Source organism: Lytechinus pictus, chromosome 4 (assembly GCF_037042905.1).
Source record: "Lytechinus pictus isolate F3 Inbred chromosome 4, Lp3.0, whole genome shotgun sequence".
NCBI lineage: Eukaryota > Metazoa > Echinodermata > Echinoidea > Temnopleuroida > Toxopneustidae > Lytechinus > Lytechinus pictus.
The window spans coordinates 9,831,346-9,943,679 of NC_087248.1; the positions used below are offsets into that span (position 1 = coordinate 9,831,346).

Below are 112,334 nucleotides of genomic sequence, written 5' to 3' on the forward strand. Positions count from 1 at the left end.
TTAGTATTTTCCAAGTTTTGGGTTTTAATGTACATGAACGAAACTCACTTTGTTTCTAAGGTTTTGGTTTCATCAGAGTTTTACCTTGCAAATTTCAGTGAAATGTTATCTCTTCTGCTTACTTTTTAACAAAGTAAATGTCACATAACTGTCTAGCTGCAATTTTGATTGGGCACATCTAAAAATGTACTATTAGGGCGGGAATGACATAATTCGAAGACCGGGGCCCTTTCATGAAACTTGTCATGTTTTACCTTGCAAATTTCAGTGAAATGTTATCTCTTCTGCTTACTTTTTAACAAAGTGAATGTCACATAACTGTCTAGCTGCAATTTGGATTGGGCACATCTACGTGACTTGAAAGCACATTGTAAACAGATGTGGGTGTGTATGTAGATTAATGTGTGTTTTCCTTGAATACTAATAAAAAGTTGTCATGGTTGTGGTCAATGTGGAGAAAACGATTATCAAATAATTTAATCATTGAAGCTTAATATTATTGTCTGCCAGCACCAGTGTGCCCTAACACTTAACTAGAAGTGCTGCGTGTGTTATTCTCCATAGGTAGCACCTCCTCGAAATCCGGTAGGTGTGTCAAATATGAGCAGAAATATAACCAAAATGACGAACATTTTTTATTGACCCACTCTTGTTTTATGACCAAAACGATCTTAATTCTTAATTAAAACATGTTTTATTCCATGTCAGCTTCCTCGTCCTCGTGACCAGTACGACCTTCATTTTTAATTAAACCATTTTATTTCCTTGTCAAATTCCTCATGACCAAAACGACATTAATTCTAAATGAAACAATTTTTCTTTTCTTTGTAATTGTTCGGCAGCGGCACACTGTGTAATCAGAGGGTGAGTTAAAGCAGTTTGCACTCTCCAAAACATGTCAATCGTTTGAGTTTGGAAACACTAATAGAATGTTTAGTAATGGAAATGGGGGAAAAATGTACAATTAGGGCGGGAATGACATAATTCGAAGACCGGGGCCCTTTCATGAAACTTGTCATGTTATCGATCTCTGACAGTTACCATGGTAACAGTCAGAGGCCAGTGCATCTTAGCCAATCAAAACCAAGGATTTCACTAAACTTTTCAGTGCTGACAATTTGGTCAGTCCTGACAACTTTCATGAACCCCATCCCCCGGGTCATTAATACATCTGTATTAAATGAATAAGAGACGTCGTTTTAAGCGAGGGGAAGCTGAATATCATGTTGTCGATGGTTTTTTGTTTTGTAATAATATTTATTAATCATTCAGTTCAAAGTAATGGTACATTGTAAAATATTACAAATCAATATTAACAAAACACTATTCACAAAAGACAAATAATTATCCATAATACAAATAATCGTACATGTCATGGTATTAACATATATGATATACAGTGGATAAATTCAGTAACAAAAATTAACAATTAATAACCAATATAAATTAACAAAATCATACAACAGCTATGCAGAAAATTGATTACTCGACATTGATTAAACTGAATGAAATTTATAATATAAAAAAAAACCGGAAAGGGTTCGAGAGCTCACTCCCCACACACTCCCATAAAAGAACGAAATCGCTCTCACACCCAACCCCCCCCCCCACACACACAGACAAGACACAAAACAATTAGACAATACAAACAAAAACAATACAAAAAATAAGAAAAGCAGGAAGAAGGAAAGAAAGAAAGAAAGAAAGAGAGAGAGAGAGAGAAAAAGAAAAGAGAAAGAAAGAAAGGAGATAAGTAACATGCAAGGTAAAGAAAAGCGGACAGTTTATAGTGACAGACAGACCAGCCAACCCCGCACGTGTGCAAACCGGGTAAAGCCATCCCTTCCTCATCCTACTTAATTAATTGCTTTTTAGGTGTTCCCACTTTTTATAGTGCTGTGTTAATGTTTTTCGCTCTATAGCAATTTTCTTTTCTTCTTCTTTACTTTTAAAAAGCTTTACTTGTATCTCTTCAGCAGTTGGTAGTTTATGATTCCCCCTTCCGTGATATATTAAAAATTTGATAAGTAAAATGATATGATTTAATAATTGTCTATTTTCTGTCGTCTCTTCTAATCCAACATGGATATCCTTCCACTGTAAGCTTTTAAGAATCGGAAATTTTAATATATTGCTACACAATTTCCATAATACTTTAACCATTTCACATTCGTAAAAAATATGTCTATAAGTTTCTTTATCTTTACCGCAAAAAGAACATTCATTACTCGATACATATCGAAACCTATATAAATGGTAATAAATGGTAATAAATGGTAATAACGACGATTATGACGATAGTTATGGTAATCAATCCTATGATGATGATGATGATGATGAGGATGATGATGAGGATGATGAGAGTTATGATAATCAACCGTAAGAATGATAGTGTGGTGATAATAATAATGATAATGATAAATATGATAACCGTAACAATATGATGATCATGATTACGATGACTGTAAAGATGATGATGAAGTCATTGATAATAACGATGATGACGATGACGATGTCGTCGATGATGATAATGATGATGATGATGATGATGATAACGATCATGATGATATCACATGCAGTGACAAGAGAGATAGAATTGATATTCATCTAAACCATTTTCTCGATCCCGTTTATGCCACAAATCTCTATTTAGCAGATGTTCGTCATTTTAACATTTCTGGCACTCGAGACCCTTCTAGTATATGATTACCTTGATAATTCTCTTGACCACAAAACTGTGATAGCCGTCCAGATGTCAAAAAGAAATGAACAATAGGCCTATATAGAAAAAGTTATAACGTTTTATGGTTGCCCGTATCAAACCATGCCCCGGTAAGCACAAACGAATTTCAGGAATATGCAATATTTGCTTAATCCTCTCCTCAATTTGGTTCCCCCCTAAAAATTGTTAATCACTGTTTTAGTATATTTCTACATTACATGAATAATTATTTCCTTAACATGCTAAAGCAGTTGTTGTGTGAATTCTGGATGATGTAAAATAAAAGTATTAGTGGCTGCATTCGATATTCTACATTTAAAGCTAATTTTGTTGGGGATCCAAACCATTTTTTTAATAGATCATTTTTCTTCATGGAATGAAACAAAAAAAAGATGAAAAAGAGATGGGAATTACTGCTACCCTGTTTGGCGTTCACTAATTAAGGAATAGAGTTTCGTCGATCTGGCGATGAACAGTAGCTGCCAGGCCCACGATCAATACGGCGAAAGGAATTTTCGGAGTATTTCTAGTTAAGATTTGCATTTCGAACAATTAAATATGGATTTTCATTTTCATCGAAATTTCCAAGCATGAAATGGGCTGGAAGATTTTGGTTATACTCATTGCATTTGTGAGATAAGAGTTCGAGGGCATTTTCAATAAAAATAGGGTCATTACAGAGAGTGTAGACGCTAAATTTCCTCAAATGTAGAATTCAAATTCTCACAGGAGTCAACAGATGAAAAAGAGTTATTGGTCACTTCACTTAGAAGACTGGTGGGTGTTTCATAAAGCTGTTCCTTAGATACGAGTTACTTTACGCACGAATGGTGATCCTTTGCTATGTGATATCCCTATATACAATTGATTTATGACCTAATAAAATGTTCCAGTCGTGCGTAAATTTACGAACAATGTTATGAAACACCCACCAGGAATGTCAGGTGATACTCCAATGTTGATTCACATTACTGAACCGTATAAAATTTTAAAAGTTTAGGTCTATGCAAAATATTAAAATCACATAAATTAAATAGATATAAATTATCAATAAAAGGTCTTTCTTAGAATTTTTTACTGTTTAAAAAGATCTAAACACTCATATTGTGCTTTTTTTTATATTATAGCCGCAATATTCTAAATATGTTATTTATTGTGTTTTTTTAATATTTTTTCTTTCATTCTTCTCTCTCTCTCTCTTGGTTAAGGTGATTATAATATTTTGAAAAAGAAACTAAATTTAACTTCAGCATTTTGGGGAAACAAATCGTGTTCATAAAGAACCCTTTTACTACACATGTGTAAATTTATATTGGAATGTTTGTATGGAAATTGATGCTGCACCAGATTTTATTAAAACAAAACATTATCTGGTAATGATTTCCCTAACACCTTTTGAGAATGTTGATTATGGTTATATCAAGAGTCAGCTGGGGTCCTAAACGTCGTATTTTCAGATAAATTTGTTATAATATTGATAAAGTTGTTCCACATAAATGCACAAGATTTGCCTTTATCATTGAGGGTCTAAGTAAGATACCCGCATAAAGTATCTTAGGGAAAATATAAATATTTATTGCACCATACGTTCTAGCCGATATTATTTAGACTCTCTCGGAGACCAATCTATTATCAATGATTGTATAAATCGAGGATGAAATGATGTGTATCATTCTAAAGACGGAAATCAAACATAAAAATTATGCGATTGAGATATTCGATTAACGAAACAACCCTCATCTCGGAAAAACAATTACGGGTTATATGATAATACGTCTAGGGACGTCGACGCTCTAAACCACTCTTAATTTGTTTTTGATTAATATTACGACCAATTTCATAATTCATGTTTACACTATTATGACATGTCGTTAGTTTGATATATGATCAGATAAGGGAAGTCATGTAAGTGGGTTGTTAACCTCATACTTCCATGATGAGATCCACATCATTGTTATATTGAATGTAATCATTTAATTTTGCGCAAATATTCGTTTCCCTCTCTTTGAGCACTCACTTTCGATTTGTTTTAAACGACGACAGACCTATCTGATGTGGGTAATTTATAGGCATGTTCTCAATGATGCACTGCAATATCTCTGGTGTTGATTTAACACCAGCCCGGAATCTACATATGTCCACACCAGAGAAGTGTAACACCAGTTTCGTTTTAGTCTAACACCAGATATGTGTTTATACAACACCAATTAGTATTAAAACAGCATCGGTTTGATTCCAAACTGGTGTTGTTTCAATACTTCTCTGGTCAGTCTGGTGTTGAAATATATAGATTCCGGGCTGGTGTTAAATCAACACCAGAGTTTTTGCAGTGTGCGGGTATTTAATACTCCCAGTTATCTTTATTTACATGATTACACCATGCAGGTCCTATCCACACAAGTATCGTGTGTTTAATGGTCTATACACCAACTCGCATTACTGTGGACTATTATTCAATTAAAACCTTAGATGAATATTAACAGGACCACAATTAACAACCATAATTAAAACCATATAATTAAAACCATATGATTATTAAATCCATATACTTATTAAAAACCGTAGATGAATATTAACAGGGTCATTAGTTATTTAATTAAACCCTAGTACATAGGCTTAAGTGAAATGTGGCGTTGTGGCGTATACGCCTGTATGTGGGGGAAGTGAGTGATTCAGAGGTTCGAACCCTGGTCATGTCATTCGGAAGGTCCCAGACATAAATGATCATATATGATTGATACACGTCTGAAAAAACTCAGTAACACACACCCACTCACACCCTCACCCACACACACATATACCCGTAGGGATTGTATGAAAAGCAGAACACCCCTACTAGTCTCGCCTGCATTACAGCAACAACTGTCAACTTGTGACATTGAAATATCAAATACTTTTGTTAGTTTATTTTGATTTTTTTGGAGCATTGTAGGCCTGTATTCTTGATCTAGCACTTACGGAGGAGTAAATTCTGACTGCGTGCATTCGAGAATCCATCTTCACGATCTTGCTTTTTTTTTTGGGGGGGGTCTAACAAAATAACCAATTATAAGCCAAACAGTAATCACACAGGTTGATATCCAATAATTAGTTTAAACATACATGCGATTACTTGATCTTATCTATATTTGAATATAATATATGTAATCAAATAATCCAAAGTCACAAAGAACCAAGTCAGTGGATACCCTGTTTTGTTGACGGGTTTCACTGTCCATCTCATTTGCTTATGAAATTTCTTTTAGTTTTCCTCATTTGTGTTGTGATAAAGAAATGTGTCCTGTAACAAAGTGGCCCGTCCTATAGATGTTAAAGTTTAAGGTAATTACAGGTTAAAATTAAAGCCCCCCCCCCCCCCCTTCCTTTATCCACACCTCCCTATAATGTTGTATACTTACTGTTATTCGTGAAAATACACGACTTCCTTTCTATTTCACAGCTGTTGCTTTGGTTTGTTCCGAAGGTGGATTTTAGCTGCGGATGCAGGAAGTGGGTGATTTCTCATGAACTTGGATTTTCTTTATTGTTTCTAAATGGGGGAGAACTCAGTGACAGCCCTGGGGTAATATTATATGGGGAATCCATGAAAGAGGTAAAGAAACACAGACACTGTCGGATCCGTGAATAAGCCAGTTCGTAGTTCCATTTTGCGCATGATCGGAAGAAGGTTATTTGAAACCAAACGGCATGGTCGTTGAATTTTCAATGAGATAAGCACCATCTTTGATGTCTTCATTATTCATATTCTTTTGAACTCTGATTTGTCATTACTTAGATCCCCAGAAAGCAAAAGTGCGCCCAAGCACTAGCGATTGGTGTTTAACAGTAGGCCAAGTAGGCTTACTTTGTAATAGCAACATATATGACAACGCTTTCAAAGTAAAAGTGCAACAAGTACCTTCATAAAACGTTCATTGATATGCTATTCTAGTCACCTGTTCTATGCAATATCTGCACCATGCTATATGCCGGGCATGTATACATAATGTTTTGCTTTGATCAAAATTTGACTACCCTAATGAACGAAAGGAAAGAACAAACTTGAGGTAGCTGCGACCTGATCTATTCCTTAACCGGGTAGTATCTTTGAAGTATTAAAGATCTAATGGGGAAAATATGAGTTCTAGAAACATTTTGGGGTAAAGGTTGGGAACCGGAGTATTTCACACAATTTCAATGCGCTGAAAAGCGGTTCCCAAAGTGTTTTGACCACCTAATTTGCATAAACAAAAATGGCTGCCAAATTGACCAGCTACTATCTGATTTTTATAATATTCTTTCATAATATTCGCTTTCACAGACATTAATAATATATTTTTTTGCTTCTATGTGTAACATTCGTGAAATTCGGTTATTCCTATTTATGATTGATTAATTATGCAAACTGAATATATGCATATTTTGAAATATTATGCTATAATTTGATGAATTCAACTCAAAGTTTTAAATGTTATTGGTACATGCAGCATTCGCGTCGCTATGAATGATTTTATGGCCATATATATATATGTAACTTCTTAATTCTTAAAAATATTCCCATACCAACTGTATTTTATTTGTATCTTATTTGTATATGTCAATATGTAATCATAATTTTAAATCAATTATTATATGTTACAAGTAATGAGTCTGCAGAATGTGCTATAGTATGTGATGGGGTGTGTGTGTGGGTGTGTGTGTTTGGGTGCTTCCGTGTGTTTGTGTGTTTCTGATGAATCTGATGACGGCACAGAGGGATTTTTAAAGATTTATTTCCTGTCTATTTTGCTTATTATGTACTTTATAATTTGTATGTATCTTGATTAACAGGGCCCGATTGCAAACCAGCTTTTTATCTTCGTTAATGTTTTTATCGTGTATAGCTGAAATGGTTACCCTGTATAAAGATGTGAAATAAATAAATAAATAAATAAAATAAATAAATAATATCACAGTCGATCCTTATGTATTCCATTGCTTTTAAAAATTTCTTATGTATTTCTTTGTATTTTCTACCATTTCGTTTCTTACATGTTTTGTTACGAGATCTGTAAAAATACTGATTATTAAACACAGAAAAATATTAATGATTAAAATTACTTTAATGATGTTTTTTGCCATAACTTTTAATTCGTAAACATTCAGGAACATACACATACACCCTCACCCAAACACACATCCAGGCACTCACCCACATCCTCGCTTTCCCGTATTATGAAACCCAATTCGTGACGGAGGATCATTGGATATTTTCTTTCACAAACAATCATATCAAGACACTAATGCAAATGATCGCTGGTTATCTCCACATCGTAACACGATCTCTTCATTTTTACGAGATAAATCGATCATTCTGCTAAATTAATCCCTCGTTATATAAATTTCACACTGTTATGATAATTGATATTATGACAGGGATCGCGAGAACAATGAGAAACCTTTTTACTCTGTGTACCTCATTACCGGAGCATATTCATTACATTTATAGCAGAACCCATTTTTTTTTTGTTGGTGCTACTTTTACCACAAAATCAATAATAAGTCGCCTAACATGTTTTGAGATTTTTATTGAGTTAAAAAAAAACAAATTCTAATCTTTGAAACGATATATAACCAGTAAAAATCAACTATAACCCGATTGAATACTTGATCGAAATTAAATGCAAGAGAAACTCAGCAAAAGCTTCAAGAAAGCTTTGATGTTCAGACTCACTCAAGCATGAGATGTGTAACATGTGCAATAATTCAAGCAGTCCGCAAAGCTTTTGTCAAAGAAACACTCGTAACTTGAATTGTGTTTTTACTTCAAAACCTGAACTTAAGACAGTATGAAGGAGTATAATTTCTCTTTCAGATGAGCTAATCTGATTATTTTTGCTTCTTGAATATACAAAATTAATATTTTGGCTTTTTACAGAGAACCTACCCTGGTAAATGTTGGTGTTGGGTGGCTGGTCAAATATTGAAATGTATACTTCAAGAATCCAATCCTATTATGGAAGTTTGAAACGGTTACACTTCGTAATTCCGAAGGTTCGTAATTCCGAAGGTTCTTTATTCCGAAGGTTCGTAATTCCGAAACACGCAAATTGCCTATACCTCGATGTTCGTCAATCCGAAAACGTAAAAGGGTTCGTTAATCCGAACATTTGTGGCGTTATTCCGAAGGTTCGTTATTCCGAAGGTTCGATAATCCGAAAACGAAATAAGGTTCGATGTTCCGAAGGTTCGTTAATCCGAAAACGAAATAAGGTTCATTGATCCGAAGGTTCGTTTATCCGAAAACGAAATAAGGTTCATTGTCCCGAAGGTTCGTTAGTCCGAAAACGAAATAAGGTTAGTCAATCATTTAGTTTTCGGACAAACGAACCTTCGGAATTACGAACCTCATTTCTTTTTCGGATTAACGAACCTTCGGAATTACGAACCTCACTTTGTTTTCGGACTAACGAACCTTCGGAATTACGAACCTCATTTCTTTTTCGGACTAACGAACCTTCGGAATTACGAACCTTCGGAAATACGAACCTTTGGAATAACGAACCTTCGGAATATTCGAACCTTCGGAATAAACGAAGCTTCGGAATTACGAATGTATGCGGTTTGAAACACCCATCGTGCTTTGAAGAGAAAGGGACTTCCCTTTTAGAGATCGATTTCATTATTACACTCATCAGATATGTTCTAATTTTTATTTAGAGTGAATCTATAGTCTATGATATTTCAGTTCGAACACTGCAGATATATTAAATTCATTACCTTTGGACTCCTTCAAAAAAAAAAAAACATTAATTAATACTTCGAGCCGCTCCACACGTAGCGTACTCTTCAAGTTAGCGTGATGTGCCAATCCTTGTATTTTGTTGACTCAACGATACAGATACAGAACACTCAGTGAAAAGTTCTTATACGCGGTAGATAACAAACATGTAAATACGCTTCATTTCATTTCATCTATTTAAGTTTCATTTAATAAGGGTGGCCTCATCAGCTTTAATGAATGCTGTCCTTGGGGATCCTGAGATGAATAGCCGAAGATACATACAATATTTACAAACAATACATCAATATAAAATGCCACATAGCTATTACAACAAATATCACTTTTTAAATAAAGTGCATAACGAAAACCATACGTAGAAAATATGGAGACATATGTCAAGACAAATACAAATAAAAAGAATAACGAACTGTAAACGGTCAAGACGTTCAGAATGATGTAATGTTACAGCAGAGGATGAATGGTTCAAGGACAATTCAATTTCATTCTTATTTAATTCCAAATTTGAAGAACATTTCGCAAAAACATTCCATTCGTAGTATTTCAAATATCGATAATTTCAAAATTACTCTAAAAACCCATTTGTTTAAAATTGCCTTCCAGTAGTTTCCTTTCATTGTCATGACTGTCATTATTTTATCTTTGTCACTTCCTGTACCGTGTAATATTTCTCTTATTTCCTTTTCGCAGCGCCTTGAGCACATAATCAATGTGGATTTGGCGCTTTAGAAATACTCTATTATTATTATTATCAATTTTAAAAAAGCAATTCTAGATCAAATAGAACAATTGAACAACATGCATATAATAAGGTGTAACCGTTCATTGAAATTAGGTATAGCTGTTAAAACCCCCATAGAAGTCACGTCAAGACAGATTCCATATTGTAATGAAATTAGTACGAAGAAGGGGAACAAATTCATTGAAAAGAATTGAATAGAAATAATTGCGCCTGGGATACAAGCCTCAGAAGAAACATGAAAGGTAGGAAGAAAAGCAGAAGGGAAAACAGAAGAGAAAGGACGATTATGAGTAGGAGAAAAAAATATATAATATGATCTAAGCAGCTCAAAACGAGTGAACGTGTAATCAAATAGTTTCAGCTGACGCTTGAATCTGGTACAAAATGACGTTGAGGTTGTGCACGGAGGGAGTGAATTCCAGACTCTGGGTTCATGATGCCTACAAGCAAGGTTTGGGGAGTGTTTCATGAAAGTCCTGTTTTATCCGACAGTTGTCATAGTGACAATGCTTCTCAGCCAATCAAAATCAAACTTGTCGGATGAAAATGTTGATGAAACGCTCCCATGTTTCTACATGAATTCCATATGTGATATTAATTCCTCTGTCTCGTATAACAAATATGAATTGCATTATTAAGTTATTATAGGAGTTCAGTGTTTGCATGATTAACATGTTTAAATATAAGTGTTCCGACTCATAAAAGGTACACCCCAACCGGTGATTATTTGAATAAGAGAAAAATCAAACAAACTGCATTCAAATCGGAAGGAAAGTGAGAAATTCTTTTTCACAAAACGGTAATAAGCAAAGCACATTGGTGTGCAAAAGAGAGAGCAGCAATGACGCCATACAAAAACTATTATGGGGGGTATTTTATTGCTTAAATTATACAATATTATTAATAACTATTAGGCGAAGGCAGACAGTACATACATCAGAGTATAAATGGGCCAAAGATTAGAAACATTTGCTGGGTCACCTCGGTGGATTATAATTTATACAGGTACATGTACCACGTGTACAATATACAATTACAATTGTCCATTAAATACAGTTCATAAATATCAGAAATACAGATGCATCAAATTTGTGTAGATGATCTTATATCAGTCTACAAAATACGAGTTACACATATAGTGTATGTGACGGCTTAATCTTCCTTTTTCTTATAGTATGAAACCAGCGTATTTTATTTTCACCCAGTTAGAAAGTTCTCATAAGATTTGATAATCCACGCTGAGTTACGTCACAATTAAGGTAAAATCAACTTGATCGAAGTCTCGTTCATTATCAAATCCTGACTTCACATCATACACCGATATCAAATGCACTCCCGAATATACATCATTGCATTATGGTGTCACATGACACTATGACAGAGACAAGCAAGTTTCATTCATGGTGGAAGTTTTTACATTATTACATAATACAAATGTACAAACGTGTAACCAACATTATCATGATTTTAATAATTGTACGAATCAGGAAATCATATCGTTACACAATTAGTATTTGAAGAGTTACATTGAAAAATAAGGACCCACACACCAACACACACCTTAACCCATTCACACACACTCACTCAAACCTTCACATTTGAACACTTTTCATCATATTTCATTATGATTTCTTAAAGCAAAGTCTTTTCATATTTTTAACATTTCGAATGAGGTCATTTAAAGTTTTATATTTCACATTAGATATTTCTATAGCCAATAAACATGGATCATAATATGGCCTATACAAACGTCACAAGAAAAATAATGGAATCAGTTGGTGTATACTAAATACACCCTCACAAAAATATACTTACACACAAGTAATTACACTAATCACACACAAGTAGTTACACTAATTATACCCTCACACACACACACACACACACTCACCTACACACACACCATCACCCTCACACATCCTGCCATAATACGTACAAAGTCATGCACAAAATGAGGTAGACAATGTAGACCAAGAAAATAATAAGAATGAACAAGACGAGTGTTAATCATTTTAAGGGAAGCGTTCATCAGAGAATGCGCATGTTGGCGGAAGTGGATGGATTAAATACGAATCCGTTAATCCCTACCCTAACTTGTTCTAAAATATTGTTGCAAAGTCAGGGAAGAAAACTCGTCTTGTGAAACTTCGATCACAACATACAAATAGAACAAACAATAATGGAACCGGCTTGAATTTTGATAAATAATTAAAGGGCGTCATTCTCCTATTTTTTTCAACCGAGTATGGAATGTCATCATGATCATGGTGATGAAATTTGAATAACACGAGTACTTTCAGATTTCGGTGGAAAATCCAAAAAAAATCTAATTAATTGCGATCTTAGTTAATTTGTCTCAGAAATAAGATGGATCTCATATTCGGGAAGCCTTCAAGAACTTCGGGATTTATTTCGAAAGCCGCCCATTCAGCCTAATGAAAGAATTTGCTTGAGCATGTTGAGAGTGGCAAAGTGTGGTTTGACACCTGCTAGGATATTCCTATAGGTGGGATTCGAACACAAGACCCTCTGATTAGGGTCGGAACAGCTACACCACGGAGCTTTTAACAAAGTATTATAAAAGAAAGTAAACGAAAACTAGAAGACCGGGTTCAAATGTTAAAAAATAGTTGCCTGAACAACACATTCCCTGTTTTCATGAAAACTATCCACATTAGTAATTAAAATATCAATATATTGTATTCATTAAATTATTCTAGAATGGAATGGTTGAAACCTGTGGAACTGTCAATTCGGCCCATATCTCTCCGCACCGCTTGCTAAAATTGTTGCTTAAATGCGTCATTCTGCGTCGTGAATTAAATTACCATTACTATGATGGTAGGTCCCGATCATTTTGAAAGTGCGCCTTAATCATTAATTCAAACTACGAAATAGTGCCTTGAAAATCCATGCATAATATAAGCCTGTTCACGGTTGTAAACTGCGCACGAGCAGAAAAAGGTCAGTGGAGACAACCATGAAGGTGGCTTACAAATTCACTGACATAGGCATTTGTGATTTGATGATTATTCATGTATTCCTTTCAAAATATTTATCACATCCAAGCTGAAGAGTAATAAATAGAGCCTTCATAATCACTGGTATTTGACAGTAGCCTAAATAATAGTCAAATGTGCCAAAGGCAGACAATAAAACAGATGTCCAAACTTTATCCCTGATGTACTATTCTAGTCACCTGGTCTATACAATGCCTTTTGTTCTTAGAATTTGAATACTCTACCGGTAAAGCTTACGCAACATCTACATTTGAAAATGATAGTGCTTATCCTAATGAAAAATCACAAAGGTCATTTGAGAAAAGTTGATCATGAGCTAACCGTGAACTGGCTTACTGGCCTTACTTGCATCCCTACGACGTGCCCTATGCATTTTGATCAATTCTGCTGACCCCCCCCCCCCCCCCCCCCCCTCTCGACTCCCTCCATTCAATCCGTTAATTACAGTATTGGAGCAATGGAGTGATGGCTACTTAAAAAAAAAGAGGAAGACCTTGGTCTATTGTTGCTTGCACTGGGAGAATGAATAACCTATGCGTAACCGTAGTCATGGAAACAAAATAGAGTCTAATCGAATGCTTTATTAATGCATGTAATACTAATCGTTAATGGGGGAAACGTTAGCATTAATGTTGTTCTACTAATGATTGATGTTGGTGAAAGAGATGGTATATGCCCTTGTTTAGAATGATTGATTGATAATATTTTCATTATATAAAAAAAAACCACAATACATTCAAAGTTAACATGCATTACATGGAAAATCGCAAAATAATTCAATATTGATCAAAATGTGGGAAACATTTGGAGAAGAGTACATAAATTATGAATGAATGAGGATCGACGCAACTAGGCAGTCAAAGCCCTATTAGTGCTGCCACCTTTAAACTGGAAACTGAAAATCTGACATTGTGAAATAGCCCGGTGAAATAGATATACTGCATACTTTATATTAAATTTGCGCGTGTCGGTATTGGGTAAGTGTCTGAGGTGATTTGGAAGTAGTTATCATTTCCTAAGCGAAACCGAGTGAAAACAGCGTACTTCAACTCAATTCATAATGATTTATTAAGGTGAATAATAATAATAATAATAAATCGCGGCATGAAACCGAATCATTAAAGTTTTGTCAATAAAATACGTAGTGCACATTCATTCATTTCGCCAAAAAGCAATAATTTTTTTTAATACTTTCTATCATTTAATGAAACCAAAGGAGATTATAAAAAATAATAATTATGAAAGAAACGAGAGCACATTTCTGATAAAAAACGACAACTTTTGAAAAAAAATTGCTATAATTATAATTATAAAGACGTATTTCTTTCTAGGTGTGCGCCTCCCAGAGGGGGGGGGGTACTTAGTATAATTGTATGATACGTATGTGCCACTATCGAGACCCCAATTTTCAGCCTAAATTTCTGTAATCCAGAGCCTTTATGCCACAGAAATTCATTTTCCTATTTTCTCCGTACGGTTCTGGAGACCCTCAAAGTAGTGGTTAGTCTTTTCAGTGTCCGCTCATGCCCAGCGCAGCATGGTAGGCCTACAACAGTGTGTATCAAAAACACGGGACAGTTTTGAAAAGGCTATCAAAATGTTGTTTCATATTATGATGACTATATTTTGTTGTTAATAGATGATCAGGGGCCCGTTGCAGAAAGAGTTGCAATCAATCGCAACTCTAAAAAATTATGCGCAACTTGATTTTCAACCAATCAACAGCGCGCATTTGGGACTTGCGATTGATTTTTTGGCTTGCGTTTAAACGCAACTCTTTCTGCAACGGGCCCCTGAAGTCTTATTTTTAAATGCCTTTAAGAAAGATTCTTTCAGCCCACCTATGAAATATTTATGACGACATGCATATCACCATTTTCATAAAATATTGCTAAACTTTAGAATTAAATAATTTAACTAATGGTTATCAGATTTTGATAAAATTTATTCATTTTTGATAAAATGTATTTGATATAAATATTTTCAGCCCGGAGTACCCCCCCCCCCCCCAATCAAGCTGCGTATCTGATTAAACATGCCTGCGCGTGTTTAGAGTTAGACCTAGTATCTGGGCATTCTAAATACATTTTTTTTATTATAAAAATCAATAATGCGAGCGCGAAGCGCGAGCAGAAAATATTAGATATTCCGATCTGAAAGAGGGTGAATTTAAACACTATTTCAAGTAATGTGTCGGAAAATTCTGAAGTGGGGGGGTTCTACAAAACGTCGTTCATTTTCATTACATTTCTGTCATTTATCATACCTACCACTAGATTTCCAGGAGGTGCGCTGCCTGTGGAAAATAACACACGCAGCACCCTAAAATTTTGGAGTTGCTTCACCCCCAGCACCCCCGCTTCCCAGCCCCCAGGGCCATGGGGGAGGGAGAAAAAGACTGAAATTTGATTTATATTATCTGACTTGCAATTTTTGTATACAATACACGGGCGGTCGGGCGCGGGCTCACTTGATTCGACATAAAACCTGGAAGTTTCAAGTCCAACCACCCCCATGTCCTTCCCTGCTATCGAAGAGTGTGTATGGTTATCACGTATTGCGCGCGTGCTGCCCCGCTGGAGCTTGATTGAGTCGCGTTATAGGAGGGATGTTATTGGAATATGTGAAAGACTATGTAAATGATGTGCGATTGTCGGATGTGATAATTATGTACATTATAACATATTTTAAAAAATACAGGGGGAACCCGATTTCGTGGGGGTGCTGCCTATGGAAAATAATACACGCAGCACCCCCAGCACCCCCGCTTCCCAGGTCCCTGATGAGAAAGAATAAGTTTTGTTCATGCTTAAGCGAACACGAAACATTTTTTGTCAGGGGTTCAAAAAAAAGGTTTGCGCCAAATGGCAGAAAATGGGAAAATATTGATCATCAGACTTTTTGGCTAGTCAGCAAACTTCCTTGTAATCTTTTCATTATCTTTGCCATAATTTTCGAATTATGCTGTCAAAATCCATTTGTCAAAATATATTCGTTTACTTGAATTGTTTTGTTTTGCTTTTTTAAACATAGTATCTATTAGCATTGAATGTTTTTTTCATAAGTAAAAAATAAAAAATGTCAACCCAAGTAAGGGAATTCGCATTATTAATGGGAGAGCTTGTAATTTATTCAATTCCTTTCATTGTGTGCTACAAAGGTTATGTTGCCTTTGAAAGCAAGTTGAACAAAAACCTCAAAAAAGAAGGGAAAAAAAGGATGGACATAACCACATAACATTTGACCTTTTGACCCCTAGATTACCTTAGCCCTCATCATTCTCATGGACACATAATTATGTTTGGCACCCAATGATCATATTTACCTAGTATGTTTATAATTGATGCAAAAATAAAGAAAGGAAAGCTAGGTGAATAAAAACTAGCAAGTAGTTTGATGATCAATATTTTCTAATTTTCTGCCATTTGGCGCAACCCTTTTTTGAACCTCTGACAAAAACGTTTCGTGTTCGCTCAAGCATGAACGAAACTCGTTTTTTGAATGATAAGATATCAGAGCATCTATTAAAATAAAAATATACATCATAATTTGAAACAAAACTGTCCCGGTTTTTATACACACTGTATATCACAGCAAATTCATTACAATATAGCCATCGAAAAAAAATGTGAGACGCCTTTAACTGAAAGAGAGAAGTATTATGTGCTCGGTTATACATGTATACCCCTACATAGACCTTGGTGTGGGGGTGTCCCACAAATTTTGAATTTTCAGGTCAATATTATTATTTCCCCCCCCCCTCCCCCTCCACCCGCTCGGACTGGATTTACGCCAGTGCTTCTACTAGGTATAGAAAGTGAGTTCAAGGCAGAAACACACACACACACAAAAGGCAAATTTCATACGCTTATTTAAGAAATATATACAACTTTTTTGTTGTTGAAAATTTTACTATACAGTCTAGTAGTTTACATCCGGCTCTACGCGCATGCAAATTATCGCCGCGGCGGCGATCGGCAATCAGATCAGTGGCCGAGATCTGAAAGGGGGAGGGGGTCAAATTGAACCTCCCCTCTCCTATATTTCTGATCTGAAATAGCCCAGTTAAATGAGGGTTAAGAACTGAAGTTTCTATGAAATGAGGGGCTTAAGAATAAGATGGTCCTCTGCAAATGGGGGAGCTTGGGAACTGGACTTTAGCATGAAATGGGGGTCATCCTGGGCCCCGTCTTACAAAGAGTTACGATTGATCCAATCAATCTTAACTCTATGGAAATCCATCAGTGCCATAATTTTTTTCTACAGGAAATTTGCAAAATGTCCTTTTGTAAACAAAGGAGAACACACCAAATTGTCAAGAAATCAATGAGTTTATGGATATACATTCATATCTAGAATTTTTTTTTAACAAACATGCATTTTATAGGTTGATTTTGCTGGCTTTCCATACTTGCGATTGATCGGATCAATCGCAACTCTTTGTAAGACGGGCCCCTGAAGTGATACCTGAAATGACGGGCTTATAGGAACGGGGAAAACGGGTTGGTCCTGCCCCCTGCCCTTAATTAACGTGATAAAAATTAGTAAATGAAATTATACTGATCAGTCACTTTCGGAAATCATGGTTTTGTCGACATATAGAGCTGAATCAATTATCAAAGGAATGTGGCCTAATTGAACAGCTGTTTTGGATTATATTTCCTTCATTTGTATGCAATCAATAAGCAATTTAATATCCCTGATGATTGTTATTAAAGTAAATAAAAGTCGAATTAAAGATCCTGTCTTATCGAAACTATATTTTGGCATGGCATCACGCATGCTCGCACGCCATTACACGGCACCATCACAGCAGCAGCAAAAATAAAAACATATCACAGGGTTTAATAATATTGGCTGTACATAATATGTGTTATTCATTAATTCAGTTGACTTTAATTACCACGAATTAGCAGGTGCATCGGCAAGTGGGGCGTAATTTGAGTAGGTCTAAGTTCAGATGGAAAGCGATTTCCCATCCAGCTATATGGTTCTACAATATACAGTGCGTCCAATTAAAAAAAAAACGAAACTGAAAATTATCGATCAAAACTTATTCCCACTTGGCAAAAACTTAACCATTTTTTTTGTAATCCAGTCATGAATAAAGCCTTTTCATCATATATACGACTTAGATTCATGACACAAAGGATGGTAATATATACTATTTTTCATTTGAAACCGAGAACAAACCGTCCAAAAACGGGCACATGTCCATGGTAGAAACATATCAGAAATATTAGACGAATTTTTCAGATTATCTGCTTTTCATATGACACTGGGCCCTAACGTCGATGGAAGCTGAAAAACTCATCCCCAATTAAGAAAATCCTCGTTATTCGTAATTCCGAAGCTTCGTTATTCCGAAGGTTCGGATATTCCGAAGGTTCGTTATTCCGAAGGTTCGTATTTCAGACGGTTCGTAATTCCGAAGGTTCGTTAGTCCGAAAACGAAATGAGGTTCGTAATTCCGAAGGTTCGTTAATTTGAAAACGAAATGAGGTTCGTAATTCCGAAGGTTCGTTAGTCCGAAAACTAATGATTAACGAGCCTTATTTCGTTTTTGGACTAACGAACCTTCGGAACAACGAACCTTATTTCGTTTTCGGATTAACGAACCTTCGGAACAACGAACCTTATTTCGTTTCCAGATTAACGAACCTTCGGAACAACGAACCTTATTTCGTTTTCGGATTATCGAACCTTCGGAATAACGCCACAAATGTTCGGATTAACGAACCCTTTTACGTTTTCGGATTAACGAACATCGAGGTATAGGTAATTTACGTGTTTCGGAATTACGAACCTTCGGAATAAAGAACCTTCGGAATTACGAAGTGTAACCATTTGGTGGACGGTATGAGAATTCGAAGAAAAAACACGTCTCAAGTGCATGCCTCCCATCAGCTCTTTAATTTGATACCTCGATCAAAGAAAATAACCAAGGAATAACAATTTCTTTATTTTTCATGTCTTCCGCGGAAGGGTGGCCAGATATTTTGAAGTCGTGAGAACGGGTAAGGGGGGGGGGGGGCTGAGTGAAGGAAGGATAAGCAGTGCGTATCCCGAATGAGGGGTGGGGGAGGGTTTCATTGATATTTTTCTCTTAATTTTCTGCTTTTATCAAAACCAAATTAATGATTTTGGTGCACCACCTCTTTGGACACCATACCCACTTGACCATCACGTCACCTTAAATAAATTAATCATGGAGTGCAAAATATTCAACTTCAAATTTTGGCTCTCTCTCCTCCCTCTTCTCTCTGCCTTTATTATACACATGATGTTGATTTTACGAATAATGTTGAAGAATTGCCTCTTTACATAAAAAAATACACTTAATAATAATTCTTTGCCTTTGGAAACAAATGTTACTGAATTGAATTAAATTCAGAAACAGGAATTGCTTATTATTTGTTATGAGTGAAAAAAGAGAGTAATACTCGCAATGGCTATCATAAGACTAAAAAAATATACAAAAAAGTGTTTTTCTATCATTTTAACTGGAAAAGACAAGGAAATAATGACTAATGGTCAGCTATCTGGAAAAAAAAGTTGGTTACAAGAGTGTGAGTGATTGGAGACCATTCCAGAAAAATCTAGGAACTAGGATACAAGCCAGGGAAAAACAGGAACTTGCTTCGTATTCATTTTGCCATTAGCACCACCAAGGATTTTTTTTTTGAAGAACTAATATAATAAATTGAATCGTTTTAAAACCAAGAAGGGTATAGAATAACCCTGATCGTAATATTTAGGGTATGTTATGTAATATATGTGGAGCGGGAAGCACTTATATTTGAAATGGCGCCAAACGAGACACACGTGAACATATCAATGAAAAAAAATGACAAGTACATGAAGTATAGGAGAGGTTTTTCATCACAATACCATGCAGTGTTCAACTAAACATTATTATCATCATCACCATCTTCATTAATATCATCATCATCATCATCATCATCATCACTATCATCATTACCATCACCGTCATCAATCATCACCATCATCATCATCACCACCACCACCACAACCACCATCATCATCATCACCACCATCATCATCATCATTATAATCACCATCACCATCTTCATCAATATCATCATCATCATCATCACCATCATCACCATCATCATCATCATTTAGTAATAATCCTAAAATGAGACTTTTCCAGACAGATAAAAAAATAACAATGCAGAAGGCTAGCTTATAATTTCATTTATTGCATTTATGAGAAAATATGCCTTTACTTCTCACTTAAAAAACATTAAAGACGATTCAGTCTTTGTTTCTTTCTCAATGCGTGCACCTATCATTATTTCTATATAGATGGGGGAGGATTTCATGAAGTATTATAACAGTGCTTTTAACTGAAAAGTTTGCTCTTACCCAATCTGATGCAAGGATTTCAGTAGCTTGTACCACTCAGTGTAATGAATTCATGAAACTGTCCCCTGTTAGGAATTTGTCAACACAACATGAAATATCTGACAAATTGTAGATCTTTGGATGATGGAGGAAATTACAATAAATCATAAGTCAATTTAATGAATAAAAACCAACTATATTTTGCAATTGATCCCTGGTTGCTTTGTACAAACAAAAATAAATTGATCTCCAATACACAAATTGATCATTCAATTTTATTTGCTAAATTTGGAAACAAAATTTACACCTGACAGAAAATTCCTTGCAACATTACCGCAAGGTATGTCTGGAAAGGTTTGCATTCAGGTGTTGTATTTTAAATAGTACACTTATATTTTAATATGGAGACTAAAAGCATCCCTCTTCATTTTCACTTTTTTACTCAAAAAAGATATTCAATATAAATACTGAAAAAGCATTATGATTTTACATAAACAAATCAACCAAGCAATTTATGGAATAAAATTTTCATGATACATTATAATTGATCAAGTAACCCTTGTCAGCTGTCCATACCAGCTCATCTACTTTTATTTTAAATGACACTCAAAAAGTATTTTTAAAATTCACAGGTAAAAGTATATGGACGTTACGTTGTGCAAGAATGGAACATCCTATTGGCGAAAGGGAAATAATTTGGGGCTTTATCAAATCAAATTTGAACACCAATTCCTACGCAACCTACTAGTAATTGTCATACCCATGGTTACGAAAGCGAGCAGTGCTCCCCAAGGCATGAATAATCATCTGACTTTTGGTGTCATATGAAAGTTAAGTCCTATACAGGGGCTGCAAAATGATTTTGCAGGGGGGTGATGACCATCGTACTATTGTCCACCCTCATGTACCTGTGTTGTGTTGTGTCGTGTTATTGTCTTTTGTCTCTGAATTTCACAATCCTGTATTCCTTTACGTATATTTCAATATTTTTTCTATCCTAACTTTTTGAGGGGTTCACATTTTACAAGCTTTGCTTTTCAGTGGACCCCTCCAATCTTCTCATGATATATGATTATATTGATTTAATTATATTTAATTATATTTACTATATTGATTTAGATTTGACACGCATGTTAATTTACATTTGAATCACTTATTGAATATGTATATTATTTATTCAATGTTGAATTTTGTTCATGCTTTTATTTGAATTGAATGGATTTATCATGTAATTATTTGTATTATGTTGAAAAATGAAAATAAATTGAATTGAAAAAATTGAATGCAGAAAAAAACCATAATCAGATTGTAATTTTTGCGTATTTAGATGATTACTGGAAAAAGTGGGGGGGGGGCTTCAGATTCTGAATGATTTTTAGATTTTAAGGTATTTTATGAAAGTAAAGTCGATGAGCTACCATGGACAGATGACAGAGGTTACTACTTTACTGAAAAAGGTGGGGCCCACCCCCGCCAAACCATATTCTCTTCACTTAGCAGCCATTTCAAACGGGTAAAGCTTTTTATTTAGACACACAAATTGTAAAGTAAATCCTAGAAGAGTTGAGTTAACAGTGCCTGTAAGTGTGGGCAGATGTTGGCAGTCTAAATTTTCACAGGAATATTGATATTGTATCCACACATATTGAAGTTCCTAAAGGCGACCGCACACCTTACGATTGGTCTGCGACTCAATTTTGGAATAAAACGTAGTAGAATTTGATGCTAATATTGAGACTTGGAATATCTTACTGCGTAATGTTCAAAATCATCATACCAATACCTCTCTTCAAATCTGTGACTATGCTATCATCCTTCTTAGAATAAAAGCAAATTATTTATCTAGTCGTAATGACGTCATAGCAGTCGTACGATTGGCTACAATTAGAAACTAATTTGGCCTTTACTCCAAAATAAAGGCTTGCAATCTTTCAAAATGGTTATATTAGTATTCTTTCAATTAATTTTAACCTCAAATAAAATGATATGTTCCATTCACATTTTCAGAAAATGAGCAAAATGCGATTTGTTCCAAAATTGGATCGTAAACAGTCGTAAGGTGTGCTGTGGCCTTTACACACTGTTCAAGGACGCGAGATATCAACATGAAACCCATTTTAATAACAATGCCTCCTCCAGTCTTGTTATTTTTAATAATACTGGCGTGTTGGCTCAGTTGGTATAGCGTCCGTCTCACAACCGAAAGTCGGGCCGCGTTCCAGCCCGGCCGTGTCAGAGGTTAAAAGATAGGAGTTGCTGCTATCCTGTTTGGTGTTCATCAATTTAACGGATAGAGCTACGTCGATCTGCAGCTGCACAGTGGCTGCCGAGCCCATGATCAATTTTGGGCAAAAACAATTTTTGAAGTACTTTTTTTTCAGATTTAATTTCAATGATAAAATATGGATTTCCATTTTTCATAAGTATAATATGGATGCCGCACTGTTCAAGGAAACTCCTAATCAGGAAATAGTTTTCTGTTGTTGTAGTCTAAGATGTTTCCGGTACAACAGGGAACTTAAGTTGTGGGGAAAGATTTTAAAAATCTTGTTACTTTATTAAGGAATAGTATACAGTGCGTCCAACAAAAAAAAAGAAGCGAAGATTTATCATGGCTGTATCATAACTTCATCACAAAAATGATAGACAAATGACCTATCATTGTCAAGCTTAAAATCTCCTCTTTCATCTCTTAAAGAGTTTATGATTGAAATTATGGAAATGCAAGGATTACTTTTAAGAAACAGAACTTTGCTTTTCCTCAATTGTTTTTTTTTTATCAGGGTATCGAACAAAAAAGCAGGACATGATTTACTTTGGGAAGTTCAGATGCCTAGCTATGATGGAGTAAGACGATCTGAGAAATAGACCATCTGCTAGTTGGCCAAGTGGATGCAAACCGCTGATATCAAATCATTACCACATATTTCTATGGGATGTGGATGAGGTATGACCTTTGACAGGGCCAGATATCAGGCCCCACACATAACATAAAATCATGGAAAAGCAACATCGGGTAATTTCAGCGAACAATAAGACAATTTCATGAGGTAATAACAAAGTTTCATCAGTATGCATAACCCTTATGATACATTTCTTTGTGAATCAATCACCAGATTAAATTAAGAGGCATTGTCAGGCTAATTTTATAAGAAAATGTATTTTCTCAGTGAAACTACATTGTTTCGATCAGTGGGTGTTCTGTCCTCTTCAAGATATATTTAAATCCAAATAGGATATTGATACATGATAGAATAAGGTATTGAAAGTGCCCTTTGACAAATACATATTTCTTCAAGAAAAACACAGATATAAATTTGCCTGAAGAATAAGGCAGGATAATGAGTAATCCACCAAGATTGCACTTTTCTAGCTTTGGTTCTCAGAATGGACTTCGACAGAGAGGGCAAGAAGACTGCGTACTAGTACTGAACCATTTGTACTGTGGAGAAAACAGAGAAAAGGGAATAATCATCTTTAGAGAATTCTATGACTCACTGACAAAACACAGCAACAAATTTGGCAATTTCTCACAAAGAGAAGAAGTGTAATTCATATATGCATAAATGCTTTAATATTATGAAGGCCTAACCTTTTAACAGGAAAAGAATTTTAAAAATAAAAAGAGAATGACATGGAGAAGTAGGATAGATGGCAAAATTAGGAGAGTGAACAGGTGGAAAACGATAAAGTGATACCATTAAAGAATTAGAAAAGAACACAGTAAACATCAGAAACATACCATGTGAATAAATTTTGACATGTTTGGCTTCCAATAATTTGAGCACGAAGCTAGACCACAGTCTAAGTTAAACCCGAGTTCAGAATACTGGCCATAGAGACAGGGAGCCGACTTACCAAACATGCTGAGTGGAAGCGCTTCTTGCAAGTCTTACAAGTAAGTTTTGGTAGGGAGCAGTTTCCACCATGGATAACAGAGAAACAGATCATACAGTCTTCAATGCCCTCAAAACGTTTGTCTGCGTTGATCCTCCACAGGTTCAATCCTTCCATTATAGATCCATTCTAAATGGAAATGAAATAATTAATTTTATTTGATATTCTCAGTTTCATAATAATATTTCAAAACATAGGAACCTGGGCAGCGTTTCATGAAAGTACTTGTCGGATGTTTTATCCGACAAGCCTAATTTCAGCTGAATGTTTAAAACAGCAAAAGTTATCCCTATATATAAAAAAGACAATAAGCACCTCGTCGATAATTACCGCCCAATATCCCTATTGCCTACATTCTCAAAGATCCTTGAGCGCGTCGTTTATAAAAGACTTTACAACCACTTAATGCACAATAACATTCTAATACATGAACAATTTGGTTTCCGCCAGTCCTACTCTACAGAAAAGGCATTAGTGTACACTATACAACATATAATACATTCTCTCGACACAAAAGAAATTCCCATGGCTATCTTTGTTGACCTTAGCAAAGCCTTTGACTCACTCGACCACAATATACTACTCTATAAGCTCAGTCATTACGGCGTCAGAGGTGTTGCATATAACTGGTTTCAAAACTACCTTTCTGATCGCAAACAGTTTACTTTTTTTAATAATATTAAATCTAATATTTTGCCAATAACATGCGGTGTCCCGCAAGGAAGTATACTAGGTCCTTTGTTGTTTTTAATTTATGTTAATGATATCTATTCCTCTAAAATATTAAAATTTGTACTGTATGCAGATGATACTAATATTATATTGTCACATAAAAATGAATCAAAATTGATTGAATTAGCTAATAGTGAACTTTTGTCCGTTGCAAATTGGCTTAAAGCAAATAAACTGATGATTAATATAAATAAAACCAAGTACATAATATTCCGTTCATTCAAAAAAACATTCTGTCCCTAACTTCACAGTTAAAATAGATAATACTGAAATCGAAAATGTTCACAGCATAAACTTTTTAGGTGTAACAATCGACGAAAGACTAAATTGGACAGAGCATGTTAATAATATTCATGGGAAAATAAGTATGTACATAGGTATTATGCGCAAAATTCATCATTTCATACCTTTAAAAACCTTATTCATGTTATACAATGCCTTCATCTTGCCGTATTTAAATTATTGTGGAATAATTTGGTCAGGTACTACTTCAAAAAACATTAATCGGTTATTTGTTTTGCAAAAGAAAGCAATTCGGCTGTGCACAAATTCGCACTATCTTGCTCATACTACTTCTCTTTTCAAAAATTTAAATACATTAAAGCTCTCTGATTTGATTAACCTGAAATTGGCAATTTTTTTTTTCTCATTTTAACGGCTCACTACCTCCTATTTTGGATGATTTATTTTCTAACAGTAAATTCAAGCACTCATTTAATACACGTAATAAAAATAACGCTATCTTGCCACATTGTCGTATATATCTCACTCAGCGTAACTCCATCATCTTTAAATGTACTAAGTTATGGAATGCTCTAACATCTGAAATAAAAAATATACATTCACAATATGCTTTTAAATCTAAATATAGAAAAATTATTTTATCTGCATATTGATTCTACAAAAACCTACACAAACATTTTGTGTGTGTGTGTGTGTGTGTGTTTTTTTTTTTTTTTTGCTGTTGTATGTAGTCTGGTTGTAATTGACCTATTTTAGACTTGATTGTTCTTGATTTACCATGTCATAATGTATATTTTGTATGTATTAAGGGGATCACTGTTTAGCAAGCCATAGGCTTTTGTTGTGATACCCATACACATTTTATTGTATATATATCTGCTTTGCATTTCATGAATTATTAATAAATTGAAAATTGAAATTGAAATACTAGATTTGTGCTTCTCAGCCAATCAAAATCAAGGACATTATTTTGTCCGGGGACAGTTTCATCAACATTTTCGTCCAACAAGTTGTCAGATCTGACAACTTTCCTTGATTCTGATTAGCTGAGAGGCACTGTTACTACAGTAACTGTCAGATAAAATGGGACTTGTCGGATAAAACGTCTGACAAGTCCTTTCATGAATTGCTCCCCAGATCTGACAACTTGTCAGATGAAAAGTGAATCGTCCACCAGAAGTGCTTGAAATGACCTGAGAAAACAAAGATTTGGAGAGTCTAGCCATCAGACACACAATATCTTTTCCCAACCTGATGGGTGTTTCATAAAGCAGTTTGTATGCTAAGAGTGACTGGTGATCCTTTCTAATGGTAAATGTTATACACAAAAATGTTAATTGGCGATGGTAAAAACGTAGGTTCACCAGTTGTTCCTTTAAGTCACTCTTAAGTTACGAATAGCTTTATGAAACAGCCCCTTGACCTAGTCTGAAAAGGTGGGGGTTTCGGAAAGTTGCTCGAAAAGTTATGCGCAACTTTATGAACGACTGGAAAATGCTCTTTGATGATAAGTCAGCTACATAGAGATCATTTAGCACAAGAAAGGGTCACCAGTCGCGCATAAAGTCATTTGTAACTTAGGAACAGCTTTGTGAAACATCTGGTCACCAGAGTGCTCTGGCACAATTGAATTGAACTGGTCCAAATACTAATGATGTGCTCGTACTCAACTGACAGCATCCACATGAAAATAGTCCAATTTAGTTTTCAATAGTTATATAGATATCTCATTCCCTACAACTTTTAAAAGGTCATTGCATAAATTTGTTTCCAATAAACGAGCAAGAACATTTGGAATCCAGGTGGAATACATGACTTGTGTCTAGATGTGATATGCTTTCAGGAAGTCAAGAACAGTACCTGTTTAAAACTATGCATAGAATTTTGAATAATTTAGTACAGGGGAGCATTTCATCAACATTTTTGTCCTGACAAGTGGTCGAATCTGACAACATTCATTGATTTTGAAGCTGTTACTGTGGTAACTGTCGGATAAAACGACCCCAAATAAACAAAACACAATGCTTGGTGTTCGATCTTAGAGCTGATTTTACAACTGACTGCACTGATCATTACATTGTGTAATCAATCAAAAATATATTAAATGCATGACTAGAGTGTGTATCACTGGATCCAGGTCAATTTGGTTCATCTTGCAACTCAAACAATTTGGTTTCTTTGATTGCCATTACAAACTCCCTGGACAGTTGTGTTTTTTTTTTCTTCAAATTTTCTGCAAAACTTATTTCTTCTATTTGGCTTGGTATGTTCTGTTATTAGAGATCTCCACAATGTCTTATCAATTTGCTTTTCTTCTTAAAGACACATTACAATGATGCCAGTTCTTAACTGAAAATGAGGTTCTCACATTTTTTCTAGTTTTTTTTTCTTCCTGCAGGTTTTGCTGGTATCACAAAATCCAAGTCATGGTTTCTTATCTCTTTTTAAGGGGGGGGGGGGAGCTGATTCGTCTGTGTCATAAGAGCAATGACTTGAAAGCTCACCAGTTGAGATAATTGATCTATTAAAACCATGTTTAATTACACCCAGCAGAACGATGCATTAAAGTAACTGTTTTTGAAACTCAATACAATCCAGTGCAATATTAAAAGAAATAGCTCTAATGAACCTGAACCTGTGTAGACAATTGTCAAATGTTAGGCAACCCCCCTCCCCCCCCCCCCCCCCGGGTGATATGTTTATGCCAATAAGAATAATGCTGAAAATTTCACCACAATTGGATGTTTAAGAAAGTTAGGACTTTTTGAGTTTGGCTTATTTTCACATTACAGTAACAGGCACAACATAGGGGCATACAAACAAGGGAATCAGTGACATCACACATTCAATATTTGTATTTTATTAAATGATACATGGAACATTTCAATTTTTCACTCTTTATCTTCAATGAAAATATCAGTTGATACCTCTGCTAAGGTGTGGCATTGCTACTGCCAAATCTTGAGTATGTGACATCATTGGCTCTCTTATTTGCATACTGACCAGGATGTAAAAATAAACAAAAATGTCAAAAGCCACATTTGTTTCATTTAATATCCAATTTTGATAGCATTGACAGCGTAGACTGATTTTTCTCAACTGATTCAAATGAATTTGTTGTTAGGGTGGACTTGACCTACAGTGTATAATGAACCGTGTCACATTGATATAAAATAGTAATTATTGTCAGCACTGCAATGCTACATTGTATTCACAAGCAGCCGGCCAGAAAAGGCTTGGCCAAATAGCCAAGTGGATAACGGGCATTGGAGGTGTCTGGTTGTCATTGTTGTTGGTCGTGGGAGTTGTGAGGAATGAAGGGTTTCATGGATACCTTCTAGTGACCAAAAGCTGTGAGGAGTTTGCTGCACAAAACTCACTGACGATTTGTCTACGTACCCCATTGATCGTTTTAGTCTATTCAATTATGGTTCTATTAAAGAAAATTATTTATGAATCCAATCTTTACTATACAAAACAAACAGGTGGAACACCTCTGGCAAAAGCGGAGCCTATAGTCTCGCTCTGCTATACAGGCCAGACAAAAGGGCAGTTCCATAAAATATGTATGTCCAACCCCTATATGTGGGACCTTCATTAAATTTTCTGTCTCTGATTTTTTGTTCTTTTGACAGTCTGTAATGTTGTCAAAGGACCATGACTTGGTCAGTCTATGAAGCGAGGTTAGACTTGAGAAAAATGGGGATCGGACGTACAAAAAGGTTTATGGAATTACCTAAAAATGAAAATATCAGACAAAGGGGAAATTATATGGGTATGAAAATGAAATTGTTTTGAGGACAGCACATTCTAATGTATTAGATGAAACCCTGTTGAAATCCATGTCTCTTACACTAGAATTGCGAAAGTGTTAAGAAATCATAAGTCATTTATCTCTTTGGTTTCAAGTTCATTCATACCCTACTACTACAAGGAAATAACTCTTAAAGGGGAAGTTCACCCTGACAAAATGTTTGTTGTAGAAATACCAGAAAAAAATAATCGAAAATAATGGTGAAGAATTGAGAAAAATTCATGAAATAATAAAGTTATCAGAATTTAAAGTTTTTGATTTGTGACGTCATAAAAGTTCAGCGGCCCCATATGTTATGGAATATAAAATGCATGAATTTTAAGAATTTTAATTTTTAATGGTTCATGATGCGTAACAAAAATATACAAATTTTTGAGAAAGGGACATTTCATTGCTTTTTTCGATTCACAATACATGGAAAGCTGCTCGCATTAATGTCACAAATAAAAAATTTAAACTTCTAAAAACTTTTTAAAAAATTAATGGATTTTTCTCAATCCTTCACTAATATTATTGTTTTATCTGCTATTTTTGCAATAAACATTTTTTGTGAGGGTGAACTTCCCCTTTGATCGCTGCCTTCGCTTGACAGAAGGTCAATTAAATCACTATGAGTCACACATAAATGAATGACAAACCACATGATGGGTACCCTAAAAACTGCAACATGTGATGATTAGAAGAGAGGTGCGTTCAGCCATTCTTCATTCAAGAATTACGTTTTCAAAGACATTAGCCCAAGTTCACAATGGTGGTTTTGAAAACTGTTGGTTGAACCCATGGTTTAAAGGACAAGTCCAGCCCAATAAAAAATTGGTTTGAATAAAAAGTAAAAAATCCAACAAGCACAACACTGAAAATTTCATCAAAATCAGATGTAAAATAAGAAAGCTATGACATTTTAAAGTTTCGCTTAATTTCGCAAAACAGTTATATGCACATCCTGGTTGGTATGCAAATGAGGAGACTGATGACGTCATCCACTCACTATTTCTTTTGTATTTTATTATATGAAATATTAAATATCCTAAATTTCTCTTCATTGTCAAGTGAAACAGTGATTAGTTTCTCCCTGAACATGTGGAATTAGCATTGTTTAATACTATATGATTCAGTCAAGTCGGTCCCTATGGTCAAATCTGTAAAAAAATAAATATTGTATAATTCAAACAATAAAAAACAAAAGAAATAGTGAGTGATGGACATCATCGACTGCATGTCACAGAGTTGTGCATATCACTGTTTTGTGAAAAATAAGCGAAATTTTAAAATGCCATAACTTTCTTATTTTACAACCGATTTTGATGAAATTTTCAGTGTTATGCTAGTTTGATTTTTCTCTTTTTATTCAAATCAATATTTTACTGGGGTGGACTTGACCTTTAAGCAGATTTCCTGTAAAAATTACGCTGAATTTACCGTGTGTATAAAAATGTCAATGCACTTTTGTCACATAATGACACTTGTTGTCATGGCTGAGCAAGCTATCTTATTAATGAGTTCACTGTTTTGAACAGAGGACTCATTAATTCAATAGAGGATTCATGAATGGAAAAGCTTTAATACTACTCAACCATGGCGAAAGGTATCAATTTAGCTAAATGTGACAAAGGCGAGCATCAGCATTGAACATTTTTTAATATACAGTTAATTAGGTGTAACTATGCAGGACTATCTGCATACCCCACAGGTTCAACCGTCAGTTTCACAACCACCTTTGTGAATCCCAGCCAATTTATAGTTTAAATCATTCAATTTTGTTTAAGTGCTAGGCCTCAAAATAAATGTCTTTCAAAACATGTAATATTGAAAAGATGCAATATACAAAATTGTGCAGAACCAAACTAAAACACTAAAACAGACTGAACACATTAAATATCTCTACCATGGTTTTATGATATAGCCTGCTTCTGGTTTAGACATGCGTTGATGCTATCCACATTGACCTATTAAACTAAGGTAATGTATGTCTACAAATGAGGCAGACTCTACATAAATCAATAGAATGCTGTCCCTTTGGTGACATTTTGATTAAAATTTTGTATAACTTCATCAATTTTCATTGTAAGTGACTTCTTTTCCAAATCTAACAACGAGACCAAAAGCATAAACCAGAAGCTAATCCAAAATTAGAATGGGATGGCCCAATTTGTATTTAATCAAATATCATGTAGATATTATGGTATGAGACTTTCTGATTTTTTTTCAGTCAAACTACAACTTACAATGCAGTATGGTCACATCCTTTTCGGGTATCAAAAGGAGCTATTTTCTAAATTCTAAATAACTCCAAGGAAATTGTATGACTGCACACTAAAAATACAGAGCTGTAATTTACTTCACTCCAATAATCACAAGACAGTCTGGGGATTATGAAGCCTTTATACATCAATGAACATGAATTGGAGTAGTTTATAAAAAGGGTAGACCTGTATTTCTCAAATTAAGCGAGGTGAGTGCATTAAAAATCAAACAATAAATGGAGGGAGGAGGGCATTGCTGAGGACTTAAAATGGGCGGAAATCAGAATCATGCCAAGTAATGACAAGAAATCAAATACCATGAAAACATTACAATAAAATCTGTGAAGTTTGATCGGTTGGGCTTCATTAAAATAAGAGGCCATTTTCAAACTTAAAATGGAGAAACACCAATGTGTAAAAAAAAAAAAACATTCGGAAAGTCTCAGACAGGGGCTGCAAAATGATTTTCAAAGTGGAGTACACTGTAGGAGGAGCCGACCATGCAAGAAATCACAATTAGGCGTTGATCTTGACTTTTTTGTGTGAACACATTACTGAAAAAAATGTATATATGGGAGGGGGGTGACCCCGGTTTTATCTTTTAATAAATTTGAAAATGAATGTTAAGTTTTGTCTTTAAATTTACTCTAGTTTTAACAGTGAATCTATTATCATGTATTCTGTACAAGTAGTGGCACTACAAAACTAAATTCTATACACATAAATGTACTACCAAAAAGCTTCAAACATTGATTCAAACTCCCCTTACTTAGGCCTTTAATGGCAAATATTTTTTGCCTGATCAAACAGGTTGACAACTACATTCAAAAAATTCAAATCATGATTCTGATAGTACTATTTCCAAGACAATCACCCCTCTTTAAAATCCATCAAATAAAATACAGACTACCATCAATATAACTCGTTCTCACTCTGAATTCATTATCCCTTTAAGCAGTCCGCTCCTTGTGTGTTTAAATCTACTGGTACTGGAATATAATCTTATGTAATTTCCAGCACTTAAAGGAGAATCCAGCCTTGGCCATAAAATGTTGTGTTGGGAAGGAGAAAAATAAATTAAACAGAATGGTGAAAGTTTGAAAGAAATCAGACAAGCAATAAGAAAGTTATAGCTGCTTTAAAATTGAGATCACTAATACAATGTAGATTTCAAATTGGCAACTGGGTAAGTAAATTATGACAAGGGGCAAGGACAACTTTCCCATAGGCCATGTACTTTATTTTGAGGGATTTGTGGTTTTCTTTTAAGTACCCATTCCCCTGGGACAGTAATTTAAATATAACCCAGGTAGTTTATTATTTTATGTCCTCATGAACGAAAAATATAATTTGAAATAAAACTTTTGGGAAAAATGACATTTTAGCCATAATATTTATTGGAGTACATGGAAGAGTAGTCCTTGCCTTACATCACTATGACATCCCATATGCGGCCAATTTGAAGTCTCCATGGGTATAGTGATTACCAATATTTACAACTTTAAAAAATTCATAACTTTCTTGTTGTTTGTCCAATATTGTTCAAACTTTCACCTATCAACTTGTCTATTTTTTCTTTTCCTTATAAAAACAAGTTTTTATTCGGGTTGGATTCCCCTTTAATTTAATCAACACCAAAAAAAAAAAATTAAATATACGAGTTACATGTACATGTACCTACATGTATGCTAAATCAAATAATCACATTTACAGTTACACACAATTTCTTTTCTTGACCCCCTTCAAGCTTCCCTGTAGGTTAAGTGTATTTTCCTTTTTTAATTTCAAATTATGAGGTTATTAAATTGCTATATGTACTTTTATGTATTATGTATTTGGTGTCCCTTTTATCAAGCAATGCTTATCTTTATAAAGGGCATCCAATAATTTGAACTGCATATATCTGTTCATGTACAATCTAATTAACTTTATATTGGTTTGATTTTAAATAACTGAATGAAAAGTGTGTGTGAAAAAGCCTCGATTCCTCCCCAAACCCACACCCTCTCAACATCATATATAATACATTCATATCTTACAAACAAATCCAATTGTGTCTCATGCTAGTCTGCAGGTGCAGACCCTTGGTTTTTGCAAGTTGCATACTGCATAAAACAGAGTCTGAAGTAGTGAGACTAGATTCACTATATACAATACTGTGGCTGGCTCTTATTTGGCATAGACACAGTCTTGGGAGTCTAGTCTTCACTCTAGGCCTGTTAAGGCGACCGCACACCTTACGACTGGTCTGCGACCCGATTTTGGAACAAATCACGTTTTGCTCATTATCTGAAGATGTGAATGGAACATATCATTTTATTTGAGGTTAGAATTAATTGAAATAATTATATTATAACAATTTTGAAAAATTTCAAGCCCTTATTTTGGAGTAAAGTCCAAATTAGTTTCAAATCGTAGCCAATCGTAAGACTGCTATGACGTCATTACGACTAGATATTGAATTCGCTTTTATTCTAAGAATGATGATAGCATAGTCACAAATTTGATCATAGGTATTCGTACGATGATTTCGAACATTACACAGTAACTTATTCCAAGTCTCAATATTAGCATCAAATTCTATTACATTTTATTCTGAAATCGGGTCGGAGACCAGTCGTAAGGTGTGCGGTGGCCTGTTATTGGTTGAAGTGTCAACTATGAGTCTGTGCTTGCAGGCTAGTCTCACACATGTGTGCTCTTTCAGCAACTATCTCACCAATTTCAATTTGAAGTTACGTTCTGTGTTGAATATACCGGCTGTCATTAATATTTTTGTTGTTTTCATGGGAAAAAACTTGGCAGTCACAATTAGATGAATAAGAACCTCTAGATTATTGAAAGAAGAATCAATATAAGTGAACTCTATAGATTTCTTGTAAAACCTCAAGTGCCAATCGCAAAATTCCAAACTGCAAAGATTTGTAAGTTAAGGGAAGTTGTCTACTAAATATAATTACACTAATGACACAAATTTTGAGAGGACCGAACGAGTCACGGCAACACTTTTTGGGATGTTATTTAAAATGAGAAGTGAGTGATAAGTTAAGTGCTAATTAAAGAGAATGACTCAGAGAGACTAGTAGCTTTTTGCCATTCATGGGCTCTCCTTTTAAGAAATGGTCTTAGAAGTTATTTGAAATCATTAGCTTAAAGGGGACTATTCTCTGAAGAGGTAGTATTCAAATCAATAATTTAATGAGATATCATAAAATGGTGATATGGATCATAAATGAAATGATTGGCTAATTATCTATCATGTGACCAATTCTATGAACCAGTCTTTGGTTTCAAAATGAGGATGGTTTATCAATAACAAGGATCCATATCGCACACATCATTTTGCTCGGGCATCAACAATTACAAACACTTGTTACCTTTAAATGCTTCAAATGTCAGAATTGTTCCAGAAGTATCTCGAGAGTGAATCAGTACTCATGACCTTGATGATGTGTAAAATTTATATCATGTTGGATGGCCAAGAATGGGATACAAGGGCCACATTGCACAGAAGTTAGTATTATACAGTGCGTCCCACAAAAAACGAAACCGACATTTAGCGATGATTTATCATAACTTAATCATAAATACAATAGACAAATGACCTATCAATGTAAAGCTTAGAATCTCCTCTTCCATCTGAAATTAATTAGTTTATTTTTCATTCACGCATGAGTGAGCAAAAACAATTTGAAGAAAGGATACCAAAAACTCATTTGGCGGGGGTATCTGAATTTCAAAAAGAAAATCACATGCCTAAAAAGTTCAATATCTGCTCTTTTATTTGATACCTTAATCACAAAAAATGGTAAAGAAGTAAAAAAGTTATGTTCCCTCGAAACATGCTTGTATTTCCATAATTTCATTAAATAAACGTGTTTTCACCGGTTTCCCACAGACGCTATCGCACGGTTAACAAAAGACTTAATGCATGGCTGATCGTCAACAAAACGGATTGTCGAGTGAGTTTGAACGCTAGCCTGTAAAACCTCTTTATTTTATGAAATTACTGAAATTCAAGCCTTATTTCAATCCAAATTAAGGATTTCATGAAAGATACCATTAGATGACAAAGTTACTATATGATATGAAATGATATATGATAGTTGATAATTGATATGATATGATACAATATAAAATAATATAATATAATATTACATAGTACGAGTAACTCTTATGCAACGGGCCAAGAAAATAGGGGAAAAAAGCATTGCCTTTTGACATGCATTCATTGGAGTAAAATCAGATTAATGAACAGAACGCTAAAACGAAACAATATATAGCGGAAACAAAAAAACATGGACGCTAGATAACGAGCTGTGATTGGTTGTAAAGTCAGAACAACAAGTTACAAGTGTTCATCAGTTTAAATTGAATCTTGAAAAACATTTAAACATCCACCCGCTCAAGTACAGTCCACACACCAGAGAGATGATTATTTCCTGCAGGGACAATGACAAGGACAACTTTAAGCCTAAAATCAAAGTAAACATAAAAAGATAGTAAATATGATTTTACTATCTCTAATGACTGTCATTTTGATCCTTGACAAATTATTAAACAAGTACGATGCACATGCACGTACACTTTGTTTATGAGCATGCAAGCAATTACAAACACAAGTGGAACGTCTCTGGCAGTCTTGCCTGCATTACGCAATTCGATACAGCAGCAATGCTGCCTTTGAAAACAGCTAATGAATAATTATTCACAAAAGAAAACACTTAATATGACAATAAAATATTATGTCCATTGACCCAAAATGACCTTTGACCATGATCATGTGACCTAAGACATGTGCAAAAAAATCATTCATACTTGATTACCATTACATGTATGTCGATGATTCATGAGCTAGATCCATAAACTTTATAAGTTATGATGCCAATTCAACACATACTCCCAACACGGTCAGAGTTCATTGACCTTTAAATGACCTTTGATCTTGGCCATATTCCTGAAACGCGCACAGGGTATTCAGGGATACATGTATGATGACAATTTCACAATACCCCCTACATTACCAAAGTTTGTTGACTCTGAATGACCTTTGACCTTGGTCATGTGACCTGAAACTCACACAAGATGTTGAGGATACTTGATTGCTCTTATGTCCACGTTTCATGAACTAGAAAGTTATGATGACAATACCTCAAATTCCCCCAACATGGCCAAAGTTTGTGGACCCCAATTGACCATTGACCTTGGTCGCACATGAAATTCAAGGATACATGGTTGCTCTAATGTCCAAGTTTCTTGAACTAGATCCATAAACTTATAAAGTTATGACATTTCAAAAACTTAAACTTGGTTAAGATTTCGATATTGAATCCCCCAACATGGTCTAAGTTCATTGACCCTAAATGACCTTTGACCTTGGTCATGTGACCTGAAACTCAGGCAGGATGTTCAACAATAGTTGATTACCCTTGTGTCCAAGTTTCATAAACTGGGTCCATATACTTTCTAAGTTATGATGACATTTCAAAAACTTAACCTTGGTTAAGATTTCAATGTTGACGACGCCACCGTTGCCGCCGCAATCGTCGAAAAGCGGCACCTATAGTCTCGCTCTGCTTTGCAGGCGAGACAAAAATCAAAGTAAATGAACAGCTGTTATTTACTATCTCAAATGACTGTCTGTGATTTTTATCCTTGACAAATTATTAAACAAATATGATGCATGTACCTTTGTTCATGAGCATGCAAGCAATTACAAAAAAAACACATTAATGTTATAAAACTGATGACATGACAAACTCAAAAGATAAATCACTGTAATTAAATAGCATCCCACATCAAATACAGGTGTGTAATCATGTTCTTCTTTATTCTATCAATCATAGCATTATTTCTAATGTTTACATCCAAAACTGGAAAGGTTAATTGCCACTGGTCTGCAACTACATGTACTTTGTCTGCTTTCCCATTTGGTCTATTCCTACATGGTTTAATCACGATATCATCACGCCTCCATCCACAAGTTCATGAAAGGGACTCAGACTGGAAAAAGCCAAACCTCAATCTCGAGACAGATTATAAATGCTTTCCCACAGTAGTTCATGACTACTCTAATAATTTTTTTTTTCTTTCTTTTTACTGATTGTAATATGGCTGTAATTCATTTTGCTCACAAATGTATTGTAAAAAATGATAAATTTGGCAAAAAATGATTGGATAAAAAATTTATTTAAAAAAAGACCTTAATACATAGAAAATGATATTGACAGACTTTAAAAAACAAGAAATAGACCAGAAAAAAATTAAAGAAAGATTATTAGAATGATCGTTTGCAGAATATGATCAAGAAACACAAGGTCCTTGAGAGGAATGATTTTCAATGTAATGTACAAGTAGCTGTTCAGCTGACCTCAATAAATAATAGTTTCAAAGAGAACATGACCTTCGTAAAAAAAAAATTCCCAAAAGTTTTGGAGAACCCTGCTTTTTTATTCATTCTGGGGACTCCAATATCCCCTGTTATTTTGTATAATAATATGGAGTGCTACTGATTCATCCAGATAGGTCATATTGTCCAATTCACAGCCTATAGAGTGTAGAATTTAATTGAGGCATTGCATAAGGTTCGTTTGAAGCAAGTCTGTATTTCAGTTATCAACTATTGTAATATGTATTTACTAATTCATTCATTTTTTTATTTTTATTTTTATTTTTTTATTACATATGGTCCCTAATGATACCATCATATTGCTGGTATCTAATAAATTTATCTAATAAAATAAACACTATAACAAGTCAATTTTGCATGTAACTGGTCAAATGTACAGAGTGTGTAAGTGATATTTCGCAGTAATATTTCATATCAAAATATGATAATTTAGAAATATACATCGTGTATATGCATGTAAATGCAGTACATGTAAATATTTTCAAGCTGACTCACCTTATTTTCTCTATATTGTGTATACGAATAAACAATTTGCTTATTAAAGCAAAAGGTAATCAACTAGTAGGCTGAAACCAATCAGGTGATTACCGTATTATATTCAAACAAAGACCGCGGATGATGACAAACGAATGGTGCAACCATGGAAACGGTAATAGACAAGAAGTCCCATCATACTAGATGGACGCCATCCAATACCTCATAAATTCATTATCAAAATGGAATTGAATCGACCGACCGCTGTTAACTTTTGAGCCGTAAAATCCTTATCGAAATACGACACGGTTAGCTTAGTGTTGACTTTCAGGTTGGAAAGGGTTTTCTTTTCTTTTTCATCATCAACTGGATATTTTAATGAAAGCCTGCCTAACGTTCTCCAAAGATTTACTTTTGAGAATTATGTTGGATTACCATTATAAAAATTAAATCTCACTAAAGTGTATTGACTGTTACAACTGCTTCTATGTGAAAATTTAACTTGAATGAAAGACCAGATTTAGCACCATCTTTCAGTAATTTTATTTTTCATTCTTACTAAAGAGCTATTTGAACATATTTCCTTAAAGATTTGGTTTGAAATTAATGAGAGCTAAATCTCATTTCATACTTCAAAATTGTTTTAAAAAAATAAGCAAATCATTACGCATCTTCAAGTCCAAGTTTTGGGCATTAAGAGTGTACACTTCACTCAATATACACGAGTGTTTTCTGATGATCTTATTTTTCATTTTATCTAATGATTTCAAAATTTCAAATCGATTAACTTTTTATCAACAAAACTTACACTATTTTTTTAATACTTCAATTAAACAATACATGTAGCTTGTCATGATACATGAAACTACACAATAGTATTATAATCATAACAGTAATCTGCAAGTAGAATACTTATTTTATCCACATTAAAATTTCTAAATGGTGATAAATGAAAGCTTATTCAATTGAAAGAAAATCCATTTGTGTTCACTTCCAGTTCTTGTACTTGTTCTTTCGATTTTGTTGTTTAATATTCAAATGATTGTAACTTTGAAGTAGTCGAAACACCAGAGTTATCTTCCAATACCTGTAAATAGAAATCTGGATACTTGTATATATCTGTGAAATCCATATGACATATTTTAGTGGGGATATATCTGAGTATATACCGGTACATGTATGTACATTTGAAATTGACATCATTTTAATTCCAAATCTTGTACTTGTTATTTCACTTTTCAAAACAAAATAAATCATAACTAAAAAATAAATGGAGATGAAATGCCTGAGTTTTGCATCATGTGACAGTGTAATATCCATGGATTTTTTTCAGAGTGAAAATTTGAGGCAATGTTGTATATATCGAAAAAAATCAGAGTTCAAATTTTTCATAGAGCTCTTATCTGTAGAGTATCATTGAATGAAAACAAAAAAATCAATGACCAATATAATTTTTCAAGATCGAGATATGAGATGATGTTTCTATTCATCTATAATTCAATCTATTGATAGTTTTTATTATTAAATACAACCATAACATACGCAGGCACTTTTGAATGTATTTTCTTAAACTAACCATATGAGAGTTTTCTGTTCTTTTAAATATGCTCGCAAAATTACAAAATGATGGGCATTCAAAGATCAAATGTTTTATTAAATAATAATTCCTAGCACAAAAGGCATTACTACAAATGTCATTGTACCATATTGCAAGGTGATTTATTAATAGGCCTGGGACTTTTGGGTATTTTTGTCTTCGGGTACCCGTGGTAATTTTCGGGCGGGTACCCGGGTAGCCGAAAATCATGTCGCATGAAATATGACTGGTGGAAAACCCCATAGGTGACGTCATCCAGCCACTGCGCCGCAAGCAAACTTATGAATGAAAATATAGTAAGCACGCGCAGTGCAAGCCTCCCGTGCCCCACGCAGTATTCCATCAAAACAAGTCTGCAATACTCTTTCACCTCGTACCAAAATCGACCTAGAATTCCACTTTCCTATATTTCATAATAATTATGAAAGGTATTCTCGGAGGATCTGTTTTCTCACCGATACCACACAGGTAAGCAAATTTTTATTACTTCTTGCTTTTCCGTCAAAATCTTACGAAGTAGCGTCGATATTACATCGTGTTCGTGAGTTTGTAGAATCTATCGCAACATGCACAAAGTCAATTGATTTCCGGGTAATTTCTGAGCGCCGAATGCGCCAGCCAATCACGATCGTGTTACCATATTACATGTAAAGGTATATCGCTAATCAGAACCGCAAAAATGCATCATTACATCGTGTTCGTGAGTTTGTAGAATATATCGCAACATGCACAAAGTCAATTGATTTCCGGGTAATTTCTGAGCGCCGAATGCGCCAGCCAATCACGATCGTGTTACCATATTACATGTAAAGGTATATCGCTAATCAGAACCGCAAAAATGCATCATGGGATCGAAAAGGGGGCCGTTAGCTTGCTCTGCGCTCGTGCAGAGCTAGCTAACGGCCCCCTTTTTTATCCCATGATGCATTGCGATTCTGATTTAGCGATAAACGTTATTTTCGGTTTATGATGAACTGAAAATGGTAACGCGAACGTGGTTGGCTGGCACTTCGTAAGCTCAAGCTGCAAAAGAAACATGCCGACGATCGAACGATCTCAGTCACATCATCACTTAAAAAACTTGTATATTTATGGATATTTCGAGGGTAATTGGTGAGATTCAAAATGAGACTTGTGTACTTCTTTGATGAGTTCCAATCATGTCTTACACTATGTCTATGCAAGACAAATACATATACGTTATACTGGTAAGCAATTTTCGGGTATCGGGTATTGATTTTTCTACCCGGGTACCCGAGGCTTCCGGGCGGGACCCAGGTACCCGGGTTTTAGTCCCAGCCCTATTTATTAATAAATAATGCACCGGCGCTACAGCTAAAATGAAGCCATTAGAATGCATTGAATACAAGTCGTTTCATGACCTTACACAGAGATGAAGTCGGAAGAAGCCAACAGGTGTACAAAATTATTTAGATGTACATGTATTTCATGGTATAAAATCTGTTCCCCCTCTTTTTCAATTTTTTAACCTTGTTTTATTAAATCAGATTGATAAAGTAATGTGTCAGTTATGCTCAATCAATGTAATTTATCTATTCATTCATTTGATAATTCATTCATTTATCACTTAATTCATTCATTCATCCATCCACCCATCCATCCATCCATTCAATAATTTATTCATTAATGCATTCATTCATTCATTCATTCATTCATCCATCCATCCATCCAGCCAGCCATCCATCCATCCAATCAATCAATCATTCATTCATTCATTTATTTATTCATTTATTTTTATCTATATTTCTTTTTGTAGAAGGGGTGCAAGGGTCCAAAAGCCCTACATTTTCTTGCAGATTTATGCTTTGTTGTTGTTTATTTCCACTGTTCGAATTCATAGAGCATAATTCTGTATGTGATCATTGTCTGTCTGTAAAGTGCATTGACAGGCATCACTGTTCTGGAATGTGATATAGGAAACTGTCATTATCATTTTGACAATAAGGTCACATCATACTGGTAAATTGAGGATATGTTTCCCCTATGCAATGATCCTGTGAACCAAGAAAGTGAATTGTTTGAATTGAGGAAATATACATGTATGTCATAAATTGTATCTAAGGAGTTGTAATTCATATGAAACATAAAATTTGATTTAATATGTACCAGAGTAAAAAAAAAAAAGGAACATCAATAGTAACTTGATTTTAAATTAATTTGCAGATTTACTCTAATATTGCATTGACTGTGAAAAGTTACTTCCAAAATTTTCTGTTTTTAATAGATAAGCAAGAACTATTTGTACTATGCTTGATTGATTTTTCTCTTTCTATTACAATCAACTTTACATTGGAGTAGACTTGATCAAATCAGATTGATAAAGTAATGTGTCAGTTATGCTCAATGTAATTCCATTAAAACATTTTTTTTTCCACTTATTTATTTATCTATTTATCCATCCATCCATTCATTCATTCATTCATTCTGTCTGTCTGTCTGTAAAGTGCATTGACAGTCATCACTGTTCTGGAATGTGATATAGGAAACTGTCATTATCATTTTGACAATAAGGTCACATCATACTGGTAAATTGAGGATATGTTTCCCCTATGCAATGATCCTGTGAACCAAGAAAGTGAATTGTTTGAATTGAGGAAATATACATGTATGTCATAAATTGTATCTAAGGAGTTGTAATTCATATGAAACATAAAATCTGATTTAATATACATGTATGTACCAGAGTAAAAAAAAAAAGGAACATTAATAGTAACTTGATTTTTAAATTAATGTGCAGATTTACTGTAATATGGCATTGACTGTGAAAAGTTACTAACATAATTTTCTGTTATTAATAGATAAGCAAGAAAAACTGCCATTATGCTTGATTGATTTTTCTTTCTATTACTGTACAATCAACTTTTCATTGGAGTAGACTTGATCTTAGAAATCAACATGTATATGTATGAAAGTTCATGAACATATATGGAGCTTTGAAATATTACATATACACCACAATTATTGAGCAAAGGGGTTTTGTATTATTCAATCTCCTACATCCGGATAAATGCTTCTTTTTTTTAAAGCGCTGCCACAATGCCCTTTCTGTTAGTAATTCACCTCCGTAAAGAAAAGTACAATGGCCTTAAGGTTGGAATGAATGAAAATTGTAACCAATGATTACACCTATAGGTTTGTGTGCAGTAGCCACGAGGGGTGCTAGATAATAATCAAGGTGTGAAATGTAATTGATTGGAGATCTATGAGGGTATATTTCATCTCTCAGTTGACAGGAAAGATTGCATGATAATGCCATAACTAGCATTCAGACTGCCTCGATCACCAGAAAACCTGATAATTATCAAAAAGAACTTGTTGAGGCTAAAAAATACCTGATAACAATTTTCTGCATTTATATTGAAACAAAGCAGACCCTTTCTGGGTAAGTTCTCGGTTACGAGCATGCGCAATATGGTTTGATTGGCAGGCAGGGCGCACAATAAAAAATCACACTCTCAGGAGGTGACCACACCCAAGTACAAGTTCTCACTGGGCTAAGAAAGTTCTGGTAATAACATGCTTTCACACTGTCAAATACCTGCAACCTTGGAAAAATCCCTGCGAAAGTTCTCATAATTCGACGAGTAAGATTTTTTTGTGGGGAATATTTTGTTTTCACATTGGCAAAAATACCTGGATCAGTATTCAATTGAAAGTCTTGATTTTGAATTTAAGTATTTTACTGAGCATTTTACTTGGCTAAGCAAAATGCTTAAAATCATATTTACAAGTATTTTACTCTATCAAGCCAAATTTAAGCAAAATACTTACTAATACCATTGTGCATAATGAGCCAGATAACACCCAATGTATTTGTGGGTGAAATTTAGAAATCAAATATCTAGATTGAAAAAAAAGACAGGTTCCTAGCAAATACACAAAAAATGTGTTCTTTTCATATAAAATGGGGAAAAACAATTTTGGTATAGTGAGTGGCAGGGTACAATAATTTTTAATTTTTAGGGGCTATCTTTTTTTCCATATTTGGGCCATTGCAAGAATTTGGGGGCTATTTCTTACATTCTTAGTGATACTTTTTAGGGGTAACAAGCAATTATGCAGTAAGAGCAAATTATCTTTATTCTGCCACAGTGAGAATATTGATTTTCTAAATAATCTTGAATATTGTTTGTGACAAATCTTGGGGCGACTTTAGAAAAAAATGTTCGCCCCAAAGCATGCAGTTGGAGGGAATTTTAGGGGCTGTCACGAGGGCAAAATTGCTCGTCGCCCTCATGATTTTCTATGCTGGTGAGTTGCACCATGGGAAGTGCAAATACATCTCTACAAATATATTGCAGATAAGCTAATGATGTCATTCACTCACTATTCTTTATTAATCGCAGGATGATATCAACTTGACTCTTGTTTATCATCCTGTATCGGCCGCACAGAAATGCTGCTAGCCGCTGTTACAGTAACATTTCACTAACACTGCGCTAACAAAGGGCCCCTGTTACAACCGGTAGTCTCGCCGCGATGGCTATAATTATTTACATCTGAGATCAACGCTTGACATCACAATCTGTATAGTATTATCCATTAACAAATCAGCTCTTAACAACATGGGTAGAATTACCGCGAAGAATGCAGAGAAAGCTGTTGTTTAATAGGGGATTAGAGTTAGGCAAAATCTATAATTTGTGCGTAGTCTTGGTAGTGATCTAGATTTAACTTAGATTTAGTTGAATGTGATTATTTGCACATCCTACAAGTTTAAAATCTTGTCTATAGGAAAGGGTAAAGGAATGTAATTCATTATCATATAGGCCTACAAAATTGAATTATTATTACATTTTAAACATGAAATGGCAGCAGGTAGTATTACTAATTTAATGTTAAAAATATCGAATAAACTTAAAAAGATCTAAAAAATTGCCTATCACGATATTACGATGGAGATTCTGTAAAAAAATGCAATCCCACTTTTCATCAGTTTCTATTGTTTGCAAATGCTCTTCACAGACTTCACTCATCATGCTCATGATAGAGTATTTGCCAATGATGGTTATCATGCGATAAATTTAATCAGCTATTTTTCTTCTTTCTAATGTAGGGTCTATTCATAAAAAATGTCTTCACACATCTAAATACATGATATATCTTGGAAGAAAAATCTTTGAAAAGGATCATATATCTTGGCACTAATCAACTTCCCCCGCTATATACCTATTCCTAAAGGGGTACTCCAGGCTGAAGAAAATAATACGGTTCGAACAGTAAAGTGAAACAAACAAAACACTGACAAATTGATAATAATTGGAAATGAGTAGAAAAAAATATGGTTTCTTAAAATGTTGCATTAGGCCCTATTTCGGTGAAATTTATATTCATGTCTCAAGGAATATGCAATGAGGGTCTGTTGTACAGTATCATACAAAATTAGGTTTATTCAAATTTTGTCCACACAGAATATTGTCCACACAGAATATTGCTTCAAAGATCATCATTTTGTTACTCGGGCGACATACATACATTTGAGCCAATTACGAGTTCATTTCAAATTTTCAATAAAATCATAAAAAGGGGAAAGAGCTAGAGGATATGGCATTATCGTTCCATTTATTGCATATTCATGGCCACATGCTGCTCAGTAATATCAGTTGCAAAAAAAAAAGAGTTTAATATTTAATATTCAAGAATTTTGTTATTTTTTATCAGATTTTGATGAATTTTCAGCAATTTGCTCATCAAATGAGACAAACTTGAATAATAATAATAATAATCCTGCTTTTATAAGGCACTTAATATTAAGGACATACAAATCATAATTGCTAAGTCATCTGAATAAATCAGTGTTTCCCGCACACAATGAATGCACATCCTCCACTCCCTAGGGAGTATTCCAAACACACACCATGTCAGTCTCTCACAATGAAAATGTGACACGAGTATCAATAAACGTACCTGATGGGTCAAGTAGGTGGTCAGCATCAACGTCCACTGACGCCACTGCGATGTCCCTACAGCCACCTTGCGTCGATTGTCCACCTCTATGGGTCCTAGGGGATGGTTGGCCGGCAGGGTTATCATCATCTCAATGTTGAGCTCCTGCATGGAGTAGGTGGCGATGACCTCTCGGGTGGACAGACGGGCCTTGACGGTCATGTTCTCGGCCGTGCTGGGGTTCTCTTGGACAGAGCGGATCTCCTCCGCACATAGCAAGGGACTGACGAACTTGGTGGTGAACCTGGGAAAAAGATAGATAGGGCCATCAAATGTAGAAAATGCAAGCACACACTTGACGCAAAGGCAGATCCACAGGAGAAGTTTGATTAACCACTGCCCTATCAATTCTGGGAGCCGTTTCATAAAGCTGTCCGTAAGTTAAGAGCGACTTTAAGAACGACTGGTGGTCCTTTCTTACGTGCTAAACCACTGCCGATTCAATATACCACTTACCGCAAAAAAGGATCACCAGTCGTTCTTAAAGTTGCTCTTAAAAAATACAAACAGCTTTATGAAACACCCACCTGTTTGTACTTTTGATTTGCCCTACATGTATAACTGAATATAGATCTACATGTAGAACAGGAAAATCTCAGACTGTGGCGCATCGAGCCTTGAGGCGTGACACATGGGAGCTGGTAAGAAAAAAAAAAGACATGGGGGAGGGGAGAGTTTGATCAACTAGTAACTTGGAAATGAAATTTGATGGTCATTTTATAACAAAAAATTTAGCTATATTGACCAAACATATGAAAGGTGGTTGGAGCAAGCAGACACAATTTTTTCAGTCATGCCCCAGTGAGATCTTCAAGAACAATTGATGATGAACTATAAGGACAGTTCGTTGGTCAAGATTTGGAGAAAAAAATGGACGGAATTTACTGGTTCCCCCTTTCTTAGGAGCATGTCAAACAAGATTATCGCCATTTCTGGAGTAACACACATTTGTGAACTTTAAAAAGAACAAATACAACAGAATAACAAACATTTATTTGAGCAACATTCTTTGAGTTGTTCTTCTTCTCTACTTTCTCCTCCTCCTCCTTTACCTCTTCTTCCTACTCCTCTTCTTCTTCTTCCTCCTCCTCCTTTTCCTCCTCCCCCTCTTACTCCTCTTCTTCTCCCTCCTCCTTCTCTTCCTTCTCCTCATCCCCCTCTTCCTCCTCCTCCTCCCCTCTTCCTCCTCCTCCTCATTATTCTCTTTACCCTCCTCATTCTCCTTCTCCTCTTTTTTTTTGCCACCCCCCCTCCAAGACCTCTTATCCTTCTGTTTCTCCCCCCCCCCCCCCTTCAATGCAAAATATGTCAACATGTTTTTCACATTCCTAATATACATGATATACATATGTCAATACCAGCAACAATCACTCTAATTTGTCACTCAATCCAATTCACATGTCAATGACTCCTTATGCTACTTGTTCAATATGATTAATTACGAAATACAGTTCTAACATATCGGCATGCACATGAACAAATGTTTTAGAACAAACATAATTGAATCCATAGTTTGAAACCAGTAGTACTGAAGATTCATGTTAGTCTTAAAGCTGAAGTTAAATTGATAGAAAAAAGAGATTCAGAGAAAGGCAATAAACTTGTAGATGTAAATGTCAGTGCTATTTTTTACAGGACATGGAACAATATGCTTTACATGTTAAATCTTTATTATGGCCCTGAGGGAAAAGGTGCTTCAGAGAAATCTACAAATTCCTGATGTACACAAAAAATGAGAAATTTGACAATTATAACTCCTCACAATCTACTCGTGCTTACAGTACCAAGTTTCCAAATGTGAAATTTACATAAATCAATCATAATCATCTAATTTTTTAACACTGATGATTTTATTCCCCCTTTCTTTCAAACTTTTGCCATTATGTTTCTCCTTTCCCATCTACTGATCCTAACCCTTGACCTCAGGCTCAGTCATGTGTAAAGTCTGTATGAGGTTTTCTCCAGAAGCCTCTTCACTAGTAACTTCCAGCCTCAAATCCATCCCTGGAAAATACTAAGCCATGTATTTGAAATATTTATAAATGGCGAATGCATAGTGAAAGATATGTACCTGTCAACATATGGGGCTATTCTTCTGTCCTGCAATGTCCACCATTGTCTGGCGATAGCTGGTACATCCTGAAGAAGACTGAAGAAGACCGAGCAGGCAAGGTGCTGGACCTCATTCACCTTCACGTGGGTGGCTGTCAAGGAACATAATACAAATAATGCACAGGTTAGAGTGAGTCAGTAGGAACAGTGTGCATTACGTAACGTTGGTATGGTCTAAATCTTTGTAAAACACCCCAAGTTGCTTAATTCTTGAACCTGTGTTATAGAAATTAATAAAGCTACATTTCTTGATGTAAAAAGCAAGATTATCAACAAAAGGAATTTTAGTCATACCTTTAGGGGTCAAGTCCGGAGGCTTGCTAAACATGGTCACCTGTGACCCCTTGCTAGGGGTCGTTGACCTCTCTAAGGTTGGATCTTCGGGCATAAGACAGAAGAGACTCTCCAGTAAAGAATGAATTCCTTTTGTCTGCTTCAGATAGGATGAGTACTGTGCTCTTACCTGAAGAAGACAGGCACACATCAATTAAATTCAGAAAAATAGGTATTTCACCTAACTTTTTTTTTCACATTTGTGACACTCTTAAAACCAACAATAAGTCACCTGACAAAAGGAAGAAGAGGAGAAGAATGAAGGAAGAGGAGGATGAGGGAGGGAGGGAAGGGGAGAAAGAAAGAAACATCTTTTTTTATAGAAGATATAATTTTGTAGTGGGTAATCTTCAAAGGTATGTTGCATGTGTGTATAATTCAGACAATGCATATCAGTTGTTTATGGTACATATAACAATTCACACAAGATATTCTAATATGTATTTGACACTACTGGTTTGATCTATTTCATTGCAAATTGAATGTTTACAAAAAGGTGTGAAAAATATATGTTTTTCAAGTTATACAATAACAAGTGGAACGCCTCTGGCAGTCTCGCCTGCATTACGCGATTTAATATAGCAGCAGTGCTAACTTTGAAAACTACTATTAAATAATCATTCACAAAAACACCATTCATATAATGACATAATACCACGTTCATTGACCCTAAATGACATTTGAACGGTGACTTAAGACTTGTCAACTACACCCATGTCCACATTTCATTCACTCTATCCATAAACTTTCAAAGTTATGATGGCAATTCAACAATTACCCCAACATGGCCTAAGTTTATTGACCTTAACTGACCTTTGACCTTGGTTTTGTGACCTGAAACTCACAGGGGATGTTCAGTGATACTTGATTACTCTTATATCCCAAGTTGTATGAACTAGATCCATAAACTGTCAGAGTTAGGATGGTAATTCAACAAATACCCCTAACATGGCCAAAGTTCATTGACCTTTAATGACCTTTGACCATGGTCATGTGACCTGAAACTCGTACAGGATGCTCAGTGATACTTGATTACTCTTATGTCCAAGTTTTATGAACTAGATCCATAAACTTTCAGAGTTAGGATGGTAATTTAACAAATATCCCCAACACGGCCAAAGTTCATTGACCTTAAATGACCATTGACCATGGTCATGTGACCTGAAACTCGCACAGGATATTCAGTGGTACTTGATTAACCTAATGTCCAAGTTTCATGAACTAGATCCATAAATTTTCAGAGTTATGATGGTAATTCAACAAATACCCCCAACTTGGCCAAAGTTCATTGACCCTAAATGACCTTTGACCTTGGTCACGTGACCTGAAACTCAGGCAGGATGTTCACTAATACTTGATTAACCTTATGCCCAAGTTTCATGAACTAGGTCCATATACTTTCTAAGTTATGATGTCATTTCAAAAACTTAACCTTCAGTTAAGATTTTGAAAATAATTCTCCCAACATGGTCTAAGTTCATTGACCCTAAATGACCTTTGACCTTGGTCATGTGACCTGAAACTCAGGCAGGATATTCAGTAATACTTGATTAAGCTTATGTCCAAGTTTCATGAACTAGGTCTATATACTTTCTAAGTTATGATGTAATTTCAAAAACTTAACCTTAGGTTAAGATTTGATGTTGACGCCGCCGCCGCCGTCGCCGTCGGAAAAGCGGCGCCTATAGTCTCGCTCTGCTATGCAGGCGAGACAAAAACCTGTATAAAAAAACATGCAAGGGAGACAAGAAAAGTAAGAAAAGTCGCGGTCTATATGAACAGGTAGTCTCTATGGACAGGTTCATATACATTTGTATTTAATGGGAAATTGTATTCAAGTGAAATCAAATGAGTGGTCTATATAGACACATGGTCCTTCTATACAGGTTTAGTGGCCCCTACTGAAGGCTTGATTGTATTGTGTATTGTTTCAAATGAGTTATCAATAATTTTAACTAGAATCTTGAAAATCATGGTACTCGACATGTCGTCGCCTTCCCCCACAAAGGCCGTTAGCATGTAGTGTTCACTGCACGATAACGGCCCTTTCGCAGGAAGGCGAAGCGCAACGGCCTTTGTGCGGAAAGGCGATGATGTGTATCAATAAGAGGCATGTAGTTAAGGCCGACCTCGAGGCCAGATTTTGCCGACCTATGCCTTGGCCTCAGGCCGAGCTACGTGCACAAAGTCTTTGGAGAAGGTTTCGTCTCACAACCTCAACACCATCTATGATAAATATATTCCATATGTAACATGTTTTAAAGTACCTCCATCGTGGCGGCTCGAAAAATTGTCAAGTACAGCTTCCATGCCAGCAGGTATGAAGAGGTCTGCATGTAGGCTTCGGAGCCAGGCTCTACAATGGTGCACTCGCCTACGGGTATGTCCTGGAGAAGAGCTTCCATGAAGGCTGTAGAGGAGTCTAGCAGTTTCTGTAGGCCAGTCGGAGGCAAGCTGATGAAGTGGTATTTTGTTTTCAAGGAGAGGGAAAGAGAGAGGGAGATTGATTGAATGAATGAGTTAGTGAGAGACAGAGAGGGGCGGAGAGACAGAAAAAAAGGGTGAGATAAAGACAGAAAAACAGCGATATACAAACAGGCAGAGACAAAGAGAGAGCGAGAGAGAAAGAGAGTGAGAGAGGCAGGCATACATACATGTACAAACATGTACACATGCAGAGACAAAGTGGAAAGGACAGACAGAGAAACAAAAAGAGAGAGGGGGAGAGACAGGCATACATGTACATACAAACATGCATACAAGAAGAAACAGGGAGAAAGAGAGAGTGAGACAGACATACATACAAACAGACAGACAAACATGCGTACAGGCCACAGAGATAAAGAGATACAGAGAGAGAAAAAGAGAGAGAGAGGAAGAGACAAAAAGACAGAGACAGAGAAACATATATACAGGCAGAAAAAGAGAGATAAAAATAGATAAATGGGATAAAAGTATGTTATATAAAATGTATATCAACTTGGATTTAAATCAAATAACATCAAGTTGATTTGAAGGAAACAGGGGAGCACTTTATCAACATTTTTGTCTGACAAGTTGTCAGATCTGGCATCTTTCCTCGAGTTTGATTGGCTGAAAAGCACTGTGCCTATGGTAACTGTCGGATAAAATGGGACTGTCGGATGAAACATCCTTTCATAAAACACTCCCAAGTATAAAGAGAACAAAATTCCATCTAGGTCAAATGTACATGTGAATTAAAAAGGGTACTTCACAATTGCATCTGATCAGCTCAGAACAAATTTAATCAGCAAAATCACTGACTATTTGCATATGAAACACTTCACAGGTGTGTATTCAATCCAGCTGGTGTCGTGATCAGGGGCTGTCAAATATTAATTTTGAATTATCTTGAGCTAAAATTGATTGTATTTGACATTTTCTGACTTAAAACAGTCACACCTGTATTTGATTGCTGTGCAAGTTTGATCAGTGAATGAAGTTCTCCAAAGCATACTTGAGCCATGTTTGCATTGTCCTTGAAATAGCTCTTCAATTATCGAGAGAACAATAAATATCAATGTAGACAATGACCGCTGTGACCTTCAATATCATGACCACAAAATATAATCAGGTCATCATCATAATTCCCATTATCCAATATCCATACATTGTCAAGTTTTAACTTCCTCTGTTAAACAGTCTGGAAGCTGTAACAGGAACGAAAAGAGACAGACGGACAGATGAACAAGCAAACATGATGCCCCCAGCAACCTCTGCAGGTGGACAGAGATATGAATTTGACATAAAACATTATTTAACGTAAATACACTGCATGAACTGACCCCAAACGAGATTTGATTCTCCCCTATGAAAATTTCAGAGGGATGTGGGTTTGAATCCCAGCCATGGCCTGTTTCCTTCAGCAAGAAATACATGTATTGCGCTGAACTCAACTCCGGTGAGGTGAATGGGTACCCAGCAGGATTAATTCCTTGAATGCACCAAGCGCCTTTAGCCAGTGGAGCTATAGCCCGGGTAATACAATGAGCGCTACTGGAGTGGCAACTAGATAATCGGCACCTTATAAATGCTATGTATTATCATTATCTAGGAAACATATTGGGAACATATCGATTAGCTAATCCAATAGCTCTGTGTGTACTCACATACTGGGTGCCTCATCCTCATCATCCGCCTGTGTTTTGTTCTTGACCTGCAGATACTCTTCGTCATACCTGGCAAATTCTGGCATTACCCTGAACGCAAAGAAAGACAGAATAATGCTATTACTATGGTCTAGGGTGGTGATTTTAGAAGTAAATAGTCACATAATTATTTGTGAAAGCCCCTAAATATACCTGTAGCATGGTCAAAGTCACCACTTGAAGTCTTTTGGTAAAAAGGAACAATTAAAGGGTGAGTCTAGAAAGGGGTCACAGATGAAGAACATTTTTATTGAGATTATTTTCACTACACATTTTCAAAGAGGAGGCAGTTTTTAAAAGCATCTTGTCGGCTGAAAAAAAAAACCAAGAGGATATGAAATATGGCAGATCTTAACCCTAACTAGGCCGGGCTTTTTTGGCTGTTCTGTGGCCGGGGGGGGGTTGATTCAACCCCCCCCTGAGATCTCGGCCGCCGATCGCGCGAGCGCCGCAAAAATTTGCACGCTGGTAGTATGCGATGTAATCTACAAGGCTGTATGGTAAAATTTTCCAAAATAATGAGATTTTATTTTACATGAATTAATTATGCTAATTTATGCGTAAATCATACTTTTTGCTCTAATTCACTAAATAAAGCTCCTAGAATGCTAATTTTTGGTAAAATATTCTTTGTAGCATTCTTAACAACGGCAATTGAAAAAAACTTCGGTTTGGAAATCAATTTCTTATGTATTTTATTGTTTTATGAATTTCTTATGTATTTCTTTGTTTTTCAACCTTTTGCTTTTCTTTGTTTTTTTCACCAGATTTATTGCACAACCTTTTTGAAGCATAATTATGCTAAAATCAATTGCTTTCAGCTGTTTGAAGTAAAAATAATCATATCTTTATGAATATGATGAGAAAACTCAATTTACATTGACTTTGTACACAAAATTACGTTTTGGAACAGTTTTTGGTCTGACATGCACTTACAAAATGTTGCGTAATTTCGGAACCGCGTACCCGGGCGTCGTAAATTTGGTCTTAAAAGATGCGCGAGACTTAAAAGTATAAACTCTGCGAGTGGCGCGGTCAAAAAATTTCGCGCGGCGGAATTATCGCAGAAAATGTTGAGGGGGGGTTGATTCAAACCCCCCCCCGCCATTTTAGGGTTAAAAGACCCATATTGCCCTCGTCTAAAGACTCGGGCCAATATGATTCTTTTGCTGGCAATATATTTGATGTTCCCCTCAAGACCAGTCAATATTATATAAATATTGTATAGATTGGGACTCGAATCCCTTCTCATTGGTCTGGGATATTTTTGTGCCTTTTTATTTATTTTTTCCCCATTTTTGTTTTAATGTAGAAATGATCCATAATGTAGTGGCTTTGCCCTTAAAAATGTTGAAATTTAAGGGCAATATATTTGATGTTCCCCGAAAGAAGGGCAGTCAATATTTTTATTATCATCTAAATCAGATATCTAGAGCAGAAATCATGATAACAGTGATATCTTTTAAGAATAGAGTTCTGTTGTGTCATGATAATATAAGTGTCTAGGCTCTGCACTTTACCATTATGACGTACTTGCAAGCGCCCAGATCCAGCGTTGTCTTTATTATGACGTAGATCGTTGGTGCGCGGAACATTATGAAGCGTATCGAGCGTATAACTTTATTCGCATCCTCAAAGACCCGGATGTGAGACCAGGGAAAATACAAAGGTATATTTTGCGTCGTCTCTGCATGCAAAGTCAATACGCGCATTGAGACCGAGGAAAATACAAACAATATACCTATCCCTTCCTGATAATAATAAAATACAGGGAAATACGGTTTTGTAAATGACCAGCTCAGATGTCTGTTACGGGTGATAATGTTATTTATCCAATCATCTTCATATTGACTCTATCATCATGCTTTACCAAGAGCAATGGTTTAAAAAAAATGAATGAAAATTAAATACATAAATCACAAGCAATTAACTATTGAAAAAAATAAATGTCCTTAATGACTACTGAATAGCTCCAAGAGATGACGATAGGGCATTAGATGGACTTGGATTTATTTAATCTAAATTGATTGAATTTGTCTGAATAGCACACCTCTGTAGCATGTTAAAAGCCGCCATCTGGACTGGTCTGTACGGTTTAGTAAGAAGAGCCACTAGGTGATTTAGCAGAGTGTGAAGGGTGTCAGGGACATGTCTTGTGCTTCCTGGCTGTAGTCTGGTGGGAAGGCAATGTCCCTTCAGCTGCTCCGTTGGGGTGTAAGCTGCAGCCTCGCACAGGGCATGTAGAAGAGGGGCTGAATCCATACCAGCAGCATTCCATACACTCTCTTGCTCTGGAATGGTAAAAAGTGTCATAATTTTAAATGGAAAAAAAAATTATGAAAAACGTATAAAGCTAAAGACAAGAAATACATAAGAAACTAAAACAAAACAATAGAATACATGAACAATTCATTTTGACATCTGAATTTGGAAGATTTTCTATCAAGACTACCATACACAGAATATCTTCTTTTTTTCAAAATTGGCAACTTTGGGCTTCATTAATTGGTTTGATGCAAAAAAGATTTCATGCATAAATTCTACAAAAGTGCAATGAGCATACAGTGAAATCCCATAACTTAGACAAATTTAACAAGCAATTATATACATTATGCTAAAGCAATGTGTCACAATTTCAAGGTGATATCGTGGCTAATTTCTAAGATCCACCATGTATGATGAACAAACAGCTCACCTAACTAGGGTTTGACAAAAAGCTCTCCAGGGGAGCGTTTCACGAAAGGACTTGTCAGACTTTTTATCCGACAAGTACTGTTTATCCGACAGTTACTATGGTAACAATGCCTCTCAGCCAATCATAATCAAGGAAAGTTGTCAGACAACTTGTTTTCAGGTCGGACGAAAATGTTGATGATATGCTCCCCTGATAAGCTGCTGCATCATCATTCAAAGATCAAGGGCCAGTTTCATAAAGACTTTTTTTTACAACCATTGAGCTATTTATGTCAACAAAATGTGTTTTCTTTGGCTGAAAATAGAATTTAAAAAGTCTACTTTCAAGATATACTCTAAGTAGAGGCATCCTTGCTGATGCATTCATATCCCAGCACAAACTCACCCAAGAGCTGCATGAATGCTGGCAGGAAGACGCTGTAAGCACCATCGCTAAAGAACTCACTCCACTCAGTCAGGAGGCCAGATGGAAGCTTGGCCGATCTCTCGGAATGTCCAAAGAGCCTGGACGTTATGGACAAAAGGTCAGAGGTCGCGGCAAACAGGGTGGCAGCTAAGACTGATGAGGACTGGACATTGGATGTGTTTTCACTGCATGCCTAGAGAAAAAAATAACATACAAATCAAATCAAAGTCCAAATAAACTCTCTTTAACATTGTATGATGATGTACATTTTTTATATTATGTTCAAGGAGTGACGTTGGTTTCCAAACTAGATTTTGCCCGTTCCCCTGCTACAGGCAACCACCCTCATCATCGACCACCATCACCATTTGAATTGGAGATTATCATTTTTCAACTTTGATCAGGGTGTTAGGAAATTCAGTCCTACATTGCTGACACAACAGTATTCAATGTACCATTTACAAACGACTTTGTGAAACACCCCCCTGATAAGATGCAACAGACAGTGTAGATTACCTAGCGATGGTTGTTTGACCAAGTTTTAAGTTATGAACAGAAAAAAGTGGGCTTGGAAATGTCCGTATTAAGCGTCCTATAAATTGTTTGTATTATTTTTCTTATCATTGAAGAGCTTCATATTAATATCTAAAATCTGAATGTATGAAAAAGAAGAAAGTGCACTGACCTGCACCCAAGCAATCAGAGAACAAAGGATGAAGTCCCAGTCATGTGACTCCAGCTCCGCAGGGATCTTCTCAACAATACAAGTCACTAGCTGCACCATCTTGATGTTGAGACAAAGCAGTTCTGAAGAGGCCCCTTCCAGCTCCTCCCTGTGTATAAATGTATTGAGTCATATCCATTTTTTATATTAGAGATTTTGCTAAGGCTTTCCAGATGTAGCAACAAACCAGGGATACAGCTGGATTTCAAAATCATTCTTCATACATTTTTTTTTCTCTATGATCAATAGAAATGTTACTAGGAAGTTTTTCATGAGGCTTGTCCCAACTGACAAGTTTTCATTCTCAGCGACCAATGGTAACATTCAGAGACTAGTGTCCCATAACACAAAGTTAATCATACGCTTGATATTCCTGATCTATTGTATATTGTAGTTGATGTAATCAATTGTAAAAAAAATGTTCTACAATGATTTCTATGCTTTGTTTTACAGGGCCCAGTGGAAGGTTTCATCAACATTTTTTGTCAGAAAAGTTGTCAGATCTGAAACTTTCCTTCATGTTGACACTCTCGAGAAGCACTGCTAATATGGTGGATGTTGTATACAACAAAACTTGTCAGATAAATGTCCAACAACTCTATTCATGAAATGCTCTACAGAGCTTCTCAGCCAATCGAAATAATGAAGTCATATTCTGTAAAATTTGTGTGAAATGACGTCTTCCCATCCCAACGATGATAAAGTACTCACGGGTATGGTAATAGGCATTGATTGTGAGATTGATTTTCACAAGAGGATTGTTCATTGTGTCCAAAAGAATCAATCGTATGATCATTGCTAACCATTGTTTTATAGGCTCCTGGACAAATAACTGCCTTCTTACATGGAGTGAATATAATGGAGTATGATGAAAATGATCGACTCACCCACTGAAAAGGAAGACAGAGTTTGATTTCTCTCTCCAGTGTTGAAGCTGTCTTAGACTACTCAACGCAATGTCAGGCAAGACTCCATGACGATTCATGGTGATACATCTGATTAGTATTGCCAGGTTCGATATAGCTAGTGATGAATATAACAAACAAATTAAATGAGTAAATTAATGAAGACAAATATTAATCGTAATGATCACAATAATAATAATCTCTTCTTTTGTAGTGTACAACACAGACCGTGTCCCTAAATTCAGAAATGCAATTACATAAAGTAAAGAGTGCTGGGCACTGGGTCATGTTAAACACACTTTTACAAAGAAGTTTTGAAATCTATCTCCTTCATGAATATTTTTCTCATAATTAAGAAGTTGTTCCACTGGATGGCGCATCAGGTTTTGGCATCAATATACAATACAAAAAAATATAGAAACCTGTACTATAAAAAGTCACAGTGAATTTGACAAGAATTCAATGAAATGACCACCAAATTATTTGTACATGTACATGTTATTGCTGAAGAATAAATCAAATAAGCATGGAATTAAAGCCATGCCAGGTCTTATACGAAGCAATCATAATACACTGTCCCACATGTGCATATCTGTGTTGGTAATCTTTATTGTGATCATGTTTCAGCTTAAATATCATGATACTGTACAAAGTTAGGTTTATGTACATGAAAAAGATCTAGATCTACAATCAGATGGTGACAATAAACCATGAATTTGAAGACTTTCTCGTGAATCATAGTTTGCTGCAACTACATGTACATTGGTTTAGCTTGAAATCATTTCACACTAAATAGGTACATGTAAGGGTTGGCAGTGAAGTAATCACTTACCACACAGACTGGTGATCTGATCTCCTTCACATGACATCAGCATCCCAGCATGGCACTCAGCAAGCTCCTGGCAATGCCTATCATTGAAATGAGGCACCAGTCTCTCTACTGTCTGCAGTATCTCCTCACTGGAAATCTCAAGCCATGGTCTGTGAATGAAATTATGGACACTCAGCTCAGATCTCACGACAAGTCAACAAAAGTTTATTTTAATTTTGCATTCACTCTTGTAAAAGTATATATCCTCAAAGATAAAGTCTGGTACAACAAATTAAAATGTTCACTGATTGAACAAATCTCTCACAGAACTATAAAAAAAAACTATAAATGAATGAGACCTGTTTTTTTCAGGAAAATGTGTAATTACAGATTAATGAACAAATGAAGGTCACAAAAACTACTGGAAAACGCTATTCATTTTATAGTGTGGTCCATCATGTTGTTCCCTGTGTCAGCTACAATAGGAAAAGCATGTGGTAATGAAATGTATGTAATTCCAAGCAAGCCTGAATTATTTTGGCTACTTGTTTTTGTTCTAAATTCAGGCATATGATAAACGCATAGAGGTTTGCTTCCAATCATTACCTATCAAAATTAGATTTCTATTCCAGATCTCAAACTATACTTTGATAGTTTTATCAATTTGATAACAATAGCTTATCAGGATTGATGGACTATAAACAAAACCATATGTTAATAGAAGTACCCCGACAATCCATGGGATGGACATCTACATGTATAATTATGTTCATAAGTTTGTAAGATTTGAGGCACGACTGGAACATCATCTTGGCTGCTAAATCATATTCTCAGTCACTGTTATTAGCATCATGTACAGGTAGTTGAAATATAATCTTTTAGTTAATTTAAATTCTTGTGATGACCAATTTGTGAATGTAAAGTTTGCTACTTGTTAAAATTCAATTAGGGATTAAAGAAATTCATTCTCACTTTGTTCAAGAACCAAGAAAAGTTCGAGGTTTCTTATTTTGGACAGGAACAAGTTCCAGCCATAAATACAAGTTTTAAGAATAACTCTTTAATATTTGGGGAAAAGTGGAAAGACATTAGGTTAAAAATAATTAATAAACCTACTGTGTTGGTGTGTCCATGGGTTGCCAGATACTTATTCGGTCCTTGTCACTATTGTGTTTGTAGTTGTTCTCAATAAAGCAGTGGAGAACATATGACCAAAGGCCACCAGATTTCAGAGACCTGGTAGAAGAATAAGATTAGTAATTAGATTCAGTGCTATTATGATAAAAAGAAATTATCATTATCTTCATCGTAATCATCATAAATCATATGCATCACCATCAACATCATCATTACCATGATTATAACTATCATCATCATCACAATCACTAATACCATCAACATCATCATTACCATGATTATAACTATCATCATCATCACAATCACTAATACCATCATCATCATCATTATCATAATCACCATTTCCAGCATCATCATCATCATCATCATCACCATCATCATCATCACCATCATCATCATCACCATCATCACCATCATCATCATCATCACCATCATCATCACCATCATCATCATCATCATCACCATCATCATCATCATCATCAACATCATCATCACCTTCAACACATCACCACAGTATTCATCACCAGTACAACACTGCCATTGCCTCTGTCATCCTGCAGCCCAGATAAAGCTACCCACCTGTCAAGTATGTGGCCAAACAGCTGCTGCCACTCGGGTTGTGTCAGGTGCTCCCAGATGCCGTCTGTTGCCTGCCCCAAGGTCTGTGGATATAGGTAGCAGTAGTCTGGTGATGACGCAATGACTGCCGTACCAGCTGCCAACTGAAGGAGAGATAAACAGGTTGAACTTGGTTAGAAAGGCCACTTGGAAGACTAGATTTCAACAAACAGGAACTGTTTCATAAAGGTATAACAACGCTTGGTTTACAACCAATTTTCTAATTTTTGTTTGGTCTCATGGACTTACCGGAATACAATGTAATCCCACCATAGTTGCTCTACACCGATATATTGACAATGGCTGTCACATACAAGAGAACATACAATGTTGGCTTAACCCTAGAGACGCCGGGCGGGGGGAATCAACCTCCCCCCCTTAACATTTTCCGAGACCATTCTGATGCGCGACAATTTTTGACCTACCGCTCGCCAACTTTTTACTTCGAAGTCTTGCGTATTTTTTGACCAAATTTATGATGCCCTGGAACGCAATTGAAAATTACACAACATAATGTAAGTGCATGCAGACCCAAAATTGCTCCAAAACATGATTTTTATACAAAGTCAATGCATATTCAGCTTTCTCATCTTATTTCACTTTCATTAGCTGAAATAAATTGATTTAAAAGGTTCTGCTATAAGTTTGACGGAAAAAACATAGAAAAACAAAAGGTAAAAAAAATTACATAAGAAATTCATAAAACAATAGAATACATAAGAAATTTATTTTCAAACCAGGATTCTTTTTATTTATAATTATTATTATAATTATATGAGGAATATTACACAAAGAAAACATTCTAGGAGCTTTTTGGAGTGAATTAGAGCAAAAAGTATAATTTACGCATAAATTAGCATAATTATTTAATATAAACAAATATGATATTAAAAAATGTAACTACACAACCTTGTAGATTACATCCCATAGTATCATCTCGCCAAATTTTCAGCAATCAGTCCCCCCCTGTAACACCTAAAAAGCATGGTCTGATTAGGGTTAACAAACTTCTGACAAATTGATAAGCATTTCTGAGAAAAAGTGACAAAACATCCAGGAGTGATTGATGAATAAAATACATGTAGAAGCAGCCAAATTTCCCTGTTCATATATTATAATCTACAAAAAACAACAAAGGTTGCAGCAATTCTGAGAATATGTTTTTTATATCAGCAGACATCAAAAGAATTTCAAAGTATTAGCTCTTTTTTAAAAATACCTAAAATAGCAAGTGTACAGATGTTATTTGTGCTTTCTTAACAGATGCAGTCATTTGCTTGTTTATTCAAAAGAAAACCCTTTGTGACCTTAAAATTAAATGCTCTGCACTATTATGAGGATGTGCATGATCTATTAATACATGTACTAGTAATACACTGCAGCATCTTGACTAACCCTGTACATATATGCCCTAGTCAGGAGAATACTGCAATGATGCAACAAATATTGTAATATTTTCAGAGGTACAATAATGGTTTGTCAGAAAGTGCTTACTAACGTATATTGGTAATATTATCATAATGTCTCAATAGTGGCATATATAGATGTACATGAACAGGGCATGAAACACCAGTGGTTTTAATAATGAAAACATCCCTAATGTGTTAAAAGGTAGACATAAACTGTACAACAGAGTACTATATCATGATGACAAAGACATTGGAGTTATTCCAGACTTTTCCCCTTGAACAACATATCAAGAGGAAATTGCCTTCACTGTTATTAACCAAACTGTCAAAACATGTTTACAGATCTGCCAAAACTACATGTAAATATGTCAAATACCTTCTGTGGAGCTGCTTCAAATCCAGTCATCGCCTGACACCACTCTCTCATATACATCACTTCAGTGATGGCAGATTGCAGGGCTTCACATTGCCATGGCAACCAACTCATTTTCAAGGCAATAACCTCATCCTCTTCTCCAACTTCATCATCATTTTCTTGTAAAACTGGATGAACTGTTGGAGCATTTTTGGCCAGTTCTGATATGAGCGTACTGACGAAAAGAGCGAGTTTCATTGCTTGTGGGGCATTGGTTTTGTTGGCTGAGGTCAAAGGTGAAAGGTTGTACTGGGTCATCTGCTGACCAATCACTGCAGAGGATATCCACTGTGGAGAGAGCACAATAATGGCTTTATCTGAAGACAAAGGTTCATATGGGTTCAATTTCTTTTTTTTTAATCAGTAATCAAGAGTTGACATTTTATACTTTGCTTTAGTGATTGACATAGAAACATTATTTTCCAAAAGTGCATTCACTTGCTACTCAATAAAGCATGTGTTCCTTCATTATTCTATTGTACACTATTTCCAAAGACCTAGGCCAACATATATGCACACTCAGTCTCCCACAGGCTAAAAGGATTATTATCTTTTGAAATTACATGTGTCTTTCCAGCAGTCCCTAAATCAAAATAACAGATCAGTGTTAGAGCTGGAACCCCCCCCCCCTTCCCCTTGCATTAGAGGCACCCTTAAATTGTGATGGGGGATCAGAAATTAGCCAACTTTTGAACCATCAATCCTTTTCCATTTATATAAAAAACATATCAATACTTTTAAAAAATGATTATCCATAAACATGGACACAATTTAGAAGGCAAAAGAGCCTCATTGGTGCTAACACCAGGAAGGGCAAATCCCCCACCCCCCCAAAAAAAAGTTCATATATATATATATACTCCTTAACAAACAAACAAACAAAAGTAAAATACAGCCTGACAAAAAGATAGAGGATCTAAATTTTGATGACTACATGCATAAAACTGTGATAATGATAGTGTAAATCTCCTATTTTGATAATGGAAAAGGGCTAATTTCTTTATCGGGGCAACACACTACCCTTCACTCACCTGATTGGCTAATTCCCGTCTCTGACTATCCCACTCAGTATCAGAAGGAAGCACAGACACCAATAGGGTCTTCAATACATCCTGACAACTATCTTCATGGTTGCTAGGTAACCCATCCAAGATGGCTGCCAAAAAGGCACTTGTGGATGCCCCCAACTCCTCAAACCTTATTGGAATTTAAATTGAAAGTCAGAAGTTATACAAAATATTGCTACCAAAAATGCAGAAGAATTACTTGACATTGAAATTGGAACTCTGTACTCAATATACAGTGTAAAAGATATTTGAAAGCAAAATGATCTATGCTGGTATATTTTTATTATGGTAAATATAATCACATTTTACATTAATAAAATCTTATAAAATACAAATGAATTAAACTTTTATATGCTTCGAATTATCCAACAAGAGCAAAAATGTACTAGTTGATCAAACATGACAAGAAAATATGAGAAACTTTCTGGAATCTCAGGTAATTACTTACTGGTGTACGTTCCCTTCTTTGTCATTCAGTGTTTGTTTGATCCACTGTGTAGTCCTGACAAGCAAGCCTTGATCGGTGAGCAACCCACCAGTCTGCTTTACTAATGATTGCACTCCTTGAACCCAAGTTTGACGTACTTTCTCCTTCAAAGATCCTGCATGTGACACATGGAATCAATTATCAAATACATCGCACAATGCTCTTGGTAAGTGTAATGATTACTTGAAGAATAATGGGCAAGTGCTAATTGTGGTAGAAATGTGCATTGTTCCAAAATGAAATTACATCACCAAGTACTGTTATGCCGACAAAACAAAAATTGTGTGTGACAATAATGCAATCATTACTTTCTTTCTCTTGTAACAGTTTTGGTGTAAATAAGAAGGGTGATGACAATGAAAATGATAGATGATAAAAATGATGATGATGGTGGTGATGGTGATGAGGATGATGATGATAATGATGAAGAAGATGGTGTTTGTGATGATGATGGTGATGATGATGATGATGGTGATGATGGTGATGATGATGATGATAATAATGATGATGATGATAATAATGAAGAATATGGTTTTTGTGATGGTGATGATGATGATGATGATGATTGATGATGATGGTATGATGATGAGGATGATGATGGTGATGATGATGATGATGAGGAGGAAGAGGAGGATGAGGAGGATGATGATGATGATGATGATGATAATGATGATAATGATGAAGATGGTGTTTGTGATGATGGTGTTAGTGATGGTGATGATGATGAAGATGGTGTTGGTGATGGTGACAGTGATGATGAAGATAATGATGATGATGAAGATGGTGTTTGTGATGATGATAGTGATGGTGATGATCATAATGATGATGGCGACGGTGACAAAAAAAATGGTGGTGGTAATAATGATGGTAAAAATGCCGGGTTGAAATGATATTGAGAACGATGATGGTGATGATAATGTAAATGAGGATATGGTGGAGGAAGAGGATGACAAGGAAGAGGATGATTATGATGACTTGATGATCATTACAGTAGTAATAATGGTAAAGGCAACAATGACGATTATAATTATAATCATCATGATTGACGATTATGGAACATACATTAGACATCAGTGACAATGAGATTGACTACACAATATCATACCTGATAGATTGTGAGCATTTTTGCATTCCAGTTGAAAGATGGCTAGTAAGAGGTCAGTGGAGGATGAGAGATGAATACATCCCTGAGGAAAGAAAACAAAATTATTCAATTCAATTTAATTACATAGTATCCTCAACATGGGCTTTACATTTCAAATGTATCTCATTGTCCTTTTGATCTTTTCACACGGTCTTTTCAATGAGGGATCCATAATTGTACAAGCCAATTCAGTTTCATAGTGGACCTCTCTATTTCTACCAAAACATTAAGAACTCATTTTCAGGGGCAACATTACATGATCATTCTGAATTTCAATTCTATAATTCTTTTATTTTGTTAATTATTTTTAATGATATTTATATTTCCTTTGAATTTGTTTTGTTGGAAATCTGAAAAAATAAACTGAAATAAAAACTGATCTTATCCTTTTAGAAATAAAGCCTTCACTCAGGGTGCTACATAACTTTTTTGAAGCACTTGCCCAGTCGGGCAAGTAAATTTTCAAATAGTTTGAAAATACTTGCCCGAATATAGATTTCACTTGCCCGAAAAATCCTTCAAAACAAAGTTTTATTGCTTTAAAACAAGTTATAGGCTTACTGTTTTCCATACCATACCATTGATGGCTTTAATATATTTTTCAACATGACTTCTGATGTACATGTACCTTGTATTTCTTTTTTTTTAATGATTTTTATCTTGTACATCATGACAAAATATATGGTCAATATGCTCTTTAATCTATTTCCTAATCTCATATATTTTCCATATATTTTGGAGGGGACTAGGATGCACAATAAAAAAAGGGGAATTCACTGAAAATAACCAGAGAAAAAAAAACTTAAGAGAGGGGGAGAGAATGAAAGAAAAAAAATAAGAAAGGAGGAAGAAATAAAGGAAGGAAGAAAGAAAGAAAGAGAGAGAGAGAATGGCTGCGGGGAAGAGAAAGAAAGAAAGAAAGAAAGGAAGGAAGAAAGAAGGGAAAGAAGGAAGGAAAGGAAAAAGAAAGAAAAAAAAAACTGAGAGAAAAAACTGAGGGGAAGAGAAAGAAAGGAACGAATAAAGAAAGAAAAAGGTAAAAGGAAAGAAAGGAAAAGGTAAAGGATGCATGGATGGAAGGAAGAGAAAGGGAAATAAAGAAAACAAGAGAAAGGAAAGAAAAAAGAAAGGAAGAAAGAAAAGGTAAAAGGATAGATGGAAGGAAGGGAAAAAAAAGAAAATAAAGATAGAATGAAAGACAGAAAGAAATGAAGGAAGGAATGAAGGAAAGAGATGAAGGAAGGCAGAAAGAAAGAAAATAAGGAAGAAAGAAAAGGATTGATGGAAAATAAAAGAAGGATTAAAAGAACGAAGGACAGAAATAATGAAAATCAGAAAAAAAGAAGGAAAGAAAGAAGAAGGAAGAAAGAAGGAAGGAAAGAAAAAGGAAAGGAGAAAAAAATAGAGAAAAAAAAACTGATGGGAATAGAAAGAAAGGAAAGAAAGAAAGGAACGAATAAAAAAAAGAAAAAGAAAAAAGAAAGAAAAAAGGTAAAAGGAAAGAAAGGAATATAAAAAAAAAGGTAAAGGATGGATGGAAGGAAGGAAAAGGGAAAGAAAAAAATGAGAGAAAAGAACTTGAGAAAGAAAAGGTAAAAGGATAGATGGAAGGAAGTAAAAAAAGAAAAGAAAGATATAACGAAAGACAGAAAGAAATGAAGGAAGGAATGAAGGAAAGAAAGAGATGAAGCAAGGCAGAAAGAAAAAATAAGGAAGAAAAGAAACGATGGATGGAAAAAAAAAAAGATCAAAAGACAGAAATAAAGAAAATCAGAAAGAAACTGAAAGAAAGGAAGGAAGGAGAAAGAAAGAACGAAAGACAAAAAGAAAGGAAGGAATGAAGGAAAGAAATAAAGAAAGGAAAGAAAGAATGAGGGATGAAGAAAGGAAGAAAAAAAGAAAGGAAGAAAAGGTAAAGAATGGATGGACGGAAGAAAGACAGTAAGAAAGAATGAAAGGAAGGGGAAAAAGAAGGAAGGATTAAAGAAAGAGGTAAATAAAGGTTGGATGGAAGGAAGAAAGAAAAAAGATAGAAAGAAAAGAATGACAAAAAGAAAGACAGCTATAATAGTAACAGAAAAAATGAACAAAAGAAGGAAGGGAATTTAAAGAAATAAAGAGAGATTCAAAAGAAGGAAAGATTGAAAAGAAAAGGAAAGATAGGCAGAAAGAAAGAAAACAGTAAAGAAGAAAGCTCAGACTATCCAGTCATAAATAAAGAAGAAAATTTATCAATTTCCTTGGCTAAAAAAAAATAGTTAGGCCTACGAAAGAAACCACGTTTATCAACATACACACAAATCGATCGAAACCCGATCTTTTTGAAGCATAACAGAAGTGAAATTTTTTCCTTTTACTGCTTTAATACAAATGATAGAGCTGCCCCAATTTTTAGGAAATGTGGACATTACAAGAGTTTTCATTGGTAAGAAATGTGAAGTTTGACAGTTCTGTGGGAGATTTCTTCCAGAGCAAACTTCGTTCGTGCAGCAACGTAGAAACCATGGGCTAGGCGCTAGCTAGCTAGGTATGCTAGACTGCCATTGATTCTGTGTGTGTGTGTACGTGTCTGAGCTGTGTGTTTATTGCAGAAAATGGCGCAAATTTTGCAATTCGAATCATGACTTATAAACTTTTTTGAAAGAAATTAATGATATGGCTTTTTTCTCTCTTTTTCTTTTCTATATTTTTTATGGTGAAATATGGGGAATCTTTCTAAAATATAATTTCTATATGAGAATTTTGCTTGCCCGATTCGGGCAATTAGTTTTTTTCTTTGCTTCAAAACACTTGCCCGACTCTAACTTTTACTTGCCCCGGGCAATCGGGCAAGCGCTTATGTCGCACCCTGCTTCACTTCAGAGGTAACCTTTAGTATTGAACTAAGATATATGCAGATCAATTAGAGTAATGAATAATAATGTATGTCGCTCTGTGAATAGATATTTCTATTTTTTTTTTTTTTTTTCTTATTTCAATCAATAGAGACTTGGTATTATCACCATAATAAGTGCTACATGTATATAAGCAAATTTATTACCATGATCATTATCAATTTTAATTCTCTTCTGAACTTAACACTTAACGAGTATTCTAAAATGCACATGCCATGTGAATAATCATAATGAGCTAACCTTAACAGCAGAAAAGAAATTGGTGGTCACATCACATATGAAGCTGATGCATTGGGTTGCCTTGGCAACAACATCTGGTCTGGTAAGGGCATGGTAAAATCCAACGAGGAGCAGCTCAGCATAAGTGGTTCCAATCAGTGGCTCTGAAAAAAAGAAAGAAGACATATATGCCTTTATTCTGAAATCCATTTTAACATCCACTATTGTCTTATTCTGTGCTGAAATTATGGGAGGTTAAACATGAAATTTAACATTTCGAAATTTAGTGTATGTTCATCATTATGAAAATGTCAACACTTTGTTTACAGTGTATATTTCTCATGTTTCCTTATTAATGTTGAAGACAAGTGGAGCGCCTCTGGCAGTCTCACCTGCATTATGCGATTCAATATAGCAGCAGTGTTGCCTTAGAAAACTACTATAAAATAATTATTCACAAAAAACACCATTCATATACATGTAATGATACAATATTATGTTCATTGACCCTAAATGACATTTGACATTGATCATGTGACCTAAGACTTGTCAGTGATACTTGATTACCCCTATGTCAACAATTCATAAACTATATCCATAAACTTTGAGAGTTACATGTATGACAGCAATTTAATAATTACCTCTAACATGGCCAAACTTCATTGACCTGAATGACCTTTGACCTTGTTCATGTGACCTGAAACTCGCACAGGATGTTCAGTGATGCTTGATTACTCTATCAGATCCATAAACTTGCAAAGTTATGATGGTAATTCAAAAGTACCCCCAACTTGGCCACAATTCATTGACCTTAAATGACCTTTGACCTTGGTCATGTGACTTGAAACTTGCAAAAGATGTTCAGTAATATTGATAACCCTTATGGCTAAGTTTCATGAACTAGGTCCATACACTTTTTAAGTTATGATGACATTTCAAAAACTTAACCTTAGGTTATGATTTTAATATTGACTCCCCCAACATGGTCTAAGTTCATTGTCCCTAAATGACCTTTGACCTTGGTCATGTGACCTGAAACTAACGCAGGATACTTGATTAACCTTATGTCCAAGTTTCATGAACTAGGTCCATACACTTTCTAAGTTATGCTGTCATTTCAAAAACTTAACCTTCGGTTAAGATTTGATGTTGACCCCGCTGCCACCATCGGAAAAGCGGCGCCTATAGTCTCACTCTGCTATGCAGGTGAGACAAAATCAAAGTAGACACCAAAGAAAGTAAATATAAATGAACAGGTGTTATTTACTTTCTCTAATGACTGTCTGTGATGTTGATCCTTGACAAATTATTTGAGTATGAGCATGCTAGTAATTACCAAAAAAAAAAAAAAAACATAAATGGTATAAATTTGATGACATGTCAAACTCTAAACTAAAACAAATCACTGAACAAATAGCATCCCACATCAAATACAGGTGTGCAATCATGTTCTTCTTTATTGTATCAATCATAGCAATATTTCTCATGTTTACATCCAAAACTGGAAAGAGCAAACATCATTGAAGTTGAATAATTGACATTTTGTTTTAAAAATTTGCTTGAAAAAGCAATGTCTGCCCTTTGGTGATAATAACTTCCAATGGCTGGTTTCACCAAAATTGCAATCTTCCTTGTCTATTATCTATTTGATGTTTGAACATGTTGGGCATGGCCCCTTCTTTCAATTCATAAACTCAAAATTTTTTGCTCGCTCTTGCCACACCTATAAAATAATTACCAAGTATTTGGTGATTGGTATTCTTGATCGATTCTTAGAATACTAAGTGGACTTGTGCTCATATAATTATGTTCTCTTAACATGCCATGCATGTCGTATTCCTTTACTCATTATCAATACATGTCTTGGTATCTTGCAAATTATCATGATAAAGGAGTACTATAGATGTGCATAGTTAACTATGCTGTTTGATTGATGTCATGCAGGTCATACTCATTACTCTTTCGTAATACTCTTTTACTATTTTTGTCTTTTTTATTGTTCACCTTTGCAATGCCAACATTCTTCTATTAGGAAAAAAGTAAAGACATGTTTTCATTGTGAGCTCTTGATCATGCACTGCATGCTTGCATTACACTTTGAGTATCGTCTATTTTATTATTATTAACTTCTATTTGAATAATCGACTTTGTGTTAGACAATTCGTTTGATCTAGTCATGTCTGTCCTTTTGTACCTAACTTCTATTGGTTGGCTTTACTGAATGGTAATATTCCTTTCTAACATCGATCTTAATGTCAATTTTCAATAATATCTTAAAATTTAATTTCTCACATTTAAATTCTCACATTAGCTCTTCACTACACCTACTTTGTAAAATGGAGATCAAACTTCAAACAGGTAATTTTTTGTTTAATCTCTTCATTCATAGGAGCTATCACATTTTTTTTTTCTTTATTGAATGAATGTATACAATGTATGTGTGGATTATTGGTGATCAATTTTATCAAGGAATATATACAATTTTTAAGTTAAGGACCTGTGTCCTGTTTAATAAAGATTAGTTATGATAACAAATGCAAAATTTCTATCATAAGTTCATCATCAGTCAATCAAATTGAATAATATCAGTAGATCAAACTGTCATGTGTTATGATTTGTTTAAATGAACCCCTGCTGTTTTTAAACTTTAAACAAGTGGAATGCCTCTGGCGGTCTCACCTGCATCACGCGATTCAATATAGTAGCAGTGCTGACTTTGAAAACTACTATAAAATAATTATTCACAAAAAACACCATTCATATAATGATACAATTAGGGACAGTGATTTTCCGCGATCGCGGAAAACGGACGGAATTCACGGAAATTGCCTTTTGAAACGGAAAGTGCCATTTCAAACGGAAAATCACGGAAAACATATTTTTCCTCAGAATACACAGAACAGCAACAGTAATTACTCCAAAATCTCAACAAAATACTAATATTAACTGGCCACAAAACCTCACAAAACACGATCTCACTTCACTACAAAGTATGACAATCCACACGTCGTGACTGCTCTTTACTCCATCAACTCTCGATCGTACCCCGCGGGCCTCGCCCGCGTCCCGGGTCTTGGCCGGCGGCGGGGTCGGCCGTATCGAAAACATTCACATACAAACAACACAGTCGTGTGTTGCTGCCCTGAAGATGTAACAGCACGATATTCCGGTCTTGAAATCCAAAATGGCGGATAGGCTAAAGTCGTTGACTGGTCGTAACGATGTCCAAAAACCCCCAAAATTATCGATAAAATTTAATTTAACAAAAAAATAATGCTAATAATGTGAAAGGTAAGGATGTATTTATGTCAGATATGTTTGTAAAATTATTTTGTGTACCTGCATAGATCCGATTAGAGCGGATTCTACTGCGTTGTTGGTACAGTGGCAGATACAAATTTTGACCAGCGCAGCGAGAGTGATATATTGCTACTGAATGGTAAACGGAATTGCCAATTTTCCGTGTACACAAAGTCTATGGGGAAACGGAATTTCCGTTTTCTGACATGCTGAAACGGAATTTACGATTTTCTGAAACGGAAAAGGCAATTTTTTTAAACGGAAAATCACTGTCCCTATACAATACTACGTTCATTGACATTTGACCTTGATCATGTGACCTAAAACTTGTCAGTCATACTTGATTACCCCTATATCCACATTTTATACACTATATCTATAAACTTTGAAAGTTATAACAGCAATCTAATGATTACCTCTAAAATGGCCAAAGTTCAATGAACTTAAATGACCTTTGACATCGGTCATGTGACCTGAAACTTTGACGGGATCTTGATTACTCTTATGTCCAAGTTTCATGAATCAGATCCATAAACTTTCAAAGTTTTTATGGTAATTCAACAGATACCCCCCCATATTGCCAAAGTTCATTGACCTTTGACCTTGGTCATGTGACCTGAAATTCGCAAAGGATGTTCAGTGATACTTGATTACTCTTATGTCCAAGTTTTATGAACTAGACCAATAAACTTAAATGACCTTTGACATTGGTCATGTAACCTGAAACTTTGACGGGATCTTGATTACTCTTATGTCCAAGTTTCATGAATCAGATCCATAAACTTTCAAAGTTATGATGGTAATTCAACAAATACCCCCAACTTGGCCAAAGTTCATTGACCTTACATGACCTTTGACCTTAATCATGTGACCTGAAACTCACACAGGATGTTCAGTGATACTTGATTACTCTTATATCCAAGTTTCATGAATCAGATCCATAAACTTTCGAAGTTATAATGGTAATTCAACAGATACCCCCATTATGGCCAAAGTTCATTGACCTTTGACCTTGGTCATGTGACCTGAAATGCACACAGGATGTTCAGTGATACTTTATTACTCTTATGTCCAAGTTTTATGAACTTGACCAATAAAGTTTAAAAGTTATGATGGTAATTCAATAAATACCCCCAATTTGGCCAAAGTTCATTGACCCTAAATGACCTTTGACCTTAATCATGTGACCTGAAACTTGCACAGGATGTTCAGTGATACTTGATTACTTTTATGCCTAAGTTTCGTGAATCAGATCCATAAACTTTCAAAGATATGATGGTAATTCAACAGATACCCCCAATTTGGCCAAAGTTCATTGACCCTAAATGACCTTTGACCTTGGTCATGTGACCTGAAACTCAGGCAGGATGTTCACTCATACTTGATTAACCTTATGTATAAGTTTCATGAACTAGGTCCATATACTTCCTAAGTTATGCTGTCATTTCAAAAACTTAACCTTCGGTTAAGATTTGGTGTTGACGCCGCCGTCGCCGTCAGAAAAGCGGCGCCTATAGTCTCACTCTGCTATGCAGGTGAGATAAAAATGCCTCCCGCACCACCTATGATGGGCACATGCATAAAAGTTTCAAAATTCATTATGGGTGACATTTTATGGGTTTTTTGGTAGAGAGTCACATATAGTTAGTGCACATACTACACCCGACTAAAGGTACCCCATGATCAATAGGTCATACCGTCATGTTTGCCGGAGGAAAGGGCCAGGGAGATGAGCTTCCATCCTACAGAGCTGTACTCAAGCTGCCCTTCAAGAGTCAGACGGCACAGTTCATCTTGGATTGGTAGGAGCTTCTGACCAAACAGATCCGACTGAAGCCAAGCATCCATCGTCCATGATAGCTCGGGTTTATCTCTCATCTGTACGTAAGATAAGAAAACCAAGAATTTCATCTTATTGGATGTATACATTCAAGCATCCATTGTCCATGATACCCTAAGTTCATCTCCCATAGAATTTTTTTTTAATCTTTTTAAGAATTTAGTCATAACTGCTTTTGAATGTATTCATGGCTGTTGTATATTTCCATTTTTACATCAAGCTTTCAAAATAAGGAGATTTTTTTTTAATAAATAGTTATTATCTGTGCCTATACTGTATGTCTTATCTCTTTGAATGTCTTAGTCCCAACTGTCTTTCCTCTCATTTTCCAAACCCCTTCATCTGTGTCTGTATTTATTTATTTTATTGATTACTTCTTTGCAACCATCACAATTTGATTATCGACAATAATAAAAATGGCACATTTACATAAACAATTACACATACAATTAAATACCTAAAGGCAATCAAAAATCCATAACAATATATACTGTACATTGATTATTCAGAATGAAAGGGCAATGATCATCATGGATAAATAAAGAAAGAACAAGGAAGAAATGCGAAGATGCATGTCTCTGTCTGTGTTTACATGTATATGTACTCTTTGCCCCCTCTCTGTTAAAGAACAAAAAAATGTTCCTTCATGTCAAAGAAGGACAAAGGCAACAATGAATTAGAATAGTGTATAATAATTAAAACTCTATGCAAAACCTTGATGATTATCCTATTTCCTTTGTACATGTACATAATCAAGGTAGACATTCTCCAAATCTAAAAAAAATATTTTAACGTATCATCACTAATGAATCTACATTACCTTGCATATAGTGAGATGGAGAAGTTGCGACGTCTCCGCTTTGAGGCACACAGCATCGAAAACCAAGATCCGATTCTCTTCGTTGATGGTTAAGAGAACTGCAACAGTCATGTCAAGGACAGCTCCCAATCTTAACACCTTCTCCTGCTTTTTAAAATCACTTCCCTTCTCAACATCAAGTAACCATGGTAACAGGAATGAATAGATGCATCTCAGCGGAAGAAGATCATCATCACTAACATCATCCAGCTTTTCTACCCCCTCGTTCTCCTCCACCTTCTCATCCAGTTTACCCTTTTTGGATTCCTCATCCTCTTCTCCGGCATCCTCAGTGCTCTTCACATCTTCACTAGTCCTACTTAATTGTTGATCTTTGTCATTCTCACTTAATGACTTGCTCTCAGCTACTTCCTTATCTTGTACATCTCCTGTTGATACGGCATCTATGCTAGTGGGGTCACTTCCTGGGTGGGTTACACAAAGTGCATTTGCATCAGCTGCATTCTCATCAGTTGTGTTCACTCCAGATGTATCCACACCAGTTGTGTTCACATCAGTTGTATTCTCACCAAATGAATTCACATCAGTTGGATTAACACTGGCTGTATTCACACTTGCTGATTTCAGCAAGGTTCGGATGGTGCCTTGGGTGGGGAAAGTTTTGACGAGCTGGGCTAGGAAGTTGAGATGAGGTAGGGAGTCCTTCACTAGGTGGAACGATGACTGGATGAGGTCAGAGACGAGAGATGGAAGCTGGGGATGTTGGATGGATGGCTCGGTACTCAATGCTACACAAAGGCGAGGAAAAGAGACAAAGAGAAACAAGAGCAATAATAATAGTAATAATAATCATAATCATAATGATTATAAAATTTTATAGAACTTCTTGCCAGGGGAAACAAAACAAAACTATCATTACCCGAACTTTTGCTTGAGTTACCACTCCGTACATTTAAGTTCATTCACCTCACTTGGTCCAAGTCCGAGTGCAGCAGTGTGAAAAAAAGTTGAGGGATTGGAAATACAATGGAGAAACAAGTGGAACGCCTCTGGCAGTCTCGCCTGCATTACGCAATTTAATATAGCAGCAGTGCTAACTTTGAAAACTACTATAAAATAATCATTAACAAAAACATCATTCATATAATGACATAATACCATGTTCATTGACCATAAATGACATTTGAACTGTCAACTACACCCATGTCCACATTTCATTCACTCTATCCATAAACTTTCAAAGTTATGATGGCACTTCAACAATTACTCCAACATGGCCTAAGTTTATTGACCTTAACTGACCTTTGACTTGGTTTTGTGACCTGAAACTCACAGGGGATGTTCAGTGATGCTTGATTACTCTTATGTCCAAGTTTTATGAACTAGATCCATAAACTTTCAGAGTTAGGATGGTAATTTAACATATACCCCCAACACGGCCAAAGTTCATTGACCTTAAATGACCATTGACCATGGTCATGTGACCTGAAACTCGCACAGGATATTCAGTGGTACTTGATTAACCTAATGTCTAAGTTTCATGAACTAAATCCATAAATTTTCAAAGTTATGATGGTAATTCAACAAATACCCCCAACTTGGCCAAAGTTCATTGACCCTAAATGACCTTTGACCTTGGTCATGTGACCTGAAACTCAGGCAGGATGTTCACTAATACTTGATTAACCTTATGTCCAAGTTTCATGGACTAGATCCATAAATTTTCAAAGTTATGATAGTAATTCAACAAATACCTCCAAATTGACCAAAGTTCATTGACCCTAAATGACCTTTGACCTTGGTCACGTGACCTGAAACTCGAGCAGGATGTTCACTAATACTTGATTAATCTTATGCCCAAGTTTCATGAACTAGGTCCATATACTTTCTAAGTTATGATGTCATTTCAAAAACTTAACCTTCGGTTAAGATTTTGAAAATAATTTTCCCAACATGGTCTAAGTTCATTGACCCTAAATGACCTTTGACCTTGGTCATGTGACCTGAAACTCAGGCAGGATGTTCAGTAATACTTGATTAACCTTATGTCCAAGTTTCATGAACTAGGTCCATATACTTTCTAAGTTATGATGTCATTTCAAAAACTTAACCTTAGGTTAAGATTTGATGTTGACGCCGCCGCCGCCGCCGCCGTCGCCGCCGCCGTCGGAAAAGCGGCGCCTATAGTCTCGCTCTGCTATGCAGGCGAGACAAAAAGGAATCAAGTGGAAAAAATTAAAGAATTGTAGAGAAAATCAAATCATAGATATGACAGAGGGAAAAAAAATAGAATGATGGAGATTCAAAACTTTTGAAGAGATTACAACTCGTTTGTAATTCCAATTCAATATCTTTAAACATTTTTTTTCTATAACTACGAAAGAAGTCTTGTTACAATTGGCATGTTTCTCCTCTAAAAGTTAATTATTTTGACCAATCAAACGTACCAAATGGTCTGATTTTAACTCAAAGTGAACAATATTATATCATTTTTTTTTTAATTGTTAATCAATCATTTATTGTGAGCATCAATATACCTTCTACTGTTCTTTGAGCAGTGCTAGTTTGTTGATTGCCGACATTTAGTCTATTATCAAGACAGCTACCTGATGGGTCTTCCTTTTCTCCTCCTTCTCCTTCCTCCTCCTCCTCCACAGCAAACCTGATCCTTGCTCCCTTGCTTCTTCTCTTAATGACTCCCGTCTTCTTGATCTCAGCTGTATTAGGGTTCTGGGTGGTAGTAAAAGGAGTAGTCGATACCATCTTCATCAGCGGACATCAACATCATAAACATCATCAAATTCAGTGCCAAAATCGTAAGTATCGTCGTCATGGTAATCATCATCGTCACCATCACCAACATCATCATCAACCTTACCATCATTAACATCATCTCCAAAATCATCATCATCATCGTGATCATCATCATCATCGTCATCACTAACATCACTATCAACATCATCATCATCACTATCAACATCATCAGCAGCAGCATCATCATCATCATCATGATCAACATTGTTATCCGCATGATGAAGATCATCACCATCATCATCACCATCATCATCTTCAACATCCCAATCTAAAACATCACCTCTTTATCATCACCATCAGCATGAACAACAGAAGAATCATCGTTGTTATCATTACCTTCTTTATCATCATCACTAATTTCATCAAAATCATCGTGAACAATTCACTATTTTTAAAATTTACCTTCAGTACAGCAACGATCATTGCAACGTTATTCAATCCTGCTTCCTGATTGGTCAATATCGATGTCACATGATCCACACACAAAGCAGAGATGCATGACCACAGATACTCCAAAACCTGTTGAGCAGGTGACCCCTTCTCCTCATCATCCTTCTGCTTATAAAGGTAGTTAAGCAAGGCACCGGTCTGCTGATAAATGGTCACCACACTCCATGCCTTGCCTTCTTCACTCAAAGAGGACTTCAGAAGAGGCATAAGCTGGTGATAAATACAAAATACATCTAAATGCATAAAGGATGAAAGTATCAACTTTGCAACAAATCTTACAAGTCCACATATAGATCACAAAAATGATGTCACCAGAATAAGACAGTCAGTTCTGCCAATGAAATTCAGATTTATACTTCATTTATTATTGTATACTCGTGATCAATATTGGACTATTGGATAAATAAGTTTGGATGGGAAGAAAAATATCTAGTCATACATGTAGATATGAAATTTCTCAACATGTCATTGTAAATAAGTTTATTTTTCTGTCACTACTTTTCACGTTCAGGGCCCTTGATTCAAAATTAGACCCTTTTTCAAATCACATTGCAGACATCTTCACTCACAGTTTTCACTTTTTAGGTATTTATTCATTTTCCATTAAAAACAACAATTTATGATAGAAATATATGCAACAGAAATTGGAAGTACTCCACAATATCCATAGCTCATAAGAATAAACCCCTTTTGTGTAACAGATTAGCTTTAAAAAATTGTGACAATAGACAAACAAAAAATAGTGTAAAAAAAAAAAAAAAAACAGACAGGCACTTTCTTTTTTTTGTCTTGTCCTAGCCATCAACTGAAATTGTGTTACATTTGGTGACTTCAAGTTCAGTGTTGACCTTTTGGTGTTGGTATTCAATTTTTACATGAGTATTACACCAAGCATCAAAACAAAAATGGTCCTGAAAAGTGACTCAGTAGGTGTTGAGCTGTCAATACTGTGATCTGGATTATTTGTGTAAACTCAAAATACGCTTTGGAGCTAGGAAATGCAATCCCAATTGTGCAACACCAACACTGGACTTGAAATCAATCATTAACTTAAAATGCACAAAAGCAACATTTACTACAAGCAAAGTGATTGATATGGTTTTAATTATAAAATCAATCAGAAAAAAAAATTTAAGGAAAGAAATGCTTTGAAAGTAATACCCTATCAAGGAATTGCAGAAAAAAAATTACATTTGCATTACTTTCAGCATTCTGATCAATGCACTATTGAACGTTTTGGCCTCTAATAAAACGTACCTGTTGATCAATAAGATGGGTGTGAACAGATGTGTTATCACTGGAGAGATTCTGTGCTATACTGTATCTAAGACACTCCATGAAAGACTTCAGAACAGCTGTGTTCTCACTGCTGCTCTGACTAACACTCTTACAACTAAGTCTGTGTGAAAGAGCAAACAGATTGAGACTTGTCAATTCAATTCTGTAATCAGTTCTTACTAGCAGTAATTGGTAATAAAAACATTACAGATATGTACAGAACATAATAACAATAATAATAATAATAATAGGCATTTATATAGCGCCATCCATTTAGAAATAATCTATTCCGAGGCGCAATGTTATTATTATTATTACCCCGGCTTTAGCTCGAGCTGCCTTTCAGTGCTCAGTGCATTCAAGGAATTAATACTGCCGGGTACCCATTCACCTCACCTGGGTATAGTGCAGCACTATGTGGATAAATTTCTTGCTGAAGGAATTAACGCCATGGCTGGGGTTCGAACCCACGACCCTCTGTTTCAAAGTCAGAAGACGAATCCACTGGGCCACAACATACTGACGAATGATAATACTAACAATAATGATAATAATATGAACATAAATTTGTTATGTGTTGGTATTCATCATCCATCAAACAGTGAATATATTTTTCTTCTTTTCACATGAGAGATGTCAATTTCAATCGATACAAGGACCGGAACACAGCAATGGGTTCTACATACATGTATGGCATAAATATCAGTAATCAGAGAACCGTTTAAATAAGACTTTCAATTATAAATTGCCAATTTTATTAACTTCCATGGAATCCTTGATTATGATTGGCTGCTTAGCCCTGCTGCCATGGGAGGTGCCATATGGCATATGGTGAAATAATATCAAATAGTTGCAACTTTCTATGGAAGAGGCCCCAGGCCTTACTTCAGACATTTTCCCGAAATCTATCATCTTTGTCTCAAGCACTCACCCTTCCCTGAAGTTGTTGAAGAATTCCCTGTAGAAGGCCTCATCTTGACCTTTGACCTCGTGAGGTAGATGACTGAGAAGCGGAAGGAGGTGTGGGTATATGGTGGTGGCGCATCCGCTACCCCCGTGACGAAGGACAGACCATAGCTTGGGAAGGACTGCTTTCCTCATGTTCACAAACCTCCAACAATCCTGGCAAAAAAGGGTTGATTTTACGTCTTTTAATCAGTACAATATGGGTCTTGAACTAATTAACTGATCACCATGACTGCTCTTTAAAGGCAATTACTAACATTTAACAATTCAAAATCGAAATCATTGATTCAGCTCCTTATTCAATCATAATTGTAATCCTTTAGGTCAGACAGGAAAGGTCAAACCTTAATAAGCCAGTTGGTTGGTAATTCATCATGTAATCTACGCTGCTGTTGTACCTTTATACAATGCTATTGTACCTTTAAGAACTATGGAAAGCCAGCAACATCAACATCTATAGTACACATCTATTTTCTAGAAATAATGTATGTTCAGACATTCACTATTTTCTTGAAATTCTATGTGCTTCTGTTTGCTTACAAAGGACATTGTGCAAATTTCCTGTAGAAAAAAAATTGATTGACTTTGATGGATTTCCATGTGGTTGAGGTTGGTTGGATCAATCTTAACTCTTTGTTAGAGGGGCCCCTGTTCTGTCTAAAAATTTAGGTATTGTTGATAAAACTCCTGACCAACACAAATCATCAATTAATAAAACAAACCTAATCTACATCATAGAGGACTGAAGACTTACTAGATCACAGGAGATGAGTCTAAGAATGCCATCCCAGAGTGGCCCAACGGTCAATGGGTCTGTTTCATTCATGCTAGCCAAGAGGGCTGGGCAAAGCTTGGGGAGGTAGGGGGTCAGGATAGAAGGTACCATGCTACAGAGGGTTCCTAGTAAACTGTACATAGCACCACGAATCTAAATAGAGACACAAACCAAATAATATTAAAGGTAACAGAAAGTAGTAGCAGCAAATAATTATTTCATGAGAAAGTCTTTTAAATCAGGGTTATCTGGCACCATGTAATCATATATCTAGATCTAGTACATTAATGTAAACTTATCTTTGTGAAATCACGAAATCTTGGCTCAAAACCGATAATTCTGATGATCACAAACACAGAAAAAGCATAAGTGGGACAGTGTATTCATATTGCTGCGAAAAATACCCGACATTTGATGGAATTCTGTACTTACCGGTATTTTGCTCACTTCTCAGCAATTACAAATTTTCTTTCAGAGCCATTTGCCACACATTTTTTATTCATAATGTACATATTAGACACTTGGGTGGTAATTTCATTGGATTCTGTTCGAACTCATTTTGAGATCGTATAACCACAGCTGGTATTTATCTTTAATAACATTCCACAGTGTAGTGTTTCGTGAATTAAAAAGTGATTTTCACTAACTACTTGTTCTAAGCCAATCAAATGCAAGGATTTCAGTAACTTATAATGGCAGTCAGTAAAAATCACTTTACTATACTATACTTTTTTTTTGAGGCTCCCCAGTTGATCATAAGTCAGATTTGTGTTTTTAAACACTGTACTTGAAATCACTCAATTAAATTATAAAATATTTTCTTCAATGCAAAGGAAAATGCAGATATTAAAGCTATATGTACAGTGATATAACAAACAACATGTGTAACAGTAAAAGTAAGACTGAGGCTTATGAAATTATTTCAGATATTTTTTGTTACTTCCCACTTAATAAATAAAGAGATACAATGTTGGGCTCTATTTTTCCCCCTCTCTCTCATACTGCATTATATTAAATACATGTAACTCTAAAAATCAGTCCTTATTTTTCTTTATTCTGCGCACCATATCATAAAGCTTAATGACTGATCGTGAGGCTGATTCATACTGTTGATTACATTGGTTGTTTTGTACAAATAATCATAAAATTCAGCCACACAATTAATAAGCTTTATATTACAGGGTGTCATAGAAATACCTCTGGAGACTGATGCTTGACATACTTCCAGAGTCTGTCTTCTGAAAGAATGGTGCTCAGTTCTTCCTTGCTCCCTTCCAGCTGTCCCTGTGGTAAGAGACTGACAAACTCTCTGAGAGCAAGCAGAGATGAGCTCACCACTCTCAGGTACTTCTCAGTCTGCTCCTCTTTGGAAAATGACCTGATTCAACAGAAAATAGAAAGTGAAGTTAAAGCTACAGGAATGTATTGCAGCAAACAATGATTTCACGAGAAAGTCTTTTTAAAAAGATCTGGTTTATTTGCATAACCTGCCACTTAACTTTTTGAAATCATAAAATCTAAGCTGAAAAAATCTATTGGTTCCAACTACTTGATTAGTTTTTAACCAATTCGCATGAAATTTGGCTCACGCAGAAGCATATATGCGACAGTTCATTTCCTTATGGCTTGGAAAGAGATTTGACATCTGGTTGGAATGTGATGTTTCTTTTACCTATTTCTCAGCAATTACACATTTTCTACTATTTTTTTTTCCACTTTGAACAGACTGCATTCTAACTGTTGCAGTCACAGGCTTTCCATAGTTGAGACAGATCAGACCAATCGCAGCGAATGAGGATTACAGAATTAGGAAATCAATGGATTAATGGCAAACTTACTTTGGATCACTGAGTGTCTCAGGAGTTTCCTTGAACAGATTGTCCTTGTAAAGCTGTAGAAAGAAGATATGGGATTACATTATTATTGCTACATTTTTCATGCCGCAATAAGGTCAGATATCAATATTAAAGAAGATTAGTATTTGTAAGATGTAACAAACTTAATGTTCTTATAATTCATTACATATTGTTTAGATGACTGCATGGGCAATGTGCATTCAGTTTGGTATTTATGCTTAGTTCCATATACTCATTATCAAATGCAAACGGAGGTTCAACCCTCCTACATGATTTAACTTTTTTTTTAATTCGGCTATAAACCGAATTAATGTCAATTCAAAGTATAACCAGCTTCCAAATGAAACCAATATTCAATTCATTTCCAAAATATATAACTTCATGATTAAGCAACGCCACCACCACTGAGACATACCTGAAGCACCTCGGTCTTGCAGAAAGCCACTGCATTGCCCTGCTTCTCTGGCGACGTGAAAGCTGTCCTGAACGCAACCCTTGCACTTGACCCTGCAGGGGCGTAAGGGTCATTCTGAGCCATCAACCAGCACCCCATGATGGCCTTGAGGTGAGGGGCAAGGTTACGTTTGACCCGGCTGACCACCTTGATGAACATCTGCTGGGTAGCCTCTCTCACCCGCTTGTCATGGTCCTTGCATTGTAGAAAATAAAGGTGAGAAAAAAATATAAAAATAATTCATTATTTTATTGTTCAAAATAGATATCAGAAATCCTCTGAAAATGTATTTTACTCTATTGATCGTGGGCCCGGATCCCAATGAGAAGTGCCAGATGTATAATATTAATTATCATTCGTTTGGATCAAGACAGATTATGAAACACCTTAATGCAAACATATAATATGAAGTTGCACCCTAGCACTGCAGTTATGATCTTCTTCTTTTTCTTCTTATTCTCCTTCTCTATAAATGTCAGTAGCGTATCTGCACAACTCTTGACAGCCTACTTTGCAATAATTGTTTTCATTTGTTTACAACCATTTTTCAAAGGCAATTATTTTCCAAAGAAGTTAATTTTTCATGGTCCTTGAAGCTTTTTTTTTTACCTTAATAAAGACCAAACAAAATTTACTTGCCTCTGCAGAACTTTTTTTTTCTTTGCCTCATTTCCCGCTGATTTGATATACAAAAATGTTGCTGAATTCTGATGTCTGAATGAGTCTTGAAGTTGTGGAGATAAGGAGGCTGTTTCACCAAGAAGTGTGACTCAACATCAAACTTATATTCTCAATTGCATGCAATATTACATTGAAGATAATGCTCAGAGGACATGCATTTAAGGATATTCATAAACGAGTTTATGCATTAGATACCATGCGCATGTTGGTGTTTAATCTTGACTTTAAGGGGCTGTTGCAAGAAAATATTTGCGATCAATTGTAAATATTCTGTTGCAATTTTAGAACTGATAGATCAGTGTTAGCTGTAGCAAATCAGATTCAACTTCTTGTTTCAAGGAGCAGATTAGCAATCAATCACTAATTTGCAATTAACTGCAAGACATATGATTGATTGAGGGACCAAAAATAAACTTGCGTTGATCACAAGTTTCTTGCAATTGATCACAAGTTTCTTGCAACACACCATACGTCACACTTATTAACTCTTTGTGACCCCCCCCCCCCCCCGATCTCGTCTCTGTTTTTTTTTTTTACTCACCATTGAGAGTCTATTATAGAGCCTAGGCCAGTGTGGCAGTACGGATACAATAGCATCTTCTTCCTTCTCAGAGCAAAGTCCCTGGAATTCTTGAATTGCCTGAAGTGAGAAAAACATGGCCATGGTTGACATTTCAAATCTTTTAGATTTATCTTTTAGATAAATCTTTTAGATAAAATCTTAATATCTTAACTTCCATATATGGTGAAAGAGCTACACATACATAGAATGCAATTATAATCAATAACCCTCATTTTATATCTTCAATTCCAGGAAAGTGAACAGTAGGCTGATAATTAATAATAAATGATACTGATTATCAAACACATACATGTAGGCTCGTATTCTGAACTCGTTCAAAGTTGTGGTTTAACTATGGAGAGCCAATTGGAGCACAAATCCCTAACAGTACACATTCTATTCATTAACTCATATGACACCCAGATTCTTCATAATTGTCTGGGAATGATAACTGAAGTATTTTTCTTCATTATGAACGCAAAAGGAAACAGAATAGTAAACATAAGAAATATACAATATACACAGAATTTTTAAACTTTTGGCTCCCCATAATTTTAGCACAGAGTTAGACCGTGGTCTAAGTTAAACCTGACTTCAGAATACGGGCCATACTGTGTTACATGTAACTGGACTGTTCTCTATATGCTTTACAATTATGAAAATATATATTATATACCCAGTATATATACTTACTAATGTTTTATCATAAATGCTACATTTATCATCATTTTATTCAGAATTCATATCAAATAAAGTACTAGCTCAACTTGATCAACAACTTTTTCAAAACTCTTTCATTATTTCATTGATTTACTGAATGACACCGCTGTCCTACCAAAAATTATATTCACGACCAGTATTTATGCAATACCCCCTATTTCTAACCTTGAGTTTAGTGACTACATCCCTCTTGCTGAGCTTCCGAAGCACCATCCTGAAGTCAGTGTCCAGACCGGCGTCCTGGTCTTCGAATCCGACGCTGGTTGGCACATACCCAAGGTCACCAGACATCGATCCAAAGCCAACGAATCCGACATGACCACCGCCTTCTTTGGCCAGCAGCTCAGCAGCCTGGCCACTGCTTGAGGGCTTTCAATGAAAAACATGGACAGAATAGTAAAGCCAAAGTACACCTGTTAAGTTTTTTTTTTTTTTAATTCAAACTTGCGAATGCTGGAGATGTTGAGATCAATGCACTTAAATAAAACTTGTGTGATTTTATCAAACTTCAGACTCGGGTTCAACTTTCATCAGTAGAGGTGCACAGTCACTATGGGAGATCATCTCCTCCACTGGAGACTGGCTTTGGAAAAAGGATAAAACTTAAGAAACAAATTTATCTCACAGAGGTAGGAAGCCATTTTGTTTTGGGTGTGGATGCTGACAAAAAATGTTATGAAAACATATATGCAGACAAGTAATATTTAAAGTAGACAGTGAAGAGGAGTAAATTTTTATGTTATATTTAATTATCACAATTTCATTTGGTACCAAGGTAATGCCTTTCGAGCAAATTGCAAAATCGATCTCACTAAGTTCATCCATTTTTTGCAGTTGATTCAATTAAATTCATCAATTTTTTGCAGTTATTGATTCAATATCCTATAATTCATGCATAAACGGTTACTATCAACTTCAGTAGTCCAATCTTGTACTGCAATATATTTCATCTGAGTCTCACAGTTAACTTTATCAAGCAAAATAAATAGTTTATTCTTCCGCTCCTTGGGATTGGCTTTGCTAGCTATATCATCTTTACCTACACCATTCGCAACATGTGGGGCACACGTTATGAAAAAAGATGGAAATGCACTCACCCGAACATTGCCTTTAGTCCGTTGTTTCTGCTTTTTAGACATATTCAATGCATGGTATGTTGATATGAATGGTTGGAAATATTTTAGGTATGATTTACACGATTAAAAGACAAAAGATTCCACCTTTCCTGAGTGTTAACAATTCGCTTACTGCATGCAATGCGTGGACAGCCGACAACTGCGATTACGCAACGATTGCTTCGTTATATTATTGCAAAACCTCAATGAAATCATACGAAGCCCCAAACCGGACATTTTTGACAACCAAAAAAAAAAAAATTATCACGTACGTACGTAGTATTATTACGTACGTACGCAGTATTATTACGTACGTACGTGATAATTATTACGTACGTACGCAGTATTATTACGTACGTACGTGATAATTATTACGTACGTACGCAGTATTATTACGTACGTACGCAGTATTATTACGTACGTACGCAGTATTATTACGTACGTACGTGATAATTATTACGTACGTACGCAGTATTATTACGTACGTACGTGGTAATTATTACGTACGTACGCAGTATTATTACCCAGGACCAAAATCCAGTTAAAACCAATTAGGGCAAAACCAATTGAAACCAGTTGGCCAACTGGTTTCAATAGGGAAATTGGAACAACTGGTTCCAATTGAAAACCAGTTGCCAATTGGTTCCAGTTAAAAACCAATTGGTTCCAATTGAAAACCAGTTGCCAATTGGTTCCAGTTAAAACCAATTGGGCAACTGGAACCAGTTGGCAATTGTTGTCAATTGGTTCCAGTTGTTCCAATTTCCCTATTAAAACCAATTGAATCCAATTGGAGGCAACTGGTTTCAATTGGTTCCAGTTAATTGAAACCAATAGGAGGCAACTGGTTTCAACTGGAACCAGTTGAAACCAATTGGTTTCCAACTGGATCCAATTGGAACTTCCAGTTGAAACGAACTTAATTAGTTACAAATTAATTAGCATTTGCACTAACTATTTCTCATGCCAACACAGAAGCAGTGTTATATATGTCTATTAATACCAATGTAAAGGGCATTGATAAAATACAGACTTTCATGTGTATATATTTATATGGAAGATCTTCAAATATATGTACTTTTATTTGATGTAATTTGGTAACAGTTAGTGGTGTACTAATTATCCTTTAATCTGTTTTAATTATAATCTATAACATTTATGAACATGGTTTTCACTGCTAAGTATTCTAAATACTTATCTTTAAAAAGTGTGGTACTTGAAATTGTAAAGAATTAAATAGATACATTGTTAATGATGATTAATCTCATAAAACATTAGCTGTGCACACTGGCAAATAATATGCAAATTAACTGGTTTCAATTGGATCCAGTTGGGTAACTTGAAAATTTCAAATTGGAAACCAATTGGAAATAATTTCCTGTTACCCAACTGGTTCCAATTAGAATTCATTTCCAGTTACCCATCTTTCCAGTTAGAAGTCATCTCCAGTTACCCAATTGGTACCAGTTAGGATTTCTAGTTACACAACTGAATGGTTCAAGTTAGGATTTCCAGTTACCCAACTGGTTCCAGTTAGAAATCATTTCCAATTGGAAGTCATTTCCAGTTACCCAACTGGTTCCAGTTAGGATTTCCAGTTGCCCAACTGGTTCCAGTTGGGATTTCCAGTTACTCAACTGGTTCCAGTTAGAAATCATTTCCAATTGGAAGTCATTTCCAGTTACCCAACTGGTTCCAGTTAGGATTTCCAGTTGCCCAACTGGTTCCAGTTGGGATTTCCAGTTACTCAACTGGTTCCAGTAAGAAATCATTTCCAATTGGAAGTCATTTCCAGTTACCCAACTGGTTCCAGTTAGGATTTCCAGTTGCCCAACTGGTTCCAGTTGGGATTTCCAGTTACTCAACTGGTTCCAGTTAGAAATCATTTCCAATTGGAAGTCATTTCCAGTTACCCAACTGGTTCCAGTTAGGATTTCCAGTTGCCCAACTGGTTCCAGTTGGGATTTCCAGTTACTCAACTGGTTCCAGTAAGAAATCATTTCCAATTGGAAGTCATTTCCAGTTACCCAACTGGTTCCAGTTAGGATTTCCAGTTGCCCAACTGGTTCCAGTTGGGATTTCCAGTTACTCAACTGGTTCCAGTAAGAAATCATTTCCAGTTAGTCATTTCCAGTTACCCAACTGGTTCCAGTTAGGATTTCCAGTTGCCCAACTGGTTCCAGTTGGGATTTCCAGTTACTCAACTGGTTCCAGTTAGAAATCATTTCCAATTGGAAGTCATTTCCAGTTACCCAACTGGTTCCAGTTAGGATTTCCAGTTGCCCAACTGGTTCCAGTAAGAAATCATTTCCAATTGGAAGTCATTTCCAGTTACCCAACTGGTTCCAGTTAGGATTTCCAGTTGCCCAACTGGTTCCAGTTGGGATTTCCAGTTACTCAACTGGTTCCAGTTAGAAATCATTTCCAATTGGAAGTCATTTCCAGTTACCCAACTGGTTCCAGTTAGGCCTTTTCCAGTTGCCCAACTGGTTCCAGTTGGGATTTGCTCACTTTGGCCAAGTTGGGGGTATTTGTTGAATTACCATCATAACTTTGAAAATTTATGGATTTAGTTCATGAAACTTAAACATTAGGTTAATCAAGTACCACTGAATATCCTGTGCGAGTTTCAGGTCACATGACCTGATGACCATGGTCACTTAACATTGATTCAAATTACCGCATATCTACAGAATAGAATTATGACAGTGGCAGTGCCCAGGACCAAAATCCAATTGAAACCAGTTGGATTTCCAACTGGTTTCAATTGGTTTCAACTGGAAATTGTTAAATTCCAGTTAAAACCAATTGAAACCAGTTAAAACCAATTGAAACCAGTTGGAAATCCAACTGGTTTCAATTGGATTTTGGTCCTGGGTACGTACGTACGTGATAATTATTACGTACGTACGCAGTATTATTACGTACGTACGCAGTATTATTACGTACGTACGTGATAATTATTACGTACGTACGCAGTATTATCACGTACGTACGCAGTATTATTACGTACGTACGTGATAATTATTACGTACGTACGCAGTATTATTACGTACGTACGTAGTATTCTAATGGAATCCGATATTCGCCGACGCGACATTGGCCGACATCGGCACCCCGCATTGGCCCAACCAACGTCAGCTTGCTAGCTGGGACAATGGTTGGACCATAGTCATGCTCTGGTGATGATCATGACTTTAAGACTTTTCATCGATTATAGGGCCTATATAACCCACAATATTCATATGATAACCATTTCATTTGTTCTCGTCATCAGGCTGTGTTTTCAATTAATCCATTCCTTTCAGAAACTGCTAGAAACACATGGGGGAAAGGTCAATTAAAGGCCTATAAATGTTAGTGTTTTGGCGAGACAGTTTATTCAAAATTGTACCCACATGCGACACTGGGATGAGCCCCTATTATATTACCACCCTATTGAAATTGCTTCGTTCTCTGCTTAAATTTGAATATGTTATGGTATTAATTGATGTAAATTAAGTGAAGATGTATACAACTATTTGAAGAGGCTGGTATTTAAAGGGAAATTCTATGCGGGAACAATCAAAGCAGAAGGCCCATACTAGGCCCACATATAAAGCCTGCGGGCTTCGCGCTAGCGTGATCAGATTTCAGTAACTATTTGAATTCATGTATGACCTTTTGGGAGATTTATGTTTGGTGTTAACAGTGACAGGATGACAAAATTTTGAAGAGTGAAAATACTGTTTTGAAGTCACGTCTTGAGTAGATGATGGGGCTTATATACGGGCTTATTTACCTTTATTTACAGCATATTATAGACCTATACATTTTTCCGGTTCAGTTCAAAACTTCTGAGGGAGGCAAATGCCCCCCCCCCCCCCCCCCCCCGTGGCGCCATATAATTTTTATCTAGCGAAATGATCTAGCAGGGCGGATCCAGCCTTTTTTTTGACATTTTTACTTGAAGAATTGAAATTCTAAGCACTTTTGGCCTAAACAACATAGGTATATAGCTAAACAATTAATGCAAGCGCGAAGCGCGAGCGGAAAATTTCGAGATTTAGACCTACTGAACGAGTTACTCTATTCATGTTTTGTATAATCATGAAAAGGATGAGTAATTGGGGATCTTCCTTAAATTAATAATGCGAGCGCAAAGCGTGAGCAGAAAATTTTCATAAAGCGGCGTTTTGAACTGACCGAAAAGGTACCTCTAAATTGGTAAATCACACAAAATAATGAAAGTTCGATTTCCGAGATGAACTTATGTTTTGTATATATTAAACTCCACAATGAACAAGATATATAAATCATCTAAAATGCAATGCGTGAAGCGCGAGCGAAAATTTTATAGTGACATGAAAGATTTTCTTAATTATTTTCAAGTCTTCCCCTCATGTTAATTTATTCTCTCGTTTTCTTCCTCTTTTGTTTCTCCTCTCTCTCCCCTTCTTTTTCTTTTTTCTTTTTTCTTTCCCCCTTTTTTTTTGCTCCGCCAATAGGGTGGGGGGGGGGCGCTCGGCCCCCCCCCCCACCCTGGATCCGCCGATATATGATCTAGCATAATATATCGAACAAGGGGCCGATCGATGTCCGCATCACAGGCGATGGCCTCGCCATGCGTTCGTCGTACTAGTCTGCAGGTACAGACCCTTGTTTTTCACGATTCGCATATTGCATAAATGCAGAGCCCGAAGTAGTGAGGCTATATTCACTCTTTTTTATATTGTGGCTAGCTATATCATTTGATACAGACAGAAGCTTTGGCGTGGAGTCTTCCCTCTAACATAGACCCTGTATTGGATAAAGTGTAAAATATGAGTTTTTGTTTGCAGACAACTTCGTATGAAGCATGCAGCAGTCGGTAGGCACTTATGAACCAAGTTTGAAAGGAGACTCGTAAAATTACGTCACTCTCGCCGATGAATATTCATTAGATCGTGGTCGTGCGTGTTCAATACACACTGAGTACAGCTGGCATGCAGACTATATGCGAGGAACTTTGGCTCCAGAGACAAGTTGTCAAATAACGTGTGTGTGTGTGTACCATCGGCTGGTAGTATTCCATGCTGTACTTCAAACCGCGTCGGAGAGAGTGCATGGCAATTCGGTAAAACGAAGTTTCCGATATAAAGAGATAATAACACTATGTACAGTAGGCCTACGTTGAGAGGCAAATGTCAGATCAGGGGAGGCAGGAGTACAATAATTTTTTTGGAAGGGAAGAATAGTGTAGAATAAAAGGTATTATATATAGCCAATTGATCTAGGTGAGGGATTCAGCTTATAGTGAACAATGATGACTTTGATGTTTTAAAAAAAGAATGAATATACCTTACCTGAATATTATGGTGAAGCCAATTTAAAAGGAGGTGAGGCAAGTTTCAATGGAGGTTTTTAAAAAGAATAAACTGTACTACAAATTTAAAAGGAGGCGAGGCAAGTTTCAATGGAGGTTTTTAAAAAGAATAAACTGTATTATATATGGTGAAGCCAATTTAAAAGGAGGTGAGGCAAGTTTCAATGGAGGTTTTTAAAAAGAATAAACTGTACTACAAATTATGGTGAAGCCAATTTAAAAGGAGGCGAGGCAAGTTTCAATGGAGGTTTTTAAAAAGAATAAACTGTATTATATATATGGTGAAGCCAATTTAAAAGGAGGTGAGGCAAGTTTCAATGGAGGTTTTTAAAAAGAATAAACTGTACTACAAATTAAATTTAAAAGGAGGTGAGGCAAGTTTTAATGGAGGTTTTTAAAAAGAATAAACTGTATTATATGGTGAAGCCAAATTATATAAAAGGAGGTGAGGCAAGTTTCAATGGAGGTTTTTAAAAAGAATAAACTGTATTATAAATTATGGTGAAGCCAATTTAAAAGGAGGTGCGGCAAGTTTCAATAGAGGTTTTTAAAAAGAATAAACTGTACTACAAATTTAAAAGGAGGCGAGCTAGGCAAATTTCAATGGAGGTTTTTAAAAAGAATAAACTGTACCACAAATTATGGTGAAGCCAATTAAAAAGGAGATGAGGCAAGTTTCAATGGAGGCTTTTAAAAAGAATAAACTGTACTACAAATTATGGTGAAGCCAATTTAAAAGGAGGCGAGCTAGGCAAATTTCAATGGAGGTTTTTAAAAAGAATAAACTGTACCACAAATTATGGTGGAGCCAATTAAAAAGGAGGTGAGGCAAGTTTCAATGGAGGCTTTTAAAAATAATAAACTGTACTACAAATTATGGTGAAGCCAATTTAAAAGGAGGTGAGGCAACTTTCAATGGAGGTTTTTAAAAAGAATAAACTGTACCACAAATTATGGTGAAGCCAATTAAAAAGGAGGTGAGGCAAGTTTCAATAGAGGTTTTTAAAAAGAATAAACTGTACTACAAATTTAAAAGGAGGTGAGGCAAGTTTCAATGGAGGTTTTTTAAAAGAATTGAAGATCTGTACTACAAATTATGGTGAAGCCAATTTAAAAGGAGGTGAGGCAAGTTTCAATGGAGGTTTTTTAAAAGAATAAACTGTACTACAAATTTAAAAGGAGGCAAGGCAAGTTTCAATGGAGGTTTTCAAAAAGAATAAACTGTACTACAAATTATGGTGAAGCCAACTTGAGAGGTGAGGCAAGTGTAAAATGATGTTTTAACAAAGAATGGATATTATGTTGAAGCCAACTTGAGAGGAGGTGAGGCAAGTCTACAATGATTTTTTTTAAAAGAATGATAAGTGTAGAATATAATTCGAATGATGAAGCCAACTTGAGAGGAAATGCATGAGGCAAGTCTACAATGAGGTTTCTAAAAACAATGAATAGTGAAGAAATATATTGCAATTGCTTTTAATAATCCACAAAATTTTGCAGTTATTTATTTCATGCAAATTGCTATTAATTGATTATGCTCATTTGTGCATAATTAGTATACTATACCTATTCCTGTAACTCCCTAAATAAAGCTCCAAATGTTCTAATTTTTGGTTTAGAAACTCTTTGTGGTGTTCTTTGATAATGTATTTTTTTACCTTTGTATTGCATTGTTTTTTTTTCAACGATGCTGGGACTCTCGTAACAGCATAAAATAAATCAGTTTAGTTCAACAAAACTAAAAACAATTAGGCATTTATGAATTTTGGTTGAAAACGCATATTCCATTGACGTGGTACACAAATATCACAATTTTGAGCCATTTTTGTCTGATATGCACTTACAAATTAGGCAGTGTAGCTCAGACGGTTAGGGCGCCTGTTCCGGATAAGATCGTAGATCTCAACGTGCGTGGGTTCGAGTCCCGCAGCATGCCGGAAGACGTCTAACAAAAAAAAAAAACTGATGCTAGCGTTGTGTGTTAACGTGCCTCACCGCTGTGTTCGGTGCGGGTGTGAATGCAGCTGGAAAACACTCCGTCCATCGGAAAGGACGCAAATGTTGGTCCCGTGTATAGGAGAGTCACAACCTATGCACGTTAAAACCAATACACTATTCGTCAAAGAGTAGGGTGTTAATTCACCCGGTGTATTGCACCTGCCGGTCCCCGGTACTACAATACTGCAAGAATCTTCAGGATTGAAGGAGGCAGCTAGCTTGAAGAAGAAGAAGAAGAAATTGTTTGGTAATTTTCAGAACCCAGTACCCGGGCTTCGCAAAACTGGTCTCAAAACATGCAAAATACTTTTTTTTTTTTTTTTTTAAATCGCAGAGCTCAGAGCCCCCCCCCCCCCCCCTGCGTAAAAAGGTTAAGTATCTATGCATTCATTTTGAACTTTTCCATTTCCCAAATATGTAATATCCCCTCCCCAAAAATGCAATTATCACTGAAATGGAATGTACATAATATATTTTTTAATAAGCCAGGTTATGCAAAATAATCATCATGTCATCCTTTGTCAACAAGAAATCTGTACATGTCCTCTAGGAAATACAAATACCTCGGCCGCCTATTAAATTCTAAGTTTTGATTTTGTAATTAATTTACTTAGCAATTTGGCTGGCTTAACAAAATGCTTAAACTTATATGCAGATCAGATCTCAGAATTTACCTTATCCAAATTGAAGTAAATACTAATACCCATTTTGATGTTATAAATTTTGAGCCATTGAAATTTGCCTAGCTCGCCTCCTTTTAAATTTGTAGTACAGTTTATTCTTTTTAAAAACCTCTATTGAAACTTGCCGCACCTCCTTTTAAATTGGCTTCACCATAATTTATAATACAGTTTATTCTTTTTAAAAACCTCCATTGACACTTGCCTCACCTCCTTTTAAATTGGCTGCACCATAATTTATAGTATAGTTTATTCTTTTTAAAAACCTCCATTAAAACTTGCCTCACCTCCTTTTAAATTTGTAGTACAGTTTATTCTTTTTAAAAACCTCCATTGAAACTTGCCTCACGTCCTTTTAAATTGGCTTCACCATAATTTGTAGTACAGTTTATTCTTTTTAAAAACCTCCATTGAAACTTGCCTCACCTCCTTTTAAATTGGCTTCACCATATATATAATACAGTTTATTCTTTTTAAAAACCTCCATTGAAACTTGCATCGCCTCCTTTTAAATTGGCTTCACCATAATTTGTAGTACAGTTTATTCTTTTTAAAAACCTCCATTGAAACTTGCCTCACCTCCTTTTAAATTGGCTTCACCATATATAATACAGTTTATTCTTTTTAAAAACCTCCATTGAAACTTGCCTCGCCTCCTTTTAAATTTGTAGTACAGTTTATTCTTTTTAAAAACCTCCATTGAAACTTGCCTCACCTCCTTTTAAATTGGCTTCACCATAATATTCAGGTAAGGTATATTCATTCTTTTTTTTAAACATCAAAGTCATCATTGTTCACTATAAGCTGAATCCCTCACCTAGATCAATTGGCTATATATAATACCTTTTATTCTACACTATTCTTCCCTTCCAAAAAAATTATTGTACTCCTGCCTCCCCTGATCTGACATTTGCCTCTCAACGTACCCTTACAAAAATGTCGTGTGGTATAACTGTGTGGTACCCGGCTTTACCACACGAATTACCACATGAATGTAGGTTACCACATGGTTACCACATGAACATCTGTGGTAATTTTCCATATCCTTGTGTGGTAACGTCAGCTGGTAGCTGTGGTAATTTGTTGTCTATGTGGTACTTCTGTGGTAAATCAAAATTACCACATGAATGCATGTTACCTCATGATGCCATTGTGTGGTAATATAAATTCAAGTATGTGGTATTTGTGTGGTATTGTTATATTTCTGTGGTAAATCAAAATTACCACAGGAATGCATGTTACCACATGATGCCATTGTGTGGTAATGTAAATTCAAATATGTGGTATTTGTGTGGTATTGTATACTTATGTGGTAAATCAAAATTACCACATGAATGCATGTACCTCATGATGCCATTGTGTGGTAATGTAAATTCAAATATGTGGTATTGTTATACTGCTGTGGTAAATCAAAATTACCACATGAAAGCATGTTACCGCATTAGCCCATTGTGTGATAATGTAAATTCAAATATGTGGTATTTTTGTGGTGTTATGCTCTGCGGTAAATCAAACTTACCGCATGAATGCAATACCACATGATGCTATTGTGTGGTAATGTCTATTCAAATATGTGGTATTTGTGTGGTATTGTTATACTGCTGTGGTAAATCAAAATTACCACAGGAATGCATGTTACCACATGATGCCATTGTGTGGTGATGTAAATTCAAATATGTGGTATTTGTGTGGTATTGTATACTTCTGTGGTAAATCAAAATTACCATATGAATGCATGTACCTCATGATGCCATTGTGTGCTAATGTAAATTCAAATATATGGTATTTGTGTGGTATTGTTATACTGCTGTGGTAAATCAAAATTACCACATGAAACTATGAAAGCATGTTACCGCATTACCCAGAAGGAAAAACCAGTTCCACTGGACCAGTTAGACCAGAAGAATTTTAACTGGTAACTCTGGAAATTGGAACATCGGTTTACTGGTGTAACTGTAAAAATTAAACTGGTCTTGAATTACAGGAATTTTATACTGGTCTTGTTTCTGGTCTTCATACTGGTCTTCATACTGGTATCCAATTCAAGCTGGGCTTTACTGGTATTTTTTACTGGTCTGACTGGTCCTCGAACTGGTCGATCTGGTCCCCGTACTGGTCTTACTGGATCAATTTATTACATGCATTTGGTTTGTTATATACCATGGTCAGTGAAATGTGATGGAAAAGATGGTTAGTAAATTAATCTTTCTGCTGTTATTTTAAATGTGATATACAAAATTACACATTTTCATTGTGAATTAGTTCACACACTTATTTGAAAAGTTTTTAAACAACAATGAGTGCCATTGCAAGGATATTCCATTCTAAATCCTGATTTTTCTTTTTAAAATAGGAAATATGCAAATGAGGTAAACCACGTGATCAGCATCATCAGAATTACTGGTATTACTGGTCTTGACTAGTTCAATTTCAAACAATGAATTACTTTTGACCAGTTGACTATATCAGAGGAATATATCTTGCCTTGATCTTAATCATAATTAAAGGAAATAATTATTTTAATTATAATGTTAATACTTGATAATTATGATTATATTAATAATAATAATTACAATATCAATAACAATAACAGTAATAAGAATGATAACAACAATGATCATAATAATCATAATAATAATTATGATAATTATAAGAAGAATGATGATAACAATGATAACGATAATAACTTTCTCTGGATTGCAAGATTCATTTTCCATAATTCGTCAAATGATCTGACTTGAAATAAAGTCATTATTTATTGGACCAGTAACACCAGTTTGATGAAAAACTATTTAACTGGTATTACTACTTTGCTTCAACTGGAATGCAATTGTTTGAACTGGTCTCCAGTTGATTTTTACTGGTCCAGTTAAAAATCAACTGGTCCAGTAAACATATACAGGAAACCAGTAAAAATCTACAGAAAACCATTTATTGGACCAGAAATACCAGTTTGATGAAAAACAATTTAACTGGTATTACTAATTGCTTCAACTGGAATGCAATTGTTGGAACTGGTCTCCAGTTGATTTTTACTGGTCCAGTTAAAAATCAACTGGCCCAGTAAAAATATACTGGAAACCAGTAAAATTCTACTGGAAACCAGTAAAAATTCTTACTGGTCTTCCTGGTTTTTCCTTCTGGGTAGCCCATTGTGTGGTAATGTAAATTCAAATATGTGGTATTTTTGTGGTGTTATGCTCTGCGGTAAATCAAACTTACCGCATGAATGCAATACCACATGATGCTATTGTGTGGTAATGTCTATTCAAATATGTGGTATTTGTGTGGTATTGTACGTTATACTGCTGTGGTAAATCAAAATTACCACATGAAAGCATATGTTACCACATTAGCCCATTGTGTGGTAATGTCAATTCAAATATGTGGTATTTGTGTGTTATTGCCCTTCTGTTGAAAATCAGAAATACCACACAAAAAAGTTATCACACCCATAACTTAGACCCCCCCTCAGCTCACCCCCTATCAAAATTAAAAATTGATTCGCCGGGGGGGGGGGGGCGGTGACAGGCTTGCGCATGCGCACTTACCGCCAACATTTGAAAATAATTCCGTTGCGTTGCAGTTTATTGAGCTCCATCGAGAAGTGTGACGAAGAAGGCCGTTAATAATTCAACTACTTAAAGAATACGGGTTAGATATGGACAACGACTTCGAAGACATTTGCAGTAGGCTAAACAGTAAGTTAGATAACCATTTTCTATGATTTTCTTTTCGTAGTTTGTTAAATGCCCCGGCTTGCAACTAGCTAAAGATTTCGTCAATGAAAATGACATGTAATGACACTGGCAATCCCGTCCTGTCTAACCGGGCGCTCGCCCGGCCCCGAGCGCCTACTCGCTGCTGTGATGTCAGATGTGGACCACTGGCTGGTGGTCTCAAAGTCTGCACACAGCACACCAAACGATTTGAGTTTAGATTTAACGTGAATTTCCTATTATTTTACAAAATCTTTCAATTGATGATGTTCCTTGTATTCTTATGAGTAAGTGTGCAAAAAGTTTCATAAAAAATTGAGAGAAATAATTGATTTTCTTGGGAAAAAATCTCGGCCAGTCATGGTCATTTTGCACTTGTTCACTGCAACCACCCTCAGTCAGACCGCAGGTCCCTATGCTAATGAGCAAAAAGGCCAGATTCATCCAAATCATCTCGTGGCTGAATCCTCCTCCTTGCGAAATCTCGTGATTCGTGAGATTTTCTTTCTCTAAGAATTTACCTGTTTTAACCTCAAGTTAAATGAAATATTATTGCACCATCAGATAGAGTAAATGTTACTCTTTCATATTGGTCATTTGTTTCGTATACAATATTTCGTTAAAAAAGTAAATTTCTGGCCTGAAAATGTGCCTCAAAACTGAATTTTCTTCCTCTGTTTTCTTTTGCAAATTGTGCAAAACTTTTTATTTTGAGCCTCAATGATATCTATATCACCATAAAGCTGAACTTCTGTACTTTTTCACAATGCCACTCTTGATATGCGGCACCTTTTAATCGGGTCAAGATCACACTTTTCCCACCAAGGTACATGACGAGATTTCTGAAATTTTGTACTTGCATGAAATCCAGACTTCTGATTGGCTGGATAAGGTTCACAGAACAACAGGCGCGGGGTATTTGAGGAGATTACCACATGGGAAGTGTGACCTTCCCATGAACACAGGCACTGGAACCGTTGGAATTTGCCACTGTGTGGTCTCTTTGACCAATCAGAGTGCAGTATTCTTGTTTTCAAGCTGCTTTATGTACTTGGCAAATGAAAAGTGTGATCTTGACCCGATTAAACCAATTCTTATTTTGAAACCTATATCATTTTAAAGCATACATATTCAGCTTTATCATGATCTAAAAATCATTTGGGCTCAAACAAAAATAAAGTGTGAAAATAGCAGCTTTTGTCAGGTGAAAATAATTATTTTGTAGCATATTTTAGATCAAGATTTTAACCTATATTACAAAATCTTTGAATAAATTCAAACACATGACCTGAAAGAATGATTCTTCTTCTTTACAATGACACCAAATTCATGAAATTCGATGCACAATTAAAGCAGCAATGACCGAATGAAAAGAGGTGTTTTGATCCGCATCAGGCTCATTAAATATGCAAAACATCTCAAGTCATGAATATCACTTGGATGAAAGAAGCCACTTTCTTGGGACCTGCCGTCTGACTGCCCTGCCTGTGGGGAAACTACAGGTTGGACTATGGCATGCCAATGCTGTACAGAACACACACTTTAAAAATGATTAAAATATCACTTTTGTGACCAAAATTACTAATTTCCATACAGTTGCAATTTATTTTTCATTAGTAACTTGGGAATAATTTTTGTATTCACTAGAGCGCTCAAAAACTTGAATTTTGGGCATATTTTTGTGCACGCCCTCTATTGGTGGAAAATAATATGGCATTTTAATTAAGAAAAAAATAATTAAAAGAATCAAATTTACTTAAGGGCCAAGTTGTATGACCAATAGGTGTAATGGAAACTGTTGGTGTAAAAAAATAAAGCATTTGTCCCCCCAAAAAAGAGAAAATAAGCCAAACATTGCCATCCTTATTTTGCCACACATGGAGATGTAACTGAGAACAAGGTTATACCTAGACCAAAAGCTTCGGTCTCCGTTATGTTGGTTGTTCAGCTGAACTCCGTTGGCTTCACTCACCAAATACAGAGACCGAAGTTCTAGCGCGATCTGTACAGGGGACTCAATGGCCATATGTTTATGTGTATTAAGTTCGGATAAAACAGGGCAGTGAAGTTGCGCGACAGCCGAGGTAAGTCACTGTTTTTGTTCCTTTTCACTTGATTTTCCCCGTTTTTTGGCAATTAATGCCAAGAGGGAATATTAATTTGCATTTCGGTCGCGTTAATTTTCAAAAGTTTGATTCATTAAAGACAAAAATTGAAGAGCCCCGACGGGGGGATTTTGCATTGTAAGTCCCCTAATGGTGGCTGCACGCTAGCGAGCCGTCTGTGTATGAGGAGAAATTTTAAAAATAAAAAAATGTTTAAAAACTCCTCGAAACAGACGGCTGCCAGCTGTCTAGGTTATACCATAACCTTGTTCATTGAATGAGTGGTCATTTTGATTGAACAAAATGATTAGTGGTAGGATGGGGGTCGGGTGTCCGGAAACCTTTTGAAGCCTTCTTTTTTGCCTTTGGATTACACAAAAAATATGAATTCAATACTTTTAATCATCTTCTATTTTGTTCCTTATAAATAATATTTCCTAACATTTTGTACTAAAAATTGATGGAACTTCGCTTGTAATTTTTTCCAAATGACCTTCTAAAATTGATCGTCCGGACACACAACAACTGGGTAATACTAATAGTGGCCGATGTCTGCGCACCTATTCACTTTACACAGACCTATTACACATGATGCGAAGATTTCGATAAGAAAGCAGTCACAGAGGCTGCATTTTGAGGCCGTCACATGAAATGCCCAGGAAAGAGTTCCACTTCCATATGCAATTCCAATGCACCCCCCACCAACATGATCAAAAATAAGATTGTTGAGACTTAATTCCATTCCAGTTCGTTCATTTAAGATTTTTCTATAATTTTTTTTTTACCGTTGTGTTGGCACCTACATGTAAGTTGGGACTTGAGATCACCTCGTTTTTTTTGCAGTCAAGACCTGTTCCTGCTATGCTAGCGAGAAGTGCTGATACCGGAAGGGGTATTTTAACGATTATCAGCCAATAGTTCGACTAGACTTGACTCACAGAGTGACACAGACCCTTGAGTAAATAAACCGATGTCTATGGACAATTACACACACTAGATACATCCATACATGCTCGAAATTTGACGGAATAAAGCCATATTTTAGTATGTATTTCCACTCCTAGTACTATCCACTCCCCCATCATATATGTTCTATATTGTGCTAGATATATTATTCTGAACCTTCTTCATGTTTTTCAATGTTAGGGGAGTGCATATGGAACTCTTGCCAATGCCCTAAATTCATTATTTTCCCACCATTTTGAGTCGGATTTTTTATGAATAGATCTGTTTATGACATTTCAGGAGAAAGAGAGGGAGACCCAAAACTACCTGTCCTGGCATCACATTTGAGGAGAAGAAGTCGGTGAATATGACCTAGCCCGGGGGAGTTTCCAGAAGAAGGCCCAGAACCACCGGCCGCCAGGAGTGGAGGTCCTTTGTTGTTGCTCTACATGTCAGGAGGCATCGGGCAGTAGGTAAGACTAAGTAAGTACAGTAGGCTCTTTCAGGTGTAAAGTTTATTTTTTGTTTGGAGTCGTTGCATATCTTCCATTATCAGAATCGCGCAGATTCGGATGTGCGCAATCTTGGGGCACCTTATCTGTCGATGGTCCTAACTGTACTTAGAGGACTCTGTGATGATATTTTTATCATTTTTACATTGTACCAGGGGTATTTTTATTCACGGAGCCTAGACAAGTCTCTGTTGCCTGTAGAACTTGGTACACAAAGATGGATTTCCGTAAAAAATCCACCTTTCCCACAATAATTTTTGGGCAAACATTTAATTTGTCCAATTTGTAAGCCTTTGTAATCTAAATATAAAAAATTAAGGCTTAAGAAATGTTAATTGTAAGCAGGTAAACATTTTGAAGGATCACTTGCTTGCAATTCCCAAGCTATATAACACAATGACATGACCTTTAACTGGAGTGACGTCCATATGCAAGAAAATACAGAGAGAATTGGTGCAAATGCATAGCTGATTGTGCTAGTATTAGATTCCAGGCTGACGTGTATCGGTTTGGACGTTCTAATGACAAGTTTAAGAGTGTAATTTGGCGCTAATAGAGTTTCGCAACGGTTGATCTGGCGATGCCAGAAAACTAATTTCACCTCAAAATTTGTCAGATTTTTTGGCCAAATATCTATTCAATTTAATGTGTTCTAAAACTACTAAAGATTAAGTATAAGAATAATAATATATTCATAGGCCTACCGATAGTAAAATAAAAAAAAATAATGTAAGGCCTAACTTAACCACATTTAGGGCCTATTACTATTGTATATTTAAAGCTTTTATACAGATTGTCTTTAATTTGTGGAAGTTAAAAATCAAGATGATGATTAGATCTAGAATTCTCAGATCTAAAAATTAGACCATAACTTACCTTAAAAATCCTGCAAAATTTTCTAAATGCCTCATTTTGCCAGCCACATTTGAAAGGGTTCCTGCCCATTACGAAAGCTATGCACTTTAAAAGATTCATATTATTATTGTTAAAAAGACAAAAATTGAAGTGACATAAAGTAAGCTGCAAACAGTTGCTGGATACTCTTTGCATTAATATGTTCCTCACACTGACACTGCTGTTACAGTTCCATGTAAAAATTGAACATTGAAATTGCATGCACATTAATGAGTGGCACATGCAAAGAATTACTTGTAGGACCCTTAGGCTTACTACACCATATATTTTGCGTCTTACCTACTGTGCATGTGCCATGGCTGGGACATGTACTTGTAGATTTTGCAATTTCTTGGCATGATTGAGGTTAACATTTTAATTTTTTTTTTCTCTCTCTTTTTTGCAGCCCTGGTAGAAGCACCATCTTGATACTATCATTCAAACTCTCATCAGCTGTATCATTATAGGTGGACTAAAAGAACAATATTCATGCAGATATAATGGTGAGTACAAATTTATCCTTTTTGGAAGGTATTTTTTATTATTATTGTGTTATTTTGATTACTGTATTTACATGTGCATGAACATGAGATGCAGTTAAATAATTTTGATTTTGTAACCACTCTGATACAAAGCTTGTGTAATGCTCTTACAAGGTTCATGTTGTTGTCAATTCAAACGTAATAGATAGGCATAAGTGAAACATCAACACCTAATGTGCATTTATGATCACATCAGAATTGATCTTCGTTATGTGAAATTGGCAACTTGTAATTTCTTATTCAAACTGATGGAATTATCCCATAACCATTTAAAACACATTTTAAAAAAGCATGAATTAAAATCATGTTTAATTAAAATTAATATTTAAAAAAAAAAAATTTACTCTAAAATGTCCTTCCCTATACAGAGATGGTTTGGAGGTGCAGCAGATCTTGAGGGCATCAAGTCCCCTCCCTGGACTTGACTTTACATGTTAATATTTGAAGTATAAATATGTAACAAACCCCACATTGTTTTTAAATCATTTTTTAAAAAGTTTGGAAATTGATATTGAAACCATGTAGTTTTTAATGAATATTAGATAGTTAATGCAGGAAAGGCTTTTATGTTTATCTTCTTCTGTTATTTTTGCAGATGCCTTAAGTTGAAATGGAAGGTGTCCTGAATCTGCACCCATTCATCTGGTTTCGTAATTCCTTTCATAGTGCTATTGGAACCTGCTCCCTACCAGTATAACATCAAACAGATCGGAAGAATAAAGGCCAATGGGAAGTGCCTTTTATATTTCTACTTGCCACAAAGCAGTCCATGGTTTAGCGCAATCTAAACTGGACTATTGTAATGCTCTTCATGCTTGAATTAGGGCGATCTGGACTGACTGCAGATAGTACAGAATGCTGCATCTATTGTGCCATTTGCCATACGCCAACTTCGCTGGCTGCAAGTCAAGGAAAGGATATACATGAACATTAGTGTCCGTCTCCTGATTTTCAAAGTCAATGACAGAGATCCAGATTACATGTATTATAAGGAATCCCTTGTGCGTCATTTTCATTCTAGGCGCACTTGCCTTTTTATTTTTGTGATCATTACGCACCTACAAATTAGCTACTGGTGATGCAACTTTCTCCACTACTGCTCCAAGGCCATGGAATTAGCTCCTTCCTCTCCTCCAGTTGTCAACAACCTTGGATCAATCCAAATACAATTTGAGAAGACCTACCATATTCCTGATCTTTGCTCTGTACTTACAACAATACTGTCACTGCCTGGTAATTTGAATTTTTTTAAATCTCATGTGCTGACTAGGATGGCGTCTCAATTCATCCAAATTAGACAAGGGATAATAAAGTAATGTATGACATTCTAACCTCTGCATTATTTTGGTGAAAGAGCTCTAAGCATATGCAAGTAGCAAGCTGATGATGTCATACTGACGTACATTGTACATGTACACGTATCCCCAACTTATTATTTTGTATATAAAATTGTGCATTTAATTTTGTTTACCAAGAATGAAAGAAATCGGATTGTAAACTGTACTGATGTGACTTACCTATATTGATTATTGCTGGAAGTTCTTTTGCTACATGGGATTGGAAGACATATTTATTACACACATGAAGTAAATTATTATTTTATCTGGTAACATGAGAACAAAAAAAATGTGGGCATGATATCATAAACTTACATGTATCTACTTGCATGTGTTGATGACCAATATTTGTGTAATTATTTTTTTTTTAGTTTTATCTGATTTTGATAAAATTTTCACTTTTTTGCATGGTAAAAATTACTTTATTTTAGATTATGTTGAGCCCGGATCATATAAAAGTACAACTTTAAAGATAAATTACCAGTTGTAGTAACAATCTTAAAATGAGTTCGAACAGAATCCAATAGAATTACCAGCAAAATATAAAAGATATGTGCCATAATTATAGCTCGGGAAGAAAATGTGTAATTGCCGAGAAATGAGCAAAATAAGCATGTAATTCTATCAAATGTCAGGTATTTTTCAAATCAATCATAATACACTGTCCTGTCCCACATATGCTTTTCTGTGTTAGTGATCATCAGAATAATTGATTTTAAGTTCAAAATTAGTAATTTTACAAAGATACAAGTTTACATTAATGTACCAGATCTAGAGATTATGTACAATGTTTTGACAATTTCTCATGAAATAATTGTTTGCTGCAACTGCTGTCTTTTTAATACCTCTAAGTGATAGTGTAATACAACCACAAACTTTTCTTAAGAATTAATGTACATGTATGATTCTTTCACCCAAATTTACATGCATTGATACTGTTGACTACTTGCCAAAAGCCTTTTTTTTAAACGATGTACATGCTTTTATAGACGACCTGCCAAAACATTGTATTGTATATATATTCAAGGACCAACCAAAAAGAGATGAATAAAATGTTTGAAGGAAATTGAAATTACTTTAAAAATGATAGCTGTCAATGCAGTATTATTACAGGGTTCCCACAGTCATGGAAAATCCTGGAAAAAATTGGTCATGGAAAGTCAGAACTATGTGAAAAGTCATGGAATTGCATTTACCTCTTGGCTATGACAGCTTTCTGGTTTTTTATGTCTCACAACTCTCATACTCTGTGATTGTACTCTACTATTATAATTGGTGTTCATGATCATAACATGTCTGATTTTGTAAACTGTGCCAGAAAGGAATTAAGTCATGGAAAGCAGCAATTTAGTCATGGAGAGGTCATGGAATTCTGTTTTCAAATTTCTGTGGGAACCCTGAATAGGTTTGTGCACTTGACACAGTGTGCACTACAGATGAACTTTGTAATGCCATATAAACCAGTACAATATCTTAAAGGAAAATAAAACCCAAAATATAATACCACATGATACCATTGATAAATACAGGACAATGAAAATGAATCCACTCATATACCCCCAATCCGATTTCCCAGTATGGAGTACCACCTTTTCAAAGTTGGCATCTTCTGGTTCGAAGTCTATGGATGGAGATTATTCCGTCAGCGACGAACTACATCTCTAAACGTTTGGGCATTATATATTCTATTTCATCGATAATAAATCAAATGTACAGATAAAACTCATAAAATATTAATTAAAATATGTTTAATATTATATGATAGGTTCAAATTACGACTTGATGAGTTTTAATGATAAAAATTACACCCTAATCTAAGATTTACAAATTGGCAGCGAAAATCAATCAGAAATTGGGGTGTAAATCTTATCATTAAAACTCATCAAATTGTATTTTGAACCTACCATATATTAAACAAATTTTAACTAATATTTTTATGAGTTTTATCTGTACATTTGATTTGTTATTGATAAAATAGAATATATAATGCCTAAACGTTTAGAGATGTAGTTCGTCGCTGATGTAATAATTTTCTAACTAACCCCGCGAAAATGGCGACCTCCATCCAGAAACTTCGAACCATACTGTAAGAGGCCAACTTTGAAAAGGTGGTACTCCGTAATTGGATTAGGGTATGAGTGGATTCATTTTGATTGTCCTGTATTTCTCAATGGGATCATGTGGTATTATGTTTTGGGTGTTATTTTCCTTTAATTCAGATATTACATGCCAGGGTATTTTCCTAGTTTTCATTTATTTTACAGGGCCACATGGCCTTATTTTAGTTTCCCTTTTTTTCATTTTCAAATGATTTAGCATGTATTACCCTTTCTTGTTTTTATTGAAAGGCATTCTGTATTAACTGTTTATATGTATTTTACTTTTATGAATGTATATTATTGCATGTATTTAATTTGTATTGTAATGAACTGTTTTTATATGATTATGGAAAATAAATGATCAAACAAACATTTTTGGTGCGTAAATTGATCAATTTATTCGTTCCTTTGAACACTATTCTAAACTGAGTGGACTCCAAATACATATTATCATCTCTCGTCTATTTCTACTTGCCCTTCGGCCTTGAAGTAAACTTGGGATAATTATGCATTTTGTTATACGCAATTTTGAGTACAGTGCACTTTGCCGCAGCTACTTATATGATATTACCTATTGTAGACACATCCTTATGTTTTGTTCATTTTCTTAAAAACGATTAAGAGTTTAATCATTTTTGTCTTTAAGCATAAAACAAAGAGTAATCAGTCCATTCTGTATGTGTGACCTGCAAAAAAAAATACAATGGTCGTTAATTTGGTTTGCTGAAAAGCCTGATAGCCTTTGAGGTAACTTTTTAAAGTATTTAGAAGAAATTTATCTTTTTTAAAAGTATTTATATGCACTGTAATTTCTTTGATAGTTACTGTTATGTTACACTGTTTGTACAGTAAAGCAGCTGTTATACATTTTTTGTCAATAGCAAATGTAAACCAGTATTGTAAATTGATGACTCTATGAGCTAAATACCAGTACTTTCTATATCACTTGTAAAATCATTTGTTGTTTGTTCATTGAAGGTGTTGTATTTTCTTAATCTTATAAAAGTCCATAGGGTCATGAACACATTCTACTGCTACCAAAATCATACCCATGATCTGTGATGTATCTAACCAGTTACCACACACATTGCAACACACCAGTTGCTACATACATTATCATGCATCAGTTATCACACATACCATCACACTAGTTACCACACACATTTTGGGTAATGACTCTGATGCATGGTATTATGTGTAGTATGTACAATATGTGTGGTAACGTGTGTGGTAATTGTAATGCATGTGGTAACTGGTGAGTGTTTACCACACACCATTTACCACACGAATTACCTCATATTTTACCACACACCAGTTACCACATGCATTACCACACACCAGTGACGTAACTGGTGTGTGGTAGTGTATGTGGTAACGCGTGTGGTAAATCGTGTGTAGTAATGCATGTGGTAACTGGTGTGTGGTAAAATGTGACGTAATTTGTGTGGTAAGGCGTGTGGTAAAATGTGAGGTAATTCGTGTGGTAACGCATGTGGTAAAATGTGAGGTAATTTGTGTGGTAAATGGTGTGTGGTAATGCATGTGGTAACTGGTGTGTGGTAAATGGTGTGGTAACTGGTGTGTGGTAACTGTCGTGTGGTAAATGGTGTGTAGTAACCATCGTGTGGTAAATTGTGTGGTAAAAATTGTTACCATAAATTAATCCCTTGTGTGGTAAATGTTACCGTATATTAATCCATTCATGTGGTATTCCTGTGGTAATGTTGTGTGGTAAATGTTCCAATTTACCACAGGACAATACCACAGGACATTACCACACAATACCACAGGACATTAAGACATAGCATTACCACACAACAATATATGTGGTAATCGTGTGGTAAAGTCCTATGGTAATTATATGGTATTACCACAGGACATTTTTGTAAGGGTAGGCCTACTGTACATAGTGTTATTATCTCTTTATATCGGAAACTTCGTTTTACCGAATTGCCATGCACTCTCTCCGACGCGGTTTGAAGTACAGCATGGAATACTACCAGCCGATGGTACACACACACACACGTTATTTGACAACTTGTCTCTGGAGCCAAAGTTCCTCGCATATAGTCTGCATGCCAGCTGTACTCAGTGTGTATTGAACACGCACGACCACGATCTAATGAATATTCATCGGCGAGAGTGACGTAATTTTACGAGTCTCCTTTCAAACTTGGTTCATAAGTGCCTACCGACTAGTCTGCAGGCACAGACCCTGATTGGAACTATGATCAACAAGTGTGCCTCCACGCAAAGACTAGCACATACAAAACTTGCTGTGAGCCTTCAGTACACAAGGCATGAGTAGGCTGCACATTCAGACCCTTAACTCGAGCGAAGGGTTTGCCCAGCAGACTACCTACCGACTGCTGCATGCTTCATACGAAGTTGTCTGCAAACAAAAACTCATATTTTACACTTTATCCAATACAGGGTCTATGTTAGAGGGAAGACTCCACGCCAAAGCTTCTGTCAGTATCAAATGATATAGCTAGCCACAATATAAAAAAGAGTGAATATAGCCTCACTACTTCGGGCTCTGCATTTATGCAATATGCGAATCGTGAAAAACAAGGGTCTGTACCTGCAGACTAGTACGACGAACGCATGGCGAGGCCATCGCCTGTGATGCGGACATCGATCGGCCCCTTGTTCGATATATTATGCTAGATCATATATCGGCGGATCCAGGGTGGGGGGGGGCCGAGGGCCCCCCCCCCCCTATTGGCGGAGCAAAAAAAAAGGGGGAAAGAAAAAAGAAAAAAGAAAAAGAAGGGGAGAGAGAGGAGAAACAAAAGAGGAAGAAAACGAGAGAATAAATTAACATGAGGGGAAGACTTGAAAATAATTAAGAAAATCTTTCATGTCACTAAATAAAATTTTCGCTCGCGCTTCACGCATTGCATTTTAGATGATTTATATATCTTGTTCATTGTGGAGTTTAATATATACAAAACATAAGTTCATCTCGGAAATCGAACTTTCATTATTTTGTGTGATTTACCAATTTAGAGGTACCTTTTCGGTCAGTTCAAAACGCCCCTTTATGAAAATTTTCTGCTCACGCTTTGCGCTCGCATTATTAATTTAAGGAAGATCCCCAATTACTCATCCTTTTCATGATTATACAAAACATGAATAGAGTAACTCGTTCAGTAGGTCTAAATCTCGAAATTTTCCGCTCGCGCTTCGCGCTTGCATTAATTGTTTAGCTATATACCTATGTTGTTTAGGCCAAAAGTGCTTAGAATTTCAATTCTTCAAGTAAAAATGTCAAAAAAAAAGGCTGGATCCGCCCTGCTAGATCATTTCGCTAGATAAAAATTATATGGCGCCACGGGGGGGGGGGGGGGCATTTGCCTCCCTCAGAAGTTTTGAACTGAACCGGAAAAATGTATAGGTCTATAATATGCTGTAAATAAAGGTAAATAAGCCCGTATATAAGCCCCATCATCTACTCAAGACGTGACTTCAAAACAGTATTTTCACTCTTCAAAATTTTGTCATCCTGTCACTGTTAACACCAAACATAAATCTCCCAAAAGGTCATACATGAATTCAAATAGTTACTGAAATCTGATCACGCTAGCGCGAAGCCCGCAGGCTTTATATGTGGGCCTAGTATGGGCCTTCTGCTTTGATTGTTCCCGCATAGAATTTCCCTTTAAATACCAGCCTCTTCAAATAGTTGTATACATCTTCACTTAATTTACATCAATTAATACCATAACATATTCAAATTTAAGCAGAGAACGAAGCAATTTCAATAGGGTGGTAATATAATAGGGGCTCATCCCAGTGTCGCATGTGGGTACAATTTTGAATAAACTGTCTCGCCAAAACACTAACATTTATAGGCCTTTAATTGACCTTTCCCCCATGTGTTTCTAGCAGTTTCTGAAAGGAATGGATTAATTGAAAACACAGCCTGATGACGAGAACAAATGAAATGGTTATCATATGAATATTGTGGGTTATATAGGCCCTATAATCGATGAAAAGTCTTAAAGTCATGATCATCACCAGAGCATGACTATGGTCCAACCATTGTCCCAGCTAGCAAGCTGACGTTGGTTGGGCCAATGCGGGGTGCCGATGTCGGCCAATGTCGCGTCGGCGAATATCGGATTCCATTAGAATACTACGTACGTACGTAATAATACTGCGTACGTACGTAATAATTATCACGTACGTACGTAATAATACTGCGTACGTACGTGATAATACTGCGTACGTACGTAATAATTATCACGTACGTACGTAATAATACTGCGTACGTACGTAATAATACTGCGTACGAACGTAATAATTATCACGTACGTACGTAATAATACTGCGTACGTACGTAATAATTATCACGTACGTACGTAATAATACTGCGTACGTACGTAATAATACTGCGTACGTACGTAATAATTATCACGTACGTACGTAATAATACTGCGTACGTACGTAATAATACTGCGTACGTACGTAATAATTATCACGTACGTACGTAATAATACTGCGTACGTACGTAATAATTATCACGTACGTACGTAATAATACTGCGTACGTACGTAATAATACTACGTACGTACGTGATAATTTTTTTTTTTTTGGTTGTCAAAAATGTCCGGTTTGGGGCTTCGTAATACGATCAGGAGGTCGAGGGGCACGGCAAGGGATCGAGGTAGGGTAAGCTAAGGAGGGTAATTCATCAAGTCCACCCCAACAAAAAGTTGATCTGAATAAAAAAGAAAAATCAGACAAGCTTAACACTGAAAATTTCATCGGAATCGGATTTCAAAAAGAAAGTTATGACATTTTAAAGTTAATTTCTCACAATAACAGTTACAGTGTATGAAATCTCTATGCATAAGCTAGGTTGTTTTGTCCCGTGGCTGGTTCCAATCGACACACCCCCGGCCCCGCCCAGATCGAGAGGCCCATTAAAAAAAGTACATTCAAACAAACGTCAGCCTAATGAGGTCATTATTCCTTATTGAAAGAACAAATTAAAAGGGAAACCATCCTCCCCGTTCCCAAAGCCGGGATCTAGGCATTTAGTCGATGATTGGCATATCGGGGTCTATATTCTATTCATTAAAACTATATTTCAAAAGTTAGTTAGAAACAAAATGTGTCAGGTTAACGATGTCATTTACATAATGGAAGACCTTAATTTCTTTTTTCTGTTAATTTCCTTCCGTTATTTAATGACCAAGTCCACCTCAGAAAAATTCTGATTTTAATGAAGATAGAAGAAAAAATCAGACATATCCATGATGCTGAAAATTTCATCAAAATCGGATGAAAAATGAGAAAGTTATGACATTTTAAAGTTTCGTTTATTTTTCACAAAATAGTTATGCACAATTTAGTCACATGCAAACGAAAGAATCGATGATGTCCGTCACTCACTATTTCTTTCTTCTTTTTTTATTATGAATTATTTCAATTTTCAGATTTGACAATAAGAACAAACTTGACTGACCCATAAAATGTTAAACAATGGTGATTCCACATGTTCAGGGAGAAATAAAGCTTTGTTTCACAAGAGAATAACTTTAATATCGATGATATATTTGCCACTGAGGGTATATGTCCCAGCAGCTTTTGAAAAAAAATATATAATTTATCACGACTCCACTTACAATTATCCACCTGCCTGCACTGTTTGAAAAGTCTACTTGAAAAAATCCACAAAATTCCTGCAGCAGAGTCTCGAGAACACCTGTAATCTTAATGCACTGTGAGTACATGCATGAATTTTGTGTAAAGAGAAAAAATGTAGTATATGTAACCTTACAAAGTTATTGAACTAAAACATTTTCCTTTTTTAAACAGACCTGTTCTGTAAAATTATAGAATTTGAACTTTCCTGTTATAACAATCTACAAAATAATTTTGTTATTTCTTTCTGTAAAATCGGGGGGGGGGTATTGTTCTTCTGTAAAATCTTTGGGTTTTTTCTAACAGTGTGTGCACGCAGAGAGCAATACCTTTACTCCCGACCAAAATAGCAAAGCATGCGTGTTACATGTATAAAATAGATATCAGATCAGTCCTTTTACGGGATAGTATGTGGAACTTCGTTTGTTGAGCTTTGATTTTATAACGAATAGAATTTAAGATGTGGTATAGCTGGTTGGTAAATTTGATATAAATTTTATAAAGCGTGCCGGCTCTTTGCGTATTCAGATTATGATTCATTAGATTTTTTTTCGTTAACTTGATTGCAATCAAATACATTCAGAAGGTTTGCATGCTCCCGGTGCATACTCAACCAGAAGAGGCCGCAATCCCATGCAGAATGAACCCCCCTTTCCTACTCTGTAAAGTTTGTCCTGATTTTTATGATGCTCTATAGACTGGGAAAAATTTTACCCAATATTGGGTAAAAAGGAAACATGCACGTTTGCTGTGTATTTGTTTTTACCCCATATTAATAATCATATTTTACATAGCATTTAGAGAGCGCATTTTATCTAGTTTCCTATTCAGAGGCGCAGAGGGATAACTGTATCATTTATTAGTTTAAAAAATTGTTCGCTTCTCTTTAATGTCTCTTTAATTTATCTCCCATCAGACTAGAGCCTCACATTCTAAAGAAAAAAAGGTTTACCCAATATTGGATAAAATGAAAATGGGAACATGCATGTTGGTTGGGTAAACAGTTACCCCATAGTTTGATTACGCAATGTTGCACTCTCATCAACAATATGCAATGCCAAGTCTATAGAGTCATTCATGCCAACCTTAAGACAAATCGATTCTCATCATATTTCAAATAACACCCCCCCCCCCCCATTCTGTGTATAGCACCATGTACCACTGAGCTCTTATTTTTTCATGCACCAAATTTTCACGGGATGGACTCATATATACTTCCCAACAGCATCAGTAGCGTACGCAGGGGTTGGTTACAGGGGTTCAACCCCCCCCCCCCTCTTAATTGAGTTTGATTCCCATCCCCACCCCCTAAAACTTTATGGTGAACACTTTTTTTTTTGC

The 112,334-nt window shown here is 35.7% G+C and overlaps 1 protein-coding gene and 2 long non-coding RNA genes across 6 annotated transcripts; 1 reads left to right on the top strand and 2 right to left on the bottom strand.

The window, feature by feature from the left end:
- Positions 1–20,447: 20,447 nt before the first annotated feature.
- Positions 20,448–31,561, bottom strand: LOC135153871 (uncharacterized). 4 transcript variants are annotated; one of them, XR_010293347.1, is made up of 4 exons: positions 31,524–31,561; positions 24,471–24,638; positions 21,899–24,054; positions 20,448–21,499 (listed from the first exon to the last, which is right to left on the bottom strand). It is a non-coding gene; the product is annotated as an uncharacterized LOC135153871 (long non-coding RNA). The 4 variants fall into 4 exon arrangements; XR_010293346.1 differs by lacking the exon at positions 31,524–31,561 and adding an exon at positions 24,863–24,989; XR_010293344.1 differs by lacking the exon at positions 31,524–31,561 and adding an exon at positions 24,840–24,973.
- Positions 31,562–44,020: 12,459 nt separating this feature from the next.
- LOC129259585 (E3 ubiquitin-protein ligase listerin-like) lies at positions 44,021–85,505 on the bottom strand. Its single transcript, XM_064098335.1, has 30 exons — positions 85,146–85,505; positions 84,214–84,417; positions 83,308–83,406; positions 82,047–82,280; positions 81,614–81,666; positions 80,973–81,153; positions 79,755–79,928; positions 78,966–79,156; positions 78,014–78,155; positions 76,709–76,966; positions 76,030–76,222; positions 73,493–74,280; positions 72,530–72,710; positions 67,554–67,696; positions 64,381–64,462; positions 63,237–63,390; positions 62,753–62,918; positions 61,683–62,009; positions 59,859–60,001; positions 59,259–59,378; positions 58,164–58,312; positions 57,314–57,449; positions 56,388–56,535; positions 55,682–55,895; positions 54,653–54,893; positions 52,564–52,653; positions 50,701–50,887; positions 48,395–48,563; positions 48,060–48,192; positions 44,021–46,232 (listed from the first exon to the last, which is right to left on the bottom strand). Exons 1-30 carry the CDS (start codon positions 85,185–85,187, stop codon positions 45,776–45,778), a joined length of 5,799 nt encoding a protein of 1,932 aa, XP_063954405.1. The 5' UTR covers positions 85,188–85,505; the 3' UTR covers positions 44,021–45,775.
- An 11,254-nt stretch (positions 85,506–96,759) lies between these two features.
- LOC135153872 (uncharacterized) lies at positions 96,760–104,712 on the top strand. The gene is made up of 4 exons (XR_010293348.1): positions 96,760–96,886; positions 100,255–100,437; positions 101,767–101,863; positions 102,498–104,712. It is a non-coding gene; the product is annotated as an uncharacterized LOC135153872 (long non-coding RNA).
- The last annotated feature ends 7,622 nt before the right edge of the window (positions 104,713–112,334 follow it).

Bases quoted from the DNA above. Each gene is read 5' to 3' on its own strand.
- LOC129259585 (XM_064098335.1), bottom strand. From the start codon at position 85,187: ATGTCTAAAAAGCAGAAACAACGGACTAAAGGCAATGTTCGG. The intron at 79,157-79,754 runs GTAAGTCTTCAG...CTTTTTTGCCAG, and splicing joins GACTCATCTCCTGTGATCTA to GATTGTTGGAGGTTTGTGAA. The intron at 48,193-48,394 runs GTATGACTAAAA...GTTCCTTGACAG, and splicing joins TCCGGACTTGACCCCTAAAG to CCACCCACGTGAAGGTGAAT.